This window comes from Bombina bombina, chromosome 4, assembly GCF_027579735.1.
Source record: "Bombina bombina isolate aBomBom1 chromosome 4, aBomBom1.pri, whole genome shotgun sequence".
Classification (NCBI taxonomy): Eukaryota; Metazoa; Chordata; class Amphibia; order Anura; family Bombinatoridae; genus Bombina; species Bombina bombina.
This window is the reverse complement of record NC_069502.1, coordinates 741,536,731-741,680,909: the sequence shown is the minus strand read 5'-3', so window position 1 is coordinate 741,680,909 and position 144,179 is coordinate 741,536,731. Positions and strand designations below refer to the sequence as shown.

The 144,179-nt window shown below is 38.7% G+C and overlaps 1 protein-coding gene across 1 annotated transcript; it reads right to left on the bottom strand.

The window, feature by feature from the left end:
• Positions 1 to 27,212: 27,212 nt before the first annotated feature.
• On the bottom strand, positions 27,213 to 90,939 carry LOC128655574 (protein unc-93 homolog A-like). The gene is made up of 8 exons (XM_053709166.1): positions 90,850 to 90,939; positions 78,112 to 78,293; positions 77,743 to 77,972; positions 61,168 to 61,305; positions 47,212 to 47,423; positions 31,860 to 31,995; positions 28,500 to 28,631; positions 27,213 to 27,563 (listed from the first exon to the last, which is right to left on the bottom strand). The coding sequence occupies exons 1-8, from the start codon at positions 90,937 to 90,939 to the stop codon at positions 27,295 to 27,297; spliced, it is 1,389 nt and encodes a 462-aa protein (XP_053565141.1). The 3' UTR covers positions 27,213 to 27,294.
• Between the last annotated feature and the right edge of the window lie 53,240 nt (positions 90,940 to 144,179).

Sequence of the window (144,179 nt, the reverse complement as noted above, 5' to 3'; positions counted from 1 at the left end):
GAGAGATTATCTCACATTAATGGGAGAAACCAGAGGTGTCTTTTTCTCCGTCTCCCATTTAAAAGAAAATGTTTCCTGTCAAGGACTCCATTAAAGACCCTTGGTATACTGTACCCAAAGTTGAAGGGGCCATTTCCACTCTGGCTAAGAGAACCACTATTCCTATTGAGGATAGCTGCTCTTTTAAGGATCCAATGGACAAGAAGCTGGAGGCTTATTTGAAAAAGATTTACGTGCATCAAGGTCTCCAATGGCAACCTGCTGTGTGTATTGCCACCGTGACTAGTGCAGCATATTTTTGGTTCTACGCCTTCTCAGATTCTCTTCAAGTAGAGACTTCCTTGAATGAAATTCAAGATAGGATTAAAGCTCTTAAATTGGCCAATTCCTTTATTGCAGATGCCATTTTACAGGTTGTTAGACTAGGAGCTAAAACTTCTAGTTTCGCTGTCCTAGCCCGCAGGGCATTATGGTTAAAATCCTGGTCTGCGGATGGTTCCTCTAAAGTCAAGCTTCTGGCAATTCCTTACAAGGGCAAAACATTGTTTGGACCCGGTTTGGCAGAAATGATCTCTGATATTACGGGTGTAAAAGGGTCTTTTCTACCTCAAGATAAGAAGAATGTCAGAGTAATTTTCGTTCCTTTTGTAACTTCAGAGGAAAGCCTTCTCCTTCTTCTTCAAAGTAGGAACAATCCAAGTCTTCTTGGAATCCCAATCAGTCTTGGAACAAGGGGAAACCATCAAAGAAACCTGCAGCTGATTCCAAATCAGCATGAAGGGTTTGCCCCGAACCAAGATTGTATCAGGTGGGGGGCAGACTTTCTAAGATCTCTCAAGCCTGGATACGAGATGTCCCAGATCCCTGGACTGTGGACATAGTATCCCAGGGTTACAAATTGGAATTCAAGACTTTTCTTGCCAGAGGCAGATTCCTTCTCTCAAAATTATCTGCAGACCAGATAAAGAGAGAGGCATTCTTGAAATGTATACAACATCTTTCCTCCCTGGGAGTGATAGTTCCAGTAACAGTGCAGGAACAGTGTCTCGGTTTCTACTCCAACCTATTGTGGTTCCCAAAAAAGAGGGAACTTTCCGTCCCATTCTAGACTTGAAGTGTCTAAACAGGTTTCGCAAAGTTCCATCCTTCAAGATGGAGACTATATGCTCCATTCTTCCTTTAGTACAAGAGGGTCAGTTCATGAAAACCATAGACCTAAAAGATGCATATCTTCATGTTCCTATTCCTAGGGACTATCACAGATTCCTAAGATTTGCCTTTCTGAACAAACATTTCCAGTTTGTGGCCCTTCCATTTGGTCTAGCCACAGCTCCCAGAATTTTTTCAAAGGTTCTGGGGGCTTTTTTGGCAGTGATCCGTTCTCGTGGAATTGCTGTGGCACTCTACCTGGATGACATATTGGTTCAGGCGCCATCTTTTCAACTACCTAAATCTCACACAGAGATATTGTTGTCTTTTCTTCATTCCCATGGATGGAATGTGAATCTGGAAATAATCTGGAAAAAAGCTCCCTTTCCCCTGCTACAAGAGTAGTGTTCTTAGGGACCATAATAGATTCTCTATTGATGAAGATTTTTCTGAAAGAGGTCAGGAAAAACAAAATAATTTCCTCTCTTTAGGCTTTTGCTCATCCTTCAGTGGCTCAATGTATGGAGGTAATCAGAGTGATGGTGGCTTCCATGGACATCATTACTTTAGTTTGATTCCATTTGAGAGCTCTCCAGTTGTGCATGCTCAGACAATGGAATGGCGACCATGCAGATCTATCTCAGAGAATATAGTTAGATCAGTCGACAAGAGATTCTCTCCTGTGGTGGATTTCCCAGGAACATCTGTCTCAGGGCACATGCTTCGAAGAGCTTCCTGGGTGATCGTGACCACGGACACCAGCCTGCTGGGCCTGGGAGCAGTCTGGAACTCGTTAAAAGTTCAGGGCCTTTTGACTCGGGAGGAGTCTGCTCTTCCCATCAACATCTTGGAGTTGAGGGCGATTTACAATGCTCTATTGGCTTGGCCTTGGTTGTCCTCAACTCAGTTTATCAGGTTCCAGTCAGACAACATAACCTCTGTGGCTTACATCAATCACCAGGGAGGAATTCTGAGTTACTTAGCCATGAAGGAGGTTACTCGGATTCTTCAGTGGGCAGAGACCCACAATTGCTGTCTATCTGCCATCCACATTCCAGGAGTAGACAACTGGGAAGTGGATTTTCTGAGCAGACAGATTTTCATCCCGGGGAGTAGGAACTCCATCCAGAGGTATTTTCCAGCTTAGTTCTCAAATGGGGGGTGCCTGAGTTAGATCTGATGGCGTCCCATTAGAACTTCCAAGGTGCGGTTCAAGGTCAAGAGATCCGCAGGCTGTTCGGATAGATGCTCTGGCGGTTCCTTGGGTTTTCAGGTTGGTATACCTGTTTCCTCCATTTGCTCTCCTTCTATGAGTCATTGCTCTTATACAAAATGATAATGTCGTTAATATAGCGACTATACTTAATAATATTACTAATAAATTGATTATTTCTCTTGTTAAGTGTATCCAGTCCACGGATCATCCATTACTTATGGGATATTAACTCCTCCCCAACAGGAAGTGCAAGAGGATTCACCCAGCAGAGCTGCTATATAGCTCCTCCCCTAACTGCCATTACCAGTCATTCTCTTGCACCCAACGAATAGATAGGATGTGTGAGAGGACTGTGGTGATTATACTTAGTTTCATACCTTCAATCAAAAGTTTGTTATTTTATAATAGCACCGGAGTGTGTTATTCCTTCTCTGGTAGAATTTGAAGAAGAATCTACCTGAGTGTTTCTATGATTTTAGCCGGAGTAGTTAAGATCATATTGCTGTTTCTCGGCCATCTGAGGAGAGGTAAACTTCAGATCAGGGGACAGCGGGCAGATTAATCTGCAAAGAGGTATGTAGCAGCTTATTATTTTCTGACAATGGTATTGATGAGAAAATTCTGCCATACCGATATAATGTAAACTCAGCCTTAAATGCAGTAGCAGCAACTGGTATCAGGCTGTCATGTATGTATATTTTACACTTCAGTATTCTGGGGAATGGCACTTCACTGGAATTATACTGTATGCATAAAACTTTAGCCTAATTTGCAGGGACTAGCAACAGGCTTTTTAATAACACTCAATTTATTAATGTTAAACGTTTTTTGCTGGCATGTAAAATCGTTTAATTTTCTGAGGTACTGGGTGAAAAAATGTTTTGGGCACTATTTTTTTCCACTTGGCAGTCGTTTTATTTAATTTATGACAGTTTACTGATCACTCTCACTGTTATGTGTGAGGGGGAGGGGCCTTTTTTGGCGCTTTTGCTACGCATCTAAAAATTCAGTCAGAAGTTTATTGTCTTCCCTGCATGATCCGGTTCATCTCTACAGAACTCAGGGGTCTTCAAAACTTGTTTTGAGGGAGGTAATCTCTCACAGCAGAGCTGTGAGATTGTAGTTGACTGTGATAAAAAAACGTTTATTTCTGTATTTTTTTTTTTTTTTTTCTGCTATCAGGGTTAGTTATCCTTTGCTAATGGGAGCAATCCTTTGCTAAAATTGTGTTTTTTTACAAAGATTTGATGCTATAACTTTTCAGTTTATTAATTTTCAACTGTCATAACTTTTTCTGTGCTTCTTATAGGCACAGTACGTTTTCATATTATAGTAAATTACTTGAAAAGTATTTCCAAGTTGCTAGTTTATTTGCTAGTGTGTTAAACATGTCTGATTCAGAGGAAGATATCTGTGCTATATGTGCTAAAGCCAAAGTGGAGCCCAATAGAAATTTATGTACTAACTGTATTGATGCTACTTTAAATAAAAGTCAATCTGTACAAATTGAACATATTTCACCAAACAACGAGGGGAGAGTTATGCCGACTAACTCGCCTCACGTGTCAGTACCTGCATCTCCCGCTCGGGAGGTGCGTGATATTGTAGCGCCGAGTACATCTGGGCGGCCATTACAAATCACATTACAGGATATGGCTACTGTTATGACTGAAGTTTTGGCTAAATTACCAGAACTAAGAGGTAAGCGTGATCACTCTGGGGTGAGAACAGAGTGCGCTGATAATATTAGGGCCATGTCAGACACTGCGTCACAATTTGCAGAACATGAGGACGGATAGCTTCATTCTGCGGGTGACGGTTCTGATCCAAACAAACTGGATTCAGATATTTCAAATTTTAAATTTAAGCTGGAAAACCTCCGTGTATTACTAGGGGAGGTGTTAGCGGCTCTGAATGATTGTAACACAGTTGCAATACCAGAGAAAATGTGTAGGTTGGATAAATATTTTGCGGTACCGGCGAGTACTGACGTTTTTCCTATACCTAAGAGACTTACTGAAATTGTTACTAAGGAGTGGGATAGACCCGGTGTGCCGTTCTCACCCCCTCCGATATTTAGAAAGATGTTTCCAATAGACGCCACCACACGGGACTTATGGCAAACGGTCCCTAAGGTGGAGGGAGCAGTTTCTACTTTAGCTAAGCGTACCACTATCCCGGTGGAGGATAGCTGTGCCTTTTCAGATCCAATGGATAAAAAGTTAGAGGGTTACCTTAAGAAAATGTTTGTTCAACAAGGTTTTATATTGCAACCTCTTGCATGCATTGCGCCTGTCACGGCTGCAGCAGCATTTTGGTTTGAGTCTCTGGAAGAGACACTTGAATCAGCTCCATTAGATGAGATTACACACAAGCTTAAATCCCTTAAGTTAGCTAACTCATTTATTTCAGATGCCGTAGTACATTTAACTAAACTTACGGCTAAGAATTCCGGATTCGCCATTCAGGCACGCAGAGCACTGTGGCTAAAATCCTGGTCAGCTGACATTACTTCTAAATCTAAATTGCTTAATATACCTTTCAAAGGGCAGACCTTATTCGGGCCCGGGTTGAAAGAAATTATCGCTGACATTACAGGAGGTAAAGGCCATGCCCTGCCTCAAGACAGAGCCAAACCTAAGGCTAGACAGTCTAATTTTCGTTCCTTTCGTAATTTCAAAGCAGGAGCAGCATCAACTTCCTCTGCACCAAAACAGGAAGGAGCTGTTGCTCGCTACAGACAAGGCTGGAGACCTAACCAGTCCTGGAACAAGGGCAAGCAGGCCAGGAAACCTGCTGCTGCCCCTAAGACAGCATGAATCGAGGGCCCCCGATCCGGGAACGGATCTAGTGGGGGGCAGACTTTCTCTCTTCGCCCAGGCTTGGGCAAGAGATGTCCAGGATCCCTGGGCGTTAGAGATCATATCTCAGGGATACCTTCTAGACTTCAAATTCTCTCCCCCAAGAGGGAGATTTCATCTGTCAAGGTTGTCAACAAACCAAATAAAGAAAGAGGCGTTTCTACGCTGCGTACAAGATCTTTTATTAATGGGAGTGATCCATCCGGTTCTGCGGTCGGAACAAGGACAAGGGTTTTACTCAAATCTGTTTGTGGTTCCCAAAAAAGAGGGAACTTTCAGGCCAATCTTGGATTTAAAGATCCTAAACAAATTCCTAAGAGTTCCATCGTTCAAAATGGAAACTATTCGGACAATTTTACCCATGATCCAAAAGGGTCAGTACATGACCACAGTGGATTTAAAGGATGCTTACCTTCACATACCGATTCACAAAGATCATTACCAGTATCTAAGGTTTGCCTTTCTAGACAGGCATTACCAGTTTGTAGCTCTTCCATTCGGATTGGCTACGGCTCCGAGAATCTTCACAAAGGTTCTGGGTGCTCTTCTGGCGGTACTAAGACCGCGAGGAATTGCGGTAGCTCTGTACCTAGACGACATTCTGATACAAGCTTCAAGCTTTCAAACTGCCAAGTCTCATACAGAGTTAGTACTGGCATTTCTAAGGTCGCATGGATGGAAGGTGAACGAAAAGAAGAGTTCTCTCTTTCCACTCACAAGAGTTCCCTTCTTGGGGACTCTTATAGATTCTGTAGAAATGAAGATTTACCTGACAGAAGACAGGTTAACAAAGCTTCAAAATGCATGCCGTGTCCTTCATTCCATTCAACACCCGTTAGTAGCTCAATGCATGGAGGTGATCGGCTTAATGGTAGCAGCAATGGACATAGTACCCTTTGCACGCCTACATCTCAGACCGCTGCAATTGTGCATGCTAAGTCAGTGGAATGGGGATTACTCAGACTTGTCCCCTACTCTGAATCTGGATCAAGAGACCAGAAATTCTCTTCTATGGTGGCTTTCTCGGCCACATCTGTCCAGGGGGATGCCATTCAGCAGGCCGGACTGGACAATTGTAACAACAGACGCCAGCCTACTAGGTTGGGGCGCTGTCTGGAATTCTCTGAAGGCTCAGGGACAATGGAATCAGGAGGAGAGTCTCCTACCAATAAACATTCTGGAATTGAGAGCAGTTCTCAATGCCCTTCTGGCTTGGCCTCAGTTAACAACTCGGGGGTTCATCAGGTTTCAGTCGGACAACATCACGACTGTAGCTTACATCAACCATCAGGGAGGGACAAGAAGCTCCCTAGCAATGATGGAAGTATCAAAGATAATTCGCTGGGCAGAGTCTCACTCTTGCCACCTGTCAGCAATCCACATCCCGGGAGTGGAGAACTGGGAGGCGGATTTCTTAAGTCGTCAGACTTTTCATCCGGGGGAGTGGGAACTTCATCCGGAGGTCTTTGCCCAAATACTTTGACGTTGGGGCAAACCAGAGATAGATCTCATGGCGTCTCGACAGAACGCCAAGCTTCCTCGTTACGGGTCCAGATCCAGGGATCCGGGAGCGGTTCTGATAGATGCTTTGACAGCACCTTGGACCTTCGGGATGGCTTATGTGTTTCCACCCTTCCCGATGCTTCCTCGATTGATTGCCAGAACCAAACAGGAGAGAGCATCAGTGATTCTAATAGCGCCTGCATGGCCACGCAGGACTTGGTATGCAGATCTAGTGGACATGTCATCCTGTCCACCTTGGTCGCTACCTCTGAAACAGGACCTTCTGATCCAGGGTCCCTTCAAACATCAAAATCTAATTTCTCTGAAGCTGACTGCTTGGAAATTGAACGCTTGATTTTATCAAAACGTGGTTTTTCTGAGTCAGTTATTGATACCTTAATACAGGCTAGGAAGCCTGTTACCAGAAAGATTTACCATAAGATATGGCGCAAATACTTATATTGGTGCGAATCCAAGAGTTACTCATGGAGTAAGGTTAGGATTCTGAGGATATTGTCTTTTCTACAAGAAGGTTTAGAAAAGGGTTTATCCGCTAGTTCCTTAAAGGGACAGATTTCAGCTCTGTCCATTCTTTTACACAAACGTCTGTCAGACGTTCCGGACGTTCAAGCTTTTTGTCAGGCTTTAGCTAGGATCAAGCCTGTGTTTAAAACTGTTGCTCCACCATGGATTTTGAACTTAGTTCTTAATGTTTTACAGGGGGTTCCGTTTGAACCCCTTCATTCCATTGATATCAAGTTGTTATCTTGGAAAGTTCTGTTTTTAATGGCGATTTCCTCGGCTCGAAGAGTCTCTGAGTTATCTGCCTTACATTGTGATTCTCCTTATCTGATTTTTCATTCAGACAAGGTAGTTCTGCGTACTAAACCTGGGTTCCTACCTAAGGTGGTCACTAACAGGAATATCAATCAAGAGATTGTGGTTCCATCTTTGTGTCCTAATCCTTCTTCGAAAAAGGAACGTCTGCTACACAATCTAGATGTAGTCCGTGCCCTGAAATTTTATCTACAGGCAACTAAGGATTTTCGACAAACGTCTTCCCTGTTTGTCGTTTATTCTGGTCAGAGGAGAGGTCAAAAAGCTTCGGCTACCTCTCTCTCCTTTTGGCTTCGTAGCATAATACGGTTAGCCTATGAGACTGCTGGACAGCAGCCTCCTGAAAGAATTACAGCACATTCTACTAGAGCTGTGGCTTCCACTTGGACCTTTAAGAATGAGGCTTCTGTTGAACAGATTTGCAAGGCTGCAACTTGGTCTTCTCTTCATACTTTTTCCAAATTTTACAAATTTGACACTTTTGCTTCTTCGGAGGCTGTTTTTGGGAGAAAGGTTCTTCAGGCAGTGGTTCCTTCCGTATAAAGAGCCTGCCTGTCCCTCCCGTCATCCGTGTACTTTAGCTTTGGTATTGGTATCCCATAAGTAATGGATGATCCGTGGACTGGATACACTTAACAAGAGAAAACATAATTTATGCTTACCTGATAAATTTATTTCTCTTGTAGTGTATCCAGTCCACGGCCCGCCCTGTCACTTTAAGGCAGGTAATTTTTCCATTAAACTACAGTCACCACTGCACCCTATGGTTTTCCTTTCTCTGCATGTTTTCGGTCGAATGATTGGTAATGGCAGTTAGGGGAGGAGCTATATAGCAGCTCTGCTGGGTGAATCCTCTTGCACTTCCTGTTGGGGAGGAGTTAATATCTCATAAGTAATGGATGATCCGTGGACTGGATACACTACAAGAGAAATAAATTTATCAGGTAAGCATAAATTATGTTTTTGCCAAATAAAGGAATTTTCAAACTGATTCATGTAAATGTTGGCGTACGATGGGGCAAAAGTGGTCCCCATCGCCGTGCCATGAGTCTGTAAATAATATTTTTCCTCAAACAAAAAATAATTGTGATTTAAAATAAAGATCATACTATCAACTAAAAATTTACAATGGGGGCTTGGTATGCTCCATTTGTACAGTTCGGTTTCTACTGCCTTAACACCTGCTGTATGTGGAATGCAGGTGTAGAGAGCAGAAACGTTGCATGTGATCCAGAACATGTCTTCCTCCCATTTTTCACCTTCAAAAATTCTAATCACCTCCTGTTGGTCTTTGAGATAAGCTTGTGTGTTCTTAACAACTGGTTGTAAATACGAATCAACATATTTCGAAAAGTTGTCACAAAGAGAGCCAATTCCAAAGACGATTAGTCTCCCGGGGGGATTGACTGTACCCTTGTGCACCTTTGGAAGGTGTTAAAACACAGGTACTGCTGGATGTAGATTTGAAACAAACTTATATTCATCACTGTTGAGTATCCCCTCTTCTTTGGTTCTATCAGTAATTTTTCTAATTCTTTGTTAAATTGTGTAATTGGATCACATTTCAAAACCATATAAGTTTGCTTATCATTAAGTGACTTGAAGGCTTCATCTAAATATTGTTCTTTTTTCTGGATCACTATTCCTCTGCCCTTGTCGGCAGAGCGAATGACTATTCTTTATTATTCATAAGTTTAAGTGATTTCCTTTCTAAGATGATTAGGTTGTCATTATGTTTGTTAACTAATTTTTCTTTATCTTTAAATGCTGCCTTAACATCTTTGAGCACCAATTTTGTGAATACAGGGATCTGGTCCCCTTGAGCACCATCCTGATAGAAAGAGGATTTACCTTTCAAATTTAAAATGTATACTTTCTGGAGTTGATTCATGAATAGATAGATTCAATAAGTCTTCTAATTCTATACTCTCAAGGCCACTAGAGTTCATATAATTCTGTATTCCCCTATGGCCCTTTCCTCCCCCAATGAATATGTTTTTAGAGTGTCCAGATCTGATGCCTGTATATATTCCCCACTCTTAGATGGTCTATTCTTAGGGTTTTTAAAAAAACTAACGTTTTAACGTTAATTTTCTGATATATTTATGTATATCTACAATTGTATCGAATTTGTTCGGTTTTGATTTAGGGGCAAAATTGAAACCCTTATTTAGGAGACCGATATCATTATTGTCTACATCAATATCTGCTAAGTTGAAAATATCAGTTTGAGCTGTTTCTAAATCCTTCTTCTTCTCTCTTGTTGCCTGTATTCCCCTCCCTGCTCTTGTTTGTCGTCTAGTTCTAATGATCTTTTCCCAGGTCTTGATTGGTATTGAACCCCATTCACTGGTAGATTTACCTCTAATTCCACCTGACCTTCTCGATACCCTAAAAAATTATTGGTACCCATATCAGCTCCTTTGGGTCTTGCACCTATCATATCCCAATTATCCTTAGTCCCTTTGTTTCTCAGTGCTTCAAATCTATTGGTCACTGGTATATGAAACCTAGGTTGTTCTCAACAGTGATGAATATAAGTTTGTTACAAATCTACATCCTGCAGTACCTGTGTTTTACCACCTTCCAAAGGTGCACAGGGATGCAGTCAATCCCCACAGGAGACCAATCATCTCTGGTATTGGCTCTCTTTGTGACAACCTTTCGAAATATGTCACTTCGCAATTAAAACCAGTTGTTAAGAACACACAAGCTACTCTCAAAGACACACAGGAGGTGATTAGATTTTTTGAAGGTGAGAAATGGGAGAAAGACATGTTCTGGATCACATGCAACACCTGCATTCCGCATACAACAGGTGTTAAGGCAGTAGAAACTAAATTGTACAAATGGAGCATACCAAGCCCCCATGTTAAATTTTTAGTTGATTGTATAATCTTTATTTTAAATCACAATTATTTTTTGTTTGAGGAAAAATACTATTTACAGACTCGCGGCACGGCGATGGGGACCACTTTTGCCCCATCGTACACCAACATTTACATGAATCAGTTTAAAAATTATTTTATTTGGCAAAATAATCCATTTATTAGTAGTATTTAATATAGTCGCTATATTGACGACATATTTTTGTCGAAAGTTAATGAAGTAAAAGTTTTATCAATAACAATAATGAATTAAATCTCAAGTTTACAGGTACACACTCCAAAACTTCAGTTGAGTTTCTGGATCTTATTCTGTATAATGATGACAAAAATAATATAGCAGTAACTAACTTCAGAAAACCCACTGAAAGGAATAGTTTAATTATTCTAGTGCACATAAGCGGAGTTGTATAAGAAATATTCCCTATAGTCAGTACCTTAGGATGCGAAGAAACTGTACTTATGAAGACAATTTCCTTAGGGAAGCTTAAATATTTTCTGCTAAAAACAACGGCCACTACTCAATACTTATCTTACTTGACCTGTCTGCTGCCTTTGACACGGTTGATCATCCCCTTCTCCTACAGACTCTCAGCACCCATGGGCTCTCTGACACTGCCCTCTCCTGGATTCACTCTTATCTCTCTAATTGGTCCTTTTCTGTCTCCTTTGCTGGCTACTCCTCCTCTCCATTGCCTCTGTCTGTTGGAGTACCTCAAGGCTCTGTTCTGGGTCCTCTACTCTTCTCTAATTATACTTCATCACAGGGTAAACTTATCAATAGCTATGTCTTTAACTATCACCTCTATGCTGATAATACTCAGATCTACCTATCCACCCCTGCACTCTCTCCTTCTGTCCTTTCTCACATCAGTGTCTGCTTAGCTGGCACATCACTGTCTACCCCGCTTTCTAACTTTTCAATCACTGTTGGTGACAACTATCTCCACAAGTCCGCTGCCTAGGAGTTACACTTGACTCCAATCTGTCCTTCATACCCCACATCCAATTGCTCTCTTTATCCTGTTGCAACCACCTATGCAATATCTCCAAAATTCATCCGTTTCTGAGTGCTGAAACTACTAAACAGCTAATCCACTCCCTGGTAATTTCCCGACTTGACTACTGTAATAACCTACTAACTGGCCTCCCTATCTCCTGCCTCACCCCTCTTCAATCCATCCTTAATGCCTCTGCTAGGCTAATCCACCTCTCCCGACACTCTGTATCTGCGGCACCTATCTGCGAGTCCCTTCACTGGCTCCCCATTCACATCAGAATTAAATTCAAAATTCTCACCATGACATACAAAGCCCTTACCAATGTAGCCCCCCCACCTGTGCACATTCATCAACAAATATACTCCAGCCCACCCCCTAAGATCCAACAATGACCTGCTCCTTGCATCTTCTACCATCACCTCCTCCCATGCTAGACTACAGGACTTCTCTCGTGTGGCACCAACCATCTGTAACGCACTTCCTCGAGCTGTCAGACTTTCCCCTAACTTTTCCTCCTTTAAATGCTCCCTAAAGACCTTTTTGTTCAGGGAAGCCTATCTCCAAATCAGTAACAAATTAATTCCACTTGCCTAATAGCTGACCTCATCTAACTCCACACTAACAACATTCCCACCTTTGCAGTCCCCACCTCCTGTTTCTCACCCTCCTACCCATCTAGATTGTAAGTTCCCACGGGAACAGGGCCATTAATTCCCCCTATATTTGTTTCTTTGTTAAACTTTGTCTGTTGTCTTTTATATTGTATTGTACTGTACTTTTATCTTTGTACCCATGGACAGCGCTGCGGAATCTGTTGGTGCTTTATAAATAAAGAATAATAATAAAAATACTAAAGAGAAAAGCCCTGAATAGGGATAAAGCTGACTTAATATCATTAGGATCGAAATCTGCCAATAGACAGGAGACAATAGACGGTTCATCCATCAGGTTCATTACTACTTATAATGAAGGTGCTAACAAAATTAAAAGTATCCTTATAAAGCATTGGCCCATCCTAGTAGCAGACCCAATATTGGGAACCCATATTGGAGACCAACCATTGGTAACCTTCAGGAGGGATGGGAGGTAATTACACTTTATTAACATGTATGCTTAAACAGACGTTACTAATAGGAGATGCTGGTAAAAAGTATAGAGTCATGGGTATAGTAACCAAAGACTATTATTCAGAGTGATCCTTTTATAACCAGCATATACCCATAAGCAATAACACAAGTAAAAAAGGAGTTATAGAGTGGGGCTATTGGGAAATGGGGATAGTCACTACCATATTCCTGATATCAACAGCTTTTACTCTATAGCACCCAATATTAAAACCGTGAAAAAATTAGGGCTTGTGGACTCGGTGTGCGTGTCTGGTTTTCTTAAATGAATTGAATCATTATGAGGGATAAAGCTGGAGACAGGAGTAGTAGAAATACCTAATATTCAACACATGTATTCACACACTGTGTAAGACAAGCTATGCACTCGAGGGCGTCCTCCTACCTGCGTACTGCTCTGATTTAACAGAGTCAGCCAATTTCTAGCTATAGTCCCTACTTATTAAAGGCAAATCATACATACAGCACAAACATTCATGAATTGTTAGATATATATAGTGGCTAGACTTGTTAAACTACAGCTATCAGCTGAGTAGATATTGGATACAAAGTGTCAGTGTGACTCTCAATATAACTTAAGTTATAACGTTATAAACTAAAGTCTGGACAAAAGGGTGTATCAACATATAAACAAGCACTACAAGCGATTAGGCGGTATATGCAGAAACCGCTATAACCGCTATACAGGGAGTGCAGAATTATTAGGCAAATGAGTATTTTGACCACATCATCCTCTTTATGCATGTTGTCTTACTCCAAGCTGTATAGGCTCGAAAGCCTACTACCAATTAAGCATATTAGGTGATGTGCATCTCTGTAATGAGAAGGGGTGTGGTCTAATGACATCAACACCCTATATCAGGTGTGCATAATTATTAGGCAACTTCCTTTCCTTTGGCAAAATGGGTCAAAAGAAGGACTTGACAGGCTCAGAAAAGTAAAAAATAGTGAGATATCTTGCAGAGGGATGCAGCACTCTTAAAATTGCAAAGCTTCTGAAGCGTGATCATCGAACAATCAAGCGTTTCATTCAAAATAGTCAACAGGGTCGCAAGAAGCGTGTGGAAAAAACAAGGCACAAAATAACTGCCCATGAACTGAGAAAAGTCAAGCGTGCAGCTGCCAAGATGCCACTTGCCACCAGTTTGGCCATATTTCAGAGCTGAAACATCACTGGAGTGCCCAAAAGCACAAGGTGTGCAATACTCAGAGACATGGCCAAGGTAAGAAAGGCTGAAAGACGACCACCACTGAACAAGACATACAAGCTGAAACTTCAAGACTGGGCCAAGAAATATCTCAAGACTGATTTTTCTAAGGTTTTATGGACTGATGAAATGAGAGTGAGTCTTGATGGGCCAGATGGATGGGCTCATGGCTGGATTGGTAAAGGGCAGAGAGCTCCAGTCCGACTCAGACGCCAGCAAGGTGGAGGTGGAGTACTGGTTTGGGCTGGTATCATCAAAGATGAGCTTGTGGGGCCTTTTCGGGTTGAGGATGGAGTCAAGCTCAACTCCCAGTCCTACTGCCAGTTTCTGGAAGACACCTTCTTCAAGCAGTGGTACAGGAAGAAGTCTGCATCCTTCAAGAAAAACATGATTTTCATGCAGGACAATGCTCCATCACACGCGTCCAAGTACTCCACAGCGTGGCTGGCAAGAAAGGGTATAAAAGAAGAATTTGTTAATTGTTAATTCCAATTTAATGACAGCAATATATACATCATAGCTAGTCAGACTTACAAAACCAAAAACAGTAAGGGTAGTTTGGAGCCAATAGAACTAATATTAGGATATGTACATTTATGTAGATATGAGATGTTGTGCATAACAGATATGGAATCATAAATTGATATCTATACCGGAGTTAGGCAAGTCCCATTGAAAATATGGGCTACGCAATTGACGTAAGTGGATTTGCGGTATGTTCGAGTCGTGGAAAAAAAGTGAGCGGTACACCTGTACGTGTAAGACTCTTAATCTAGCCGATAGTGTGTCCAGACATTTTTTTAGAATGTCATGGTAGTGATCCGACTGATCTGAAGGTTCAAATCATAGATTGGGTCCCCCTAAAGAAAGGAAAATATTTCTCAAACTTCGAAAATTAGAGACCTTCTGTATTTATAAATTGAAGTGTTTGCACCCTTTAGGCCTAAACATTGATATAGACGTTGCTGCACACATGTAATATAATGTACAGCTTTTAGTCCTGGGACAATATATATCTAGTAATTATCATATATTTGTATAATATTTCATACAACCCTAATGATAGCTTGGGTGTGCTCACATTATCACGGGCCCATATTTTGAATTGTTGGAATATTTAATCTGTTAAAACCAACTATAGCAGAGCAATGTTTTATGCTTTGCCACACACAGCAATGAGAGTCATAGAGCTTAGTATATTTCTTCAAGATCACAGGCTTACTTTATTCTTCTTTTTAAACAAGTCATCTGTTAAACTGCATGATGTACTGTAAACACAGGTTGTTGTGGATTAAAGAAACACAGCAGACTTCTTCAGTCAAGACATTGGGAGAACTTTCTAGCATCTAATACAGGAACAAGAAGCAAGTGAGTTAAAGGGATATGAAACCCAATTTTTTTTCTTTCATGATTCAGATAGAGCATGCAATTTTATGCAACTTTCTAATTTAGTACTATTATCAATTTTTCTTCGTTGTCTTGGTATCTTTATTTGATAAAAGCAGGAATTTAAGCTCAGGAGCTGGCCCATTTTTGGTTCAGACCTGGGTAGCCCTTCTCTCTCTCTCTCTTGGTCTGGGAAATCAAAATCATGTGTGTAAGAAGGTAAAAGTGACTAAATAATAAAATTTATTATGAACACCATAGAAAATGACACAGAAATGTAATGTTTTATATATTATACTAGTGTTAAAGCCTGTGTACACGGGCCAAAATGTTTAATGAAAGAAATATACCTATCCCTCCATCTCTATCCATATATCCTTATCCCTCTATCCTTATCCCTTTCCCTCAATCCCTATACCTCTATCCCTATCCATCTATCACTCTATCCTTATCCCTCTATCCATCTATCCCTCTCCCTCTATCCTTATCCCTCTCCCACTATCCCTCTCCCACTATCCTTATCCCTCTATTCCTACCCATCTATCCCTAATCCCTTTCCTTCTATCTTTATTTTTATGCAGTATAGGATCCCCCAAACTCTCCAACCTCCCTGATCCCCCCTCCAACAGCTCTCTAACACTCCCCACTCTAACTATTGCCACCATCTTAGGTACTGGTAGGTGTCTGCCAGTGCATATAAACCCCTTTTCTTTCTTTTTTTTTTTCTGTAGTGTAGTAGTCCCAATCTCCATTTACTACCCCCCGCACTCCAAACCCCTTTTCTGTAGTGTAGCTGCCCCATCCCTCCCTGTCCCTTTTTTTCTGTAGCAACCCCTTTGCTGTAGTGTAGCTTCCCCATCCCTCACTGTCCTTTTTTTCTGTAGCAACCCCTTTTCTATAGTGTAGCTACCCCATCCCTCCCTGTCCCTTTTTCTTTCTGTAGCAACCCCTTTTCTGTAGTGTAGCTGCTCCATCCCTCAATGTCCCTTTTTTTCTTTAGCAACCTCTTTTCTGTATGTAGCTGCCCCATCCCTTCCTGTCCCTTTTTTTCTGTAGCAACCCCTTTTCTGTAGTGTAGCTACCCCATCCCTCCCTGCCCCTTTTTCTTTCTGTAGCAACTACTTTTCTGTAATGTAGCTGCTCCATCCCTCAATGTCCCTTTTTTCTGTAGCAACCTCTTTTCTGTAGTGTAGCTGCTCCATCCCTTGCTCCATCCCTTCCTGTCCCTTTTTTTTCTGTAGCAACCCCTTTTCTGTAGTGTAGTTGCCCCATCCCTCCCTGTCCTTTATTCTTTCTGTAGCAACCCCTTTTCTGTAGTGTAGCTGCTCCATCCTCCAATGTCCTTTTTCTCTGTAGTGTAGCTTCCACATCCCTCCCTGTCCCTTTTCTTTTTCTGTAGCAACCCCTTTTCTGTAGTGCAGATACCCCATCCCTCCCTGTCCCTTTTTTCTTTCTGTAGCAACCCCTTTTCTGTAGTGCAGATACCCCATCCCTCCCTGTCCCTTTTTTCTTTCTGTAGCAACCTCTTTTCTGTAGTGTAGCTGCCCCATCCCTCCCTGTCACTTTTTTTCTGTAGCAGCCCCCTTTGCTGTAGTGTAGCTTCCCCATCCCTCACTGTCCTTTTTTTCTGTAGCAACCCCTTTTCTATAGTGTAGCTACCCCATCCCTCCCTGTCCCTTTTTCTTTCTGTAGCAACCCCTTTTCTGTAGTGTAGCTGCTCCATCCCTCAATGTCCCTTTTTTTCTTTAGCAACCTCTTTTCTGTATGTAGCTGCCCCATCCCTTCCTGTCCCTTTTTTTCTGTAGCAACCCCTTTTCTGTAGTGTAGCTACCCCATCCCTCCCTGCCCCTTTTTCTTTCTGTAGCAACTACTTTTCTGTAATGTAGCTGCTCCATCCCTCAATGTCCCTTTTTTCTGTAGCAACCTCTTTTCTGTAGTGTAGCTGCTCCATCCCTTGCTCCATCCCTTCCTGTCCCTTTTTTTTCTGTAGCAACCCCTTTTCTGTAGTGTAGTTGCCCCATCCCTCCCTGTCCTTTATTCTTTCTGTAGCAACCCCTTTTCTGTAGTGTAGCTGCTCCATCCTCCAATGTCCTTTTTCTCTGTAGTGTAGCTTCCACATCCCTCCCTGTCCCTTTTCTTTTTCTGTAGCAACCCCTTTTCTGTAGTGCAGATACCCCATCCCTCCCTGTCCCTTTTTTCTTTCTGTAGCAACCCCTTTTCTGTAGTGCAGATACCCCATCCCTCCCTGTCCCTTTTTTCTTTCTGTAGCAACCTCTTTTCTGTAGTGTAGCTGCCCCATCCCTCCCTGTCACTTTTTTTCTGTAGCAGCCCCCTTTCTGTAGTGTAGCTTCCACATCCCTCCATGACCCTTTTCTTTTTCTATAGAAACCCTTTTTCTGTAATGTAGCGGCCCCATCCCTCCCTGTCCCTTTTTCTTTCTGTAGCAACCCCTTTTCTGTAGTGTAGCTGCCCCATCCCTCCCTGTCCCTTTTTTCTGTAGTAACCCCTTTTCTGTAGTGCAGCTTCCGCATCCCTCCCTGTCCCTTTTCTTTTTTCTGTAGCAACCCTTTTTCTGTAGTGTATCTGCCCCATCCCTCCCTGTCCCTTTTCTTTTTTCTGTAGCAACCCCTTTGCTGTAGTGTATCTGCCCCATCCCTCCCTGTCCCTTTTTTTCTGTAGCAACCTTTTTCTGTAGTGTAGTTGCCTCATCCCTTTTTTTTCTGTAGTGTAGCTTCCACATCCCTCCCTGTCCCTTTTCTTTTTCTGTAGCAACCCCTTTTCTGTAGTGTAGCGGCCCCATCCCTCCCTGTCCCTTTTTCTTTCTGTAGCAACCCCTTTTATGTAGTGTAGCGGCCCCATCCCTCCCTGTCCCTTTTCTTTTTCCATAGCAACCCCTTTTCTGTAGTGTAGCTTCCACATCCCTCCCTGTCTCTTTTTTCTGTAGCAACCCCTTTTCTGAAGTGTAGCTGCCCCATCCCTCTCTGTCCCTTTTTTCTCTTCCTGAAGCAACCCCTTTTCTGTAGTGTAGCTGCCCCATCCCTCCCTGTCCCTTTTTTCTGTAGCAATCCCTTTTCTGTAGTGTAACTGCCCCATCTCTTCCTGTCCCTTTATTTCTGTAGCAACCTCTTTTCTGTAGTGTAACTGCCCCATCCCTCCCTGTCCCTTTTTTCTGTAGCCACCCCTTTTCTGTAGTGTAACTGCCCCATCTCTTCCTGTCCCTTTTTTTCTGTAGCAACCCCTTTTCTGTAGTGTAACTGCCCCATCCCTCCCTGTCCCTTTTTTTTCTGCAGTAACCCCTTTTCTGCAGTGTAGCTGCCCCATCCTTCCCTGTCCCTTTTTTCTGTAGCAACCTTTTTTTTGCAGTGTAGCTGCCCCATCCCTCCCTGTCCCTTTTTTTTATGTAGCGTAAGGCCCTCCACTCCCTCACCTCCGCTGCTGAGTCGCCCACCCACCACTTGCCTCCTGCCCACACATCACGTCGGTACCAGCAGAAGATCGTTACAGATGGTGACGCACACAGTGTCACCGTCTGTGTCAATCAGGCATCTGCCCTCATGTGGAGGCGGAGCACTGATCGTGCTCTGGCTCCATATGTGGCAGGAGCTCCAGCTCTCGGCTGTAACATAACAGCTGAGAGTGCTGGAGCTTTCTGAAGCTGTCTCGCAAGAATACAAGGTTAGGAGCTGGCCCACTTTTGGTTCAGCACCTGGATAGCGCATGCTGATTGGTGGCTACATTTAGGCACCAATCAGCAAGTGCTTCCCAGCTGCTGAACCAAAAATGGGCCGGCTTCTAAGCTTACATTCTTGCTTTTTCAAAAAAAGATACCAAGAGAACAAAGAAAAATTGATAATAGGAGAAAATTATAAAGTGGCCTAAAATGACATGCTCTATCTGAATCATAAAAGTTAAATTTTTACTAGGCTATCCATTTAAAGGGCCATGATACCCAAATGTTGAAACACTTGAAAGTGATGCAGCAGAGTTGTAAAAAGCTGACTAGAAAATATCACCTGAACATCTCTATGTAAAAAAGAAAGATATTTTACCTCAAAAATTCCTCAGTAGCCACATCCCATTGTAAAGGACATCTAAGCAGCAAATCAGTTTGTCTGTCCCGAGACAGCTAAGGGAGTGAGCTTTCGTACACACTCATCTTATTTCCCTATTCAGTTTAAAGAAGTTTACTATGAAATCTCAAGAGTTAAGTGAAATCTCATGAGATCACAGTAAAAGAGTTCATGACCTCAGCACGGTTGAGGCTGATAGGCTGCTGTTCATTTCTTCATTTTTTTTTACCTGCAGCTGGGCAGCAGCTGAGTATAACTTTTTACACAGAACTTACTCTGCTGAGTTGAGGAAATTGTGAGGTAAAATATCTTCCTTTTTTACATAGAGATGCTCAGGTGATATTTTCCTGTCAGCTTTTTACAGGTATACTGCATCTGATTCAAGTGATTTATCATATGAGTATTATGTCCCTTTAAGAAGCAGCAGATGTAAGTCAGTGGCTTCCTAACCTTTTTGCCATCTCAGAGGAGGTGGAGTTAATCACCCCGGTCTCATTCATCTGCCATGATTGACAAACCCTGCTCTCACGGGATTGGTTTGCGAGAGCAAGGTGCAGGTGTGCACATGCATTTGCTTGTGTAACGAGGGGTGCAAAGGTTCCCTAGCTGAATATATTGCCTGCCAACGGTTAGTAAATAAAAGTCGCTTAAACAGTGTAATACATTATTTAGGGTTTTTTCTCAAAATCACATCATGGATACACATTTTAATATTGAAAGTCAGCAATCAAATCTGTGTCTCCTCCTGTATCATCACAAAATATCAGAACAGCAGTTAAAAGTCATTCCTTTTTTTTATATTTTGTAAGTCAATTCTATGGAGCCGATTTATCAATGTCTGGCAGGCATGATCCGCTGTAGCGGATCATATCCTCCAGACAATGCAGAATGCAACAGCATACGCTGTCGGCATTTATAATTTCCCAAGCAGTTCTGGTGAACTGCCTGTGCAATGCCGACCCCTGCAGATTTGCGACCAATCGGCCGCTAGCAGGGGGTGTCAATCAACCCGATCATACACGATCGGGCGGATTGATGTTCGCAGCCTCAGAGGCAGCACATGAGTTAAGGTGCAGCGGTCTTAAGACCGCTGCTTCTTAATTCCTGTTTCCGGCGATCCTGAAGGCTCCCGTGGCAACAGATGCATTGGGGTTGACTGACTGTTTAAAAATTGGCCCCCATATCTTTTGCCCATGTAGGTTGAATGCCTGAGTTTGGCCCTATTAGTTTAAGTAGCAAAAATGCCTATACAATACCAAGTTATACCATTATAAAACAAAGTGGGCTAGATTACAAGTGGAGAGCTAAATCATTGCGCACCCTCAAACGAGCAAATTTGCCCATTTGCAGGAGTGAGATAATTAACCAGCCATTACAAGTGGCTGGTTATTGCTACCGCAAGCTCACGGTAGCAATTAGCGCTTATAAAATTAACCAGAGATCGGATCTTTAGTTAACTTTATAACTCCAAATGCCCCCAAAATACTTACCCCCTTCGCTGGTGCTGAAGTTCTGATGCCATCTGTGACGGCATCAAAACGAGGACCCCATCGGAACCTATGGAAGTGTGCGCTCTCACATTATGCTAACTTGTAATACCAGCACACATTATAGTGCGCTAATATTACAAAGTGGAGCGCAAATATCGCTTTTAGAAAAGCGAAACATATCGCTCCACTTGTAATATAGCCCAGTACTGGAGTAAAAACAATCCTGTCTGTAATTAATTCATTGTCAGTCTCCTTTTCAATATGTCACACACAAAAAAATAATAATCTAAAAAGGATTTATTAAAGATGGCTGTTTAGTGATATCACAAGAAATGCAAATTATGAAGTATTCTTTGAAGTTGACAGATTTAGAAAATGTGAGGAGCAAGTCTGAATATGAAAGGGGAGAGATGTGATGAGAATTTGGTGAGGGAGCTAAGAGTAAGCTTATTGGACACTCGTGAAATTAGGACACACACTGTAATTACACAGTAGGTTTTTCAGCAACTAAATTTATTTTTCAGTTATGTTTAATAAAAAACATTTTCATGAATACATGAGTATAATAAAAGCCTAGGCAAGATATCTTCCCGTGCTTGGCTAAAGGACCATACCTGATGCAGCTATATGTTCAAATGTGTGTGATTTTTAGTGTATTTGTTTATAAGCAATTTTAACGATCAAATATATAAGATGACATACAATAATAATAAAAAAAATAATTTAAAAAATGCATCTATTTCACATTAGGGGGAAAAAAAGTTAGTTTTCAAAATTCCCAGAGTTTTTTCCAAAAATTGTTAAAGGGTCACTGAACCCAAATTTTTTCTTTCGTGATTCAGATAGAGCATGCAATTTTAAACAACTTTCTGATTTACACCTATTATCAATTTTTCTTCGTTCTCTTGCTTTCTTTATTTGAAAAAGAAGGCATCTAAGCATTTTTTTTTGGTTCAGAACCATGGAAAGCACTTGTTTATTGGTAGGTGAATTTACCCACCAATCAGCAAGAACAACACAGTCGCCTATATTTAGAGTTCTGCGGCCAAAGGGGTGCGTTAGCTACGCGTGCTTTTTTTCCCCCGCACCTTTTAAATACCGCTGGTATTTAGAGTTTACAGAATGGCTGGGTTTTCAGTGCGTTAGGCTCCAAAAAGGGAGCGTAGAGCATAATTTAACGCCACTGCAACTCTAGATACCAGCGGTGCTTACGGACGCGGCCAGCCTCAAAAACGTGCTCGTGCATGATTCCCCCATAGGAAACAATGGGGCTGTTTGAGCTGAAAAAAAACCTAACACCTGCAAAAAAGCCGCGTTCAGCTCCTAACGCAGCCCCATTGTTTCCTATGGGGAAACACTTCCTACGTCTGCACCTAACACTCTAACATGTACCCCGAGTCTAAACACCCTAACCTTACGCTTATTAACCCCTAATCTGCCGCCCCCGCTATCGCTGACCCCTGCATATTATTTTTAACCCCTAATCTGCCGCTCCGTACACCGCCGCCACCTACATTATCCCTATGTACCCCTAATCTGCTGCCCCTAACACTGCCGACCCCTATATTATATTTATTAACCCCTAATCTGCCACCCCCAACGTCGCCTCCACCTAACTACACTTATTAACCCCTAATCTGCCGACCGGACCTGAGCGCTACTATAATAAAGTTATTAACCCCTAATCCGCCTCACTCCCGCCTCAATAACCCTATAATAAATAGTATTAACCCCTAATCTGCCCTCCCTAACATCGCCGACACCTAACTTCAAACATTAACCCCTAATCTGCCGACCGGAGTTCACCGCTATTCTAATAAATGTTTTAACCCCTAAAGCTAAGTCTAACCCTAACACTAACACCCCCCTAAATTAAATATAATTTAAATCTAACGAAATAAATTAACTCTTATTATATAAATTATTCCTATTTAAAGCTAAATACTTACCTGTAAAATAAACCCTAATATAGCTACAATATAAATAATAATTATATTGTAGCTATTTTAGGATTTATATTTATTTTACAGGTAACTTTGTATTTATTTTAACCAGGTACAATAGCTATTAAATAGTTAAGAACTATTTAATAGCTAAAATAGTTAAAATAATTACAAAATCACCTGTAAAATAAATCCTAACCTAAGTTACAATTAAACCTAACACTACACTATCAATAAATTAATTAAATAAAATACCTACAATTATCTACAATTAAACCTAACACTACACTATCAATAAATTAATTAAATACAATATCTACAAATAAATACAATGAAATAAACTAACTAAAGTACAAAAAATAAAAAAGAACTAAGTTACAAAAAATAAAAAAATATTTACAAACTAGAAAAATATTACAACAATTTTAAACTAATTACACCTACTCTAAGCCCCCTAATAAAATAACAAAGCCCCCCAAAATAAAAAAATGCCCTACCCTATTCTAAATTAAAAAAGTTCAAAGCTCTTTTACCTTACCAGCCCTGAACAGGGCCCTTTGCGGGGCATGCCCCAAAGAATTCAGCTCTTTTGCCTGAAAAAAAAACATACAATACCCCCCCCCCAACATTTCAACCCACCACCCACATACCCCTAATCTAACCCAAACCCCTCTTAAATAAACCTAACACTAAGCCCCTGAAGATCTTCCTACCTTGTCTTCACCATGCCAGGTTCACCGATCGGTCCAGAGTCTTGATCCAAGCCCAAGCGGGGGGCTGAAGAGTGACGTCCATCCTCGGGCTGAAGTCTGGATCCAAGCGGCGGCTGAAGAAATCCATCATCGGGCTGAAGTCGGAAGTCCATCATCGGGATGAAGTCTTCTATCAAGCCGCATCTTCAATCTTCTTTCTTCTGGAGCGGAGCGGAGCGGAGCCATCTTCTTTCCAACCGACGCGGATCCAACCTCTTCAACCGACGCCTACTCACCGAATGAAGGTTCCTTTAAGGGACGTCATCCAAGATGCCGTCCCTCGAATTCCGATTGGCTGATAGGATTCTATCAGCCAATCGGAATTAAGGTAGGAAAATTCTGATTGGCTGATGGAATCAGCCAATCAGAATCAAGTTCAATCCGATTGGCTGATCCAATCAGATTGAGCTCGCATTCTATTGGCTGTTCCGAGAGGTTGGATCCGCGTCGGTTGGAAAGAAGATGGCTCCGCTCCAGAAGAAAGAAGATTAAAGATGCGGCTTGATAGAAGACTTCATCCCGATGATGGACTTCCGACTTCAGCCCGATGATGGATTTCTTCAGCCGCCGCTTGGATCCAGACTTCAGCCCGAAGATGGACGTCACTCTTCAGCCCCCCGCTTGGGCTTGGATCAAGACTCTGGACCGATCGGTGAACCTGGCATGGTGAAGACAAGGTAGGAAGATCTTCAGGGGCTTAGTGTTAGGTTTATTTAAGGGGGGTTTGGGTTAGATTAGGGGTATGTGGGTGGTGGGTTGTAATGTTAAGGGGGGGGTATTGTATGTTTTTTTTTCAGGCAAAAGAGCTGAATTCTTTGGGGCATGCCCCGCAAAGGGCCCTGTTCAGGGCTGGTAAGGTAAAAGAGCTTTGAACTTTTTTAATTTAGAATAGGGTAGGGCATTTTTTTATTTTGGGGGGCTTTGTTATTTTATTAGGGGGCTTAGAGTAGGTGTAATTAGTTTGTTGTAATATTTTTCTAATGTTTGTAAATATTTTTTTATTTTTTGTAACTTAGTTCTTTTTTATTTTTTGTACTTTAGTTAGTTTATTTCATTGTATTTATTTGTAGATATTGTATTTAATTAATTTATTGATAGTGTAGTGTTAGGTTTAATTGTAGATAATTGTAGGTATTTTATTTAATTAATTTATTGATAGTGTAGTGTTAGGTTTAATTGTAACTTAGGTTAGGATTTATTTTACAGGTGATTTTGTAATTATTTTAACTATTTTAGCTATTAAATAGTTCTTAACTATTTAATAGCTATTGTACCTGGTTAAAATAAATACAAAGTTACCTGTAAAATAAATAATTATTATTTATATTGTAGCTATATTAGGGTTTATTTTACAGGTAAGTATTTAGCTTTAAATAGGAATAATTTATATAATAAGAGTTAATTTATTTCGTTAGATTTAAATTATATTTAACTTAGGGGGGGTGTTAGTGTTAGCGTTAGACTTAGCTTTAGGGGTTAAAAAATTTATTAGAATAGCGGTGAGCTCTGGTCGGCAGATTAGGGGTTAATGTTTGAAGTTAGGTGTCGGCGATGTTAGGGAGGGCAGATTAGGGGTTAATACTATTTATTATAGGGTTATTGAGGCGGGAGTGAGGCAGATTAGGGGTTAATAACTTTATTATAGTAGCGGTGCGGTCCGCTCGGCAGATTAGGGGCTAATAAGTGTAGGTAGGTGGCGGCGACGTTGTGGGGGGCAGATTAGGGGTTAATAAATATAATATAGGGGTCGGCGGTGTTAGGGGCAGCAGATTAGGGGTACATAAGGATAACGTAGTTGCCGGCGCTTTGCGGTCGGCAGATTAGGGGTTAATTATTGTAGGTAGCTGGCGCCGACGTTGTGGGGGGCAGATTAGAGGTTAATAAATATAATATAGGGGTCGGCGGTGTTAGGGGCAGCAGATTAGGGGTACATAAGTATAACGTAGGTGGCGGTCGGCAGATTAGGGGATAAAAAAATTTAATCGAGTGGTGGCGATGTGGGGGGACCTCGGTTTAGGGGTACATAGGTAGTTTATGGGTGTTAGTGTAATGTAGAGCACAGTAGTTAAGAGCTTTATGAACCGGCGTTAGCCCAAAAAGCTCTTAACTACTGACTTTTTTCTGCGGCTGGAGTTTTGTCGTTAGAGCCTCTAACGCTGGTTTTCACGGCTACCGCCCAACTCTAAATCTAGGCCAGTGTGTTTACCAAAAATGGGCCGGCATCTAAACTTACATTCTTGAATTTCAAATAAAGATACCAAGAGAATGAAAAGAATTTGATAATAGGAGTAAATTAGAAAGTTGCTTAAATTTGCATGCTCTGTCTGAATCACAATAGAAAAATATTGGGTTCAGTGTCCCTTTAAGAATAAAAATGTTCAAATGTTTCTGTAAAGTTCTTCACAATGATTATACATCAGTAGTAAAACTATGACCCAGGCACCCATAGAATTTATAACATATATGAGGTATTCTTATATTTACCAGGATTGTTAATGTGTATATATATATATATATATATATATATATATATATATATATATATATACACAGTATACATACACACACAGTTTTAAGATGTGTAAAAGGTGAAAAGCTTATAACAGAAAAATTCCCTACACTTTAAAGGGATATTCTAAAGCAAAACATGCATACGCTAATTTCTTGGAGTACGTCATTTTAGCATTACTGACCATAGGCTACTATGGGCTAGATTACGAGTGGAGCGTTATTTTGCGCTCCCGCTCATGTGTTAACTACGCTAGAAGATTTTTGAGTGCGATGGCTAGCGCACGTAATACAAGTTGAAAGTAAAAAGTTGAACCCGACATTCAGAAAAAAAAAAGGTTGGATTATTGCAACCGCATTAACATATTCCCCCAAAAAAGTACATGGAGCAAGAAAAGTGGGGAAAAAACTAACACCCTACTTGTTTGCAAAACCCAATCACATTTTTTCAAGTGCGCTAACCCGACATGAAAATATTAATATTTCACATTCCAATGGTCTTCATATAGCAAAATATGTTCTAAGTATTAGTATTCATAAATACACATTTCTATACATATTTGATGTTTTTGTTGTTGTTGTGAAATATATATCTATACATATATATATATATATATATATATATATATATATATATATATATATATATATATATACTGTATATATTTATACACTGTATCAAAATTATTATAAGAGTGGGAAATATTAATACATTACAGAGCACTGGGAAAAAAATAACTGACTGTAAAATAAGCATTGATAATAATAATCTGAATAATAAAAAAGTGAAAACACAAGAAAGCAAATAACAAAACTAGAATGAGCTTATAAGTAGATATATCAGACCAAGCAAACATTTATCCCTTAAAGGGACATGAAACCCACATTTTTTCTTTCATGATTTAGAAAGAGCATGCAATTTTATAGCGCTGCAGAATCTGTTGGCGCTCTACAAATAACCGATAATAATAATAATAATAAACATCTTTCCCTGTTACTTCTATTATCTAATTTGCTTAATTCTCTTGATATCCTTTGCTTATATATAGGCTCAGTGGCTGCTGATTGGTGGCTACACATAAATGCCTCTTGTGATTGGCTCATCCATGTGCTTTGATATTTCTTCAATGAAGGATATCTAAAGATTGAAGCAAATGAAATAGAAGTAAATTGGGATGTTGCTTAAAATTGTATTCTCTATCTGAATTACAGTACTATCTTAGGTTTCTCACTTACATATATTAAAGTATTTTCAGCACCATTTTAATAAAGGAAAAAGTTCAGGTTTCAACAAACTTTATGTATTGCATGGAACACGTTCTAGCCACAGCTACGTGTGTTAAATGAGTTTTATTTGAGTGTTACTTGTCACCGGGCAGATCGCATTCTTGTGTTGTAGTCACTGAGTTCACATTTTCAGAAGTTGCAATCTGTTTTCTGTGTTCCAAGTATTCTACAACTAAATAAAGAAGCATCCCAAGTAACATAACAGAAAGTACTATGTACAGCTTTACAAAGACACACAAATAGTTGCTGTAAGCAAAAGCTATAACAAATCCAAGAGATTCCCACAATCGATAATTGGCGAAGGCAGCCTCCTTGTGTTCATCAAATAACACGCCGTAAAAAGCTGTTAAAAAAGAAGAAAGAACACAAATAAAATATTCATTATCGTGTTTGGGTTTCAGTGCAATGATGATAAAGATATGTTTTGCAGCTCTATACTATTTTCTTCCTGAGATTACAAGTGGAGAGCAAAAATGATAGTGGAATGGTGTGTCAACGATGCTCAAGTGCTACGTTGGTGTAGTCTAGCCCTTTTTTAATGCTACCGTGAGCTTGCGGTAGCACTTTTCGCTCTGAAAATTAACCAGAGATTAGTTCTCCTGTTAATTTTAAAAATGTCTCCCAATTGCCCCCAAAGAAAAGAATATTCTTCCTTCTTATTATTAAAATATTGTAGATTTTTTCTTAATATAACTGCACAAAGCAGTTATAAGAGGTTAAAGAGTGCGGATGTGGGGTGTTAGAAAAAAAACAGCGCAGAAAAGTGCCTTTATGTTGCAGTCTATGGGGACTATTATTTCTGTAAAAATATATGTATATGCTTATATACATATATATATATTTGTGTTAATATGTGTATATACACTTATAAACACATAAATATATATGTATATATTCATATACAAATATATTTTAAATTTGCTGCCCATCTCTGCACAACTTACCCCCTTCGCTGCTCTAGGTTCTGGGCCGTGTCTCACGGCATGCGAACAAAGCTTCCATTGGAGCCTATGGAAGCACACGTTCAAATTGCGCTTAACTAGTAATACTAGCGCACATTTGCGTGCGCTGGTATTACAAGTGGAGTGCAAATATCACACTCGTGAAAGCACCATTTTGCGCTAAAACCCTTTTCTTTTGTCTCTAAACTTTTACAATCTCCAATATTACTTTTCCCCATCTAACTACTTTTTTTCATTGTCAGTTTTCTACTCCCTCCCAGTGTCTTTCACCTTTGTTTTACAACATACACACAACAGTACTAATTAAATAATATTACCATTCAGGAGTGTCTGGCAGATAGCATCGGACATGCTCCACAGTGCAGGGAATATGAAAAAGACAGCAAATTGGCTTGGATTAGGTTTCCACAACAAAAGTGCAATTATACAAGCAGCACTTGTAGCAGCAGCTAGTTAGAAGAAAGAATCAAGCAATATTTATTTTGACATGTTAAAAAACAAAACAAAAAGTTTACTGAGTATTCAACATTAATCATGTAATATTTTTTTTAAAAATTGCAACAATGTTTGTAACAATTTTATACATTGTTGCAAAACTGCTGCCATCTAGTACTCAAAAATATATAACAACATTACAAAGCATGGAGCAACTTTTGAGGCTTGCTCTGTCTCAATCATTAAAGTTTAAAATTAAACTTTCATGATTCAGATAGGGAATGCAATTTTAAACAACTTTCCAATATACTTTTATCATCAAATGTCTTTATTCTCTTGGTGTTCTTTGTTGAAAGCTAAACATAGGTAGGCTCATATGCTAATTTCTTAGCCCTTGAAGGCCTCCTCTTTTCTCAGTGCATTTGTACAGTTTTTAACAGATACAGTGGGTATTGAAAATAATCACCTCCCTTGAAAATAATCACATTTTGTTACTTTGCAGCTTGGAATAAAGACGGACACCATTTTTGTTTATCCAGTTGCATCTAATAAACAAAAGAGATAATAAACAAAAGAGAGGCGCCTCATGTGTGTATTGGTAGTCTAAATCCAATACAAATTATAATATGCAAACAGGGAACTCGCATTTGATAAGAGCACCCTTATGTGCTGTTGAGAAGAAGATTGATATATTAAAAGGTGCAAAGGCTTATATACAAAAGGCTTGAGCACACTGGTTGTTTACAGGTTAATTTATTAAAACAGATTAAAACAAATTAAAAACAATCCAGTGTATACAAATTGGGTAAGCAATTGAAGGGCTGCACACGAGTTCACAGTTAACTTCACGGCTGTTGCGGCTGTGATCTTACTTCGCTTATACAAATTGGGTGCTTCTAAGTGCTATCCTAGTTCATACAACCATTTCTCAGCTAAGTGCTGTTTCATTAGGCATTAGGTAATTACTCAGTGAAACTTATAACATCCAAAGATACAACAACATGTAAGGCAAAAATAAAGACAATCTCAACGACACACACAAACCCATTTGACATTCAACTGTGATCAGCTGTTGGCATATTGATTAGCTCAGCATGAAAAGAGATTTTCTGGAGCATCTCAGTCCGTGGTAGTGCAACTGAAAAGCACTGTCAAAGGATATCTGGGATAATGTTGTAGACAGACACAAGTCAGGAGATGGATATCAAAGGCTTTATCAATGCCTAGTAGCACAGTGAAGTCCATTATTAAGAAGTGGAAGGTATTTGGTACCACACAGACCCTCTCTGGATCAGGACGTTGCTCCAAACTGGATGAAAAAGCCAGGAGGAAACTGCTTAGAGAGGCTACCAAGAGGCCCACATCAACTCTGAAGCAGGCGCTGTAGCACTTGTCAGGATAGAAGGAATAATGGATGGGGCAAAATACCGTCAAATTATTGAGGAAAATCTGCTGCCCTCTGCCAGGAAGTTGTCAGTGGGAAGAAGGTTTATCTTCTAACATGACAATGACCCAAAGCACACAGCAAACATTACCACACAGTGGTTGAAGGAGAAAAAGGTGAATGTCCTTGCATGGCCTAGTCAGAGCACAGACTTAAACCCCATTGAATATCTGTGGTATGATTTGAAGACTGCAGTCCACAAACAGTCACCATCAAATGTAATGGAACTGGAGCAGTTCTGCAAAGAAGAGTGGGCAAATATTGCAAAGTCTAGATGTGCAAAGTTAGTAGAGACATATCCCAACAGACTAAAGGCTGTAATTAAAGCAAAAGGTGGTTCTACAAAATAATGACACAAAAGGGTGATCCTTTTTCCAACAGTGATTCTGTTTTTGAATTGTATTTATTATTGGCTGACATGTTGGTGTTATATATTTCACTTGGATGTTATAAGTTGCACTGAGTAATTACAACTGGATAAACAAAAAATTAGTCTGTCTTTATTTCAGGCTGCAAAGCAACAACATGTGATTATTTTCAAGGGGGGTGATTATTTTCAATACCCACTGTAGACAGCGCTAGTTCACATGTGCTATACAGAAAACATTGTGCTCACTCCTGTGGATTTACTTAGGAGTCAGCACTGATTGGCTAAATGCAAGTCTGTCAAAAGAACTAGAATAAGGGGGGTGGTCTGCAGAGGCTTAGATAGAAGGTAATCACAGAGGTAAAAAGTGTATTAATATAACTGTGTTGGTTATGCAAAACTGGGGAATGGGTAAAAAAGGGATTATATATCTTTTTAAATAATAAAAATTCAGGAGTAGACTGTCCCTTTAAATTTAAGTTTCATGCCCCTTTAATTTATCAACAATGCGATTAATTAATTTATCATTGAATTCTCAATTGAACTAAATGACATAGAATCTCTTTCTTTAGCTAAATCTTATTATTCACTTTAAAATATTATATAAATTGATCACCTGACACAATACAAAGACACAACATTATACAAATAAAGCCCATTCTTTACAGTTAATATTGGCAATGTTAGCTCTAAAGTGATGTCAGCTTCCGTTTTTGTACATGGTTCATATAATTACTTTTCTGTTTTTCAACCCAAAACTTTTGTCAGGTGGTAACTTATAAGTCCCCTATTTTTATTTAACATCCAGAAATTTGCTAATTTAAGGGGAAAATGATCATACCAAAGCTTGTTTGAGCAACTCTAACGAGATGGTGTACAAGAAGTTAATTAATTTACATTAATACCACTCCTGTGTTTACCTTATTTATGTTTCTTCTCCGTTTAAACAATACATTTATAGAATTATTATTTACTTTTATATGTATTTCTGCATTTAATTTATTAAAAACTCATATTTATAGGTATATTTTATACATAAAATAATACGTCTTTCTTATATATATATATATATATATATATATATATATATATATATATATATATATATATATATATATATATATATAAATATATATATATAATTTTACTAAATACATGTTTTTTGGAATACAATTCTTAAGGGTATTTTATTATGTTAAAGCTAGGAGAGTGAAAAGTAAAATGGAGTATCTAATTGGCCACATATGACAAGCTGAAAGCCATTTATATGTTCAATGTGAACTGTGTTCAAATTGTTTTGTTAGCTTTCCAACCTAAAGTACCCATTGGTAACAATAGGAAATAAATCAAATCCTAGTATTATGTAACTATGACTACTACAATATATGAACTAGAGATTAAGAAGGTATTAATATAGCAGAGGAATCTTACCTAACATAAAAAGGGCTATTCTTCCAGTGTACTGTGAAAGTTTTCCAAAAAGCATAGAACAAATTGAGTTGGCTGCACCAAAACAAATCATCACATATCCTACATAATGTATCCCCAAAGTACAGGTAACATATGCCTGTAAAGAGACAAGAAAATTCTATTAAAGCAAATACTTATTAAAATCAGATCCATGTGAATAAACTTCAACTTATGTAACTGTGATCTGAGTTTATCTTAAAGGGACACTGAACCCAAATTTTTGTTTTTTGTGTGATTCAAATAGAGCATGCAATTTTAAGCAACTTTCTAATTTACTCCTATTATCAATTTTTCTTCATTGTCTTGCTATCTTTATTTGAAAAAGAAGGAATCTAAGTTTGTTTTTTTGGTTCAGTACTATGGACAGCACTTTTTTATTGGTGGATGAATTTATCCACCAATCTGCAAGGACAACCCAGGTTGTTCACCAAAAATGGGCCGGCATCTAAACTTACATTCTCGCATTTCAAATAAAGATACCAAGAGAATAAAGAAAATTAGATAATAGGAGTAAATTAGAACGTTGCTTAAAATGTCATGCTCTATCTGAATCACAAAAGAAAAAAAATTTGGTTCAGTATCCCTTTAATGAAGATCTTAAAATTAAAGATTGTGCTTTCCATCTTGTTTACAGCTACAGTTTATAGTCTTGCATAAAATTGTACATCTGTTAAGTATGTTTATTAATTTATCTGATATTTAAGAAATAGACAGTATTTCTTTAATATATATATATATATATATATATATATATATATATATATATATATATATATATATATATATATATATATACCGTATATTTTTATATATATATATATATAGAAATGTCCAGCAAAGTGCACTCCAGATCTTGCATATATGCGCCTTGGGTGCTAGAGCCAAAATATTAATACATCAAAAACAAGCAGCACTCCAAAGGTCTTATATCCATATGTCACATTTATTTACGTGAACGTTTTCGGGCTACAAAGAACCCGTCCTCAGACTTACAAGGCTATGTAAACTTACCACCACGCTGTGTTATATCCACCACCAAACAAACAATGAACTACGCTCTCCACGTTAGATGCGCCTCCCCTGCGAGTGACGTCATCCGCCGTGGCAACGTAACAGGGACTGAAATAAAATGAATACATTAGGCAACAAATGCGCAAATAAACATAGGCAATACGCATCCTATTCTAATATCGGGCAATAGAAAAATGGGCAATAGAAAAAAAGACCAAATATTGAAATATAACCTGTAATAATGTTGTGCAGTTCCTAGTGCCGTACCACACATGTCCCGGCGGTTACCATAGCAACCTATATCAACAATGTAGCACATTCAATGCGGCATATGTGGAGGGCAACATGAGAACTACAAACATATAGGTATAACATACTGCAACCCAAACATAACTGCAAAAGACCATCTATATATGCAAGAACAGTAATAAATACCTCAACATACTAACAAAGGCCAATTATAATAAACTGCCCTGTAATTACAATATAGGACTAAAGCATAAGAGTAAGACAATTTTGTCAAAAACTACCATAGGTTGCTAAATAAACTCTATTAATTAACTATATGCCATACCAAAAAGAAAAAAAAATAAAATAAAAAAATAAAAAATAATAATTAGAATGATTCTGGACTCTCAACAGAGACATCCATTTTAGCAGAGACTTATAAGAACACATGCCAGTCCAACTGAGTATTCAGTCCATAGGGGACCAGAGTATTCAACTCAAATGTCCATTTGGCTTCCCTTTGTAGCAGCATACGGTTCCTATCTCCTCCTCTGGATAATGGCGGTACATGGTCAATGATCGTGTATTTAAGATCCATAACAGTGTGCTTCATTTCCAAAAAATGTCTGGCTACTGGTTGTTCCGATGCTCCTTTCTTAATCGCTGTCTTAATAGCAGATCGGTGATTTGCCATGCGTGTACGTAGGTCATCCGTAGTCTTCCCTACATAATATAGTCCACAGATACAGTGTAAGAGGTACACTATATGTGTAGTGGTACACGTCAGGCGGAATCTGTGTTTGTACATTTTGCGTTTGTGTGGATGAGTGAAGCATGATCCAGTTATCAATCCTCCACAAGTAGTGCAGCCAAGACATCGAAATACACCTGGTTTTTTTATGTCCAGCCATGTAGCTGTTTTGTAGCTTTGTACAGGGTCAGTGTTAATCAATAAGTCCCGTAAGGACTTCGACCTTCTGTAACCCACCCTGGGTGGTTGTGAGTTGTACAGAGGTAGGGATTTATCAGTATTGATGATCTTCCAATGCTTGTTTAAGATATCCATAAAGGGACCCTTATCCCCTGTGAAAGTAGTCACAAATGTCATTCTTCCATCCTCAATCTTAGGCTCTCTATCTGGAAGTTGGCAAATATTGTCACATTGTTCTTTCAACAGTTTATAAGGATAACTCCTTGTTCTAAACCGCTGTACCATCTCTTCCAATTGTAAATCTCTGTTACTTATTTCTGAGTTGTTCCTACTCACTCTCAGCAATTGCGATTTCGGCAATGCTCTCTTCAATGCCGGGGGGTGGCAACTGGTGTAATGTAATAGGGAATTTCTGTCAGTTTCCTTTCTGTACAGTGTTGACTGGATTTTCCCATTCCCTTTATATAATCTAACATCCAGGAAATCGATTTGTGTTCTACTATACACCATTTTGAACTTCAGAGCTACATTAGCCTCATTCAATTGTTGATACCAAGTCTCCAGGTCCTCCAAAGTACCAGACCAAATGAGAAACAGGTCATCTATATACCTCTTAAAAAATCGGATGTTCTTGACCTGAAACAATGTCGTCCCAAACTCTTCAAAATGGGCCATAAATAAGTTGGCATACGATGGGGCCATATTCGACCCCATCGCCGTCCCTTTCTTCTGTAGGTAAAAAGATTGTTCAAATCTGAAGAAATTGGTAGTCAGACAAAACTCTAGAAATTGAAGTAGGATCTCAGGAGGGGGTCCAATATAGGGATGTCTGCAGAGATGGAAAAAAACAGCTTGTAGTCCTTCTTCATGTGGGATTACAGTATATAGACTAGTCACATCTAGTGTGACTAGCCATATATCCTCGTCCAAATCCTCCAAATTTTGTAGCATCTCAAGAAGTGCCATAGAATCTCTCAAATAAGATGGTGTATGGTATACAATAGGCTGTAGGAATTTATCTACAAACGTAGCAAGAGGTTGCTGTAATGAGCCTATAGAGGACACGATTGGTCTTCCCGGTGGAGGAGAGATTCCCTTATGTATTTTAGGAAGGGTATATAGGACCGGAGTTCTGGGATATGTCACTAGTAGATAGAGATAAGTATCCCTATTAATGAACCCCTGGTCATATACCAATTTAGCATATTCATCCAGCTTTTTCTTGAATAATTGTGTAGGGTCACCAGTTAGTGGTCTATACGTGTTCTCATCCGCAAGCTGTGACAAGATCTCTGTCCTGTAGTCCTTATAGTTAAGGATGACCACTGCCCCACCCTTGTCGGCCTCACGTATAATTAGCTCTTTATTGCCTGATAGATTTTTTAATACCTTCCAGTCTTCCTTTGAGAAGTTATTGAAAGTCTCTCTTTGATGTGTACTAATAGAGTGATTCATATCATCCTGTATTAATCTCGTAAAGGTATTAATGCTGGAATTGTTGAAAGGAGGGGTATATGTCGACTTCTTTTTCAGTTGGTCATATTCCATTTCAGATTCCCCAAATTTCTCCTTTAAAGAGAGTAATCTTTGAAATTTTTTGGTGTCAATATAGAACTCAAATGGATCAGTTCTGCTGGTGGGAACAAAAGTGAGTCCTTTATTCAAAATTTTTATTTCAGAGTCACTCAAGGGGTAATCACTCAGGTTGACTACTATGTTATTCGTCATTTCCGAGGGTGTAAGGGTGGTCTTCCCCTTGTACCCCCCTCTCCTTGTCTGCCCCCTCTTCCTCTGAAGTTTTTTGGAGGAGACGGGCACGATACTATAAACCTCAGGATTTGACTACTGTAGAGAGCTCAGGGTCTGGTTCAGGCTCTGATACAGATCAACCACAGAATCCTACTCAGGTAGCTCAACACCCCCAACACCCCCAAGGAGTGACTACTCGCTCAAAAAACTTCAGAGGAAGAGGGGGCAGACAAGGAGAGGGGGGTACAAGGGGAAGACCACCCTTACACCCTCGGAAATGACGAATAACATAGTAGTCAACCTGAGTGATTACCCCTTGAGTGACTCTGAAATAAAAATTTTGAATAAAGGACTCACTTTTGTTCCCACCAGCAGAACTGATCCATTTGAGTTCTATATTGACACCAAAAAATTTCAAAGATTACTCTCTTTAAAGGAGAAATTTGGGGAATCTGAAATGGAATATGACCAACTGAAAAAGAAGTCGACATATACCCCTCCTTTCAACAATTCCAGCATTAATACCTTTACGAGATTAATACAGGATGATATGAATCACTCTATTAGTACACATCAAAGAGAGACTTTCAATAACTTCTCAAAGGAAGACTGGAAGGTATTAAAAAATCTATCAGGCAATAAAGAGCTAATTATACGTGAGGCCGACAAGGGTGGGGCAGTGGTCATCCTTAACTATAAGGACTACAGGACAGAGATCTTGTCACAGCTTGCGGATGAGAACACGTATAGACCACTAACTGGTGACCCTACACAATTATTCAAGAAAAAGCTGGATGAATATGCTAAATTGGTATATGACCAGGGGTTCATTAATAGGGATACTTATCTCTATCTACTAGTGACATATCCCAGAACTCCGGTCCTATATACCCTTCCTAAAATACATAAGGGAATCTCTCCTCCACCGGGAAGACCAATCGTGTCCTCTATAGGCTCATTACAGCAACCTCTTGCTACGTTTGTAGATAAATTCCTACAGCCTATTGTATACCATACACCATCTTATTTGAGAGATTCTATGGCACTTCTTGAGATGCTACAAAATTTGGAGGATTTGGACGAGGATATATGGCTAGTCACACTAGATGTGACTAGTCTATATACTGTAATCCCACATGAAGAAGGACTACAAGCTGTTTTTTTCCATCTCTGCAGACATCCCTATATTGGACCCCCTCCTGAGATCCTACTTCAATTTCTAGAGTTTTGTCTGACTACCAATTTCTTCAGATTTGAACAATCTTTTTACCTACAGAAGAAAGGGACGGCGATGGGGTCGAATATGGCCCCATCGTATGCCAACTTATTTATGGCCCATTTTGAAGAGTTTGGGACGACATTGTTTCAGGTCAAGAACATCCGATTTTTTAAGAGGTATATAGATGACCTGTTTCTCATTTGGTCTGGTACTTTGGAGGACCTGGAGACTTGGTATCAACAATTGAATGAGGCTAATGTAGCTCTGAAGTTCAAAATGGTGTATAGTAGAACACAAATCGATTTCCTGGATGTTAGATTATATAAAGGGAATGGGAAAATCCAGTCAACACTGTACAGAAAGGAAACTGACAGAAATTCCCTATTACATTACACCAGTTGCCACCCCCCGGCATTGAAGAGAGCATTGCCGAAATCGCAATTGCTGAGAGTGAGTAGGAACAACTCAGAAATAAGTAACAGAGATTTACAATTGGAAGAGATGGTACAGCGGTTTAGAACAAGGAGTTATCCTTATAAACTGTTGAAAGAACAATGTGACAATATTTGCCAACTTCCAGATAGAGAGCCTAAGATTGAGGATGGAAGAATGACATTTGTGACTACTTTCACAGGGGATAAGGGTCCCTTTATGGATATCTTAAACAAGCATTGGAAGATCATCAATACTGATAAATCCCTACCTCTGTACAACTCACAACCACCCAGGGTGGGTTACAGAAGGTCGAAGTCCTTACGGGACTTATTGATTAACACTGACCCTGTACAAAGCTACAAAACAGCTACATGGCTGGACATAAAAAAACCAGGTGTATTTCGATGTCTTGGCTGCACTACTTGTGGAGGATTGATAACTGGATCATGCTTCACTCATCCACACAAACGCAAAATGTACAAACACAGATTCCGCCTGACGTGTACCACTACACATATAGTGTACCTCTTACACTGTATCTGTGGACTATATTATGTAGGGAAGACTACGGATGACCTACGTACACGCATGGCAAATCACCGATCTGCTATTAAGACAGCGATTAAGAAAGGAGCATCGGAACAACCAGTAGCCAGACATTTTTTGGAAATGAAGCACACTGTTATGGATCTTAAATACACGATCATTGACCATGTACCGCCATTATCCAGAGGAGGAGATAGGAACCGTATGCTGCTACAAAGGGAAGCCAAATGGACATTTGAGTTGAATACTCTGGTCCCCTATGGACTGAATACTCAGTTGGACTGGCATGTGTTCTTATAAGTCTCTGCTAAAATGGATGTCTCTGTTGAGAGTCCAGAATCATTCTAATTATTATTTTTTATTTTTTAATTTTATTTTTTTTCTTTTTGGTATGGCATATAGTTAATTAATAGAGTTTATTTAGCAACCTATGGTAGTTTTTGACAAAATTGTCTTACTCTTATGCTTTAGTCCTATATTGTAATTACAGGGCAGTTTATTATAATTGGCCTTTGTTAGTATGTTGAGGTATTTATTACAGTTCTTGCATATATAGATGGTCTTTTGCAGTTATGTTTGGGTTGCAGTATGTTATACCTATATGTTTGTAGTTCTCATGTTGCCCTCCACATATGCCGCATTGAATGTGCTACATTGTTGATATAGGTTGCTATGGTAACCGCCGGGACATGTGTGGTACGGCACTAGGAACTGCACAACATTATTACAGGTTATATTTCAATATTTGGTCTTTTTTTCTATTGCCCATTTTTCTATTGCCCGATATTAGAATAGGATGCGTATTGCCTATGTTTATTTGCGCATTTGTTGCCTAATGTATTCATTTTATTTCAGTCCCTGTTACGTTGCCACGGCGGATGACGTCACTCGCAGGGGAGGCGCATCTAACGTGGAGAGCGTAGTTCATTGTTTGTTTGGTGGTGGATATAACACAGCGTGGTGGTAAGTTTACATAGCCTTGTAAGTCTGAGGACGGGTTCTTTGTAGCCCGAAAACGTTCACGTAAATAAAGGTGACATATGGATATAAGACCTTTGGAGTGCTGCTTGTTTTTGATGTATATATATATATATATATATATATATATATATATATATATATATATATATATATAAAATATGCACACACACTACATTACTAAATTGGCAAACACTTTTTTATGGCCAATTATTAATATTTTGGAAGCAACTTCACTCGAAGGGATGTGAAACCACGTTATGTGGCTTTTTAGTAGGTTTTTTATTCAAGGCTTTTCCAGTTGATTAAAAAACAAACAAACATTAGAACACCAGTCGATTCTAGTCTTTCCGGTATCTGCTCCTAATAACTAGTTTTCTGCCGATTTAGGAAGCATGTTTTTCAAGTGGTTACAATACAAAATAGATTTAGCTGCTAAAAGCCCAAAGCCACAAACAAGCTTTCACAAAAAAGTTCCCGAAAACATGTTTGGGTTGTTAAATTATCAGTATTGAAACTGGGAATCCAACCAAAAGGTTCTTTCAAACCTCTAAAGGATAATTACAGGTGTTTTGAGCTAACCTTTTTGAAAAGTGTGAAAGGCAAATCATCATTTACATGTGTGAGATTACCTATATTAAACCAAATCCATCCTGATCACTGCTTAACAATATGAATGCCATTTGTATATATGCATGAGGGGTATACTGAGTATTTTTGCTCAATGATTTATATTGACACTTTTAGTATTTTAAAAATATATATTTTTTTTAACTCTAATTAATGATTGAGAAAGCACAGTATGCCGGTTTGGTGAGATATACACCAGAAATCAACAACAGTGCAACAAAGTAGTTTATATTAAAAAAAAGTAGCCACAACTGATATCACCTTCTAGATTTTAACAGTTCTTAGACTGTAAGTTGTGAAACCGCTAATTGAAAAGGTTTTAAATATAGTCCAAAGTTGCAGGTCTAACTGTACAAACTGTCGGCTAGATTACGAGTTGTGCGCTAGGGTTAAAAAGCTGCGTTGAGAGGTCTTAACCCTGCTTTTTAACGCCCGCTGGTATTACGAGTCTTGCAGGTACAGGTGTACCGCTTACTTTTTTGGCCAGACTCGGAAATACCGCAAATCCACTTACGTCAATTGTGTATCCTATATTTTCAATGGGACTTGCATAGTGCCGGTATTACGAGTCTAACCAAAAGTGAGCGGTAGACCCTCTCCTGTCAAGACTGATACCGCATTTAAAAGTCAGTAGTTAACAGTTTTACACTACAACGCCGTAGCATAAAACTCTTAACTAAAGTGCTAAAAAGTACACTAACACCCAAAAACTACCTATTAACCCCTAAACCGAGGCCCCCCCCCCACATTGCAAACACTATAATACATTTTTTAACCCCTAATCTGCTGAACCGGACATCGCCGCCACTATAAAAAACATATTAACCCCTAAACCGCCGCATTCCCGCATTGCAAACACTAGTTAAATATTAACCCGTAATCTGCCGGCCCTAACATCGCCGACACCTACCTACATTTATTAACCCCTAATCTGCCGACCCCAACGTTGCCGCCACAATATTAAATGTATTAACCCCTAAATCTAAGTCTAACCCTAGCCCTAACATTAGTTAAACACATGCGTAAAGTAGTGTGCGCTGAGTAAAACACCAAACTCCCCAAAGCCTATGTGTCCCTCACAATAGGCAAAGACAAGTAGTAACAAGAGATATATGAAGAAGCGCTTAAGCTAAAGGTGTATACAAAGAACAAAGAGAAGCATATACAAAGGATAAGATGAAGGAAATGGCTATGCCAATTTATTTAAAATACGTTTAAGTAAAATACCAAATTTATTTGGCGATGAGTGCTAATAACTAATAACAAACCAGTTACTATAAAATCGGACGTCTCCGATACACATAAAATTAATGATAAAAAAATAAAAATTCAAGTTGCCACCACAGTCAGAAAAAAATCTCTTAAGAAAGTGTGCAACACCTGAAGGTGTGTAAATCGTATAGTCCCCAATATAAAGTCATTGGCTGCAAAAGTTCAGCATATTAGGGTAACCAGATATCTGTTACCTTATTAATCCAGACACCGTTCCAATTCGACCGACTTTCAGGGCTCCACACCTATCTGCTAAATGGTGATTTTTGGTAGTTTTTGAGACAAAAACTCACTTCAAGGAAGTAGATTCGAACAGTTTTATACACTCTGTTAGTTGCTATCTACAACAATGGAAGGACAATATCCATGTGGGACAGAGTCTGAGAATCAGGAAAAACTGTTCTAGACTATCAGACTTTGAAAATCAAATTGGAACCCTTGTTGAAAGATTTAGGGATAGGGGATATAAAGAAGATCTGATTAACAAAGCAGTAGAAAGAGCTAGACTGACTGAGAGGAGATCCCTACTTACATATAAACAGAAAAACACTGAGGTTGAACAAGATATTATTGATACTCCTTTCATTACTGATTACAGTATCGATCATGGTATAGTGAGGAAGATATTAAACAGACATTGGCACATACTGAAGGCAGACCCCATTATAGGGGAAAAACTTGTATCCAGACCTAAACTAGTATTTAGGAAGTCAAGAAACCTAAAATGAATGTTAGCACCTAGTATATTTCAGGATGAGAAGAAACAAGCTCAAACACATAAAGATTTGTCTGGAAATAGGGTCTCTGGTTTTTTCCCCTGCGATTCGTGTAAAGGCTGTCAACACAGTTGTAAGAAACGCTCACTAATAATCCCCGCGACAGGAGAAGAAGTTCTAATAAAGGACCTCATCAGATGTACAACTAAAGGGGTCATATACATATTACAATGTACCTGTAATTTGATATACTTTGGAGAGACTAAAAGGATGATAAGGGACAGAATTAGAGAACACCTCCTCTGTATAGAAAAAAAGGCAGAGGACACAAGACTCTATAAACATTTTAAAGAGGTACATAATGGGAGAACAAAGGATTTAAAGTATTGGGGAGTACAACACATAGAATGGAATTGGAGGCGAGGAGACATAGACAAGATCTTACGTTTAAAGGAGGCAGAGTATATCTATAACTATGACACCCTATATCCTGCTGGTTTGAACTCAGAATTGGACATTTCACCATTCCTATTAGATTGAGTAATCACTTCACTAGATATGATCACTTTTCACAAAATCTTTTTTTCACTACTATGACTTTAAAGAAAGCACCATTTAGTAGATAGGGATTCCTTGTCTGTTTTAATTAGTTATGATTTTCTGTAAGATTTGGCAGTAGTGCCACAACACTTAGTTAAGCTTTCACCTGTTATTTTGTAATATTTATATATTTTCTTATATATTTTCTATAATTTTAGAAACATTTAAATTGGCTACATTATATCACTCTATTTCTGACATTTTATTTGTTATGTTTAGAATATCGTTGCCCACAGTGTTGCCAATACCACTTTATCTGCATAGACACCACCCTTAATATTAATTAATCTGGGTTGACCAATAAGAAACTTGTTTCATCTTATAAAAGAAGGCTGGGACTGCAACAAATTCATCTTGAAAAAGCCCTGTAAGAGGGAGAAACGCGTTGATGGTTATATAGTTGCAGCTTGTCTTTTATTTCCACTTGAAGGAGGATACACTATTTATCTTTGAAACTTGAGACAGAGACTGTCTATGGTATGCTGGCAGCTGGACAATCTAACATAAGGCACACAAATAGCCTAATACAGATACAGAGATACCCAAATATACCGGCACCACTGACTGTAAAAGTACCACGGAATATCGCTGTGAAGTTATCATCTTCACCGGACCACAGGTATCCTGCGTGCAAATTACACTAAAGAGCACATTAAGATACACATTCCTCACTATAACCGGCTGGTAAAGCTTCTCCGTTTGGGAGGACGATCCTGATCAATAGGATCGCAACGACAGGACAGCGCCTACTTCTTGTGACGTCAGTAGTCAAGTGTGTGCCTCTACGGAGTTGTGGAGCCCTGAAAGTCGGTCGAATTGGAACGGTGTCCGGACTAATAAGGTAACAGATATCTGGTTACCCTAATATGCTGAACTTTTGCAGCCAATTACTTTTTATCGGGGACTATACGATTTACACACCTTCTGGTGTTGCACACTTTCTTAAGAGATTTTTTTCTGACTGTGGTGGCAACTTGAATTTTTATTTTTTATCATTAATGTTATGTGTATCGGAGACGTCCGATTTTATAGTAACTAGTTTGTTATTAGTTATTAGCACTCATCGCCAAATAAATTTGGTATTTTACTTAAACGTTTTTTAAATAAATTGGCATAGCCATTTCCTTCATCTTATCCTTTGTATATGCTTCTCTTTGTATACACCTTTAGCTTAAGCGCTCCTTCATATATCTCTTGTTCCTAACCCTAACACCCCGTAACTTAAATATAATTACAATAAATCTAAATAAAATTACTATAATTAGCTAAATTATTCCTATTTAAAACTAAATACTTACCGATAAAATAAACCCTGAGCTAGCTACAATATAACTAATAGTTACAATGTAGCTAGCTTAGGGTTTATTTTTATTTTACAGGCAACTTTGTATTTATTTTAACTAGGTACAATAGTTATTAAATAGTTATTAACTATTTAATAACTACCTAGTTAAAATAAAGACAATTTTACCTGTAAAATAAAACCTAACCTAAGTTGCAATTATACCTAACACTACACTATAATTAAATTAATTACCTAAACTAAATACAATAAATTACAATTTTAAAAAAATATCTAAATACGGAAACCCCCCCCACTAAATTACAGAAAATAATAAAATAATTACAAGAATTTTAAACTAGTTACACCTACTCTAATCCCCCTAACAAAATAAAAAAGCCCCCCAAAATAAAAAAAACCCTATCCTACTCTAAATTACAAATAGCCCTTAAAAAGGCCTTTCGGGGGGCATTGCCCCAAAGTAATCAGCTCTTTTACCTGTAAAAAAAAATTACAAATACCCCCCCAACACTAAAACCCACCACCCACACAACCAACCCTACTCGAAAACCCACCCAATCCCCCCTTAAAAAAACCTAACACTAACCCCTTGAAGATCACCATCAGAAGTGGTCCTCCAGACGGGCAGAAGTTTTCATCCAAGCTGGGCAGAAGAGGTCCTCCAGACAAGCAGAAGTCTTCATCCAGACGGCATCTTCTATCTTCATCTATCCAGCGTGGAGCGGGTCCATCTTCAAGACATCCGACGCAGAGCATCCTCTTCTTTCTTCGTCCGATGACTGAATGAAGGTTCCTTTAAATGACGTCATCCAAGATGGCGTCCCTTCAATTCCGATTGGCTGATAGAATTCTATCAGCCAATCGGAATTAAGGTAGAAAAAAATCTATTGGCTGATGCAATCAGCCAATAGGATTGAACTTCAATCCTATTGATCCAATCAGCCAATAGGATTGAGCTCGCATTCGGTTAACGCAGGGTTTCTAAAAACCCGTAATACCAGCGTTGTCTGTAGGTGAGCGGTGAGGGAAAACTGCTCGTTAGCACCGCACCCCCTCCTAACGCAAAACTCGTAATCTAGGTGTTTGTTTTTAACAACTTAGGGCTAGATAACAAGTGGAGCGCTAAATTATTGTGCTCCTGCAAATGGGCAAATTTGCCCATTTGCGGGAGCACGATAATTAACCAGCCATTAAAAGTGGATGGTTATTGCTACTACAAGCTTGCGGTAGCAATTAGAACTCCAAGAATTAACCAGAGATCAGATCTCTGGTTTATTTTCTAAAAGTGCCCCGAATCCCCTTAAAATAGAGGGCATTAACGTTTTTGGGGCTTTTAAGTTGGTGGGCATGAGGTGTTAGAAAAAAAACGGCACTGAAAAATGCCTTTACATTGCGGTCTATGGGAACTGTGTGTTCCCATAAACCGCAATGTAAATATATATGTATGTGCTTATATACATATATATTTATAGAGATTACAAGCCTCAGGCATTCAGCCGACATGCGTAAGCCATTGGTGCTACATCCTCCTGTGCTATGTTGTTCCTCCTTGGATCCCTTTGAATCATGTTGGAATAAAGTTTTTCGATTTTATCAAGCAAGGTCCTGCTTTTCTTTTCTTATACACACATACATATATATGTATATATTCATGTACATATATATTTAAAAATGCTGCCCATCGCTGTGCTACTTACCCCCTTCCTGCATGAGGTTCTGATGCCATCTGTGATGACATTAGAACGGGGCTCCGATAGGAGCATACGGAAATGCGCTCTTGTGACATTATCGTTCGCTGGTATTACATAGTGGAGTACTAATATCGCTTGTATGCAAGTGATATTTATCACTCAACTTGTAATTTAACTCTTACTGTACAGTCTGGGTTTTTAAAACCTCACTGTATAGACTTTTTTTTTTTTTAGCAACCAACTGTAAAGACCACTTTTTCAATACTCACGGTAAAGACCACATTCTCAATAACTCACTCTACAGACCACATTTTCAATAACTCACTCTACAGAACACAATTTCAAAACCTCACTCACTGCACAGAACAGGGTTACTCTTTGCCACGTTTCAAACATGATAGAATGGCAAACAGTGAAATTCTAGTCACAAAAATGTGATTCTGATTAAAATCCCATTTATGATGACAACAGCACCGTACCAGACAATAACGGCAATGAGAGTGTGAATTAGGAACAATAACTACTGAACGCGATTCCCAGATGCCATTTGCAGATTTTGCAGCTGCAATTGCGGTATACTCACTTTTCCCGCAGATCTCAGCTGTACAGATATTACACATGCAAATTTGTTTTCTGCCCACTGCTGGCAGACTATACAATAGCATATCTCCCAACATTTGTGGCTATTTATTAGGTCTCTCGAGGTTGAGGGAGGCTGTCACCGTTATGTGGGTGGGGCCATGTTGAAAGGGGGCAAGGTCATCGGTTTATATATAGTGTGTGAGGTTATGGGCATATCTGGTAATATGTGTGTGTTTTTTTGTGGTTTGTGGGCGTATCTGGGTGTGTCTAAGGGAAATTTTGCAAATAAGGAGCTATGGTTGTAACAGAGGGACAAAGTGCAGAAATAGGGAATGTCCCTCTCAAATAGGGACAGTTGGGAGGTCTGGTACTGAAAATAGTTTTAATGAATCTAGACTAGAGAGACAGAGAGAGGAAAAAAATATATCCATGGTAAATATAGGGCTTTTTTGACAACCGCACAATTGTTTCCTGGTTTAAATATCTATTTATCTATCTATCTATCTATCTATCTATCTATCTATCTATCTATCTATCTACAGCTCAGACACATTTTGTATTTAAGTTGTGTACACATTTTTAATTGAAGTCATCAGAATGTCAATTTACAATTAGAATTACTGTCATTTCAAATGTAACTTTCATGTCCCTTTAAGACAAAGGGAAGTAGAGCAGTTACTACAGACAGCTAACAAATGGCACTGTATACACAAGCTCTATAATGTAAAACGTTAAAAAATGCCTTAAAAGGACATGAAGATAAAAATGAAAATGACATGATTCAGTTAAAACATACAAACCTTTCTAATTTACTTTTGCTATTAAATTTCTCTCTTTATCTTGGTATCCTTTGCTAAAAGGCTTCATTCCATCACAGCATACTGTGGTAGCCTCTGGAACATGCACGTGTCTTGAGCACTTAATTTATTAAATTGTTACATACATTGTTGTGCTTTAGCTCACACAGACACATGCACACTTCTGATTCTACCTCAGTATTCTTTATTACAGTGTTTCTCAACTTAGGGCACACCAACAGGACAGATTTTCATTATATCTGAACAAGAGTACAGGTGAAATAATCAGCTGATTGGTGATAGCAAGTTTGTATCCATGGTTACTGATCAGCTGATTTTTTTCACCTGTGCTCTGGTTAAGATATCATGAAAACTTGGCCCTTTAGTGTGCCTTGAAGACTGGGGTTGAAATCTACTGTACAATTAGAAAGGAGCTAATTTTTAAGGATACAGAGAGAAAGGTGTAAATTTAATAAAATAAGTAATTTGGAAAGTTTTGGGGTTTTTTTGCACTCTATCTGAATCTATGTCAACTTAATCCTTCAATAAATCTTTAGTTTTTATACTTGTTTAGCAGATTTAGTAGCTCATTATGGGGGGGGGGGTTATTTTATGTCCTACTCACTCTTGTATAGTCACTCGAGAGAAATCCTTGCTGAAATCCACTAAACATAGTCAAAGGAATAAGAAGACACTGACGTTTGTCCTTTAGCTGCCTTAACGTGTCCAGGAATGAATTATAAATAGACCGTTTGTCTTCTTCCTTTTGTTCTTCATCTTTGATCTCAATCTGATCTAGTAACACAATAATAAGCAGTACAGCAAGCACTCCACACCCTATAGAGGTACACAATAAATTTGAACATTATTAGAACCTGGGGAAATTTCGGTTACAAATATCTACAATCTTTCCTCATGTATGCTGAGGCTTTTAAAAGATCACTAAACAACACAAGTATAGAATATAGAAAATATGAAAACATCCGTTAATCCACTAAACAATAAGAAATAAAGTTATTGATTTTTTTGGTTTCCAATGGCTGCTAACTAGACCAAATGAGCAAATCAAAGGGACAGAATATCTCTGTATGTTTTATTCATTAAAATATGCTGGCATTAACCTAATGATTTTAAGCTTATCCGTTCAGTACTAATTCTATAGCCCCTTTCACGGTGTCAGAGGGCTGACTGCCCGCTGTAATGTAGGATAACAGAGCGTGGTCACTTCCCTCTGCTTATTATGTGCACTTACCTACTAAATACAAAGTCAGTTAGTGCAAAGAGTAAGCGAAAGCAGCTGAGTTCACTCTATTGTTTATTAGTAGGTACAACAGCAAAACAAAAACTAGGCGTCCATTGAAATCACTGTTTTTTTGGTATGTATAGGTTTTCCTTTCAGGGTAATTGTTTTTTTTTATTAACGCTCGCCACCATTTAAGTTGTGAGAACAAACTGTGAGATCTTTAGGGCGAAAATGTTTACAGAATTACTCTGAGATTTGATAAGTAATTTCATATACACCCATGAAACACCCATGTTCAACCTATTTTATGGAGGGAAAAAAATGTTTTGTATTTTGCACTTATAAGTACAAATTTCTATGTGTTTTTTACACATCCAGTGTACTTACATTACGATTTATGCTGTGCATATTTAATAAAACTTATTTTGCTGTAATTCACATACAAATTTAAATTTTTTGATAAAATACGATTTTTGTTGAACAATTTTGTTACAATTTGTTATGCACCTTAACAATACATTTTTTTTTCCTGAGGATTTTTGTGTTAATAGTTCAATTATTCATTTTGTATGATTTTTAAATTACAATTTGTATTGAGCACTTTTGTAATGTATGCATCTCCTTCCCATACAAAATTGCAGTATACGCCATTTAGCAAGTCACCCTGTTTTCAGGGGCAAAAGTGGCTTTATATAATTCAACTAGGGAAATAGGACTGGCTAGCATTCTTATAGAATCTCACCAGCCCAGAGAGCTTTTGAGAATCAGGCCTACATATACATATGTAGGAAAAGATTTTGAACCTTTATTTTTTATACATGAATTGTCTGCCTAAGTGTTTTGTTTCGTATCTTTAATTTTTGCTTAAAATAATGCAATTGTAAGAGTTATGCCTAAACACTTAAGGAGCAGTGCATAAGCATATGAAATACTCAATTAACAGGAATAGACTATACAGGCTAAGTAAACCTGATAGTCTTAAAGAAATGCTTATGTTGCACTGTGAACAATGGATTGTAGTAAATAATTCGGTAGATTACTGGAACTTGTGGTTGAAAAAGAATTTGTGTCATCAAATTAAAATATAACCTTTATTAGTTTTATCTATACAAAAGACAGCATAAATAGTGTGTGTATGCTACCCTGGAGAGAGTTAAAAAACACACTCTCTGTTGATTATATGATACTTAGCTTGTTTGATATCACTGATATAGAATACTTGGTAAACCAGTTTTAAGACCGAGTTTATATTATAGGTGTATCTGTATATTTATCTATCTAAGGACTGTGTGGCCTAATATCTGGCCAGTCCTAGAGATTTTCCCAAATGGGTATTTATATATGGTATACCTATTATACTTAAACTTAATGGTTTTTATAAATAAATAGGCTTTAAGGCACTGTGAACATCAATGTCCAGTTATATAGCCAGTATACAGTGAGCTAATACCAATGTATGCACTTGCAATAGAATATCTGTGGAGACTGGGAGGTCTGGAGGATTACCTCTGTGGCAGTCTCTATATTGTATCACCACCACTTGATTATTGCGTTAACTTAGCAAATCTGATTGATATTAATTAGGTTCAGTATGATTGTGCACATAATATTGCATCAAGAGATAAGTTCGGTTACACAGGTGCAGCTGTTAACCTTTCTTTTAAAAGCTATGGTAAATAGTGATAGCTGCTGCTTGAGCCTGTGAAAAACAGACTTGTTTTTTCTGTCACTCAGTTTTGACTGCAGTAGTATTACAACGTTACTAAATTACAGCTTTTAATAGTATGACTCTATGTGTCTAAATTTTTATTAACTTAGTAATGACACCTGTAAGTTGTATTCTTTCTATGGTAGTGTACGATATTGTGTAGACGAAATTGTCTTTAAAACGTAATCCCCCAGATATTGTATTACCCACTCGTTATCATATTATGTTATGCAAGTGCAGCGGTTACCCATTTTTATATACTGGGATAAATAGTAATAGCTTCAGCTTAAGCCTGTGAAAAGCCACAGGTTACCAAGTACTAATTAAGAAACGCTGCGTCAGGGGTCCTCGCTATTTTTTAACTGCCTCTCTTGTTGTAATAATTAGAAATAATATCTTAGCTTAAAAAAAACTTTTCTTAATTAGTACTTGGTAACCTGTGGCTTTTCACAGGCTTAAGCTGAAGCTATTACTATTTATCCCAGTATATAAAAATGGGTAACCGCTGCACTTGCATAACATAATATGATAACGAGTGGGTAATACAATATCTGGGGGATTACGTTTTAAAGACAATTTCGTCTACACAATATCGTACACTACCATAGAAAGAATACAACTTACAGGTGTCATTACTAAGTTAATAAAAATTTAGACACATAGAGTCATACTATTAAAAGCTGTAATTTAGTAACGTTGTAATACTACTGCAGTCAAAACTGAGTGACAGAAAAAACAAGTCTGTTTTTCACAGGCTCAAGCAGCAGCTATCACTATTTACCATAGCTTTTAAAAGAAAGGTTAACAGCTGCACCTGTGTAACCGAACTTATCTCTTGATGCAATATTATGTGCACAATCATACTGAACCTAATTAATATCAATCAGATTTGCTAAGTTAACGCAATAATCAAGTGGTGGTGATACAATATAGAGACTGCCACAGAGGTAATCCTCCAGACCTCCCAGTCTCCACAGATATTCTATTGCAAGTGCATACATTGGTATTAGCTCACTGTATACTGGCTATATAACTGGACATTGATGTTCACAGTGCCTTAAAGCCTATTTATTTATAAAAACCATTAAGTTTAAGTATAATAGGTATACCATATATAAATACCCATTTGGGAAAATCTCTAGGACTGGCCAGATATTAGGCCACACAGTCCTTAGATAGATAAATATACAGATACACCTATAATATAAACTCGGTCTTAAAACTGGTTTACCAAGTATTCTATATCAGTGATATCAAACAAGCTAAGTATCATATAATCAACAGAGAGTGTGTTTTTTAACTCTCTCCAGGGTAGCATACACACACTATTTATGCTGTCTTTTTTATAGATAAAACTAATAAAGGTTATATTTTAATTTGATGACACAAATTCTTTTTCAACCACAAGTTCCAGTAATCTACCGAATTATTTACTACAATCCATTGTTCACAGTGCAACATAAGCATTTCTTTAAGACTATCAGGTTTACTTAGCCTGTATAGTCTATTCCTGTTAATTGAGTATTTCATATGCTTATGCACTGCTCCTTAACGGCTAGATTTGGAGTTTGGCGGTAAAAGGGCTGTTAACGCTCCGCGGGTTTTTTTCTGGCCGCACCATAAATTTAACTCTGGTATCGAGAGTTCAAACAAATGCTGCGTTAGGCTCCAAAAAAGGAGCGTAGAGCATTTTTACCGCAAATGCAACTCTCGATACCAGAGTTGCTTACGGACGCGGCCGGCATCAAAAACGTGCTCGTGCACGATTCTCCCATAGGAAACAATGGGGCTGTTTGAGCTGAAAAAAAACCTAACACCTGCAAAAAAGCAGCGTTCAGCTCCTAACGCAGCCCCATTGTTTCCTATGGGGAAACACTTCCTACGTCTGCACCTAACACCCTAACATGTACCCCGAGTCTAAACACCCCTAACCTTACACTTATTAACTCCTAATCTGCCGCCCCCGCTATCGCTGACCCCTGCATTACACTTTTAACCCCTAATCTGCCGCTCCGTAAACCGCCGCCACCTACGTTATCCCTATGTACCCCTAATCTGCTGCCCTAACATCGCCGACCCCTATGTTATATTTATTAACCCCTAATCTGCCCCCCACAACGTCGCCGACACCTGCCTACACTTATTAACCCCTAATCTGCCGAGCGGACCTGAGCGCTACTATAATAAAGTTATTAACCCCTAATCCGCCTCACTAACCCTATCATAAATAGTATTAACCCCTAATCTGCCCTCCCTAACATCGCCGACACCTACCTTCAATTATTAACCCCTAATCTGCCGACCGGAGCTCACCGCTATTCTAATAAATGTATTAACCCCTAAAGCTAAGTCTAACCCTAACACTAACACCCCCCTAAGTTAAATATAATTTTTATCTAACGAAATAAATTAACTCTTATTAAATAAATGATTCCTATTTAAAGCTAAATACTTACCTGTAAAATAAATCCTAATATAGCTACAATATAAATTATAATTATATTATAGCTATTTTAGGATTAATATTTATTTTACAGGCAACTTTGTAATTATTTTAACCAGGTACAATAGCTATTAAATAGTTAAGAACTATTTAATAGTTACCTAGTTAAAATAATAACAAATTTACCTGTAAAATAAATCCTAACCTAAGATATAATTAAACCTAACACTACCCTATCAATAAAATAATTAAATAAACTACCTACAATTACCTACAATTAACCTAACACTACACTATCAATAAATTAATTAAACACAATTGCTACAAATAAATAAAATTAAATAAACTATCTAAAGTACAAAAAATAAAAAAGAACTAAGTTACAGAAAATAATAAAATATTTACAAAGATAAGAAAAATATTACAACAATTTTAAACTAATTATACCTACTCTAAGCCCCCTAATAAAATAACAAAGCCCCCCAAAATAAAAAATTCACTACCCTATTCTAAAATACAAATATTACAAGCTCTTTTACCTTACCAGCCCTGAACAGGGCCCTTTGCGGGGCATGCCCCAAGAATTTCAGCTCTTTTGCCTGTAAAAAAAAACATACAATACCCCCCCCCCAACATTACAACCCACCACCCACATACCCCTAATCTAACCCAAACCCCCCTTAAATAAACCTAACACTACCCCCCTGATGATCTTCCTACCTTGTCTTCACCATGCCAGGTTCACCGATCCGTCCTGGCTCCAAGATCTTCATCCAACCCAAGCGGGGGCTAGACATCCACTGAAGAAGTCCAGAAGAGGGTCCAAAGTCTTCCTCCTATCCGGCAAGAAGAGGACATCCGGACCGGCAAACATCTTCTCCAAGCGGCATCTTCTATCTTCTTCCATCCGATGACGACCGGCTCCATCTTGAAGACCTCCAGCGCGGATCCATCCTCTTCTTCCGACGACTAGACGACGAATGACGGTTCCTTTAAGGGACGTCATCCAAGATGGCGTCCCTCGAATTCCGATTGGCTGATAGGATTCTATCAGCCAATCGGAATTAAGGTAGGAATTTTCTGATTGGCTGATGGAATCAGCCAATCAGAATCAAGTTCAATCCGATTGGCTGATCCAATCAGCCAATCAGATTGAGCTCGCATTCTATTGGCTGATCGGAACAGCCAATAGAATGCGAGCTCAATCTGATTGGCTGATTGGATCAGCCAATCGGATTGAACTATATTCTGATTGGCTGATTCCATCAGCCAATCAGAAAATTCCTACCTTAATTCCGATTGGCTGATAGAATCCTATCAGCCAATCGGAATTCGAGGGACGCCATCTTGTATGACGTCCCTTAAAGGAACCGTCATTCGTCGTCTAGTCGTCGGAAGAAGAGGATGGATCCGCGCTGGAGGTCTTCAAGATGGAGCCGGTCGTCATCGGATGGAAGAAGATAGAAGATGCCGCTTGGAGAAGATGTTTGCCGGTCCGGATGTCCTCTTCTTGCCGGATAGGAGGAAGACTTTGGACCCTCTTCTGGACTTCTTCAGTGGATGTCTAGCCCCCGCTTGGGTTGGATGAAGATCTTGGAGCCAGGACGGATCGGTGAACCTGGCATGGTGAAGACAAGGTAGGAAGATCATCAGGGGGGTAGTGTTAGGTTTATTTAAGGGGGGTTTGGGTTAGATTAGGGGTATGTGGGTGGTGGGTTGTAATGTTGGGGGGGGGGGTATTGTATGTTTTTTTTTACAGGCAAAAGAGCTGAAATTCTTGGGGCATGCCCCGCAAAGGGCCCTGTTCAGGGCTGGTAAGGTAAAAGAGCTTGTAATATTTGTATTTTAGAATAGGGTAGGGAATTTTTTATTTTGGGGGGCTTTGTTATTTTATTAGGGGGCTTAGAGTAGGTGTAATTAGTTTAAAATTGTTGTAATATTTTTCTTATCTTTGTAAATATTTTATTATTTTCTGTAACTTAGTTCTTTTTTATTTTTTGTACTTTAGATAGTTTATTTAATTTTATTTATTTGTAGCAATTGTGTTTAATTAATTTATTGATAGTGTAGTGTTAGGTTAATTGTAGGTAATTGTAGGTAGTTTATTTAATTATTTTATTGATAGGGTAGTGTTAGGTTTAATTATATCTTAGGTTAGGATTTATTTTACAGGTAAATTTGTTATTATTTTAACTAGGTAACTATTAAATAGTTCTTAACTATTTAATAGCTATTGTACCTGGTTAAAATAATTACAAAGTTGCCTGTAAAATAAATATTAATCCTAAAATAGCTATAATATAATTATAATTTATATTGTAGCTATATTAGGATTTATTTTACAGGTAAGTATTTAGCTTTAAATAGGAATCATTTATTTAATAAGAGTTAATTTATTTCGTTAGATAAAAATTATATTTAACTTAGGGGGGTGTTAGTGTTAGGGTTAGACTTAGCTTTAGGGGTTAATACATTTATTAGAATAGCGGTGAGCTCCGGTCGGCAGATTAGGGGTTAATAATTGAAGGTAGGTGTCGGCGATGTTAGGGAGGGCAGATTAGGGGTTAATACTATTTATGATAGGGTTAGTGAGGCGGATTAGGGGTTAATAACTTTATTATAGTAGCGCTCAGGTCCGCTCGGCAGATTAGGGGTTAATAAGTGTAGGTAGGTGTCGGCGACGTTGTGGGGGGCAGATTAGGGGTTAATAAATATAACATAGGGGTCGGCGATGTTAGGGGTAGCAGATTAGGGGTACATAGGGATAACGTAGGTGGCGGCGATTTGCGGTCGGAAGATTAGGGGTTAATTATTTTAAGTAGCTTGCGGCGACGTTGTGGGGGGCAAGTTAGGGGTTAATAGATATAATACAGGGGTCGGCGGTGTTAGGGGCAGCAGATTAGGGGTACATAAGTATAACGTAGGTGGCGGTCGGCAGATTAGGGGTTAAAATTTTTAATCGAGTGGCGGCGATGTGGGGGGACCTCGGTTTAGGGGTACATAGGTAGTTTATGGGTGTTAGTGTACTTTAGGGTACAGTAGTTAAGAGCTTTATAAACCGGCGTTAGCCAGAAAGCTCTTAACTCCTGCTATTTTCAGGCGGCTGGAATCTTGTCGTTAGAGCTCTAACGCTCACTGCAGAAACGACTCTAAATACCAGCGTTAGAAAGATCCCATTGAAAAGATAGGCTACGCAAATGGCGTAGGGGGATCTGCGGTATGGAAAAGTCGCGGCTGTAAAGTGAGCGTTAGACCCTTTAATCACTGACTCCAAATACCAGCGGGCGGCCAAAACCAGCGTTAGGAGCCTCTAACGCTGGTTTTGACGGCTACCGCCGAACTCTAAATCTAGGCCTAAGTGTTTAGGCATAACTCTTACAATTGCATTATTTTAAGCAAAAATTAAAGATACGAAACAAAACACTTAGGCAGACAATTCATGTATAAAAAATAAAGGTTCAAAATCTTTTCCTTCATAATTGTACCTTTACCTAGTGTGAATACTAGGTTTTCTAAAGAACCTTTTACTGAGAACTACCACAATGAGCCTACAAAATGATTTATTACTAAGACAACAAAAAAGATTGCAAGATCTAAACTCAATTTTTAATACATCAAATGAACCACCTCAAAATGTAGGTGAGGATCAGATCAATGATCTACTTTGCCAGTCACATAAGACATTATACAAACACACAAAGAGATGGTGGAACTTACACTTTTTTCAAAAGTACTTACAAGACAAAATGATCCCTAGAGGATTACGTATCAAAATGTTCCCTGGGTTTGATCTTAAAAAACAAGAACACATAGAAAGATGGGAAAAGGCTTTGACAACCTGCTCATTCACATTAATGCAGATATTAATCGAAGCAGATGAAGATGAAATAACTTCTTTAGAAACAGAAATAAAAACTTACAATGACAATCTAAAGAATTTTGAAAACTTAGAAAAATTCACTAACTTATATACTCAATATCAATCAGAGTTGGATAAACTTGAAAATGAACTCATTCAAACAAAAAAACAGAAATATCAAAGAGACCAGACTGACTATTTAAATAAAAGGGTGTATAAGTGGCAGAAAAGGTATAACACCCGCTCACGAAACAATAATCAGTATCAAAATTCAACACAGCAGCCTGACAGTGAAACTGATATTTCAGACTCAGATACCTCCATAGAAAGCATCAACAGTGAAATGAGTATCCAACCCAGAGTATATACCAGGTTACAAACACAGGCCTTAACACCTAATGACCCATCAGCTCCCTCTACATCTACTAGCGCGTCCTCTTTTTTAGGCATAACAACGGGCAGGCAGCGCACTATAGCGGGCAGCAATCAGGTGCAAGAATCGAGGCCCAACAAGCGCAAGCCAGCAACCACCCCTCAAAGAGAGACAAGAAGGAGACAGCCAAGCCCATTCTCCAAGATCAGGATGGGAACTTAAAAATTGTGAATCTAACTAGCCATGTTCTAGACCAAACCCACATCTCTGTTCTGTCCAAAGGTCTTAGTTTTTGTCCAACAAACAAACTAAATAAATTTGAAGTTGTCAAAGATATAAATCTGTATACTAGAAAGCTACTTTTGAAGAAATTATATGCCAAGAAAGAACTCGGAGATGATTGGACTATGACAGATCAACTAGCCTTACAAGATCTACAAGACTTGCTCAATGATAACTCAGATAACATATCCTCAGAAACTGACTGGAGACAAAAAATCAGAAATAAATCTAAATATGTTCCTCCCAGCCATTTATCACCTCAGATCCAAGTATTCAATGAAATTGTATGCGAAAAAATAGAAAAACTACCTGATTTCAAAATAAGATCTAATCTTACCAAACAAGAACAAAAAACATTAAAAGAAATCCACACATGGCATGATACCATCATTAAGCCATCTGATAAGGGGGGCAACATAGTTCTATGGGACAAGAATATGTACCTTGAGGAAGCAACTAAACAACTTGATAACAAACATTGCTATAAGAAATTATTCGGCAATCCCACAGCTATGTACAGTGAAAAGTACAGTAAAATCATAGACAAGGCATATAAGGGTAAAATTATCAACAGTACGGAAAAACAATTCTTATCACAGCAATACCCTACCACAGCCACATTCTATATGATTCCCAAGATACATAAGGACATCCAGAAACCCCCAGGCCGGCCTATAGTGTCAGGCAATGGAAGTCTAACTGAAAAACCGAGTCAATACATAGACCAACGACTCAGAGAATATCTATACACACTACCATCGTATGTTAAGGACACTATGGAGGTGCTGCAAAAACTGGATAACATGACACTATCCCCTAACTCGTTCATTATAACGGCAGATGTGGAATCACTGTACACCAACATAAAACACCATTTGGGTGAACAGGCAATTTCTTACTATTTGAGTACAAATGTGAATGATAATCAAGATCATAATCAATTCATTAAAGACCTATTACATTTTGTACTTCATCATAACTATTTTACATTTAAGGATCGTTTCTATTTACAAACGCAGGGTACCGCAATGGGTACTGCCTGCGCACCCACATACGCAAATTTGTTCTTAGGTTGGTGGGAGAACTTAACGGTATTCACTGGAGACAATGATAGATTTGTGCAGTACATTCCTTGTTGGATTCGGTATATAGATGATATACTGTTCATCTGGGAAGGCCCCGAACCAATATTATGTGAGTTCATGGAAGTCTTGAACAATAATATATTAAACATCAAACTCACATACGAGTATAGTCAGCAATCAGTTAATTTCTTGGATCTACAAATACAAGTAGACCAAGAAGGAAGGGTGAGCACAAATATATACAGAAAACAAACAGCAACCAATACCTTACTGTACCATACCAGCGCCCATGCCCCCTGCACTCTCAAGGCCATCCCTAAAGGGGAATTCACAAGGCTGAGGAGGAATTGCTCTGACTTGAGTACATTCAGGCAAGAAGCCTCTAAATTATCTAACAGGCTACAAGAAAGAGGCTATAGTAAAAGGTCCATAAAAAAAGCTAAAACTGAGGCATTACAGCAAGACAGACAAAGGCTTCTACAACCACGTCAGAAAAAACAGGACAATAAACCAAGACTGATTACGACTTACAACCCCCAAATAAAACAGATAACAACGATAATAAATGATCATTGGCATATCTTAAAGAATGATCCCCTACTAGCAACACAGATCGGGGATAAAGTTTCAATAGGATATAAAAGACCTAAAAACCTAAAAGACACACTGGTTAAAAGTCACTATATCCACATGCCTAAAAGAGCAAGTCAATCAAAAGGCATGTTCCCATGTGGGACATGCAGTACATGTTCCAAGGTACTGAAAATCAAGGACATTGTAGACAAATATGATAATAAACATATACTAGCTGACCACTTCTCCTGCACCACAACAGGTGTTATATATGTCCTTCAGTGTCCATGCAAGCTGTTCTATGTCGGAATGACGACACGTCAAGTGAGGACAAGGATATTGGAACATAGCAGGAATATTAAAAACGCGTATAAGGACATGGAGAAAAACAAACAAATAACAAGTGTAGCTAGGCACTTTTATCACAAACATGATAGCAATGATTCCTTGCTTAAATTTTCAGTATTACAAAAAGCAACTCTAGGCATTAGAGGAGGCAACCTAGAGCAAACACTACTGAAAATGGAGTGCAGATGGATACATCTATTGAATAGTGTCAAACCTCATGGACTTAATGATAACAACAACTATCATGTCTATCTGGAATAACAAAATATAAAAAACTAATATAGGGATCAAACAACAATATAATATCTGAGAGATAACATTTTCAACATATCATACCTTGAATATGTATGATTTTTCATAATCAATGAGATACAATAATTAAAATCAAGATTTTAACCTCTATTCACACCCAATTACTTCAAAGGTTTCACTTAATAAATTGGTATTAACACATCCCTCCACTGTGCAGCATTGTAAGGTGACCTCTTAGTAATTGATTTTTTCTGAGTTAAATTTAACAACTCTGAATATCACACTCAAACACTGAGTTATCATTACACCCCCTTATAGTTGGCTTTATTTCTAGCCAACTATTTATTAAGTAAATAAAGAATCCCCACAAGAGCTAGATCCTAGATTCGTTTCACTTTAAACTTCAAATAAGTAAATTAACTTAAAGTCCTTAGACGTTTTATTTTTTATTTTTTATTTATTTTATTTTATTTTCAATTTATATTAAGCACTATTCACTGTTCTACACCTGTTTTTTGTTCTTAAGTTTTATTTTTATTATTATCACCTTTCACTTGTATATCACAGTAGTACTTAACAATAAGTACTACGAACATTCCAAATCTTGATAAGTATCTAGATACACATACATTAATGGTGAAACATCCAAACAAACAGTTCCGCTTTTTCCCTAAAGTAACTATAAGAACATAGACCGAAATAAAGATAAATGTAATTCAAGACGAAGTGAACAAGGCAGCGTTAAACACTGCTGTATTTATTTTCCAAAATAATATAATGTTTTTGTTACCCAGTAACCATGACGGTTACACATCGTCTCCATAGCAACCTCCGTGACAGAACTAACTCCATGATTGACACAAGCTCCACAAATAGGAACAAGAATCCCTGACCAATCAGATTTCTGAGGCGGGACATTAGAATACTATAAACTTCCGGAAGTGTGCCGGCCCGGGTAACCCCTCTGAGGATGCGTTAGAGAAACGCTGCGTCAGGGGTCCTCGCTATTTTTTAACTGCCTCTCTTGTTGTAATAATTAGAAATAATATCTTAGCTTAAAAAAAACTTTTCTTAATTAGTACTTGGTAACCTGTGGCTTTTCACAGGCTTAAGCTGAAGCTATTACTATTTATCCCAGTATATAAAAATGGGTAACCGCTGCACTTGCATAACATAATATGATAACGAGTGGGTAATACAATATCTGGGGGATTACGTTTTAAAGACAATTTCGTCTACACAATATCGTACACTACCATAGAAAGAATACAACTTACAGGTGTCATTACTAAGTTAATAAAAATTTAGACACATAGAGTCATACTATTAAAAGCTGTAATTTAGTAACGTTGTAATACTACTGCAGTCAAAACTGAGTGACAGAAAAAACAAGTCTGTTTTTCACAGGCTCAAGCAGCAGCTATCACTATTTACCATAGCTTTTAAAAGAAAGGTTAACAGCTGCACCTGTGTAACCGAACTTATCTCTTGATGCAATATTATGTGCACAATCATACTGAACCTAATTAATATCAATCAGATTTGCTAAGTTAACGCAATAATCAAGTGGTGGTGATACAATATAGAGACTGCCACAGAGGTAATCCTCCAGACCTCCCAGTCTCCACAGATATTCTATTGCAAGTGCATACATTGGTATTAGCTCACTGTATACTGGCTATATAACTGGACATTGATGTTCACAGTGCCTTAAAGCCTATTTATTTATAAAAACCATTAAGTTTAAGTATAATAGGTATACCATATATAAATACCCATTTGGGAAAATCTCTAGGACTGGCCAGATATTAGGCCACACAGTCCTTAGATAGATAAATATACAGATACACCTATAATATAAACTCGGTCTTAAAACTGGTTTACCAAGTATTCTATATCAGTGATATCAAACAAGCTAAGTATCATATAATCAACAGAGAGTGTGTTTTTAACTCTCTCCAGGGTAGCATACACACACTATTTATGCTGTCTTTTTTATAGATAAAACTAATAAAGGTTATATTTTAATTTGATGACACAAATTCTTTTTCAACCACAAGTTCCAGTAATCTACCGAATTATTTACTACAATCCATTGTTCACAGTGCAACATAAGCATTTCTTTAAGACTATCAGGTTTACTTAGCCTGTATAGTCTATTCCTGTTAACTACATATACATATGTGTGTGTGTGTGTGTTTAATACATTAATATAATAGAAATATTTTATTTCTAATATAGCACTGTCATAAGGTGAATATTCATAATTTATACAATTTCTATAATAACCCACTGGTATCATGATTGTAGTGTAAGATGTATATTATATACTGCAGTTTATATGTATATTAAACTTCACTTTGCCTTTCCATTATTTTAGTCTAATAATTATTCCATAATATTTTCAGTACTTACCAGTATAAATTCCCATTAGTGTGTAGCGTAGGCGATCTGATACACCAGGTGGTGATATAGTAGTATTGTTAGTTCCAGTAGAAGCAACTGGGCAGTTATTTGCACCACAATGAGAGTAACTCATATTACCTAACACTTCTGAAGTAAAAAAACAAGAAGAAAAAAAGAAAAGGAAAAACTTTATTTAAGCTGTAAATACAAAACAAGAGAGTAGATAATAAAAAAAAATCCTTTGATTTTTATGTGAACATAAAGTAATCTTTCCATGTGTGTATATGTGTACGTATGTATGTGTGTATATATATATATATATATATATATATATATATATATATATATATATATATATATATATATATATATATAGATATAGCTATAGATATATATAGATATATTATACATAGATATATATAACAATGTGCAAAAGTCTTAGACTACCATTAGATTTGTTGTTTAAGCAATGGTATAATGACCATATATAATTATTTCTCAGTCTCTCTTTTAGAATACTTCCAGAAAATACAGGATATTTGTATGCAGTATAAAATCAGAAAAAAAACCCAGCTTCTATAGGTTAAAGTGGAAAGTATTTAGTGTGACCTCCACTTACACTTTAGCAATAGCAGGAACCTGGCTCTCGAAAACCTAAATGGAATGGAACTCTGATTAATGTAATTTCTAACACCTGTATTTGTCCTACTATTTCATGTCAAATGACTGCTGTGAAAAAGGTTTATTACACCAGGTTTGTGCAAGACATGCTTGTGCATTACATACACATGTGGTATGAGTTTAATTCATTGGAAGCTTGCTTATAAGACCAACTTTCAATCATCATTCCATTCAAAATGCCAAAGATCACAGAATTTGACAGACATAAAATCATACTTTTGCACCAGCAAGGCCACTCTCAAAGGGAAATCAGAAAACAAACTGGATACTCAAGGTGTGGTATTCAAGCTGCTATAAAGAAATTTGAAGAATCAGGAGAGGTCAAGGACAAAAATAAGGACTGGAAAGCCAAGGGAACTTTCAAAATCTTATGAGAAGTTTCTCAGAGTTTTTTCTTTAAGAGACCAGAAGTCCAGCAAGGACCTGGCTCAGCATTTGACAGATTCATCTGAATGCTACAGTCCGAAGAAGCTTGATCAGGTATGGTCTTTGTGGAAGGGTTGCAGCCAAGAAACAACTTTTTTTCAAAGGGGAACAGGGTGAAAAGGCTAAGATATGCTAAAGCTCTCAAAGATTGGAATGAAGATCAGTGTAAAAGAGTATTATAGAGTGACTAATACACGTTTGAAATTTTTGTGTCCAATTGTCAACAATATGTGAGGAGAAGAGTTAGAGAGAGATGGAAGAATGAGTGCTTGCGGCCTTCAGTGATACATGATGGAGGGTCTCTCCTGGTTTGGGGCTGCATTTCTGCCTGTGGTGTTGGCAATATTGTCCGAACTGATGGGATCATGAATGCTGAAAAATACAGACAGGTTTTAATTCATCATGCCATTCCTTCTGAACAGCGCCTGGTTGGGAATGGTTTCGTTTTTTAGCATAATGCTAATGCAGTGAAATCATATTTGGAGAGTAAGCTGATAGTCCAGACCTGAATATTATAGAGGCAGTATGGGATTACCTGAACAGAAAAATAGATACAACACAACCTTAATCTATAGAAGAACTCTGGGAAGTGCTGAAATAAGCCTGGAATAATATACCAGAAGATTACTTCAGAAAACGTCAAGACAGTCTCCCCAAAAGGGTTCAAGATGTGGTTAGCGCCAAGGGAGGTCACACTAAATACTGATATATTTTGTGTACATATGTCCTGTATTTTCTGTTTTTTATATTCTATTTTTTATACATATATACATATATATATATATATATATATATATATATATATATATATATATACAGGTAGCCCTCAGTTTATGTCGGGGTTAGGTTCCAGAAGGAATGGTTGTAAATCGAAAACGTTGTAAATTGAAACCCAGTTTATAATGTAAGTCAATGGGAAGTGAGGGAGTTAGATTCCAGGCCCCTCTCAAAATTGGCATAATTAACACCTAATACATTATTTTTAATGCTTTGAAATGAAGACTTTAAATGCTAAACAGCATTATAAACCTAATAAAATAATCACACAACACAGAATATATAATTAAACTAAGTTAAATGAACAAAAACATTTGCTAAACAGCATTATAAACCTAATAAAATAATCACACAACACAAACTATACTTGCATTTTTCTGCAAACAGTTCTTTCTATGCATTCCAATCTGGACTGATTTATAGACAGGAAGATCTTGTTCCTTTGCAAGCTGCTCGATAACTCAGGTCTGGTTAAATTGATTAATTTCAGCTTGCTTGGCTTGCATATCTACAAGCGGACAGCTCCACCTACTGGCTATTTTAATAAATGCACTGCTTCTCAATGCTTTTCAATAGCAGTCACATGACTGAAAAAAAAGGTTGTTATTCTGAAACGGTGCAAATTGAACCGTTGTAAACCGAGGGCCACCTGTATATATATATATATATATATATATATATATATAATTATTACAGAATTGTACCAGCTAGTACTGGATATAAAAGGCTAAGGGTCAAGGCTTCACAGTAAACCAATGCTGTTGTGGAGACCAAGGTGCACGGAGGTTTATTGAATTGAAATATAACTACAAAAGAAACATTAGTAAACCTTACCCAGCAAACCCATATTAAGCCAAATAAAAAGCATTAAGAGCTAGCAGAATCTCAAGAACACACATACACAGATGTTAGCAGGTAAAATCGCATCTATATATTTATTCAAATAAGTGAGAGCAACAAAATAAACAAATCATAATGCCCTCCAATTGATGGTCTGAAGTTCAAAGCATATCATTCATTACCCAGGGATCCCTGTAATTATATTAGGTCAGCATAAGACACTTTATTGATTATAAACCATGGGATGCAGAGCTATCAGTATAGCGAATCTTGCAATTTCATATATTTGAATCCATGAATAGATGATCCATAGCCATAGATAGTAGCTGACAGCCTTACAATTGCAGTCATGCAGGCTGGGTATCCCAAATCTTCACCCTTACTCCCTATGTAGTAATCAAATCTTACATCCGGGCAAGTAACGGTCCGCCTAGAGATCACGCTCACTGGACCATCACCAATGGGGGCATAGTAAACCACCACTCACTGTAGATATCATGTCTTACTTTATCCGGCCGTATTAAAGCCGTGAGCACAGATATTAGAATCAGTATACAGTCTTACAGGTATTAATCACAACCGCTGACTCACAGCGTATCATCCGTGTTACCTGTGCGGTGGTTACTGCTTCAATTTCTCCCCTCCGAGTTTGACGCTCATTGAAGACAAACAAAAGAACTATACTCACATAGGGAGTGTTTAGAGGGCTCCTAGTTCTGTGTATAGAATGCTGTAATTCCAGACAGCGTGGAAATCTGCACAAGCCGTCTGACAAGCCGCTACACGTGTTTCACCCTTGCGTCACTAAGGGTCCTCAGGAACGATCAATTGACGCCTGTCACACTGATTAAGCTCAATTTATAGCTCTGCCCACAGGTGAAATTGAACATCTAAACACACTTTATGCATAATAATTAAACTAATGAAATACATAACCTTTTTAACATCTGTTGTCAGTGATTTGATTTCAGCCTTAAAAAATAGCTAACAATACTAATCAAGTAATTCAACATCTTCATAGTGTACATTAGTGAATCGTCATGTGCATTTAAGATTACCGATATCGTTACTTGATATTAAGGGGGGTAGTTATCATCGTGTCAACTTTCCTGCCTTCGCCGGCCCAATACGCCCGCCTAAGCTCGCCTACCATCCCCGCCGCGGACCTGAAAAAATACGCCTAAGTTATCAATAAATCTGTCAAAAAGCCGCGCACCAAGTACGGGGCGATGAGCAGCGGACTGTGATAGTTATCACTCATCCGATCTCGCTGCTCTTCGGCTTTTTCACAGCTTTATTGCTAGCCTGTCACTAAGCACCCACACTAAACTACACTGTTCTACCCCCTATACCGGCGCCCCCGGAGCCCCCCGCAACTCAATAAAGTTACTAACCCCTAAACCGCCGCTCCTAGACCCCACCGCAAAACTTATAAATTTATTAACCCCTAAACCGCCGCTCCCGGACCCTGCCGCAACCTATATTAAATTTATTAACCCCTAATCTACCCCCCCCTACACCGTCGCCACCTATAATACATTTATTAACCCCTATCCTGCCCCCCACTACACCGCCGCCACTGTAAGAAATTTATTAACCCCTAAAGCTAAGTCTAACACTAACCCTAACACCCCCCTAACTTAAATATTAATTAAATAAATCTAAATAATATTTCTATTATCAACTAAATCAATCCTATTTAAAACTAAATACTTACCTTTAAAATAAACCCTAATATAGCTACAATATAAATAATAATTATATTGTAGCTATCTTAGGATTTATTTTTATTTTACAGGTAACTTTCAATTTATTTTAACTAGGTACAATAGTTATTAAATAGTTATTAACTATTTAATAGCTACCTAGCTAAAATAAAGAGAAATTTACCTGTAAAATAAAAACTAACCTAAGTTACAATTACACCTAACACTACACTATACTTTAATAAATTATTCCTATTTAAAACTAAATACTTACTAAATAGGATTAATTTAGTTAATAATAGAAATAATATTTAGATTTATTTAATTAATATTTAAGTTAGGGGGGTGTTAGGGTTAGTGTTAGACTTAGGTTTAGGGGTTAATAAATTTCTTACAGTGGCGGCGGTGTAGGGGGGGCAGGATAGGGGTTAATAAATGTATTATAGGTGGCGACGGTGTAGGGGGGGCAGATTAGGGGTTAATAAATTTAATATAGGTTGCGGCGGGGTCCGGGAGCGGCGGTTTAGGGGTTAAACTATTTATTTAGTTGCGGCGAGGTGCGGGATCAGCAGGATAGGGGTTAATAACTTTATTATAGAGGGCGGCAGTATAGAGGGGGCAGGATAGGGGTTACTAGGTATAATGTAGGGAGCGGCGGTTTAGGGGTTAATACATTTATTATAGTTGCGGCGGGGTCAGGGAGCGGCGGTTTAGGGGTTAATATGTATAGAGTAGCTTGCAGTGGGCTCCGGGAGCGGCGGTTTAGGGGGTAATCAGTTTATTTAGTTGTGGCGGTGTAGGGGGGACAGATTAGGGGTGTTTAGACTCAGGGTACATGTTAGGGTGTTAGGTACAGACGTTTCCCTTAGGAATCAATGGGATGTCTGGCAGCAGCGATCTTGTACTTTCACTATGGTCAGACTCCCATTGATTCCTATGGGATCCGCCGCCTCCAGGTACGCTGGGCCGGAAAAGTGCAGAGCGTACCTGCTAGTCATTTGATAACTAGCAAAAGTAGTCAGATTGTGCCGCACTTGTGTGCGGAACATCTGGAGTGACGTAAGAATCGATCTGTGTCGGACTGAGTCCGGCGGATCGAAGTTTACGTCACAAAATTCTACTTTTGCCGGTCTGTAGCCTTTGATAACTAAGGCGAATCAGCCTCGCCACAAATACGCTGCGGAATTCCAGCGTATTTGAGGTTGACGGCTTGATAACTACCCCCCTAAGTATCATGTATAAATTGTTTCAACCATATTTATATAAAGAGTAAGTTATAGTTTACTATATTTTTACTCCTTAATCATTAACCATATCCTAATGTATCCCCCACACACACATTTGGGGATACGGATTAGTACTTGTCATTATGTATAGACATTATATCCACTTTCAATCATATGGCTAGACCATTGATATTTAAACCAGGCAAAGGCATATTATTGAAACAAGAGATTAGCTTGTGAGAAAGGGGGCATAGTTCAGTTCTTCCTTTAGACCTCTCGGCTGCAGTGTAATTAAGTTGTAAATCCATCTACATTCTGGATTCAAAAGTAAGTTATCCCAGTTTCCACCTCTCTCTGTAATATCTACCAGATCCAAACCCTTAAATTTCAGATCCTGGACACTACTGTTGTGTGTTTCATAAAAATGTCTTGCTACTCCACTATCCTTGATATTTTCATTAAGGATATCCCTTCTATGCTCCTTCATTCATTCCCTAAATTCTCTATACAATTTACCCATGCAGTAACGAGAGCAAGAACAGGAAGCAATACAGATGACACCCTCACTGTGGCAAGTAATATGGCCTTTAACTTTGTGGGTGACCAAAGGCATCGATCATATATTGACCTCTCAATAGGTGTTTGCACATTTTGCACTTACCACACCTAAAACAGCCATCTTTTGTTTGTTGTTTCCCTAACCAATCATTGTTGCCTTTAAAGTGGCTTTGTACCAGTTTATCCTTAAGGGAAGGGGCACGCCTGGCCGTCATCAATGGATATTCCCCGACTATTTTTTGGACCTCTGTGTCTGCAGTAAGGATATTCCAGTATCTGCATAACAATGTTCTCAATTCCTCCCACTCAGAGTTATATGTACCAATAAATCTTACTTCTGAGCTCTTTTGTTTTTCCACTTTTTCGTACAGTAATTTTTCACGTGGAATCTCTGTAGCCCTTTTATGGCCTTTTTGAATTGCTTGTTTGGAATATCCCCTTGCTACAAATCCCTGTCTCATATCATCAGCATATTTTTTATAGGTAGTCTCTGATGAACAATTTATTTTTTGTCTCAGATATTGACCTATGGGAATGGCATTGATTTGGTGTTTAGGGTGTTTACTTGTGGTTTTCTAATAAGGTATTAGCAGAAGTACTTTTTATGAAAGTTTCTGTCACCAGTCTATCTTGGTACCTGGAAATCTTTAAATACAAAAAGGATAGAGATACATAACTCCACTCAAACGTAAATTTCAGATTCCAGTCATTACAATTTAGTTTCTGCATTAATTTGTGCAAGTCCTCTGGCGTGCCCTCCCGTAATAGGAGGACATCATCTATATAGCAAATCCATAACGCTATAGTGTTGCCAAACTCCCCTGCAGCATCCAAAATGTTTTCATTTCCCTACCTACCAAGGTAGAGACAGACATAAGTGGGTGCACAGCATTCACCCATTGCTGTGCCAATCGTTTGTCTGTAATATTTACCATCAAATTTAAAATTGTTCCTATTCAGAACAAAATGTAGCAATTCCACAACAAGATCAGTGTGTTTATCAAATTTTTGACCTCTCAGGTTCAGAAACTCTTTTATAGTCATAATTGCTTTTGTTTGAGGGATGGAGGAATATAGGGCTTTACGTCAATAGACACCAAAATTGTTTCTGGAGTGAGGACAATGTCATCAAGCTTTCTCAAGACTTCAGTAGTGTTTTGACGTAAGGAGGGTAGTAAAGTAAGGTAGGGCCTTAGGCACCAATCCAAATATTTTGTCCCTCCTTCCGTAAGTCCCCCCCATCCCTGACACAATAGGCCGCCCCGGTGGAGGGATATTGTTTTTATGTATTTTTGGAGTGGTGTAAAATGTCGGGGTAACTGGAAATTTATTTTGAAAAAAGTTTTATTAGGTTTTTCATAACAGGTTATACATAACAAATTTCGGCAAGTACAATCAGATTAATTGGACATAAAGCAAACATTCAGCAGGATATTAATGGTGTCAATCTCTTACCCATGTTGGTTTGAGACCACTGTATAGCGTATTATATCAATATATATCATCTTATTTCGTAAAAGGATCTGAAATTTTTAAGTAAATGTTAAATATTAACAGGATCAACAGAATCGAGGTCTACCCATAGAAAGGTATAATAAAGTCGTCCGTCACCACCCGGCCGATTGGTCGGATGGGCGGCTGGTCCCGGCTCTCTCTAAAGTGTAATACAGTGCATTGTAACTGGAAATTTAAAGGGACACTGAACCCACATTTTTTCTTTTGGGATTCAGATAGAGCATGCAATTTTAAGCAACTTTTTAATTTACTCCTATTATCAAATTGTCTTTATTCTCTTGGTATCTTTATTTGAAATGCAAGAATGTAAGTTTAGATGCCGGCCCATTTTTGGTGAACAACCTGGGTTGTTCTTGCTGATTGGTGGATAAATTCATCCACCAATAAACAAGTGCTTTCTATAGTTCTGAACCCAAAAAATAGCTTAGATGCCTTCTTTTTCAAATAAAAAAAGCAAGAGAACGAAGAAAATCTGATAATAGGAGTAAATTAGAAAGTTGCTTAAAATTGCATGCTCTGTCTGATGTACAAAAGAAAAAATTTGGCTTCAGTGTCCCTTTAACCTGCATGAAAGCTAGTTCATTTTTATTTATAAGGCCATTATCCAGGGCTCTGGTAAGAATGCTGTCTAGTTCATCTTTATATAGAAAAATTGGGTTGTATTTGAGTTTCTCATATTGAGTTGCATTCTTAAGTTGTCACAGACATTCTTTTTTGTAATCATGGACATTAAGGATGACCACATTACCCCCCTTATCTAAATGTTTTATCAATATGGTTTTGTCCGTGATCAGAACGTTTACGGTCATACGTTGATTTTTTGGATTATTGCTTTTATTTTTATCCGTAGTTAATCTTTTTAAATCTCTGTCTGCCAATTTTACAAATGTCATAACACTTGGCACCATGGATAGTGCTGGCATATATGATGATTTGGGTCTCAAGTCACTAAAACCAATACTACGTGTTATCTGGTTCTGTTCTTTCTTCTGAAAGAAACTCAAGATTTTCTCATGTAATTTTATCGTGCATATACAACTTGACATCAGCACTTTTACCAGCATTAATCTTTCTAAGGACTACCTTTCTGGCAAAAAGGTGTAGGTCTTTAGAGGCAGTGAATCTATCCAGACGATTTTTGGGGCAAAAAGTTAACCCCTTTGAGAGCACCTCAATATGTGCATCCGTTAATGTCTTTTTTGACAGGTTCACTACCTCCAAGCCCTCATCACTCATATCAGAGTCTATTGCTTTTGTGTCTTGTTGTCCTGTTGACTTCTCAAGGCATAGCTGGTTTGTTTTTGACCAGTTTTTCCTCTGTTTTCTACCTCCCCTTCTTCTCTTTTTTGTGTGTGTTATCTTCTACCCCTATTTCTCCTGGGTGACCTACCAGTATCTGTCTCTGAACCTGACCTATCAGATTCTGATCTATTTGATTTTTGACCAGCATAGTTATATACAACACCTTCCTTATACTCTAACAGATCTCTCAGAAATGTCCTTCATTTAATTTCATCTTGTAATTTTCTTAGTTCAATCCTAACTTCTTCATTAAGCTTGTTGTATTCCTCATTACTTGAAATTATCATTAGATTCCTCAACATCCTTATTGATTAAACACACTAATTTAATTGAACATTCAGTAAGACATTTTTCCGACTCCTCCTTAAAGTCTGTGGTGATTGGTTGATTGACATTGATCCCAGGTTTTTTCCGTAGTCTAAGTCATCAGGGAATCATATTGTTGTCTATATATCCTTTCAAACTACTAATCTCCCATGTAATTTTAAATTGTTTTACAAGATTATTGTTATGTTTTTTATAGTCTTGGAAAATTAAATTAATCTAAAATTACAAAAAATAAAAAAACATTACAGAAAAAAAATATACAAAATTATCAAAAATATTTCTTTTTACCTAATCTAATACCCCTTTTTTACAGCTCAATACTTACCTGTAAAATAAACCCTAATATAGCTACAATATAACGAATAATTATATTGTAGCTATTTTAGGATTAATATTTATTTTACAGGCAACTTTGTATTTATTTTAACCAGGTACAATAGCTATTAAATAGTTAAGAACTATTTAATAGCTAAAATAGTTAAAATAATTACAAAATTACCTGTAAAATAAATCCTAACCTAAGTTACAATTAAACCTAACACTACACTATCAATAAACTAATTAAATACAATACCTACAAATAACTACAATTAAATAAACTAACTAAAGTACAAAAAATAAAAAAGAACTAAGTTACAAAAAAATAAAAAAATATTTACAAACATTAGAAAAATATTACAACAATTTTAAACTAATTACACCTACTCTAAGCCCCCTAATAAAATAACAAAGACCCCCAAAATAAAAAAATGCCCTACCCTATTCTAAATTAAAAAAGTTCTAAGCTCTTTTACCTTACCAGCCCTGAAAAGGGCCATTTGCGGGGCATGCCCCAAAGAATTCAGCTCTTTTGCCTGTAAAAAAAAACATACAATACCCCCCCCAACATTACAACCCACCACCCACATACCCCTAATCTAACCCAAACCCCCCTTAAATAAACCTAACACTAAGCCCCTGAAGATCTTCCTACCTTATCTTCACCATACCAGGTTCACCGATCCGTCCTCCGAAGTCTTCATCCAAGCCCAAGCGGGGGCTGGCGATCCATAATCCGGCTGAAGTCTTCTATCAAGCGGCGGCTGAAGAGGTCCAGAAGAGGCTCCAAAGTCTTCAACCTATCCGGGAAGAAGAGGAGATCCGGACCGGCAACCATCTTGATCCAAGCGGCATCTTCTATCTTCATCCGATGACGAACGGCTCCATCTTGAAGACCTCCAGCGCGGATCCATCCTCTTCTTGCGACGTCCAACTGAAGAATGAAGGTTCCTTTAAGGGACGTCATCCACGATGGCGTCCCTCGAATTCCGATTGGCTGATAGGATTCTATCAGCCAATCGGAATTAAGGTAGGAAAATTCTGATTGGCTGATGGAATCAGCCAATCAGATTCAAGTTCAATCCGATTGGCTGATTGGATCAGCCAATCAGATTGAGCTTGCATTCTATTGGCTGATCGGAACATTCTGTGGCTAACGCAGCCATTCTGTGAACTCTAAATACCAGCGGTATTTAAAAGGTGCGGCCAGAAAAAAGCACGCGTAGCTAACGCACCCCTTTGGCCGCAAAACTCTAAATCTAGGCCTATGTTTTTTACAGGTAAAATAGTATTTTTCATTATGTAGGAAAGGAATGGTTTTTACATGAGCTTATTGTAGCTCAGGAAAGCATGAGTTGGCATTTTAAAACCCTTGTCACATAATTATTTGATTTGGCAATATTGTGCTTTTTTATGTGGTATCAATTTTCTAGTATTACATTTTTAGCAAATAATTGGAAAATCCACAGAAGTTATTTGATTTTGTGTATTCATTTGACTAAATTTCACTGTTTTGTGTATCACAGTTTTTGGAATACTTTGGTACATTGACCCACATTTATCAAATGCTGGATCAACAAGGCAAATGTTTGTGCAGCCATGACCTCTGCTCTAGTAGAACCAATTGCGTGAAATCAGGGATTGTCAAACATCCTGGTCAGAACAGATCAATATGATTTAACTCCACAACCCCTGAGGTGACGGAGAGGTTAGCTTCTTAACTAGCATTGTATTTTATAGATTAAAATTAATTAGACTCACCACAAAATAAATTAATAGTATTTTTCTAAAAATGAAGGGATAGATTACAAGTGGAGTACTGATTAATGCTTTCGCTTGAGTGCTAACTGCTCTAGAAGTAAACTGTTTGCACACATCTGGTTTTGCTGGTATTAAGAGTTGAAAGTAAAAATATATTGCTCCAGCTCTAGCCCAACACGCAAAAAGCCAAACTTACACTATCCTGTGTGGGATAATCTATTCCCACATAAAAGTCAATGGAGAAAAAAATGTAACCCCCCCAACTCTCTACTTGCGCGAAAACCCAAATCCCCATAAGACCACTACTCTAATAGCCCTTAAACCTCCACATAGCCCACCGCAAAGTAACCCACTACACTATTAACCCCTAAACTGCCACACCCCAACCACAAAGTAAGCTTCTACACTATTAACCCCTAGACCGCCATCCTCCCCACATCGCAAAGTAACCCACTAACATCTAAACCCCTGTAAACTAACACCCCCTAAGTTAACCCAAACTAAACTAACCCTACTTTTACCAAAAAACCTAACTACCTTTAAAAATAAAAACTTACCTGAGAAAGTTAAAAAAAATCTAACTTTACCGTTTGTTTAAAAAAAAAGCTTACAATACAAAAAATGAAAAGCTAACATTACAAAAAATAACCAGTTACCAAAAAAATAAAAAGTTACGCATAATCTAACCCCCCAAAACCCCCCCCAAAAAAAGATTCTAACACTAAACTACAAATATCCCTTAAAAGAGCTTTTTTGTAGGGCTTGCCCTAAAGTGAACCAGCACTTTTTCTTAAAAAGAAACTACCAACTTCTAACATTAACCCCCCCCTCCAAAAAAAATAAATATCTTTAATAAAAATATCTTTAAAAAAACTACTCTTAAAAGTGCATTTAGTTCTTTTGCTGCCCAGAGGAAATAAAATCCCTAAGCCTAACACTAAACCCCAAGATGGTACTCACCAAATATGATGGCCCGCTCCATCTTCATACTGGTGGTGGTCCTTTATATAGGGGTACCCTTGCATCCCTATTGACTGGAATGCAAGGGTACCCCTTTATAAAAAGAGGTACCTCGCATTCAAAATTCAGTGTGCGGCTGGTGACCGCATGAAGAGGGGTTTTTAAAGGTAAGGTTAGGTTTTTTTTTACTTTGTTTTTATTTATTTTAAAGGTGTTAGTTTTTTTTTTACTTTGTTTTTATTTATTTTAAAGGTGTTAGGTTTTTTTTGTATGTTTTTTTTGGTAAAGGTTAGTCTATTTTGGGTTAAAGAGACAGGAAACCCCAAAATGTTCTTTCATGATTTGTATAGAACAAACAATTTTAACCAATTTACTTCTATTATCAAATTTGCTTAATTCTCTTGTTATCCATTGCTGGATAACAGCATTGCACTACTGGCAGTTAGCTGAACACAACTAGTTCACAAGAGTCAAATGTGTACAGGCACAAATCAGCAGTGAGCCACCACTAGTGTAGGATATGTGCGTATTCTTTTTCAACAAGGGATGCCAAGAGAACGAAGCACATTTGAAAATAAAAGTGAATTTAAAAGTGTATTAAAATGATATGCTCTATCTGAATCATGCAAGTTTAATTGTGACTTTACCATCCCTTTAATTTAGGGGGTTTAGATGTTAGTGGATTATTTTGCGTTGGGGGTCTGGCGGTTTAGGGATTAATAGTGTAGTGGGGACTTTGTGAATTGGGGGGGCTGGTAATTCAGGGGTTAATAGTGTAGAAGCTTACTTTACAGTGGAGGGGTGGCAATTTAGGGGTTAATAGTGTAAAGAGGTAGTTTGTGATGTGAGGGGTGCGGTTTAGGGGTTGAAAGTGTTGTTTAAATTAAAATTTTTTCTTTTGTGATTCAAATAGAGCATGCAATTTTAAGCAACTTTCTAATTTACTCCTATTTTCAATTTTTCGTCGTTCTCTTGTTATCTTTATTTTAAAAAGAAGGCATCTAAGCTTTTTTTTGGGTTTAGAACTCTGGACAGCACTTTTTTATTGGTGGATGAATTTATCCACCAATCAGCAAGGACAACCCAAGTTGTTCACCAAAAATGGGCCGGCATCTAAACTTACATTCTTGCATTTCAAATAAAGATACCAAGGGAACGAAGAAAATGTGATAATAGGAGTAAATTAGAAAGTTTCTTAAAATCTCAAGCTCTATCTGAATCACAAAAGAAAAAATTTGGGTTCAGTTTCCCTTTTTTTGGTTTGGAACTCTGGACAGCACTTTTTTATTGGTGGATTAATTTATCCACCAATCAGCAAGGACAACCCAAGTTATTCACCAAAAATGGGCCGGCATCTAAACTTACATTTTTGCATTTCAAATAAAGATACCAAGGGAACGAAGAAAATGTGATAATAGGAGTAAATTAGAAAGTTTCTTAAAATCTCAAGTTCTATCTGAATCACAAAAGAAAAAAATTGGGTTCAGTTTCCCTTTAAAAGCATTCCACTTGTAATATGGAATTGAGTGTAAAGAACACTGCGTTCTTGCAATCGCGATTACATTCCTCGAGCTAACAATAGCTCTCCACTAGCCCTAAGTTTGGTTTCACTGATTTGAAAAACATAACATTCAATTAATATACAGAATGATATCGAAATCATTTTTTACTCTTATTTTTTTTATAAACTCCTTTCCCAGGTGCAGCTAAATAATCCTGTATTTAATTGTAGTTCATTATCTTTATATATGTGGCACAAATTCACAATCAGATAATCCTCCCTGTTATGTAATCTCTGCATACTGCCTCATTTGTCTTAAATAGATTCACATGACGTTAAGAATCTAAATCTAAATCAAAGCTGGAACTTGGCAAATGCACCCAATGAGATACTGAGATCAATTGCAATGCAAGCTACAGTATATTTACTTGTCAATCAACCACTGTATATTTATTTTCTTTTGCAGCTTCTCCTGTTATTCAAAAATTATTCTAAAATCCAAACTTTTTCACTAATATTTTTGAAAAATAAAATTATCAAAAATTACTACTTTCCCTGCCCATAGTTAGGGATGGGCGAATGTTTCTAAAAATTTAAATTTTAAATGAATTTTGATACATTCATTCGTTCAAATCAAATTTCGAATGTTTATATAACATTCTATTTTCGAATTTTCGAGTTTTTCAATAAAATTAGAAAATATTTGTTCGAATAATAGAATGTTTAACTATGTATTCATTCAATTTCGAAATGTAATATTCAAATTCGAATGTGACATTCAAATTCGAAATAGTATTTCTAGTCTACAACTGTGCTTAATAAATGTAATATTTGAATTTGAATGCTATATTCGAATTTGAATGTTACATTAGAATACGAAATAGTATTTCTAGTCTAATACTGTTTTTAAATGTAATATTTGAATTTGAATGCTGCATTAAATTTCCGTTTCCACCACATCCCTAAGGTGCTCTATTAGATTGAGATCTGGTGATGTTTGGAGGCCATTGGAGTACAGTAAACTTATTGTCATGTTCAAGAAACCAACTTGAGATGATTTGAGCTTTGTGATATAGTGCATTATCCTGCTGGAAGTAGCCATCAGACGATGGGTACACTGTAGTCATAAAAGATATGGACATGGTCAGCAACAATACTCAGGTAGGCTGTGGCATTTAAACAATGCTCAAATGGTACTAAGGGGCCCAAAGTGTGCCAAGAAAATATCCCTCACACCATTACACCACCAGCCTGAACCATTGATACAAGGCAGGATGGATCCATGCTTTCATGTTGTTTACACCAAATTCTGACTCTACCATCTGAATGTCGCAGCTGAAATCGAGACTCATCAGACCAGGCAACGTTTTTCCAATCTTCTACTGTCCAGTTTTGGTGAGCCTGTGCGAATTGTAGCCTCAGTTTCCAGTTCTTAGCTTACAGGAGTGGCACCCGGTGTGGTTTTCTACTGCTGTAGCCCATCTGCTTCAAGATTCGATGTGTTATGCATTCAGAGATGGTATTCTGCATAGTTTGGTTGTAGCGAGGCCTTATTTGAGTTACTGTTGTCTTTCTATAATCTCTGCCCATTCTCCTCTGACCTCTGAACAACAAGGCATTTTCATCCACACAACTGCTGCTCACTGGATATTTTCTCTTTTTCGGACCATTCTCTGTAAACCTTAGAGATGGTTGTGCAAGAAAATCCAAGTAGATAACCGGTTTTTTAAATACTCAGACCAGCCGTCTGGCACCAAAAACCATGCCACCTTCAAAGTCACTTAAATCCCCTTTCCTCCCCCATTCTGATGCTCGGTTTCAACTTCAGCAAGTCGTCTTCACCACGTCTAGATGCCTAAATGCATTGAGTTGCTGCCATGTGATTGGCTGATTAGCAATTTGTGTTACCAAGCAATTGAACAAGTGTACCTAATAAAGTGGCCGGTGAGTGTGTGTGTATGTGTATATCCGGGGTAAAATATACTGAGCAGAAGCTTTCTTCTCTTTGGTAAGACATTGATCCATGCAGTTTTGAAAGTCTTTTAATCTTGGACATTTTCACATATCTTTTTCTTTAATTTTCACAACTTAGTGCAGCTTGTTTATTCATCTGATTAGCAAGCCTGCAGTTGACAGTTAAGAAGCAGCAGTCATCAGACCTCTGTTTCTGAACCTATCCTCCAGATCTGAGCTGGTGGATTAAAATCACCCTGGAGTAGTCAGATTGCTGTGATTGACAGCCCCTTCTCGCGACGATTGGCAGACACTCGCACACTGATAAATGCAGGCACATTAATAAATTAATTTGTAAAAATTGAATATCTGCTAAAAGGGTTTGATTTTATTTGTGTTGTTTAGAATTTATTAATTAAAGTTACATCACATTTTCAGAACAAGGTAACCTAACACAACACAGCACTCATATCTGTATAAAGGAATATGGCATAATACTTTTTTTATTTGTAAGTCTCTAGACTAGGCAATTATTTTTGGTTTAGACTATGTTCTGAAACCAATATTGTTTTTGCTTTGTGTATTTGTTACCCTATGGACAATATTAATTGTATCTCTCATTTTATATAGTTTAATTGTATTAAAAAAAAAAGATACATATATTATAGGACAGTAGCACTATCTGATTTATATATTATTTATGTATTATTTATTTATTCATTATTTAACTCACCTTTTGCAGGATTTTGAATAAGTACAAGAGATGAGATCAAATTTCCCCATATTCCAGATGACTGGTAAATCAGAAAGAAAAGCCCAAAGTATTGATTCACAATGTCCATTTTCTCTTTTCCTATTTTCTGTGCATATTTAATTCCGCTGGTAGTAAGATAAGTACATTTTGCAGCCCAAAGGGGTCCCCCACCAAATCCCAGAATTGCAGAGGTAATGATCAAACTATACCTGGGAATAGAATGTATAAGAATTAAATTAACAAATTAAATGAATTAAAGGCAAATATTATAAAAATCAAATGTTTCAGCCTGGATTTACTAGTTATAAAGACGACTTTGGCAATTATTTGGCATAAAAGAAAAAGTACCAATTTGGCTTGAAATTCCCCACTGAATACGTGATATAGCAGCACATTGAGACCACAATTGTCCACTTGCAGCCAATTTTCTTTATAATAATTGGAGGGAGGAACAATGACGAGATGATAAGACATCCATACACAACGCTTAGTGATGCAACACCCAATCCTTTTTCAGGATTAAGGCTACTCTGTAAAGACAAGTAATGAAAATAATACATTAGTATTTTAGAAGTGGTAAAATTATTCTATAATATAAAAGGCATCGGTATGTTTGTCCGATGCAGTCATGCACAGTAGAGACTGCAGCGCAAGACAAACATACCTGGCCGTAAGGATAGATCAGTCAGTGACTGCGCACAAGACTTCAAAAGGCCGTGAGGATCAGACAGCAGAGGTGGGGGGCTGGAGCGAGCGTGGGGGGCAGAAGCGGGCGGGACCGCTGCACTGCAGAATAAAAATGAGAGCGGCAGGGAAGGGGAAAGAGGGAGGGAGGGGATCCAAGTGGATGAGGATTTTGGCCCATGTACATGGGCTTTAGGACTTGTATAAAAATAAAAAGACTGTGAAATAAATACCATGCTTTATTATTGTGGAAAGGAATCTTTTATTTTTAAAAGTAAGAATTGCAATGTATTTCATAGCATAAAATTATATAAATATAAAACAAAGGAAGAACTGACAAACAATAAAGTTGTAACATTTTCAGCAACTAGAAAAGAGTGCGATTTGAAAGGATGCTGAAAATTAGAGTTTTAAAGAGACAGTAAAGTCAAATTTAAACTTTTGTGGTCTATATAAGCATTGCAAATTTAAACAACTTTAGAATGTTGTTTCAAATTGCATGCTCTGTCTGAATAATGAAACTTTCACTTTGTGAACTTTGTGTTTCCAGTGAAACATTTCATAATTTTAGTATTAAACTTAAAGGGACAGTCTACTCCAGAATTGTTATTGTTTAAAAAGGAAAATCTCTTTATGATCCATTCTCCAGTTTTGCATAAGCAACACATTTATACTAATATACTTTTTACCTCTGTGATTACCTTGTATCTAAGCTTCTGCAGACTGCCCCTTATTTTAGTTCTTTTGACAGACTTGCATTTTAGCCAATCAGTTCTCTCTCATAAGTAACTCTACAAAAAAAAGAGGAAGCAACACCACCAAAACTTCATTCAAGCAGATTTATTTAGCTTGCAGGACAGCCAAGACCAATAGTCTCATACAACGTTTCGGACACAGTCCTTAGACATAACTAAGGACTGTGGGGCCTATCTATCAAGCTCCGAATGTAGCTTGATGGCCCGTGTTTCTGGCGAGTCTTCAGACTCGCCAGAAACAGCAGTTATGAAGCAGCGGTCTAAAGAGCGCTGCTCCATAACCCTGTCCGCCTGCTCCGATTGGCCGCGAGTCAGCAGGGGGCGGCGTTGCACCAGCAGCTCTTGTGAGGATCAGGTCCGCAAGACCTTTGATGAATAGGGGCCTGTGTCTGAAACGTATGAGACTATTGGTCTTGGCTGTCCTGCAAGATGAAGTTTTGGTGGTGCTGCATCTTCTTTTTTTCTTGATATTGGGGTTTTCTGCAGGACCCTGGTTGCGAGCACACCCTTTATTATTCCCAGGTGCTGGATATTTTGAACTTTCATAAGTAACTCTACGGACGTCAGCACAATGTTATTTATACGGCACACATGAACAAACACCCTCTAGCTGTGAAAAACTTTCAGATTCATTCAGATAAGAGGCGACCTTCAAGGGCTTAGAGCCTACCTAGGTCTAGCTTTTAACTACGAATACCAAGAGAACAAAGCAAATTTAATGATAAAAGTAAATTGGAGAGTTGTTTAAAATTGCATGCCCTATCTGAATCATGAGAGTTTAATTTTGACTATACTGTGCCTTTAAGATAACACTGAATTTTTCATATTTTTTTTTTTATATTTTCATAGAAATCATGCTGGAAAGGAAACCAAAAGTTAAAGTCAAACTAAGACAGTTACTCTTTTATGGCGCCTGTGGTTGTCAGCACATGAGTGTTTGTAAGAGAAATCTCATATGACTTTGCACATGACTTTTTTTTTGAGGGAATGTAAACTAATACAAATAAAAAGAATTGTAGGCTGTTCCATTCATCTGTCTGCAAGAAAAGACAACAGCACATAAGGATTAGACATTAAAAAATAATGTGAACAATTTGTGAAAACTGTTTTCCTATAATATTGAGAGTTAGGTGAATGAAAAGTACTTGAAGAGTTAATGCAATGTAAAACATAAAATGGGGCCGATTTATTAAGGGCCAAATGGCCCCTGATGCCCCTGTTTCCGTGCGAGCCTGCAGGCTCGCTGGAAACAGCAGTTATGAAGCAGCAGTCTTAAGACCGATGCTCCATAACTGGTCCGCTGCCTCTGAGGCTGCAATCTGCAATCCGCCCGATCCTATACGATCGGTTGATTGACACCCCCTGCTAGCAGCCACGAATCTGTAGGGGGCGGCATTGCACAAGCAGTTCACCAGAACTGCTTGTACAACGTTAAATGCTGTCAGCGTATGCTGTTGGCATTCAGCGATGTCTGTCGGACATGATACGCTACAGCATATCATGTCGGACAGACAATGATAAATCAGCCCCGATATCTGTTTTTTAATGCATTGGATTGGCTTTGAATTTAAAAATGGATTATAAAACTACCTGTGCAAAATGCTTTGCTAACGGCCTGTAATAGACATCACAATTGTATCTATACTGAGCCCTCTCTAAAGCAGTGGTCTCAAAGTACAGGCCCTGGGGCCATATGTGGCCCCCAAGATAGTTTCATGTGGCCCTCCCTTGTTTAAGGTAAACCAATAATTTGGGCTGTCAATTTTTTTTAGGGTTCTAAGAGGTGTAACCGTTTTGATGTTCTATATAGGTACTCAAAAGATAAATATACAGACAAGTCCGGTGTAGACTCCCACCATGCACTGCTTGGATAAATGTCAATTTTGACATTGTTATACAGTTCCAGAATGATCACTTGGCACTCACGAGATAAATATAGACAACTGTGTATGTCTGTTGTGGGCTACAACTCCCACCATGCACTACTACTTGGGTAAATGTCACTTCCAGTTCCTAGTATATCTAGCACTTAATTAGTTCAAGCGGCCCCCATGAGCGCAGGACACTTAGCCAGTGGCCCCCTGTTACATTGAGTTTGATACCCCTGCTCTAAAGATTATTTAAATATAATGGAATGAGAAGAAAATCTCAGCTTATTTTACTTCATCAAGTTAAAATACATTCACATTACCATTTTGTCTCAGCGACATTCAAATCTATTAAAACAATGGAATTGTTTTTTAATACCTTAATGACATGGACGTACTCTGCACGTTGTGTGTCCTAAGGGGTTTTCAGACCAGGGTAAATCGGCTATCATTAAAGGGTTAAGAAGATATGTTTGCATTTCTCTTTAGATTACTTTTAAAGGGACATTACTTGCTTTGAAATTGTAATATAAAATCAATATTATAGGTAGCAAAACAACTTTGCAATATACTTTAACTGTTTTTATTTTGTCACCTTTGCTTATAATTTAATTCTAAACTTTGTGGGCGTTTCAGTTCCTGCTAAAATGGAAATGCATATTACAGAATAAACACTTCTATATTCTGCATCGTCATTGGTTGTACACGCTGGTTACCAATTTATAACTGTCCCTAATTGGCCTCAGTAGATGAGGAAAAAAGAGAAGGTTGCCCGCTGCTTTTGTGGGCACTCAAACTTAAGTTATTGTTTCAATATTTAAATGACTTCACCTGAATATTATTCGGAACCTATTATTTGCTTTTTATACATTATTCTATCAATCATTTATTTAGCATTTTATATTCCTTTAGGAGTCATAAGTATAACACGTGGAGAGGAATCATCAGCTTACTGATGCATTAAATTGAGCATTAAATTGTAAAATAAGTGTCTTTCTTTCATGTAAGTGGCAAGAGTCCATGAGCTATTGACGTATGGGAATATACATTCCTACCAGGAGGGGGCAAAGATTCCCAACCCTCAAAATGACTATAAATACACCTCCCAAGTTGTGCTTGATTTCTTCTGTGAAAGGCGCTTCTGAGCATCTTGAAGCCCAGTTCCTCTCAAAGTACAGTGTTTGTCTGAGGGATGTAAAGGGAGTATTTGCCTTATGATGCTATGTTTTTACCTATGGGAAATCTATTCTAAGGCTCTCTGTAAATTCGGTTATGGGGATTCATCTTCCACCTCCCCTCATAGATTGACATTATACTCCTCTACCATTACCTCTGCTGATATGTTTTTAGTACTGGTTTGGCTGTCTGCTATATGTGGATGGGTCTTCAGGTAAGTATATATCTTTTTTTAAGACACTCAGCTATATTTGGCACTTTATATTTTTAAAGTTTTTAAATATATATTGCATATATTTGCCATGACTCAGGTCTATGTTTATTTCCTCTTTGCAGTCTAACAGTTTCAGCATGGAAAATTATGTTTGGGAGAAATTTAGTATAATTTTTTTCTTACTTGAGGTTCCAGCTAGTTGTAACTTCAGTCTTGTTTTTTTTTCTAATTTTCGCAGGCAATTTAGCCTCGCGATGGTGCAAAATGTTTCTTTTTATTGCGTTATTCTTGGCTAAAATTTGTTTGGCGCAAAGGTTGCGTTTGTTGTGACGCGAGTCACGTTATTTATTGCGTCTTTGTTGACGTGACTGTTTTTGCCAAAAAGTCACGCCTGTGATGACGCAAATTGTGTAATTTCCTGTTAACCTTGGTGCCAAAAGTTTTTTTTTCTCAGCATTTGCGTCATCTTTGTTGGCGTCATTTTTGTCACCAAAAATTTTGTTATATTAAGTCTCTCCCTCTTTTGCTCTCTGCTTTCATTTGTTACAGAGGACTATGACATTTGCTTTTGTTTTTCATATAAGCATTTTTATTCCCATTCCTATTTTGAGGAAATTGGATTTTTTGTTTAACCCCTTAATGACCGAGGACGTGCAGGGTACGTCCTCAAAAAAAAGGCAGTTAATGCCTGAGGACGTACCCTGCACGTCCTCGGTGTGGAAAGCAGCTGGAAGCGATCCTGCTCGCTTCCAGCTGCTTTCCGGTTATTGCAGTGATGCCTCGATATGGAGGCATCCTGCAATAACTTTACATGGCCATCCGATGCAGAGAGAGCCACTCTGTGGCCCTCCCTGCACCGGACATCAATGGCCGGTATCGTTGGTGGGTGGGAGCCGACTTGGGAGGCGGGTGGGCGGCCATCGGTGTATCTTCTGCCATCAAGGGGGGCGGGATCGGAGGCGGGGCCATTAGGGGGCGCGCGCGGGAGCGCGCACGTGCACGGAGGTTGGCGGGTGGGCGCGTGCACGGGGCGGGAGCGGGTGGGAACCGCTACACTACGGAAAATATTGCTAGGAAAAAGGGCCCAATCTTGTTTGTGCAAAAGCACAAAAATAGATCGTGGAGGTGTGGGGGGTTGGTTTTGTGTGGGGGGAAGCTACACTACAGAAAATTGTAATAAAAATAAAAAAAAACCATATTTTCTTCTAAACTGGGTACTGGCAGACAGCTGCCAGTACCCAAGATGGCGCATATTAAGTTAGATTGGGAGGGTTATAGAGCTGTTTGGGGGGGTTCAGTGAGGTTGGGGGCTAAGGGGGGGATAGTACACAGCAGCATATGTAAATATGCTTTTTAAAAACACAAAAAAACAACAAATATAGCTTTTATTTTAGTACTGGCAGACTTTCTGCCAGTACTTAAGATGGCGGGGACAATTGTGGGGTGGGGGAGGGAAGAGAGCTGTTTGGGAGGGATCAGGGGGTCTGATGTTTCAGGTGGGAGGCTGAGCTCTACACTAAATGTGATATTAACCCTGCAAGCTCCCTACAAGCTACCTAATTAACCCCTTCACTGCTCGCCATAATACACGTGTGATGCGCAGCGGCATTTAGCGGCCTTCTAAATACCAAAAAGCAACGCCAAAGCCATATATGTCTGCTATTTCTGAACAAAGGGGATCCCAGAGAAGCATTTACAACCATTTGTGCCATAATTGCACAAGCTGTTTGTAAATGATTTCAGTGAGAAACCTAAAATTGTGAAAAATTTAACGTTTTTTTTAATTTGATCGCATTTGGCGGTGAAATGGTGGCATGAAATATACCAAAATGGGCCTAGATCAATACTTGGGGTTGTCTACTACACTACACTAAAGCTAAAATTACCCCAAAAAGCTCCCTACATGCTCCCTAATTAACCCCTTCACTGCTGGGCATAATACACGTGTGGTGCGCAGTGGCATTTAGTGGCATTCTAATTACCAAAAAGCAACACCAAAGCCATATAAGTCTGCTATTTCTGAACAAAGGGGATCCCAGAGAAGAATTTACAACCATTTGTGCCATAATTGCATAAGCTGTTTGTAAATAATTTCAGTGAGAATCCTAAAGTTTGTGAAAAAATTTGTGAAAAAGTGAACAATTTTTTTTATTTGATCGCATTTGGCGGTGAAATGGTGGCATGAAATATACCAAAATTGGCCTAGATCAATACTTTGGGATGTCTACTAAAAAAAAATATATACATGTCAATGGATATTCAGAGATTCCTGAAAGATATTAGTGTTCTAATGTAACTAGCGCTAATTTTGAAAAAAAAATGGTTTGGAAATAGCAAAGTGCTACTTGTATTTATGGCCCTATAACTTGCAAAAAAAAGCAAAGAACATGTAAACATTGGGTATTTCTAAACTCAGGACAAAATTTAGAAACTATTTAGCATGGGTGTTTTTTGGTGGTTGTAGATGTGTAACAGATTTTGGGGGTCAAAGTTAGAAAAAGTGTATTTTTTTTCAATTTTTCCTCATATTTTCTAATTTTTTTTATAGTAAATTATAAGATATGATGAAAATAATGGTATCTTTAGAAAGTCCATTTAATGGCGAGAAAAACGGTATATAATATGTGTGGGTACAGTAAATGAGTAAGAGGAGAATTACAGCTAAACACAAACACCGCAAAAATGTAAAAATAGCCTTGGTCCCAAACGGACAGAAAATGGAAAAGTGCTGCGGTCATTAAGGGGTTAAAAGTTATTTTTTTTCCTTTACATTTTGCAAGATGTCTCAAACTGATCCTGCCTCTGATGTTACTGTAGAAACTATACTGCCTTACACAATTTCTACCAAAGCTAAATGTGTATTTTGTTTAATTAGCTGATTTATTTATTCAGCTTCAATATGTGGCACTTGTGTTTTATTATTCATACTGATAATGTTTCTATAGTACATATACATCTACTGTTTTACCTTCACAGTCTAATGTACATGATATTACTGTTGATATAAAGGATTATATTGCAAATGATTTAGAGAAGGCTATGATTGCTATTCCGCCTTCAAATTAATGTAAACAATCTCTCCTAACTTCTCATATACCTATGAAGTTTGTATTGATCGACAGCATACTGTAGTAGTTCTGTTGATGTGGTTTTCTCTGACTCAGAGGATCCTATTTTAGAGATTAATTTTGATAAATCAAACTTTTTAAATTGAATGTATTCATTCTTTATTAAGGAAGTATTGTTTACTTTGAGTATTGAGGAATCTAGTCTTCTTGATAACAAGAATAGCACATGTTTGAATTCTGTTTTTTTAAGCTTCTGAGGTAACTCTTGAAGTTTTTCTTATTCCAGATGCCATTTATCATATGTTTAGCAAGGATTCTAAATGTAGTGTTTCTTTTTACCTTTCTTCTAGGTTTAAAAAGCTATATCCTTTTCCTATGGCTATTTTAGTGTTTTTAGGTTAAAGTCCCTTAAGGTGGGGCTATTTCTGCTCTTGCTGAATGTAATTCTATCCTATGGAAGATATTTCTTCTTTTAGGGATCTTTTAGATAGGAAGTTTGTCTCTTATCTTAAGAGAAGCATATTTACATATTGGCCATATTTTTTAACCTGCCATTTCTATGACTGATGTTGCTGCTGTTTCAACTTTTTGGTTGGACAGTTTAGTTGTCAGATCTTGATTTGTCTAAGCATTGTTATTTTACTACAACATGCTAATCATTTCATTTATGATGTATTTTATGTCATTTTATCTGATATTAAATCTTTGTTTTAGCCATTTTTACTAGAAGAGTTTTATGGCTTAAATCTCTGATATGGTGTTTATATTTTGATTACTATCTTATTATTTTAGGATATTTATTTTGAAAGGTTTTCTATTGGATTTTATTATCTCCTCTATTACTGGGGGAAAGGGAGTTTTTTCTGTCCCAAGTTTAGAAATCTAAGGGTATTTTTTTAAACTTCTAATTAGTTTTTCATTCCCCTAAGGCCTCTGGCTCTGATTTAGATTTTTTTTCTGAATTTGAATAAATTCCAAGCCTTATAATTAAACTAATTTCAGCCCCTAAGACTGCATGAAGGTGCAGTCTTTTATCCAGTTCTGCTGGTGTGTGTGGGGGGGGGGGGGGAGATTGTATTTATTTCAACACTTTTGGAGTTTTTTCTGTCCCAAGTTTAGAAATCTAAGGGTATTTTTTTAAACTTCTAATTAGTTTTTCATTCCCCTAAGGCCTCTGGCTCTGATTTAGATTTTTTTTCTGAATTTGAATAAATTCCAAGCCTTATAATTAAACTAATTTCAGCCCCTAAGACTGCATGAATGTGCAGTCTTTTATCCAGTTCTGCTGGTGTGTGTGTGTGTGTGGGGGGTAGATAGTATTTATTTCAACACTTTTGGACAGTTTCTGTTCAAATCAGTGGATTCAGAATATTATTTTTCTCAGGAGTATCATTTAGGTTTCAGAATAAAAACCTCCCATGGGAAGATTATTTTCCATGTTATAACAAACTCTATGAAAGCTCAGGTTTTTCTGAAATGTGTTTCAGATTTAGAGTTTTCAGGGGTGATAGTTCCAGTTCCTCTGCAGGAACGGAGTTTGGGGTTTCTATTCAAATCTATTCTTTGTCCTAAAGAAAAAAATTGTTCAGACCAATTCTGGATCTGAAATTTTTATATCGTTTTGTAAGAGTCCCAGCTTTCAAGATTGTGACTATAGGGACTATTCTGCCTTTCTGTTTAGCAAGGTTACTTCATGTCCACAATAGACTTACAGGACGCTTATTTTCTATTTTTTCAGACCACTATTGTTTTCTGAGATTCTTTTTTCTAGATAAGCATTACCAATTTGTCGCCTGTACTTTTGGGCTAGTGGCAGCTCAGAGATTCTCTTCAAAGATTCTTAGTGCCCTTCTATCTGTATTCAGAGAGCAGGGTATTGCGGTGTTTCTTTATTTGGATGATATTTGGTACTAGCTTTAATCTTTTCGTTCAGCAGAATCTCACTTGAAACAACTAGTGTGGTTTCTTCAAGACATGGTTGGAGGATCAATTTACAATAGTGTTTTTTTATTCCTTAGACAAGGGTCACCTTTTTAGGTTTCCAGATAGATTTTAGTCTCTATGGTTCTTTCTCTGATAGACTAGAGACAAATTAAGTTAATTTTAGTTTGTCTAAAACCTTCAGTCTCTATTATTTCCTTCAGTGGTTATGTGCATGGAAGTTTTAGGTCTTATGACTGCAGTAGCAGGTGCGATCCTCTTTGCTCATTTTCGTTTGAGGCCTCTATAGCTTTGTATGTTGCTCCATAGGTGCAGGGATTATTTTCAGTTATCACAACTGATATACGTAAATCCCAACACTCTTTTCTCTCTGATTTAGTGGTTGAACTATCACCTTATTGTTCAGGGGGCCTTATTTGTTCATCCTACCTTATCTGTATTCTCAACAGATTCTCAAGTTTTTCAGGTGGGGGGGCTGTCTGAGAGTCTCTGACAGCACTATGGGTTTGGAAACCTCAGGAGGTGAGGTTATCAATTAATATTTTAGAACTCCATGATATTTCCAGGGCTCTTCAGGCGTGGTCTCTATTGAAGAGACAACTTTAACATTTGTTTTTAAACAGACAATATCACAACAGTGGCATATGTCAATCATTAAGGAGGGACTCGCAGTCCTTCAGTTATGGAGGAAGTATCTTGGATACTTTCTTGGACGGAATCCAACTCTTGTCTAATTTCTGCAATTCATATCTCAGGTGTAGACAATTGGGAAGGGGATTATCTCGGCCGTCAGACTTTATATCCGGGGGAGTGCTCTCCATCCAGATGTGTTTTTTTTTCATTTTGTTCAGATGTGGGGTCTTCCAGCAATAGATCTGATGGTCTCTTGTCTAAATGAGAAGCTTTTCAGATACCTTTCCAGGTCCAAGGATCCTCAGGAGGAGATGGTGGATGCTCTAGCAGTTCCTTCGTTTTTAACAACCTGCTTACATTTTTCAGCTTCTGGTTCTTTTTCCAAGGGTGATCTCCAAGATCATAATGGAACGATCTTATGTGTTTCTGATAGCACCAGCTTGGCATCTCAGGTTTTGGTATGCAGGCCTTGTCAGAATGTCCAGTTGCCAGCCTTGGCCACTTCCTTTAAGGCCAGACCTTCTGTTTCAGAGGCTGTTTTTTCCATCAGGATCTCACATCTCTAAATTTGAAGGCATGGAAATTGTAAAAGTGCTTAGTCATAGAGGTTTCTCTGACTCAGTTATTAGCACTATGATACAGGCTCGTAAGTCTGTTTCAAGTAGAATTTATTTTCAGGTTTGGAAAATCTATATTTCATGATGTTCAACTCATGGTTATTCTTGGCATTCTTTTAGAATTCCTAGGATTTTACAGTTTCTTCAGGATGGTTTGGATTATGGTTTTGTCTTTTATTTCATAGAAAGATTGCTAAAATTCCTGATATTCACTTTTTTGTTTAATCTATTTCTCCTCCTTGGAGTCTCAATTTTGGTTTTGAAGATTTTACAGGCTCCTCCTTTTGAGCCTATGCATTCTCTGGACATTAAATTACTTTCTTGGAAAATTTTATTTCTTTTGGCTATCTCTTCTGCTTGAAGAGTTTCTGTATTGTCTGCTCTTTTTTTTGTGAGTCTCTTTATCTGATTTTCCATCAAGATAAAGCTGTTTTGCGGTCTTCAATTACATTTTTGCCTAAAGTTCTGAATTCTTACAACATCAATAGGGAAATTGTTCCTTATTTGTGTCCTAATCCTAAGAATACTCTTGAAGGGTCTATACATTCTTTGGATGTGGTAAGTTCTTTAAAATATTATGTTGAGGCTACTTAAGATTTCAGAAAGATTCTAGTCTATTTGTTATTTTTTCTGGTTTCAGGAAAAGTCAGAAAGCCTCTGTTATTTCTCTGTTTCTTTGGTTAAGACTTTAGATTCACAAACCTTATCTGGAGGCGGGGCAGTCTCCGCCTCAGATAATTACAGCTCATTCTACTAAATCAGTTGCCACTTCTTGGGCTCTCAAGAATGAAGCTTCATTTGTTTAAATTTGCAAAGCAGCAACTTGGTCTTCTTTGCATACTTTTTCTAATTTTACCATTTTTTTGTGTTTGCTTCTTTGCAAGCAGCCTTTGATAGAAAGGTTCTTCGGGCAGTTGTCTCAGCTTGATTCCAATGCCTTTGATTTTAGTTTTTTTTTTACATTTTTAAGAAAACTTAATTATTTTTGGGGATTTAATTTCTCAGCGGAGATAGCTGTTTTTATTTTATCTCTCCCATCTAGGGACTCTGTGGATTTACACATATTGGGTATTATATACCATACGTCACTAGCGTATGCACTCTTGCCACTTACATGAAAAAAAAACATAATTTATGTAAGAACTTACCTGATAAATTAATTTCTTTCATAGTGGCAAGAGTCCATGAGACCCACCGTATTTTTTGTAGTTATGATTTTTTTGTATAAAGCACATTATTTTTCCAGTTCATCTTTTTGTATGCTTTTTACTCCTTTTTATATACCTCACTTCTTGGCTATTTGTTAAACTAAGGCGTGAGTGAGGTGGGAGATGTATGTATAGGCATTTTGAGGTTTGGGAAACTTTGCCCCCTCCTGGTAGGAATGTATATCCCCATACTTCACTAGCTCATAGAGTCTAGCCACTATGAAACAAATTAATTTATAAGGTAAGTTCTTATATAAGTTATGTTTTCCTTAATGTAATATACATTAAAGGGACAGTAAAGTCATAATTAGACATTCATGATTTAGACAGAGCATACAATTTTAAAAAAACTTTCTTTTGAACCCAAAATTTTTCTTTCATGATTCATATAAAGAAAATACGTTTTTTAAACAACTTTCTAATTTACTTCTATTATTTAATTCGTTTTATTCTCTTTGTATCATTTGTTGAAAGAGCAGCATCACACTAATAGTTTCTAACTGAACATATGGGTGAGCCAATTACAATTGATATATATATATATATATATATATATATATATATATATATATATATGCAGCCACCAATCATCAGCTAGAACCTAGGTTCTCTGCTGTTCCTGAGCTTGCCTAGATAAACCTTTCAGCAAAGGATAACAAGAGAAGGAAGCAAATAAATAATATAAGTAAGCTAGAGAGTTGTTTAAAATTGTATTCTCTATCTGAATCATGAAAGAAAAATTTTGGGTTCCATTGCCCGTTAAAGAAAAATGGACAAGGATAGCTTTTCCCTAAAATTTGTTGACACTCTATTTGTTTAATAACATAGGAGGCATTGTGTTATGTATTCAAAAATTCATGTGTATATTATGTGTATGAATGTAAAATTGCAATAATTTTTATTTTTGGTTACATTACATTACCTGCAAAGTTTGTAGTCCGCCATACGCTGTAAATAGGAGCAGAAATCCAAAGGAAAGAATTATAATATTCTTAAGATGTTTTATATCCATGTTTTTTTAACGTCCCTGCATGTGTTAGTGTAATTACTTATTCTTTTGCTGTGTATAAAAAGTAAAAAATAAAACATTTTAGAAATTAAATAGCAACAAATCTATTAACTGGAGAAAATATTTCAGACCATAAAAGTTACTAATGTATTATTACTGTGATGAAACTTTATTGGTCAATAAAAGTATCTGCATGAGCAGATATTTTAATTGGATAATCAGTTATAATAAATATGTGGTCTTAAAATATACTGGAAATGGATGACCTTTGAAATAAAGACTCAGCATTAGTAGGGTTATAGAGTTTGTGTTTGTTATCATAACAAACACGTATCTTACAAATGATATGCAATAGTGTTACCATTTCTCTCTCTCTCTCTCTCTCTCAATCTAGCTATATTTATTTTTTAAAGTTACATTATTTACTATGTTCATCTGCAAAAAAAAAATATCTTCTTACTTTCCCTTAATGCAACATAATAGTAAAGACTGAAATGTGCATAAGACTTAGGTATGAAGCAGTACACAAAATAAGATAGGTGTGTCCCAGAAATTACAGCAAACAATTACTAAAGAAGTGTTGCATCTCTAATCAGATGCTTGGTGGAGATAAACAAGTATCACAGTCTCTCTAAAAGTTTTCTACACAAATTGCTAAAGACCAGACCGAAACATCCCCCGCCACCACCTCCACCCCTCTATCTTGCTTAGAGCCATTTTTCCTCTGGAACAGCCCCCCCCCCCCCTCATTAGGAGCAGTTCTTGGCCACTTTTCTGCCACCACAGGCCCCCACACCCTTGTCAGGAGCTGAGCAGCCTTCAAGAAATGCCTGGGGGGAAAAGTCCAGGTATCCTGACGGGTTAATCCGGCACTGTTGTGCTGACTCTCCAAAAAATGGTGGATGATCCTGGAATTCCAAACGAGTTACGAGCTGACTTCCATACAAAAGCAATTAAGCTCTCTGCAGAAGGAGCAAGACTCATTTTACAGAAGAAATACTGTAAACCCTTGGAATTTTGATTTAAACATTGTATTTGTAAATACTGTTGTATGTTAAATATGAGAATTACCACTTACATTAAATACATCTTATTCCAGCAAAGTTAAAAAAAAATATGATGGGGTCCATTTCAGAAGCTGCAAATGCAGCTTTGGAGTGCCTTCTGCTTCATCAAACCACTGCTTCTTTACCTACAGTGCGAACTTAAAAGTGAATGTAAATTTTGTTGATAAAGTGCCCGTTTTTTAAAAATTTGATTAAAAACAGGGGCACTTTAATTCATCAAAATTTACATTTCACTTGTGTTGTGAAAATACTTACCTTTCAATCCTGACAGCCGCTCCAGCTTCTCCCGGTCATTGCAAGCCTCTCCCTACGCCAGAAATGACGGATCGGTCATCCTCGAATCACGGCTTCCCCCCCGGGGGAATCAGTGTCTGATTCAAAGCTGTGATTGGAGGAAGTCGGATTCCTCATTTTAGACCCAGGAAGAGGCTTTGCGACGGGCGGATTAAGCGATGCAGCAGCTGTCAAGATTAAAAGGTAAGTATTTTCACAACACAAGTGAAATGTAAATTTTGATGAATTAAAGTGCCCATGTTTTTAATAGAATTTTTTAAAAAACTGCACTTAATATCAAAATTTACATTCCCTTTAATAGGCATTTCTCAATCCCTCCAGACTTCTCTAACCAGGGTGATTGACAGCCCAGCTTTGTGCAATGATAAATGTGGGCAGCGTATTGATAAACATGTACCGTAATGTTGCGTGGACAGGGGCAGTGAAGTTCGCCCTTGTCTGTTCAGTCGTTCTTAAATGGAACCTTTTATGTAAAATTTACATTTTGTTTCTGGCTTTTTGTAGATGCATGCTATAAATACAAAGTTTTTGCTATAAATACAAGTTTTTATTACGATTTTTGCAATGCACATTCAATATGCTTTTGAATTGCTTCCTTCATTATGCACCGTACTATAATGGATGTGTCTGGCCTTCACATATGGAAATTTACGTAATGCCATTTTTGCAAGGGGCACAGCTATCAAAACAAAATTAGAGAATTCCGTAAAGGATCTTGCAGAACAGATAGATTTTTTTTTTTTTAAAGAATCTCACATAATCAGCAGTTTTAGAGAATGAGGCCCTATATGAGACATTGATAAGCTCACTCTAATCATATTATAAAAAGGTTTTTACAAATCAAAACAAAAACTCTAATAGTAATAATACAAAATTGAACCCTTTAGTAACTAACTTTTATAATTAAAGCTGTTTCAAGGGCAAGGAATGAAGAAAGCTATATAAGCAAGTGCTACGTGAGCTTGTTTCTTTCAGAAATGTTTAGCAAATGTTTAGCTTTTTAAGTGTGTAGAAGCACTGTTTATTTTCTTTACCTTATATCACTGCATTAGACATGCGTATGAAAGAGTACCCTTGTAACATGTCAAAACCATTTTACTATGGATTGGTTAAATTAAAGGGACAGTCTACAATATAATTTTTATTGTTTTAAAAGATAGATAATCCCTTTATTACTCCACAGAGAGAGCAATTTTTAAGGTTACTAACGACCTACTTACAGCAAAATCCAAAAGCCACTTCTCTCTGCTTATCCTCCTTGATCTGTCTGCAGCCTTTGATACTGTGGACAACCCTCTTTTGCTCCAAACCCTCCAATCCTTTGTCATCTGCAACACTGCTTCCTATATGTCTAACCGTACCTTTAGTGTAGCCTTCTGTGGGGTATCCTCTGCCCTGTTACCTCTTTCTGTTAGGGTACCTCAAGTATCTGTCCTCGGTCCCCTTCTCTTCTCAATCTACACATCATCATTAGGTTCCTTAATAAAGTCCCACAGGTTTCAATATCATTTGTATGCCAACGACACCCAAATCTACCTCTCTGCCCCAGACCTATTTCCTTCCTTGCTAACACATGTCACTGTCTCTCTCATATCTCATCTTGGATGTCCTCTTACTACCTCAAGCTAAATCTCTTCAAAACTGAGCTCCTTATTTTCCCCCCTTCTTCCAAAATCTCCACCCCCCATTTCTCTATAACTGTTGATAACTCCATAATTACCCCTACCCCACATGTCCGATGTCTTGGGGTCACACTTGATACAGATCTTTCTTTCACACCTCACATTCAGTCCTTGGCTAAAGCCTGCCGCTTCCACCTTAAAAACATCTCTAAAATTAGACATTTCCTTACACAAGACACAACTAAGGTTTTAATTTACTCTCTCATCCTTTCCCACCTTGACTACTGCAACTACATCCTCTCTGGTCTCCTTAGCTGCCACCTTGCTCCTTTACAATCGATAATGAATGCCTCTGCCAGGCTCATCTTCCTTACACATCGCTCCTCATCTTCTGCACCTCTCTGCCAGTCCCTTCACTGGCTTTCTCTTGCCTCCAGGATTAAACACAAAATTCTCACACTGCACTGCTCCCCCCCCCTACATCTCAGACCTTGTCTCCAGATACTCTCCCTCCCGACTCCTTCACTCTGCTCACAATCTCCTCCTCTCCTCCTCTCTTGTTACCTCCTCACATTCCGGTTTACAAGACTTCTCCAGACTGGCTCCCATGTTATAGAACTCTCTGCCTCGCTATACAAAACTCTCCCCTAGTTTTGAAAGCTTCAACCACTCCCTAAAGACTCTACTATTCAGGGATGCCTACAACCTACATTAACCTTCCTATCTCCACTGCTATCCCCTTGAACCCCTTAGCATGTAAGCTTATGAGTTCAGCTGTTTTTAGTTCACATTCATAAGAGCCGACTACAACAGCGCAACTCTCAGCAGGGACCTCTACCCATTTGATCCCTGTAAATGTTATCTTGTATACCCTAAGTTTACAGTGCTGCAAAATCTGTTGGGGCTCTACAAATACCTGATAATAATATGTCTCCAGTTTTGCATGGCCAACATGGTTATATTAATATACTTTTTAACTCTGTAATTACCTTGTATCTAAGCACCTGTGGCTAAATGTAACTAACCAATCAGCAAGTGCAACCTATGTCTGAACCAAAAATGGGCCGGCTCTTAAACATACATTTCTACTTTTCAAATAAAGATACCAAGAGCAGGAAGAAAAATTAATAATAGGAGTAAATTAGAAAGTTGCTTAAAATTGCATGCTCTATCTGAATCATGAAAGAAAAATTTTGGGTTTACTATACCATTAACTGTCTAAGTTTTAAGAAAACAATATTTACTTATTTTAATGCAACAAATATTTTGCTATGCATTAACAAATCACTTTGAAATTCATAAAATAAGTTTTGGCATTTCCATGTACTTCTAAATTGCACAAGATGTCACAAGACAAATAAGATGAATCATAACTAACTATTCATTGCTCATTTTGATTACACCTTTTTATTGTCAGCAAAAGTACAGATGTATTGTTTATATAAATGATTACTTATGTATACATTACTATAAAGTGCAGTTATTTATAGCACTTAAATAATAATCAAGGATTATATATGACAAAAGATAAACTACTTCCCAGTTGAAAAACAAAACACTGCTCTTAAGTTATTCCGGTTATTAAATGTGTCAGTTAAAATGGCAAGGACTAAAATATTTTAATTTACTGAATACGTACATTTAAAAAGAATTTTAGATTTCTTTATCTTTAAAACTGCTGCATTTGTGAGGTAGAAAAAAGTTTTGTTAGGATATGTAATTTAGGGCTCAAAACTCCATACACCAAAGATGGTTATTACAGACTAATGTGTGTGTCTATATGTGTGTACATAAGAATGTGTTTATGTGTGAAAACATACTGTAAGTTTGTATGTGTACATATGAGCAATTTTCACTTACAATAATTATCTTTGTAAGGAGAAATGCTTTTTAATATTATTTTTACACTGTTTATTTTAAGTCCTCAGCCAGGAGCAGTGTTTTTTACTCTATTTCGGCCCGAAAAAGGCTACTTTTTGATTTGCCATGATCACAAATGTGTGCTTTTGTCTGATTCCCGCACTAACAAATGGCTTTGGAATTCTTGATAAAAATCCACATTTTTCCTATGGAGCCAAAAAGATTTTTTTTGAGACCATTATTGGCTCATCAAATTTGACACCTCTAGACACATAAGTTCTCAAAACAGATTTTTTTTTTTTTACAAATTTAACACTATTTCATGGCTATTTTTAAACAGCTTATTATCCTGCATGTATGCTACATCATCTGAAATAACCACGGGAGAAATGCTAGAGGTTTATTGACAAAAATTATATTGGTTAATTAAAGCTCCTTTCATCCCTATTTGAGAGGTTGTATACAATGAACAAGGCAACCACTTACAAATGTATGGAGATATATGCATATGTATATGTGTTGACTACATGATATCCTGCACAGTTAAGTGGATCTACAGGAAAAGTTACTTTAGAACAACATTATCTACAAATGGTGTTTTATTATATTTCATTGTACTGACATTATTACAATTGTGTTTTTAAAGAAGATCGCTTAGTAATGACTTTCATAGTTGACTATTGCAATCTGTTTCCATCTGCTAAATGTATATTTTAGGTTGTCAAGATGGACAGGACTGTGCACTCTTTTTCTAACACTACACTTTATGGTCACTTTTTTTACTTTCTCAAGTATTATAAACAATATTTATTTCTTATTTTGTTAAAGGACCATTTCCATATTGGTGTGATATTTTTTACTGAATATTAACATTATATAAAATGTAAATTGTGACCCTTATTGCAAAGCAATCATACAGCAATAAAAAAAGAGTGCACCGTATGCCCATCCTGCAACCTAACAGCTGCATTGAGATAGGTTGGCAGTGGTGCGGATGGAAATGGATTGCAATAATTAACTTAATTAAAGTCGTGACTAAGCGATCTCCTTTAAAAACACAATTTTAATAATGCTAGTCAGTTACAATTACAACAGTGCAAGTTAGAAATATAATCAAATATGAAAAATTAAATATAAATTTGTAAAACATTTGTAGATATTGTTGTCCTGGACATACTATAGAATTATGTCCACTATGCCAAGATACCTATGGCATTCATATGGATATGAGTGTTGACGATGTATTGTGAGGATAATAAGTTGTCACACATGTAAATGAGTATTTTCCTTGCCGAGTGAACAAAGGGTTTACATGAAAAGAGCTAGTCTGTAACATTAACCCCTTAACAAGCTTGTTTGGCCCTTAAGAACCAGTGCCGTACCCTGTACAACACTGATGTCCTGGGCTGTAGTGCGTCTCTGCCTTTCATGTTGGTGAGCCAGCGCTATTTCTGCCTACCTCAGGAGTGAGGTAGCAGAAATAGCGGAATTCATGAGATACATGCTGTAATCAACATGTATCTCATGATGCTGCTGGAAGCCTGCATGTGAAGCTTGCCAGCAGCAGTAAAGTAACTTTAAAAAATGACAGTTACTGTGTATACAATCACTGTGACAGTCACAGTGATTGTATACTTAAAATGGAGCCTGGGATACTAGCAGGCCCCAGTGCATGCTAGTATCAGATTCAGTGGCCTATCACTGTATGCCTGCGGAGTGAGGCAATCCAGTGATTGACAAAAAAGGGGCCTATGATCATGTGATCACTGTGACAGCTCGTTAGTGATCACATGCCAAAAATGACAAGCCTCTCCCTTTCCCATTGATCCCTCCCCTTCTGTCCCAGTGTACACAAACAGTAATACAAGTATCAAATTAATTTTAATAAAGTGTTTTATGTATATTTTTTAAAAATAACTCATTTTAATAATTTTTTAATATATATTATTTTGATGAAGCGTTCTTTTGTGTTTTTAACCCCTAAATTTTATTTTCTGCCTTGGCGATAAAAGGGTTAAACATATTCAAAGTACCTCTAGATAAATACCCTGGGACATCTAAATTCTACGAATATATACTTTTGTGTAGCAGTTTTGAAATGGGTGACCACTAATTAGCTTATAGTCCAAGCATAGCAAATTTTAGCATTAAACCAATAATTCCATCTTTATAGTATTTGGCCTACATTTGCTATATATTACTTGGAAACCAATCTTGAGATGGGCAAGCTTTGTGCTGTTGTTGCTTAAAGGGACATTAAACACTTTGAGATGATAATATAAAATGACATATTTTGTGTGTGTGTATATATATGTATATATATATATATATACACAGTATATATATATGTGTGTGTATATATATATATATATATATATATATATATAAACTCTGCAATATACTTTGAATACTTATTTTTGTCCCCTTTTCATGTAATTCCATTCTGAAATTGTGAGCTTTTCAGTTCCTATTAGAAATAGAAGTGCAGAACACTGTTAAATTCCACACAGCCACTGACTGCACACTGTAGTGACCTAAAAAAAAACATCGGAACATCCAATAGAATGCGAGCTCAATCTGATTGGCTGATTGGATCAGCCAATCGGATTGAACTTGAATCTGATTGGCTGATTCAATCAGCCAATCAGATTTTTCCTACCTTAATTCCGATTGGCTGATAGAATCCTATCAGCCTATCGGAATTCGAGGGATGCCATCTTGGATGACGTCATTTAAAGGAACCTTCATTCGTCGTTAGTCCGTCGGTGAAGAAGGATGGCTCCACGTCGGCTGCTTCAAGATGGTCCCGCTCCGCGCTGGATGGAAGAAGATAGAAGATGCCGCATGGATGAAGATGTCTGCCGGTCCGGATGTCCTCTTCTGCCCGGATAGGATGAAGACTTCGGACCCTCTGGAGGAGCTCTTCTGCCCGGATAGGATGAAGACTTCGGACCCTCTTCTGGATGGATCGGTGATACCCGGCTGGGTGAAGATAAGGTAGGAAGATCTTCAGGGGCTTAGTGTTAGGTTATTTAAGGGGGGTTTGGGTGGGTTAGATTAGGTGTATGTGGGTGGTGGGTTGTAATGTTGGGGGGGTATTGTATGTTTTTTTTACAGGCAAAAGAGCTAATTTCTTTGGGGCATGCCCCGCAAAAGGCCCTTTTAAGGGCTGGTAAGGTAATAGAGCTGTTAACTCTTTATTTTAGAATAGGGTAGGGCATTTTTTTATTTTGGGGGGGGCTTTGTTATTTTTTAGGGGGCTTAAAGTAGGTGTAATTAGTTTAAAATTCTTGTAATCTTTTTTTATTTTTTGTAATTTAGTGTTTGTTTTTTTTTGTAATTTAGTTTAGTTGATTTAATTGTAGGTAATTGTAGGTAGTTTAGTTAATTTATTTATTGATAGTGTAGTGTTAGGTTTAATTGTAACTTAGGTTAGGATTTATTTTAAAGGTAATTTTGTAATTATTTTAACTAGGTAGCTATTAAATAGTTATTAACTATTTAATAACTATTGCACCTAGTTAAAATAAATACAAAGTTGCCTGTAAAATAAATATAAATCCTAAAATAGCTACAATATAATTATTCGTTATATTGTAGCTATATTAGGGTTTATTTTACAGGTAAGTATTTAGTTTTAAATAGGAATAATTTATTTAATAAGAGTTAATTTATTTTGTTAGATAAAAATTATATTTCACTTAGGGGGTGTTAGTGTTAGGGTTAGACTTATCTTTAGGGGTTAATACATTTATTAGAGTAGCGGCGAGGTCCGGTCGGCAGATTAGGGGTTAATAAGTGTAGGTAGGTAGCGGCGATGTGGGGGGGCAGATTAGGGGTTAATAAATATTATGTAGGTGTCTGCAATATTAGGGGCAGCAGAATAAGGGTACATAGGGATAACGTAGGTGGCGACAGTGTGCGGTCGGCAGGTTAGTGGTTAAAAAATTATTATAATGGCAGCGATGTGGGGGGACCGCGGTTTAGGGGTACATAGGTAGTTTATGGGTGTTAGTGTACTTTAGAGCACAGTAGTTAAGAGCTTTATAATCCGGCGTTAGCCCATAAAGCTCTTAACTCCTGACTTTTTTCTGCGGCTGGAGTTTTGTTGTTAGAGTTCTAACGCTCACTTCAGCCAAGACTCTAAATACCAGCGTTAGAAAGATCCCATTGAAAAGATAGGATACGCAATTGGAATAAGGGGATCTGCGGTATGGAAAAGTCGCGGCTGGAAAGTGAGCGTTAGACCCTTTCCTGACTGACTCTAAATACCAGTGGGCGGCCAAAAGCAGCGTTAGGAGCCCTTAACGCTGGTTTTGACGGCTAATGCAGAACTCTAAATCTAGGCGTAAAACTTTAAACTTATTTTGTCAATATTTAAACAGCAAATGAAACTTTAAAAATAGTGTTTAATGTTCCATTAAGTAGAAGGCATGCGACTAACATTTGCATGAGGTTGGAAGAGATATAATTCCAGCTTTACTGGAAAATATATTGCTTAAAGGGATGCGAAAGAGTGCACCTTTAGCAAAAATAATAATAAAAAAAAGTTTAATCAAACTATATCAAATATATAAAAAAGAAAAGATTGTTTTAAAAGCAACAAATAATTTACTCGTTTTACTTTACAGAGACAATTATGTCTTTCTAAATCCCTCATGCTATGGGCTCCATTTAATAAAGGTCGGACGGACATGGTTCGCTATAAGCAGCCAATCTGCATGTAATGCACCAATACTGATCTAACAATCCAGTATAAAACCTTTTAAAAACTTACTTAGAAGCTCCCAGTTTAGCCTGTTGATGAGGTTAGGCTGGGACACCCAGTGAAATGGGCTGAGAAAACAAGGAGAGCAGATCCTCCCTCCCTCCCTCCCTCCCTCCCTCCCTCCCTCCCTCCCCATATGCACATGAAAAGACCCATTACACAAACAGAAGCAAGCAGGAATCTGTAGACTTAAATCTACATCTCATACTTTGGGGCTTGGTTAGGAGTCTGAAAATCAGCACAATGTTATTAAAAAAAATAATCAAAAATATACATTGTTACAAAAACACTCCCAGTTGGGCTATATAAATGGATAATCTACAAAACATTTATGATATACAATGTCCCTTTAAGGTAGATTGAAGCCCCTCGGCAGGCTAACAAACCATCATGAATTTAGCCCATAGATAAAGTAAGCTTCAGAACAGTACACTACTGAGACCTAGCTAAACATATCTAGTGAGCCAATGACAAGAGGCAAATATGTGTAGCCATCAATCACCAGCAAGCTTCTAATAGTGCATTGCTGCTCCTGAACCTACCTAACCTACCTATTCTTTTCAACAAAGGATACCAAGAGAATAAAATAAATTTGATGATAGAAGTAATATCTCTTTCCGTTATAAAACTTTTAAAATAATATTTAAATAATACTTTTTTTATCAGAAAGTGTATATATGAGTGTAATACTTTATTTACATGTTTTGAAAGTGTTTTGTTAACATTTATTTTTAACCTTTATACTTTACGCTTGGGGGTAAATTTATTAAGCAGCGGATGTTGCAATCTACCCCCGTAGAAGTTAAGAAGCTGCTCCTTAACTTCTCTGCCACCTCTGAGGTGGCGGATAGCAATCATCAGATCTGATCGGGATGATTGCCACCCCCTGCTAGCAGCCGATTGGCCGCAAATGTACGGGGGCGGCATTGTACAAGCATGTCACTAAAAATGCTTGTGCAATGTTAAATGCCAACAGCGTATGCTGTTGGCATTCAGCGATGTCAGGCGGATATGATCTGCTGTCATGTCCGTCTGACACTTAAAGGGACACTGAACCCAAATGTTTTCTTTTGTGATTCAGATAGAGCATGCAATTTTAAGCAACTTTCTAATTTACTCCTATTAGCAAATTTTCTTCATTCTCTTGGTATCTTTATTTGAAATGCAAGAATGTAAGTTTAGATGCCGGCCCATTTTTGGTGAACAGCCTTAGTTGTTCTTGCTGATTGGTGGATTAGTTCATCCACCAATAAACAAGTGCTGTCCATGGTCTGAACCAAAAAAATAACTTAGATGCCTTCTTTTTCAAATAAAGATAGCAAGAGGATGAAGAAAATTTGATAATAGGAGTAAATTAGAAAGTTGCTTAAAATTGCCTGCTCTATCTGAATCCCGGAAGAAAAAAGTTGGGTTCAGTGTCCCTTTAATAAATCTACCCTTGGTCTCTAGTCAGGCTAATTTTTCAAGCGCAGTTTTTGTTTGGACTTGAGTGCAACCGTTTACTTTCAAAATGCACATTAGTTAGCGCAGCTGCGATATTGCTTATCGCGTTCCGCGGCTAACATTCGTGCGCCACTTGTAATCTAGGACATAGTGTTTCAATGGAGAAAAGTGCCCCTTTAGATTATTATTTTCAAAACAAATAATTTAGGATTTCTGCAGCTACAAAATTGCATTTTTGAATCACACAAAAATGTTTTTACTAATAAAGTTTTAAAAAACAAATATTTTGCATGTTTTGGTGTAAAGAATAAAGTTGAAACTTTATATAAACACAGATACATTCAAATTTTAGAGCTCACTTTTCAGTCATGCAAAGAAAAATCACTATATGCAAAAAAAAAGAGTAAATAATGACAAACACTACTTTTACTATTATTTAAAATGTCAAACAGATATTGTATCATATTAGTCTTACAGTTAAAAGGATAAATGATTCCTCATTTCATGTTACTTACTATTTATCTCAGACGAACGCTTCATCTGTGTATCTTTATGTAGAAGTGAAACTACAAGGAATCTGTTTCCTGTTTGTGCTTCTTGTGTAAATAGAACTGCATGATATGTCATAACACAATTAGATTTGGCTAGATTCATTAATAAAATAAATAAATCATTGTATGACAGATAATGTCAAGCTTGTATTTTATGAGGTATCTGAAAACTACTTTATTTCTTTTTTATGTAATTATATGAAATAATTTGTTCTAAATGAGTATTATAAATATCATGATAATAATAAATAGATCTATTTTGTGAATCAGATTTACACTCTTTACCCACTAAATAAACACTAAATAAATGTTAGATAGAATGATGCATTCAAAGATTAGTCTGAGAATAAAATGTGCATATATTTTTTAAAGTTTCATTAATGGCTTAAATATTGTCAAAATAAGTGTACAGTTTTAGGGGCCGAATGATTAAAGTGCGGACGGACATGATACAATGTAGCGTAATATGTCCGCTGCTAATCGCTGTCGGCATTTATCATTGCACAAGCAGTTCTTGTGAACTGCTTTTGCAATGCCGCCCCCTGCAGATTCGCGGCCAATCGGCCGCTAGCAGGGGGTATCAATCAGCTTGATCGTATAGGATCGGGAAGATTGATGTCCGCAGCCTCAGAGCAGGCGGACAAGTTATGCTGAAGGCTCGCACGGAAACAGGAGCATCAAGCTCCATTCAGAGTTTGATAATTTGGCCCCTTAGTGCCTATAACGCAATGAGAGCTGCCATGTTGTAACTTAGGTTACCTTCTCTGATGCGGCCAATTAGGGACAGTTATAAATAGATCACTAGATTGTGCAGCCAATGGCTGTGTGGAATCTAAGTGTTCTGCATTTCCATTTCTAACTGAAGATCTCACAATTTCAGAATGAAATTACAGGAAAAGAGGACAAAAAAAATAATGAAAGTATATTGCAGACATTTTTTTATATATATAATTTATCATTTTATATTACCATCCCTTTAAAGGGACTGTAAACCTACATTTTGACTGAAATGTTTTAAAATCCCTGCAGCACAGACTGCACAAGCTCTTCTGCACCCTGATAGTTGCTCCTTGCCAGCTTGTACCACTAGATCTCAGTAGCAACCCTTCTTTTTATTTTTTTTTAAAAAAAGGCATTCAGATGCCTCTGTCCCTTAGGCTAAACAGAACTTGTAGCCATTGTTCTGCATACATTTTAAATAATTATATAACAACTGCAATGAAATGGTTACCGCCCACTATCATTGCTTTTCCTCCTGCAGCTCTCATTAAAGCGGTTCTATGTTTTCTCCAACATTGGTGTGTCCGGTCCACGGCGTCATCCTTACTTGAGGGAATATCTCTTCCCCAACAGGAAATGGCAAAGAGCCCAGCAAAAGCTGTCCATATAGTCCCTCCTAGGCTCCGCCCACCCCAGTCATTCTCTTTGCCGTTGCACAGGCAACATCTCCACGGAGATGGTTAAGAGTATGTGGTGTTTAGTTGTAGTTTTTTATTCTACTATCAAGAGTTTGTTATTTTAAAATAGTGCTGGTATGTACTATTTACTCTGAAACAGAAAAAGATGAAGAGTTCTGTTTGTGAGAGGAAGATGATTTTAGCAGCAGTAACTAAAATCGTTTGCTGTTTCCACATAGGACTGTTGAGATGAAGTAACTTCAGTTGGGGGAAACAGTTAGCAGACTTTTCTGCTTAAGGTATGACTAGCCATATTTCTAACAAGACTGTGTAATGCTGGAAGGCTGTCATTTCCCCTCATGGGGACCGGTAAGCCATTTTCTTAGTCTCAAACAGAATAAAGGGCTTAATATGGACTATAAAACTGGTAGACACTTTTATGGGCAAAATCGATTGCTTTATTTGGGCATTTTATACATCTTAGGTTTGAAATTCACACTTATAAACTTTGGGGAATGTTTTTTAACGTCAGGCACTGAGTTAGACACCTTTCCAGTCAGGAAGGGCCTTCCCAGTTGTAGGCTGAGCCTCATTTTCGCGCCATTACTGAGCAGTTACTTTTGAGAGCAAGACATGCAGATGCATGTGTGTGGATCTGAAAGTTGTTGGAAAGGTTCCTAGAAGGCTTCATTTGGTATCGTATTCCCCCCTGGGTTTGGTAAAGTCACAGCAAAGGCTGTAGCTGGGATTGTAGAGGGGTTAAAACTGTAACCGGCTCCGGTTTCTTTATTTTAAGGGTTAAAGCTCTGAAATTTGGTGTGCAATACTTTGAATGCTTTAAGACACTGTGGTTTGAACAATTCCTTCATACTTTTTCACATATTCAGTAATAAAGTGTGCACTGTTTAAAATTTAAAGAGACAGTAACGTTTTTGTTTTAAAACGGTTTTTGTACTTTATTGACAAGTCTAAGCCTGTTTAACATGTCTGCACCTTCAGATAAGCTATGTTCTATATGTATGAAGATCAATGTGTCTCCCCCTTCAAAATTGTGTGATAATTGTGCCATAGCGTCCAAACAAAGTAAGGACAGTACTGCCACAAATAGTAAAGTTGCCCAAGATGATTCATCAGATGAAGGGAGTAGACATAGTTCTACATCATCTCCTTCTGTGTCTACACCAGTTTTGCCCACGCAGGAGGCCCCTAGTACTTCTAGCGCGCCAATGCTTATTACTATGCAACAATTGACGGCAGTAATGGATAACTCCATAGCAAATATTTTATCCAAAATGCCTGCATATCAGAGAAAGCGCGATTGCTCTGTTTTAAACACTGTAGAGCAGGAGGGCGCTGATGATAATTGCTCTGTCATACCCTCACACCAATCTGAAGGGGTCATGAGGGAGGTTTTGTCAGACGGGGAAATTTCAGATTCAGGTAGAATTTCTCAACAGGCAGAACCTGATGTTGTGACATTTAAATTTAAATTAGAGCATCTCCGCGCACTGCTTAAGGAGGTGTTGTCTACTCTGGATGATTGTGACAACCTGGTCATTCCAGAAAAATTATGCAAGATTGACAAGTTCCTAGAGGTTCCGGTGCACCCCGACGCTTTTCCTATACCCAAGCGGGTGGCGGATATAGTGAATAAGGAGTGGGAGAAGCCCGGCATACCTTTTGTCCCCCCTCCTATATTTAAGAAATTATTTCCTATGGTCGACCCCAGAAAGGACTTATGGCAGACAGTCCCTAAGGTCGAGGGGGCAGTTTCTACTCTAAACAAGCGCACTACTATTCCTATCGAGGATAATTGTGCTTTCAAAGATCCTATGGATAAAAAATTGGAGGGTTTGCTTAAAAAGATTTTTGTACAGCAAGGTTACCTCCTGCAACCCATTTCGTGCATTGTTCCTGTCACTACAGCAGCGTGGTTCTGGTTCGAGGAACTAGAAAAGTCGCTCGGTAGAGAGACTCCGTATGAGGAGGTTATGGACAGAGTTCACGCACTCAAGTTCGCTAATTCTTTTATTTTAGATGCCGCTTTGCAATTAGCTAGATTAGCGGCGAAAAATTCAGGGTTTGCAATTGTGGCGAGCAGAGCGCTTTGGCTAAAGTCTTGGTCAGCGGCTGTATCTTCCAAGACAAAATTGCTTAATATCCCCTTCAAGGGTAAAACTCTCTTTGGGCCAGAATTGAAAGAGATTATCTCAGACATCACTGGGGGAAAGGGCCACGCCCTTCCACAAGATAGGCCTTTCAAAGCCAAGAATAAGTCTAATTTTCGTTCCTTTCGCAATTTCAGGAACGGACCGGCCTCCAACTCCGCATCCTCTAAACAAGAGGGTAATGCTTCACAAACCAAACCAGCCTGGAAACCGATGCAAGGCTGGAACAAGGGTAAGCAGGCCAAGAAGCCTGCTGCTGCTAACAAAACAGCATGAAGGAGTAGCCCCCGATCCGGGACCGGATCTAGTAGGGGGCAGACTCTCTCTCTTTGCTCAGGCTTGGGCAAGAGATGTTCAGGATCCCTGGGCACTAGAAATAGTTTCTCAGGGTTATCTTCTGGAATTCAAGGAACTACCCCCAAGGGGAAGGTTCCACATGTCTCACTTATCCTCAAACCAAATAAAGAGACAGGCATTCTTACATTGTGTAGAAGACCTGTTAAAAATGGGAGTGATACACCCAGTTCCAACGGTGGAACAAGGAATGGGATTTTACTCAAATCTGTTTGTAGTTCCCAAAAAAGAGGGAACTTTCAGACCAATTCTGGATTTAAAGATCCTAAACAAATTTCTCAGAGTACCATCGTTCAAAATGGAAACCATTCGAACGATTCTACCTACAATCCAGGAAGGTCAATTTATGACTACAGTGGATCTAAAGGATGCGTATCTACATATTCCTATCCACAAAGATCATCATCAGTTCCTAAGGTTCGCCTTTCTGGACAAACATTACCAGTTTGTGGCCCTCCCATTCGGGTTAGCCACTGCTCCAAGGATTTTCACAAAGGTACTCGGGTCCCTTCTAGCGGTTCTAAGACCAAGGGGCATTGCAGTAGTACCTTACTTGGACGACATTCTAATACAAGCGTTGTCTCTTTCAAAGGCAAAGGCTCACACAGACATAGTTCTGGCCTTTCTCAGATCTCACGGATGGAAGGTGAACATAGAAAAAAGTTCCCTGTCTCTGTCGACAAGAGTTCCTTTCTTGGGAACAATAATAGATTCTTTAGAAATGAGGATTTTCCTGACAGAAGTCAGAAAGTCAAAGCTTCTAAACGCTTGTCAAGTTCTTCATTCTATTCCACGTCCTTTCCGTAGCTCAGTGCATGGAAGTGGTAGGATTGATGGTTGCAGCAATGGACATAGTTCCTTTTGCGCGAATTCATCTAAGACCATTACAACTGTGCATGCTGAAACAGTGGAATGGGGACTATACAGACTTGTCTCCAGTGATTCAAGTAGATCAGAAGACCAGAGACTCACTCCGTTGGTGGCTAACCCTGGACCACCTGTCCCAGGGAATGAGCTTCCGCAGACCAGAGTGGGTCATTGTCACGACCGACGCCAGTCTAGTGGGCTGGGGCGCGGTCTGGGAATCCCTGAAAGCTCAGGGACTATGGTCTCGGGAAGAGTCTCTTCTCCCGATAAACATTCTGGAACTGAGAGCGATATTCAATGCTCTCAGGGCTTGGCCTCAACTAGCAAAGGACAGATTCATAAGATTCCAATCAGACAACATGACGACTGTTGCTTATATCAATCATCAGGGGGTAACAAGGAGTTCCCTGGCGATGAGAGAGGTGACCAAAATAATAAAATGGGCGGAGGATCACTCCTGCCACCTATCTGCGATCCACATCCCAGGAGTGGAAAACTGGGAGGTGGATTATCTGAGTCGTCAGACATTCCATCCGGGGGAGTGGGAACTCCACCCGGAGATCTTTGCCCAGTTAACTCAATTATGGGGCATTCCAGACATGGATCTGATGGCGTCTCGTCAGAACTTCAAGGTTCCTTGCTACGGGTCCAGATCCAGGGATCCCAAGGCGACTCTAGTGGATGCACTAGTAGCGCCTTGGACCTTCAACCTAGCTTATGTGTTTCCACCGTTTCCTCTCATTCCCAGGCTGGTAGCCAGGATCAAGCAGGAGAGGGCCTCGGTGATCTTGATAGCTCCTGCGTGGCCACGCAGGACTTGGTATGCAGACCTGGTGAATATGTCATCGGTTCCACCATGGAAGCTACCTTTGAGACAGGATCTTCTTGTACAGGGTCCATTCGAACATCCAAATCTAGTCTCCCTCCAGCTGACGGCTTGGAAATTGAACGCTTGATTCTATCAAAGCGTGGGTTTTCAGATTCCGTGATAGATACTTTGGTTCAGGCCAGAAAACCGGTAACTAGAAAGATTTACCATAAAATATGGAAAAGATATATCTGCTGGTGTGAATCCAAGGGATTCTTATGGAATAAGATCAAAATTCCTAAGATCCTTTCCTTTCTACAAGAAGGTTTGGATAAGGGATTATCAGCGAGTTCTCTAAAGGGACAGATTTCTGCTTTATCTGTCTTGTTACACAAACGACTGGCAGCTGTGCCAGATGTTCAAGCATTTGTTCAGGCTCTGGTTAGGATCAAGCCTGTTTACAGACCTTTGACTCCTCCCTGGAGTCTAAATCTAGTTCTTTCAGTTCTCCAAGGGGTTCCGTTTGAACCTTTACATTCCATAGATATTAAGTTGTTATCTTGGAAAGTTTTGTTTTTAGTTGCTATTTCTTCTGCTAGAAGAGTTTCTGATTTATCTGCTCTGCAGTGTACTCCTCCCTATCTGGTGTTCCATTCAGATAAGGTTGTTTTGCGTACTAAGCCTGGTTTTCTTCCAAAGGTTGTTTCCAACAAAAATATTAACCAGGAGATAGTTGTACCTTCTTTGTGTCCGAATCCAGTTTCAAAGAAGGAACGTTTGTTACACAATTTAGATGTAGTCCGTGCTCTAAAATTCTATTTAGAAGCTACAAAAGAGTTCAGACAAACATCTTCTCTGTTTGTCGTCTATTCTGGTAAAAGGAGAGGTCAAAAAGCGACTTCTACCTCTCTTTCCTTTTGGCTTAAAAGCATCATCCGATTGGCTTACGAGACTGCCGGACGGCAGCCTCCTGAAAGAATCACAGCTCACTCTACTAGAGCTGTGGCTTCCACATGGGCCTTCAAGAACGAGGCTTCTGTTGATCAGATATGTAAGGCAGCGACTTGGTCTTCCCTGCACACTTTTGCCAAATTTTACAAATTTGATACTTTTGCTTCTTCGGAGGCTATTTTTGGGAGAAAGGTTTTGCAATCCTTGGTGCCTTCTGTTTAGGTAACCTGATTTGCTCCCTCCCTTCATCCGTGTCCTAAAGCTTTGGTATTGGTTCCCACAAGTAAGGATGACGCCTTGGACCGGACACACCAATGTTGGAGAAAACAGAATTAATGCTTACCTGATAAATTACTTTCTCCAACGGTGTGTCCGGTCCACGGCCCGCCCTGGTTTTTAAATCAGGTTTGATGAATTATTTTCTCTAACTACAGTCACCACGGCACCCTATAGTTTCTCCTGTTTTTTCCTCCTGTCCGTCGGTCGAATGACTGGGGTGGGCGGAGCCTAGGAGGGACTATATGGACAGCTTTTGCTGGGCTCTTTGCCATTTCCCGTTGGGGAAGAGATATTCCCTCAAGTAAGGATGACGCCGTGGACCGGACACACCGTTGGAGAAAGTAATTTATCAGGTAAGCATAAATTCTGTTTTTTTAACCACTTACAAGTACAAGTTAGTGAAGCTCTGCATTGCTTCACTAGGTGCTACCATTTAGGAGCTTGAATATCTTCACACTGTGGGGTAAATTTATTAATGTATAAGCGGAGATGATACGATGTAGCATATGCTGTCGGCATTTATCATTGCACCAGCAGTTCTTGTGAACTGCTGGTGTAATGCCGCCCCCTGCAGATTCGCGGCCAATCAGCCGCTAGCAGGGGCTGTCAATCAACTCGATCGCATTCGACCGGGTTGATTTCTGTCCGCCGCCTCAGAGCAGACGGACAGGTTATGCAGCAGCGGTCTTTAGACCGCTGCTCCATAACTTCTGTTTCCGGCTAGCCGAAACAAGGGGCATTAAGCTCCATATGGAGTTTGATAAATTGACCCCTGTGAAAAAAATGAATCACATTCATAGATCCAATACATTGAGGCCAATTTAACAAAGGTCTTGCAGACCTGATCCGACAGTGCGGATCAGGTCCACAAGACCTCGCTGAATGCGGAGAGCAATACGCACTCCGTATTCAGCATTGCACCAGCAGCTCACAAAAGCTGCTGGTGCAACGCCGCCTCCTGCAGACTCGCGGCCAATCGGCAGCAGGAGGGTGTCAATCAACCCGATCTTACTCGATGATCGGGTTGAATTGCAGCGATTCCTGTCCGCCTGCTCAGAGCAGGCGGACAGGGTTATGGAGCAGCGGTCTTTAGACTGCTGCTCAATTACTTGTGTTTCTGGCGAGTCTAAAGACTCGCCAGAAACACGGCCCATACGGAGCTTGATAAATGGGCCTCATTGTCATCATTTTGCAAGCAGTGTTGTGCACTTCATTTTAGTGTGCACAATACAGAGAGGGATCTGTGCTTTTTTGCAGTGTCTACATTGTTTTATATTTTTTTTCTGAGGTTTTTGTATATTTGTTATTTAACTTTAATTGGTGTACAACACTCTCTATTGTGGGAGCTAAGCTAAAGTGTAAGGCACAGCTGTCAAAAAGCTGGCAAGGTCACTGATCGCTTCAGGTACAGGGTGCAAGAATACGCACACTCCAAAATTGCATCACCTTATATAAAGGTGTTTGTTTGTTTGCTTTTTTTTTTTTTTTTTTTCTTTTTGTAAAATATTAGGTTCATGAATGGGTTTTAAATATTGGCCAGTGTGGGAAATCTAGATTTAAATTTTTCAATTGAACTAGTGCAAGAGTATTACGATTTAAAAAACTAAAATTATTGGCAAGATATGCCACTTAAAAGAGGCCAAAAGGAGAGGGCGGAGCCAGCAGCAGCGATGGAAGCTGTGTAATTTCTGAGCTCCGTGACCCAGTTCCATAGATCGGCTCAAAATTACACACAAAGCCCTAATTTCTGCAAAATAGTATGATCTCATGAAAGCCTAATAGACCGGGAGTCATGGGAATACCTTTTTAAACGGATCCGGTGGATTTACTTTTGCCATAGAGCCCTATCGCATCTATACCCGGCGGCGCACTAACTTTTACCCGGCCTGGAGCCAGATTTGTAAACGGGACTCAACTTAGTGCCTTGTCCGCCTTGGGGAATCCCTCACCACCCTGACCACTGACTTGGAACGCCACTAGGCGAAGTATCAGAGTCTCTTACCTGCTCCTGTGTCTCACCGCCATAGCCAGGAGTGGCTCACGCACGCAGCAAAGAGGCTGCAGCCGCACTATAAGAAGTCGGAAGGTACCGACCCGGAGGTAATTTCTTCTACGGGTAAGGAGAAGGGAATAAATCAATACATCGCATCACCCAGGCTCAAACTAAAGACAGGGGGAGTGGAATTGGCCCAATTTAAATGGTCAGGTATACAAAAATATTAACCAGGAGATAGTTGTACCTTCTTTGTGTCCGAATCCAGTTTCAAAGAAGGAACGTTTGTTACACAATTTAGATGTAGTCCGTGCTCTAAAATTCTATTTAGAAGCTACAAAAGAGTTCAGACAAACATCTTCTCTGTTTGTCGTCTATTCTGGTAAAAGGAGAGGTCAAAAAGCGACTTCTACCTCTCTTTCCTTTTGGCTTAAAAGCATCATCCGATTGGCTTACGAGACTGCCGGACGGCAGCCTCCTGAAAGAATCACAGCTCACTCTACTAGAGCTGTGGCTTCCACATGGGCCTTCAAGAACGAGGCTTCTGTTGATCAGATATGTAAGGCAGCGACTTGGTCTTCCCTGCACACTTTTGCCAAATTTTACAAATTTGATACTTTTGCTTCTTCGGAGGCTATTTTTGGGAGAAAGGTTTTGCAAGCCTTGGTGCCTTCTGTTTAGGTAACCTGATTTGCTCCCTCCCTTCATCCGTGTCCTAAAGCTTTGGTATTGGTTCCCACAAGTAAGGATGACGCCTTGGACCGGACACACCAATGTTGGAGAAAACAGAATTAATGCTTACCTGATAAATTACTTTCTCCAACGGTGTGTCCGGTCCACGGCCCGCCCTGGTTTTTTAATCAGGTTTGATTAATTATTTTCTCTAACTACAGTCACCACGGCACCCTATAGTTTCTCCTGTTTTTTCCTCCTGTCCGTCGGTCGAATGACTGGGGTGGGCGGAGCCTAGGAGGGACTATATGGACAGCTTTTGCTGGGCTCTTTGCCATTTCCTGTTGGGGAAGAGATATTCCCTCAAGTAAGGATGACGCCGTGGACCGGACACACCGTTGGAGAAAGTAATTTATCAGGTAAGCATAAATTCTGTTTTTTTAACCACTTACAAGTACAAGTTAGTGAAGCTCTGCATTGCTTCACTAGGTGCTACCATTTAGGAGCTTGAATATCTTCACACTGTGGGGTAAATTTATTAATGTATAAGCGGAGATGATACGATGTAGCATATGCTGTCGGCATTTATCATTGCACCAGCAGTTCTTGTGAACTGCTGGTGTAATGCCGCCCCCTGCAGATTCGCGGCCAATCAGCCGCTAGCAGGGGCTGTCAATCAACTCGATCGCATTCGACCGGGTTGATTTCTGTCCGCCGCCTCAGAGCAGACGGACAGGTTATGCAGCAGCGGTCTTTAGACCGCTGCTCCATAACTTCTGTTTCCGGCTAGCCGAAACAAGGGGCATTAAGCTCCATATGGAGTTTGATAAATTGACCCCTGTGAAAAAAATGAATCACATTCATAGATCCAATACATTGCGGCCAATTTAACAAAGGTCTTGCAGACCTGATCCGACAGTGCGGATCAGGTCCACAAGACCTCGCTGAATGCGGAGAGCAATACGCACTCCGTATTCAGCATTGCACCAGCAGCTCACAAAAGCTGCTGGTGCAACGCCGCCTCCTGCAGACTCGCGGCCAATCGGCAGCAGGAGGGTGTCAATCAACCCGATCTTACTCGATGATCGGGTTGAATTGCAGCGATTCCTGTCCGCCTGCTCAGAGCAGGCGGACAGGGTTATGGAGCAGCGGTCTTTAGACTGCTGCTCCATTACTTGTGTTTCTGGCGAGTCTAAAGACTCGCCAGAAACACGGCCCATACGGAGCTTGATAAATGGGCCTCATTGTCATCATTTTGCAAGCAGTGTTGTGCACTTCATTTTAGTGTGCACAATACAGAGAGGGATCTGTGCTTTTTTGCAGTGTCTACATTGTTTTATATTTTTTTTCTGAGGTTTTTGTATATTTGTTATTTAACTTTAATTGGTGTACAACACTCTCTATTGTGGGAGCTAAGCTAAAGTGTAAGGCACAGCTGTCAAAAAGCTGGCAAGGTCACTGATCGCTTCAGGTACAGGGTGCAAGAATACGCACACTCCAAAATTGCATCACCTTATATAAAGGTGTTTGTTTGTTTGCTTTTTTTTTTTTTTTTTTTTTTATTTTTGTAAAATATTAGGTTCATGAATGGGTTTTATTAAATATTGGCCAGTGTGGGAAATCTAGATTTAAATTTTTCAATTGAACTAGTGCAAGAGTATTACGATTTAAAAAACTAAAATTATTGGCAAGATATGCCACTTAAAAGAGGCCAAAAGGAGAGGGCGGAGCCAGCAGCAGCGATGGAAGCTGTGTAATTTCTGAGCTCCGTGACCCAGTTCCATAGATCGGCTCAAAATTACACACAAAGCCCTAATTTCTGCAAAATAGTATGATCTCATGAAAGCCTAATAGACCGGGAGTCATGGGAATACCTTTTTAAACGGATCCGGTGGATTTACTTTTGCCATAGAGCCCTATCGCATCTATACCCGGCGGCGCACTAACTTTTACCCGGCCTGGAGCCAGATTTGTAAACGGGACTCAACTTAGTGCCTTGTCCGCCTTGGGGAATCCCTCACCACCCTGACCACTGACTTGGAACGCCACTAGGCGAAGTATCAGAGTCTCTTACCTGCTCCTGTGTCTCACCGCCATAGCCAGGAGTGGCTCACGCACGCAGCAAAGAGGCTGCAGCCGCACTATAAGAAGTCGGAAGGTACCGACCCGGAGGTAATTTCTTCTACGGGTAAGGAGAAGGGAATAAATCAATACATCGCATCACCCAGGCTCAAACTAAAGACAGGGGGAGTGGAATTGGCCCAATTTAAATGGTCAGGTATACAAAAATATTAACCAGGAGATAGTTGTACCTTCTTTGTGTCCGAATCCAGTTTCAAAGAAGGAACGTTTGTTACACAATTTAGATGTAGTCCGTGCTCTAAAATTCTATTTAGAAGCTACAAAAGAGTTCAGACAAACATCTTCTCTGTTTGTCGTCTATTCTGGTAAAAGGAGAGGTCAAAAAGCGACTTCTACCACTCTTTCCTTTTGGCTTAAAAGCATCATCCGATTGGCTTACGAGACTGCCGGACGGCAGCCTCCTGAAAGAATCACAGCTCACTCTACTAGAGCTGTGGCTTCCACATGGGCCTTCAAGAACGAGGCTTCTGTTGATCAGATATGTAAGGCAGCGACTTGGTCTTCCCTGCACACTTTTGCCAAATTTTACAAATTTGATACTTTTGCTTCTTCGGAGGCTATTTTTGGGAGAAAGGTTTTGCAAGCCTTGGTGCCTTCTGTTTAGGTAACCTGATTTGCTCCCTCCCTTCATCCGTGTCCTAAAGCTTTGGTATTGGTTCCCACAAGTAAGGATGACGCCTTGGACCGGACACACCAATGTTGGAGAAAACAGAATTAATGCTTACCTTATAAATTACTTTCTCCAAGGGTGTGTCCGGTCCACGGCCCGCCCTGGTTTTTTAATCAGGTTTGATGAATTATTTTCTCTAACTACAGTCACCACGGCACCCTATAGTTTCTCCTGTTTTTTCCTCCTGTCCGTCGGTCGAATGACTGGGGTGGGCGGAGCCTAGGAGGGACTATATGGACAGCTTTTGCTGGGCTCTTTGCCATTTCCTGTTGGGGAAGAGATATTCCCTCAAGTAAGGATGACGCCGTGGACCGGACACACCGTTGGAGAAAGTAATTTATCAGGTAAGCATAAATTCTGTTTTTTTAACCACTTACAAGTACAAGTTAGTGAAGCTCTGCATTGCTTCACTAGGTGCTACCATTTAGGAGCTTGAATATCTTCACACTGTGGGGTAAATTTATTAATGTATAAGCGGAGATGATACGATGTAGCATATGCTGTCGGCATTTATCATTGCACCAGCAGTTCTTGTGAACTGCTGGTGTAATGCCGCCCCCTGCAGATTCGCGGCCAATCAGCCGCTAGCAGGGGCTGTCAATCAACTCGATCGCATTCGACCGGGTTGATTTCTGTCCGCCGCCTCAGAGCAGACGGACAGGTTATGCAGCAGCGGTCTTTAGACCGCTGCTCCATAACTTCTGTTTCCGGCTAGCCGAAACAAGGGCATTAAGCTCCATATGGAGTTTGATAAATTGACCCCTGTGAAAAAAATGAATCACATTCATAGATCCAATACATTGAGGCCAATTTAACAAAGGTCTTGCAGACCTGATCCGACAGTGCGGATCAGGTCCACAAGACCCTCGCTGAATGCGGAGAGCAATACGCACTCCGTATTCAGCATTGCACCAGCAGCTCACAAAAGCTGCTGGTGCAAACGCCGCCTCCTGCAGACTCGCGGCCAATCGGCAGCAGGAGGGTGTCAATCAACCCGATCTTACTCGATGATCGGGTTGAATTGCAGCGATTCCTGTCCGCCTGCTCAGAGCCGGCGGACAGGGTTATGGAGCAGCGGTCTTTAGACTGCTGCTCCATTACTTGTGTTTCTGGCGAGTCTAAAGACTCGCCATAAACACGGCCCATACGGAGCTTGATAAATGGGCCTCATTGTCATCATTTTGCAAGCAGTGTTGTGCACTTCATTTTAGTGTGCACAATACAGAGAGGGATCTGTGCTTTTTTGCAGTGTCTACATTGTTTTTATATTTTTTTTCTGAGGTTTTTGTATATTTGTTATTTAACTTTAATTGGTGTACAACACTCTCTATTGTGGGAGCTAAGCTAAAGTGTAAGGCACAGCTGTCAAAAAGCTGGCAAGGTCACTGATCGCTTCAGGTACAGGGTGCAAGAATACGCACACTCCAAAATTGCATCACCTTATATAAAGGTGTTTGTTTGTTTGCTTTTTTTTTTTTTTTTCTTTTTGTAAAATATTAGGTTCATGAATGGGTTTTATTAAATATTGGCCAGTGTGGGAAATCTAGATTTAAATTTTTCAATTGAACTAGTGCAAGAGTATTACGATTTAAAAAACTAAAATTATTGGCAAGATATGCCACTTAAAAGAGGCCAAAAGGAGAGGGCGGAGCCAGCAGCAGCGATGGAAGCTGTGTAATTTCTGAGCTCCGTGACCCAGTTCCATAGATCGGCTCAAAATTACACACAAAGCCCTAATTTCTGCAAAATAGTATGATCTCATGAAAGCCTAATAGACCGGGAGTCATGGGAATACCTTTTTAAACGGATCCGGTGGATTTACTTCTGCCATAGAGCCCTATCGCATCTATACCCGGCGGCGCACTAACTTTTACCCGGCCTGGAGCCAGATTTGTAAACGGGACTCAACTTAGTGCCTTGTCCGCCTTGGGGAATCCCTCACCACCCTGACCACTGACTTGGAACGCCACTAGGCGAAGTATCAGAGTCTCTTACCTGCTCCCGTGTCTCACCGCCATAGCCAGGAGTGGCTCACGCACGCAGCAAAGAGGCTGCAGCCGCACTATAAGAAGTCGGAAGGTACCGACCCGGAGGTAATTTCTTCTACGGGTAAGGAGAAGGGAATAAATCAATACATCGCATCACCCAGGCTCAAACTAAAGACAGGGGGAGTGGAATTGGCCCAATTTAAATGGTCAGGTATACACCTTGTGAGGACTAACCATCAGGCCTGAGGACAGTTGTGTGGGGCCTATAGATTCTCGCCAGAGCAGTTAAAAAACCACGTGGCAGAGTATCTACTAACACTACGCAGACCCTAGAGGTCATTGAGCTCACATTGCTGGCAGTATAGACATCTGCACCTGGCCTTTATTTTATTTTATTGGGAATTACACTATAAATCAGCACACCTGGTTCAGGTTTTTTCTGTTTCTTCATAGCCATATTTGTTTTGAGAAGAGATCTGCAGCATACTTTTTCACCATCCCACTGCACAAGTAAAATGAACGCAAAACGCTCCACGAAACTGAATAAACCGCCTAAGATGCACAACCACAGAGACAGTATGGTCGCTCAGTTTTTCTCACCCCCTGCCACAAAAGTTAGTGAAAGTATTGAATCTAATAAGTCGCCAAAAAAGAGGGTACAGACCTCGCAAGTACAAGAGGACGACACCGAAGAGAGCACACCTATCCCTAACGCTATCCTCTCTACTCTGGCATCCAAGCAGGATATAGCCGACATAATCCGCTCATGCATCCGTGAAGAGATAGCAGAAATAAAGCAGGACCTTCACTCTGTAGGCAACAGGGTGGAGGCCTTGGAAGAATTCACGGACCACCTTCAAGTGGAAATCAATGCGACTCAAGATTCAACAAACCATCACACAGCTCTTATAGCAGATCTCTTCGACAAAATCGAGGATCTGGAGAATAGGAGCCGCCGGAAAAACCTTAGAATTAGAGGTGTACCTGAGTCGGTACTACCCAAAGACTTCCCAATTTATCTTCCGGCTTTATTCGCACACCTCAGAAACACCACCCCTTCCACTGATATTCCTTGGGTTCGGGCCCACAGAGCCCTCAGACAGAAGCCACCAGACACTGCTCCCCCCAGGGACATCATTATGAAGTTTAGAGAGTTCAATGAAAAGGAAGAGCTCCTAAACCTCTCCCGTAGGCACCAGCCTGTGAAATTCAGGGGGGTTGTTCTCCAATTTTTTCAGGATCTCTCTCAACGTACACTACAAAGGAGGAGAGACCTTGCTCCTGTAACGTCTCTGCTCCGACAGAAGAAAATTCTCTACAGGTGGGGATTCCCCTTTCATCTCTATGTACTTCATGGAAACAGAAAGCTAATCTGCAGAACCTTGGAAGATGTCAACGCCTTTTGCCAGGCACTAGAATTGGACCCCCCAGAAGATCTTTCCCCAGAGAACTCTCACGAACCTCCTAGAAAGAAACCTACAGGATCTGCCCAGAGAGATTGGCAGCGTATACCATCCAGATCCCAGTCTAAACCGCTGGCCAAGTCCTTCGGCTCGCTCCCTAGAGCCACAACTTAGCCGGTCTTTCTTATCCTGGCTACCTCTATGACTTGAACAATCTGTCAGAGGCTTTGCCCGCTGCTCCATTTTGGTCGTTGGGTAATGTATAGCCTTAATGGTCATTAATCTTTACCTGTTTGACGACTCCTGGTCTAGAAATTTAGAAATTTAGGAATTATTGTATTAATGGAATTATTGTATTAATGGAATTGAGCATTAGTTAGTCTTAAATGCATAACACTTACTATGGAATGGGTTATAATCCCTCCCTTCTAACACCAAAAGTTTAATGTCTTCATTAGTATCTAGAATTTCTATGAGAAAATGTATGTTCTATTTTATGTTTTTGTTCATGTTTTTTTTGCTATGTGACAGAGATACAGGTCCTAGGGCCTACCTAATACAGTCTACTTACTATACCCTACACCCACACCTGCATGCCTATCACCTTTCGCAGCCATCAAACTATAGACACCAGTCACACCAGCACCATGGAAGGCCCCGCTAAAACTCTCACCTTACTGAGCCAGAATACTAAGGGTTTGAATTCTGCACAAAAACGCTCATTAGCCATGAGAGATTTACATAGGAATGGAGGTGATATTCTCTTCCTTCAAGAGACTCATTTTTTAAAACACAAGGAGCCTAACTATTTTGGGGGTTTCTACACCCAAAGTTTTCACAGCTCATTTGACCACAAAAGACACGGCGTAAGCATTCTTATTAGCAGACAGATTCCTTTTACACACATCCACACTTTCACTGACACAGAGGGTAGGTTCCTATGTGTAACTGGCACCTTGTTTGGCTCCCCGGTGACACTGGTTAATCTTTACGCTCCCAACACCAGACAACTCCCTTTCTTTATGAAACGTTTTGCACAGATTTTAGACCACACAATAGGAGCACTATATCTTGGGGGAGACTTCAATCTCCCCATTCAACCATATTTAGATTCATCGAACCCACGGCCCACAACACCTAAGCACACAATTAAACAACTATGGAAACTTATGCTAGACCAAACACTGTTTGACACCTGGAGAATCATCCACCCTGAGAAGAGGGACTATACCTTCTTCTCCGCCCCTCATAGATCATATAGTAGAATTGATTACCTTTTTACTAACCAAAGAGGCCTTTCCAATGTATTATCATCCAAGCTCTCACATACCGTATGGTCAGACCATTCGGCAGTAATAACAACACTTAAATGGCCATCGGCACCTAGTGGCAACTTTCAGTGGAAACTAGACGAGAAACTATTAGATTCCCCAGCCCTGGTTTCCAATTTAGAAAATCTTTTACAGGAGTATTTTAGATTTAATTCCTTACCGGAAACAGACCCTTTTGTTGTTTGGGAGGCTCACAAATGCTTCATCAGCGGGGAACTTATAAAACAACAAGCACAAGTTAGAAAGAAAGCACGGCAGGTGTATAAAACTTCCACTGACCTACTAGCCAAACTTGAATATGACCATAAACGAAACCCTTCCTCCCCCCAGCTATTAGCGGACTTAATGAAAGCAAGGAAAACAGTTCATGACTTACAACTTAGTGAAGCCAATGCATTGGCCTTATTGACTAAACAAAAATTTTATTTCGAAAGTAACAGGGCGGGAAAACTCCTAGCGCGCTCCTTAAAGCTTAAAAAACTTAAAACCTTTATTCATGAAATTAAATCTCCAATGAATCAAACTGTTAATACCACCCCTGAAATCCTTTCCCAATTTGAGGCGTATTATTCCAATCTCTACAACCTCACTAACCCTGACCGCCCCCCCCCGACCCCAGTAATGCTATAAACAATTATCTTCTAAACACCCCTTTACCGCAACTCTCTGATGCGCAAGCGACAGAAATGGACGAACCCTTCTCAATGACAGAGCTCTCAACCACCCTTAAAGATTTACCCTCGGGCAAAAGCCCTGGCCCTGATGGATTCTCGGTCGCTTATTACAAAAAGTTCGCACCCAGCCTGCTTCCACAGTTATGCACCTTGTTTAACTTAGTTGATCGGGAACACCCTTTTCTCCCCCCCATGCTGGAAGCACATATTTCTGTGATCCCTAAACCTGGAAAGCCTACAGACAGCCCCTCTAATTTTCGTCCTATCTCGCTACTAAACGTAGACGTTAAGCTTTATGCTAAACTCATAGCCTCCAGACTTAACAAGATCCTCCCTCAATTGATCCACACAAATCAAGTAGGTTTTGTCCCCAGAAGAGAAGCGCGAGACAATACCATCAAAATCCTAAACCTAATTGAATATACTCAGTCACAAAACATCCCTTCTATCTTTCTTGCCATCGATGCCGAAAAGGCTTTCGATAGGTTGGATTGGTTGTTCCTCAGGTCAACGCTAACCCGATTTGGCCTGGGAAATAGACTCATTGAGAAAATATTCGCCTTATATCAAATGCCGAAAGCCTGTATTAAGTTAAACGATTCTTTGTCAAATGCATTCCCCATATCAAACGGTGCGAGGCAGGGCTGCCCTCTTTCCCCCATCTTGTTTATTTTGGCCATGGAGGTGCTTGCCTCCAAGATTAGGAATGACGAAAAGGTTTGCGGTATTCATATAGCAGATACTCACTACAAACTAACACTCTACGCGGACGACATCTATTTTCACTGGCCTCTCCCTCACAGTCCCTAGAAGCACTTATGCTGGTTATAGGTACCTATAGCACCCTTTCTAATTTCAAAATAAATAAGCAGAAATCAGAGTTCCTAGGTATCGATATCCCAGATCAGACAGCCCAACAGATCACTAACCATTACCAATTCCGGTTCCAACCTTCTTCTATAAACTATCTAGGGATAAAACTAACGACCTCGAGAGAGGCTCTATATCGCCTAAACCATCAGCACCTTTTAGATTCCATCAGAACAGATATGGGAGCTTGGCGTAACAAATTCCTCTCATGGCTTGGCAGAGTTCAAGCCTTCAAAATGAGTATCCTACCTCGCTTTTTATATATGTTCCAAACTCTACCCATCCAACCTCCCCTACATTACATTCGCAGTGTGCAATCTTTCGTTAATGGCTTTATATGGGCCCATAAACGCCCTAGAATCTCTAAAACCATCCTCTACAGAAAAAGGGACGAGGGGGGGACTAGGGTACCCAACCTTTTGTTTTACTCACAGGCAGCGCATCTAATTAGAATAGTTGACTGGTGCAAAAATAGTGCTAACAAAGAATGGGTTAAGCTTGAACATAACCTATCTACCTCAGGAAGCCTGGGGTCTGTGTGCTGGACATATAGACAACATAGGACTTTACCACCTCTCACACCCTCATTAGTATCCGATACACTCTCCACATGGGACCTCCTCACGAGATCACAGAAAGGCATATCGACCATACCCTCACCAATTACCCCCCTACTACACAACAAAGACTTTCCTCCGCTACTCCAAAAACGGTCTCAGGAACTGTATACACTAACTGCGGGTTTACCCTGCCACCTTGTCCTAGAAAAAGGCACGATCACACAGAAAACCGCTCTTGCGGACAAAAACATAAGCTTTTTTGAAAGATGGTTTGAATATTTACAATTAGCCCACTTTTTCTCCCACCACAAAGATAAACATAATTTGGTTAGAAATCTAAGCCCATTCGAAACACTATGCCATTCCCCACTATTAGCGAAGGGCACTCTCTCTAAGATATATAAAATTCTAATTACCCTACATTCCAAAAACCTTCGTCATACCACAAAAGCATGGGAAGCCGAGTTGGGACATGAGATCCCCTCTGAGACATGGGACATAATATTTCAACAAAAGGCGGAAGGCCCCCTCCTCAATGGGCATCACTGAGACGAACATAAAACTCTTAGAAAGATGGTACCTTTACCCCAGCAGGCTCGCTAAGATTTATCCCCATACTGATCCACTATGTTGGAGATACTGCAAACAAGTAGGAACACTCCTCAACATTTGGTGGGATTGCCCCACACTTCAGCCTTTCTGGCTAGATATCCACAGAGAAATCCAAAAGGTCCTCACTACAACCATCCCCTTTGACCCTTTAACGCTATTATTTAACAAACTCCCTAGGATCAAATGCAAGTACAGACAGGTCTTATTATACATTATGTTAAGTGGGGCCAAGCAACTGGTCCCTAGACTTTGGAAACAGCGAAATATTCCTACTCAGAAAGATTGGGTGCAAAATATCACTCTCCTCCTCTCCCTGGAAAGGTTTCACTACCAGAAAACAAAAAGGATGGACTTCTATTGCGCCATGTCTTTCTATTGGGAAACATATACCCACACACTTGCTAGGACTCCACCGTAGCTAACTAATAATTCTCTGGCACTCAGATACCTTGAGTAGCCAAAAAATCCCCATAGTCCATAGCAAAACTAAGAAACATATGAGTTACCTGGGATTTCACCCTTGAGCCGCACCCTGTCCGATCTGGTTCCCTGGACCTTATATCCTATCGCTTAGCTATTATTTCACTGACTGCAATTTATTTTTATGTGTGTCAATATAAGTAAGATCTTTCCTTTCTTGAATGGTTCTCTGTCACATTGCATGGTTTAAATGTTAAGTGGAAGTTTCATCCACTTGTGTTATTCTAAAAAAAGAAAAATGCCACAAGCTACCATGAACTCTGCCAGAACTTTTTGTGGGACTCTGCAAATGCTAAGTTCTATGGATCTGCATACAACAGATAGTACTGATCCCGCCTTTTGTACCTTTCTTTTTCATTGTTTTATTGTCAATGTTATATTACGCCGGATTAAATCCATGGCAATTGTAAAACTATCATTTATACCAATAAAGCTTGTTGGAAAAAAAAAAAAGAGGCCAAAAGTTGGGTTCCCTAGGTCAAAATTAAAAAACTAAATTTTAAGAAGCATAAAAAAATGTCAATTAGTCAGCAAATTTGCAATGTTTTGCAATCCAGTGGCAAAACCCTTGAAAAGTATTATAAGTTATTGTATCTCCTTTGGTGTGGCCACTCAACACATGAGCCTCTGTAATGTAATTGCTGAGTTACTTGTCGAAAGGTCAAAGTTCTGAATTCCATACAATGCATTCCAGCTTATTTTGTGGAAAAGGAAAACTATAACTTTCAAAGTTAATTTACAGCAAAAGAAAGAAACATAAAAAATAAAATAAAAAAATAAATATTAATATTTTGGCCTAGATTACAAGTGGACTGATAGATTAGAAAATAAAAAGTTACTTCAGGACTAACTCCCTCTCCCCATAGACTTTCCTATTTATCGCTCTCGCGCTAACCAGAAACTGCACTAGACCAAAAGCCGAACATGTATTACTTCAAAGTAGAAAATTAATATTAGTTTTAATTTTTTAATTATAAATAGATATTTCTTTATATATATATATATTTATTTTTTGTGTGTAAAATATACAGTATATATCTGTACCTATATATCATTATACATATATACAGATTACAGTGTGTGTAAAAAAAAAGTAAAAAAAAAATATATATATATATATGTCAGGATCAGATCTTGGAAGTATCTGCTCCTTTAAATCCCTACCAACCACTATTCAGCTTCCCCTTTAAATTCTTCCCGCCACCTAAAATCAGTGCTTAGTATTTTGTTTACTGCTCGCAAGCAGCAAGCTGTCTACCTGAGCTACATTCGATTCTACTTTGTATTTCCTATACAAATTATCCTTTGTGTGATTCCAGCTTCACTGAAGGTCTACTGTTACTATTTGGATATTCGTAATTTGCTACTTTGTTTCTGCTGACCTTACTACTTGTTACAAGCTAACCTCCCACAGTATCGGAACTTTCCTGCACGGACTAACTACAGCGCTAACATCCTGGTTCTACAGCAGCGATACAAGAACATAACATGTAGGTACTGAAACTTGATCAATTCTCATACCTGTTGTTTTACAAACTCTCCGTTTACTTTTCAGTTTTATTATCAGTGCCGCACAGCTTACACAGACGTCACAGTGCTGCACTGTCAATCAAACTCCTCTACGAGGAATCTCCTCCTCTATTGGGCACGCAACTACGCTGTCACTCAAACTACAACTCAGTAGTGATGCCTCCTCCTGTGCCGTACGGCTCAGAAACAAACAGACTCTCTCCGCTGCAGCAACTCGTAAGATCAAGGTAATAACAAGTTACCCTATTGCTTATTTAAGACTTCATTAAAACTAGTCTGACTCTGCAATTGAATCACTAGGAAAAGGAAGCTTACCTTAAATCTGCAGTATACTCTTATGTTACAAATCTTGCTGACACTTATATTACAGGATTTATTTGACTACTGGCTAACCTGTTTACCTCTTTCAGGGCTGGGATTACTTACCTCCTTGCTTCCCAAGAACGCCTCTAAAACATTATCCTGAGGAGTTCCCAAGACTTTTCATATAAAGCTTCCACAACCTCAGTAAAACGATACTTCCCTATAGTATTTATAAAAACTAAGGCTGTGACACATATAACCTATTTGAGGAAAAATTTTCACCAGTTGAGATCCATTCTCTTCATTTTGTTTTGACGTGGTAACTTTAATCCACATCACATAATACTAAGCCAGAACCATGGAGCCAGATGAATTGCCTCAAATAGTTTATAACCTGTCCCAGAAGGTCGATCAAATGGGACAATCTATAAGAGAGCTACAGATTGAAAATAGAACTTTAAAAGATATCATAAAGGAATCAGTAAAACTTAAGTCTGATCAAGTACCTGAACCCCAGGCATCAGTACCTGACCCATTCACTGGAGATAGAAAGACCTATAGGTATTTCAAAAATGCCTGTCAATATTGTTTTCCCTAAAACCTATAACATATTCTACAGAGAGGATTAAAGTTATGACTACTATATCCTTCTTAAGATCCGAACCCAGAATCTGGGCAGATCATCTGTGTGAGACGGACGACCCCCTCCTAGGATCTCTGGATAGCTTCTTCCAGGCAATGGATGAACTTTACAAGGATACAGATGTCCAACTTACTGCTGAGTACAAAATGAGGAATCTGAAACAAGGGAAAAAGCCCCTAGAGAATACATTACAGAGTTCAAGTTGTATTCATCTGATTCCTCATCGGAGCGCAATATCGTTAAGAAAACCAATTCCGCCTCGGTTTATCCGAAAATATCAAGGACGAATTATTAGGGAGTGGAATTACCAATAACCTAGAAGCCCTGATGCGGCTCGCCACTAGGATTGATAGACGTCTACGGGAAAGGAAAGTAGAAAGGATGACTCCTGAATACCAGCCCAGATATAAGGCTGAGACAACCACCGCCTCAGGCTCAACCCCCAGTGCTACGACCACCCCAATGGAAATTGGAATGTTACGTGGGCCTCTGACACCAGAAGAAAGATTTCGCAGAAGAAACAATCATCTTTGTATGTATTGTGCCAGTTCAAAACACGTTGTCCAAGAGTGTCCCATTCTACAGAAAACCAGAAAATGTAAGTCCATGTTCCTTAATACATCTACTAACCTAAGTGATTCACAACCTTATTGCAAACTGTCTCTTCTTTTACAGTGGGACCATAGAAGATTGGAGACCAGTGCAATCCTGGATTCAGGAGCTGTTGGGAATTTTATAGATCTTGGTGTTGTTCAACTAAATAAATTCCCTAATTGAAAAATCAAACCCGTCTCCAGTCCGAGTTATTGATGGGTCTATAATAAAATTTTGGGTCCCATTACACACCACACCAACCCATTACTAGTTATAACTGATACTGGGCATACTGAAACATATCTTTCGATGTGATACCCTCTCCTCACTTTAGTGTTGTTTTGGGGGTAAAATGGTTACAGTTGCATAACCCAACTATAAACTGGAATGATTTACAAATACAGTTCTCTTCTAACTACTGTACCTCTACTTGTTTCCCTAACCAGTTTGTTCTTCATTCCTCTTCAGAGAACCAGACCATTCCTCCTCAGTATAAGGATTTTTCAGGATGTCTTCAGTAAAACAGAGGCAGAGCATTTACCCCTCACAGGATTTACGATTGTCCCATCCAACTCATACCCAGTGCCTTATACCTGTGGGACATCTATATCCTATGAGCCAGCCTGAACTCAATCATCTAAAAACTTACCTCCAGGATAACATCCGTAAGGGATTCATTAGACCCTCTACATCCCCTGCAGGGGCAGGGATGTTCTTTGTCACCAATAAGGATTCCACACTCCGTCCAATCATCGACTATAGAGAATTAAATAAACAAACCGTTAAAAATAGGTACCCTCTACCCTTGATTCCCGAGTTGATTGAAAGATTGTCTTCAGCTTGTATCTTCACTAAACTGGACTTAAGAGGGGCTTATAACCTCATCCTCATTAAGAAAGGACACACGAATGGCTCACGGCCTTTTAGGACCCGTTACGGCTTATTCGAATATCTAGTAATGCCCTTCGGACTCACAAACGATCCCGCCACATTCCAGCATTTTATCAAACGATATCTTTCGAGACTTGCTGGATGTGTGCGTGGTTATATATCTAGATGATATACTCCATTTACTCTGCTAACACTGAAGATCACATAAAACACGTAAGATGGGTTCTTTCTCGTTTAAGGATCCATAAACTATATGCCAAGCCTGAAAAATGTGCTTTCCATGAAACAACTATTTCCTTCCTTGGGTATACTATATCACCCCAAGGTATACAAATGCAATCTGAGAAGGTTGAAGCAGTAGCAAACTGGCATATCCCGAAAAACAAAAAAGGAAGTCCAAAAATTTTTGGGATTCTCAAATTACTACCGTAAATTTATCAGAAATTTCTCTGCCATCGTCAAACCTCTTACACAACTTACCAGTATATCCAAAGCTTTTGAATGGAACTCTGAAGCTACCAAGGCCTTCAACCACCTCAAAGAAAGTTTTACAACAGCTCCTATACTATGTTTTCCTGATGTCAATCTACGCTACATTCTTGAGGTTGATTTCATCGGATTACGCTATTGGAGCGGTCCTGTCACAACAAAGATCTTTGAAGGAACCTTTACATCCTATTTCCTACTATTCTAAGTCCATGACATCTGCTGAGTTGAACTATACTATCGGGGATAAAGAGCTGTTAGCTATTCGCAGAGCCCTAGAATTCTGGAGACACCTTCTAGAAGGAGCTAACCATCCTATCACCATTTTTACAGATCATAAAAATCTCCAATACCTCCAAAATAATAAAACATTGTCTGCAAGACAGGTCCGATGGTCTTTGTATTTCTCAAGATTTGACTTCCATATCATCTACAGACCAGCTACAAAAAATGGAAAAGCAGATGCTCTTTCAAGGCAACATAACTCACCTCTGGAGACAACCCCTCCAACTTCTATCATCCCAGCCGAACGTTTCATACATAATTCTATCGAACACTCTCCAAATAACCATATCCTTTCGATACAAACTTCTACCCATCTCACTCCTAGTCAAGTGTTTCTCCCAGAAAATCAACGTCTTGCCATATTAGAACAATTTCATGACTCACCTATGGCTGGTCATCCAGGCATTAAGCGTACTCATGATCTAATAAAAAGAAAATATTTCTGGCCTAAAATGAGATCAGCTATTGAACACTATGTAAAATTCTGCGATGGTCTGCCAAACCTCAAAGAATGAGAAAAGATTGCCATACCGGTTTGTTGATGCCTTTACCCATAATTTCAGACCGGCAGACTTTTGAAAAATATTTTTGTCAGATGCTATTTTAGAAGAGATGGCTTGCCAAACTAATCTTTACCCAGAGCAGTGCTTGGCCCAGAATGTTGACGTTATGCCCTACTAAATGGGCCCTGGACCCCACTGCCATAATGAGTCTAAAAATCCTCTTTCAGAAGTGTGGTGGGCATGTGCGATTAGCAGCCTTCTGAGCACCAAAAGCAATGGTAAACCCATAAATGCGTGCTAATGCTGAACACAAGGGATCCTAGAGAAGCTTATGCAACCATTTGTCTTATGACTGCACAAGTTTTTGTAAATTCAATGAGAAACCCAAAGTTTGTGAAAAAGTTAATATATATAGTTTTGGGGGTCAATTTTGAGAATGTGGGCAGTTCTGCTATACGAAATAAGAGTTACCTCATTGCATGATTTTGAGAACATGGTGCTGCAGGGTAAAATCTGGAATATTATAAAATATAATGCAAAAATATATACATGTGGACTTAGCTGAATCATAGGATGCCAATTAACTTTTTTTTTTTTTTTTTTTACATTTAGAAGCTATCGATATTTGGGGAATGTTTTAAATACTTTTTTTTTTTTTACTTATTTTGTTTTACAATAATTTCTTAATTAGCTGAATAAACAGCTAGTTGAAACTGTAATCCACTGAAAGATATTTTATGCCATTTTTTATAGGTTTCATAAGTAAATTAAAAAAAAACTATTTTTTTATTTATTTTTTTAAATGGAGTGATAGCAAAAATGCTAAAAATGCCTGGTACTTTGAGCAAGATTTTCTCTAAAATTCACGGTAGTGAAGGAGTTAAAAATGTTTTTTTTTTAATATAAATGTAATTTTTTATTAAAAATATATATACAGGTATACCTCGCTCCATACAGCGGTTTAGGGGACCGTAGCCCCGCTGTAAAGTGAAAACTGCCTTATTGTGATACAAGGCAGTTTTTGCTTTCTGTTTACTTGCCAGTGTGTTTAATAACTTGAAAACATGTGGAACTAACATATTTTAGGTGTGCAATAGAGCTAGGGTTTAGTTTAACACTAGCACAGTACAGTACAGTATTCAATAAAAACTGTACAGTACCTATAAAATAGTGATAATTACTACAGTAAAATTATCAAACAAGCAAGAGGAAATCAGAACAGTGGGTGTTTACACAAATTATAGGGCATAGGTAAGAAATCTGTCAACAGTGGTGGTAAAATCTATAGAGCGTCCTACTCCAACAAAAGAAAAGGAACCATACACCCACCACTGGACTACCTTAATATTAGACAGTTCAAATTCAATCCTGTACAGCAGGGTTCCTCCCTCCCTGGGTATAGGTATATGTGCAGGGAAACGGGTCTGTAATCACACACCAAAAACACTTTCACTCCCAAAGGCAAAAGCACAAGATAGTTCATAAGGTGACATAACAGAAACACCCTTCAAATCTTCGTCAGGTAAATACCTCAATGAGTACTGCTCCAGCGGCTTCTCCTGTATCACACTTGCAGTATGGTTTACCTGAACAATCGATTGAGGGCTGTCATCGACCCCTGGTCCCGCGAGCTGTCCCTCGATGATCAGCTAAATCAGAAGCTCACAGCCATTAAGCCAGTGCTCACTCCGGCCTAGGTAAACAGTAGAACAAGAGAACAAGAGAGAGAGCAGAGAAGCACCTTGAAATGGCCGTATTTAGAGTGAAAATATTTAATGGTACAGGGTAACAAAAAAATACAGAGATGGAGGTGTAGAAAAAAAAAGAGCTAAATGACAAACATCGGCTAACGCGTTTTGGCGTGAGCCTTACTCATAGCCTAATAAAACAAATGTGCTCAGAAGGGTTTAAAAAACATAGCTCCAAAGGTGATTGGAAACGGGATACACCCCCCCCTATCTAATTAACCAATCAGGACCAAAATACACACACCCCACATCCCCATAACCCTCTCCCGTTTGCTAATTGACAAAATACTAATGCATAATTATACAAATATACATATATGTATTAAACCGGATAAACGTAGGAGTTATGAGTACAATCCCTAAACATGAATCCCCCGGTTATTTGCATCACTGAGCACTCCCACATTACAAATTGATCAATAGTCCAATGCAAAACATGTGTCTAGCTAATTATAGGGAACAGACGATCAGATCAAATGTGAGTCATACGTCACCAGCAAGATGCCACAACATCACAGGATCGTGTATCCCCAATACCGGACGGGGCCCGCTGTCAGTGGTAAAAAACAAGAGCGCACCGATTGGTGGGCTGTTCAAAAGCTCTCCACCCAATCCCTCAACCGGAGTCCGCCCCTGTGATGCACGTCATCATCACAGGTAGATAAACAAGCCACCCCCGTCGGGCACTAATAAATGATTTAAAAGCAAAACAATGACGAGAAAAATCCCAAAGGGAAAATAACACACTAGTAGACCTGTATAAGAGGAATACCTCCTTTACAGTGGTATCCACAAATAAATACGATTGCAACAATGAGATCAAAAAAACGGGGGCAATTCTTAGTTTCAAACTAGACGCGCCCCTGCATATGTACAATAGTTACAGCCTGAGGCAATCTCTATCCTTATTTGTAATCCATACATAAAATAGATCCGTATAGCCAGCAATTGCACTTCATGTGTACAGTTATGTGGCCAAGAGAGATCACTATTCCTCGCTAGTAGTCCATACTCACGCCCACGTTGTAGACAACCTAATAGGTAAATTTGTAGGGGAACAACATACAAATAAAGCCCAACTGTCCATGCCAAGTGGACAGGAGCACTTATGAATTCATACTTACGGGTCAAACCCAACAGAATAATCCAATGGGCTCAAAGCTGGGACAAGCAGAATGGAAATATTAAAGTGTGAAAAATAAAACATAAAAGAATACAAATTAATAATAAGTAATGATTGGATGAATCCTTACATACAAAGCCTCAGTTCTAAAAAGGCAAACAAAAATAGCAAAAATAGCAAAAATAGCACTAGTGTAACCACATCATACTTAAAGTATGAACACTCATCAGATAATGTAGTATGACCAAAAGGAAAAGTGGTGAAAAGATAGGCTGAAAGGGGGGATCACTCCTTCATGTCCTAATATATAGGTTGCTAAATGAAGTTCACCGTGACCAGAAATTGATCAAATCAAATTCTGACTTGAGGCCTCCTGGAATCCTAGTCTTTAACTTAAAGATCCAGAAGGCCTCTCTTTCACCAAGCTTGTTCACCCTATCACCCTGGCCACGTTTGGGGGGAACCTTATCAATGATACTCCACTTAAAGGACCCTAATGACTTGTTGTGTATTTCAACAAAGTGTCTCACCAGGGAGTTGTCTTAGACCCTATTCTAATATCCGACAGATGCTCCTTTATGCAGGTTTCGCGCCTCTCTTGTTGAGAGCCCAACATATTGTAAAGAGCACAAATTACAAGTGATCAGATACACTATAAACGTTTGTCTGCAATTTAAGCAGTATTTAATGTTTGTACCTCTCACCCGTCACTGAGGATTGAAAGACATCCCTGTCACTACCTTTTCACAGGCAACACACGTGTGGTGGTGACACCTGAAGACTCCCACAGATGTCAACCAAGCGGAAGCACTATTTTGGGTAGACTCCGACCAAATCTTGGTGGGGGCGACCATATTTCCAATTGTCCTGTTCTTTTTAGGTTGTCTACAACGTGGGCGTGGAGTATGGACTACTAGCGAGAATAGTGATCTCTCTTGGCACAATAACTGTACACATGAAGTGCAATTGCTGCTATACGGATCTATTTATGTATGGATTACACATAAGGATAGAGATTTCCTCAGGCTGTAACTATTGTACATATGCAGCGCGGCTAGTTTGAAACTAAGAATTGCCCCGTTTTTTGATCTCATTGTTGCAACTCGTATTTATTTGGTGGATACCACTGTAAGGAGGTATTCCTTTATACAGGTCTACTAGGGTGTTATTTTCCCTTTGGGATTTTTCTCGTCATTTGGTTTGCTTTTAAATCATTTATTAGTGCCCGACGGGGTGGCTTGTTTATCTACCTGTGATGATGACGTGCATCACAGGGGCGGACTCCGGTTGAGGGATTGGTGGAGAGCTTTTGACAGCCCACCAATCGGTGCGCTCTTGTTTTTTACACTGACAGCGGGCCCCGTCCGGTATTGGGATTACACATCCCCCTGTGATGTTGTGGCATCTTGCTGGTGACGTATGACTCACATTTGATCTGATCGTCTGTTCCCTATAATTAGCTAGACACATGTTTTGCATTTGACTATCGATCAATTTGTAATGTGGGAGTGCTCAGAGATGCAAATGACCGGGGGATTCATGTTTAGGATTGTACTCATAACTCCTACGTTATCCGGTTTAATACATATATGTATATTTGTATAATATGCATTAGTATTTTGTCAATTAGCAAACGGGAGGGTTAGGGGGAGGTGGGGGTGTGTGTATTTGGTCCTGATTGGTTAATTAGATAGGGGGTGTGTATCCCAGTTTCCAATCACCTTTGGAGCTATGTTTTTTAAACCCTTCTGAGCACATTTGTTTTATTAGGCTATGAGTAAGGCTCACGCCGAAACGCGTTAGCCGATGTTTGTCATTTAGCTCTTTTTTTTTCTACACCTCCATCTCTGTATTGGTGTTCTGTTTTAATAGGGATTTTTCCCTGTATATTTTTTGTTACCCTGTACCATTAAATATTTTCACTCTAAATACGGCCATTTCCAGGTGCTTCTCTGCTCTCTCTACAGTAAAATTAGCCAGACTAAGACACTGAGAAACGGGACGATTTAACAATGTCTGGCGGACATGATACACTGTAGCGTATAATTTCCGCCAGACATTGATGAATGCCGACAGTATACGCTGAACTGCTTGTGTCAATCAACCCGATCTTATACGATCGGGCAGATTGATGTCCGCAGCCTCAGAGGCAGTGGGCGAGTTAAAGGGACATGAAACCCAAAATTTTTCTTTCTAATTTACTTCTATTATTTAATTTGCTTCCTTCTCTTGTTATCCTTTGCTAAAATTTTCATTAGCTTACCCATGTGTTCAGTTAGAAACCAGTAGTGCATTGCTGCTCCTTCAAAAAATTATACCAAGAGAATAAAACAAATTAGATAATAGAAGTAAATTAGAAAGTTGTTTAAAATTGTATTCTCTATCTGAATCATTAATCATTAAATCATTTTTTGGGGTTTCATGTCCCTTTAAGGAGCAGCGGTCTTAAGATCGTAGCTTCTTAACCCGATTAGGGGCCATTCGGCTCTTGTTAAATCGGTCCCACCGAGTACACTGCAATGCTGAAAACAGACCAAATTTGTGTATAACAAAATGGTGCTAAATGCCTTTCTCACAATCACACGGTGAGTACAGTACTGTTTCAAAATCCTTGGCGGTTGAATTTCAGTTCCATACCGCTGTATTAGTGAAGCACTTTAAAGTAAACTGCTGTTAAGCGAGGTATAACTGTATATGAGTTTAATACTTCGTGGCCTATTTATTAAAGGTCGGATCAGGTCCGCAAGACCTCGCTGAATGCGGAGAGCAATACGCTCTCTGCATTTAACATTGCACCAGCAGCTCACAAGAACTGCTGGTGCAACTCTGCCCCCTGCTGACTCGCGGCCAATCAGCCGCCAGCAGGGAGGTGTCAATCAACCCGATCGTACTCGATCGGGTTGATTAACGGCGATTCCTGTCCGCCTTATCAGAGCAAGCGGACAGGGTTATGGAGCAGCGGTCTTTAGACCGCTGCTTCATAACAGCTGTTTCTGGCGAGTCTTCAGACTCGCCAGAAACACGGGCCCACAAGCTCCGTTCGGAGCTTGATAAATGGGCCCCTAAATATTTATTTGTTTTCATTCATTTATTTTACATGTGTTTTGTGAAACTTTACTTCAGGTCTCAAGTTGTGCTAATTCTTCTAGTGATATTTGGGCTTTCACTTGAGCACAACCCATAACTTACAACTTATAATACATCGTTATTTAGCGTGGTTGCGATTTCCATTGAGAGTAATGGGTGCGCTAGAGTGATGTTAGCTGCCCTAAACCTCGCCTGGTAATGCTGTTTTAAAATCGATTTGTAATACCAAGTTGCCCGCTAATTTTAGGGTAGCTGCATATCAAATCTAGGGCTAGCATTAGCGTGCCACTTGTAATCTGGGCTTTTTTGTGGAATTCAATTTATCTAACAAATGGCTAGATTACAAGTGGAGCATTATTTTAACATGCCCCCGTAAACGGGCAAATTTAATAAATATCTATGACTGAGTCACCCAGGGATATCAAATAATTTCAAATTTTGTGAGAGAGTTAGGCAGACCAATTCAGGATTTAGGGCCCAATTCTAAAAAGCTCTCAGGCTGGTGAGATTATATAAGAATGTTCGCCAGTCCTTTTAATTCCCTGGTTGAATGTTATAAAGCCACTTTTTACCCTGAAAATATAGTGCCTCGCTAAGGGGCATATACTGTATTTTTGTATATAAGGAGATGCATAAATTACAAAAGTGCACACAAAAAAAATTGTATTGTTAAGGTGCATCAAAAATTGTAACAAAATTGTTCACCAAAAACCGTATTTTATTTAGTTTTTTTTTAAATTGTATGCAAATTACACAGAAATATATTGTATAAAATAGGCACAGCGCAAATCGTAATTTAAGTACAAAATACAAAGCGTAATTGTTGGGGTTTTTCTTGTAAAATGGGCTGAACATGGGCGTTCCATAGGCGTGTATGAAATGTTCTCTCGCAACTTAAAAAGTGACAAGCTTTTATCAAAATACTCAAAAAATTAATTACTCTGAAAGGAAAACCTATGCATACAAAATAAAAACAACAAACAGCAAACGTAGAGCGCACACATGTCAAATATATAGGCGTTCAGTGGGAGTTTGCTGGGCGTTCCATGGGAGTAGCCTGTATATTAATAGGGAAACATCACTGTGTGTTTCTTATATTTAAAGCACTGTCCTTTTCAGTCTCGCCTGCTTTTCAGTGGCAATGTTTTGCAGTGTGATAAATCTAGTGAATGTACAGTGAAACAGAATATTTGCATAATTTGAAGTGTTACTACACAAAAACACTTTTATTTTCCCGAATGCACATTTTATGTAAACATGTTTTAAAATGCCCCCCCACCAACAAAGTGTCACGAACACAAAGGGGCTTATCTATCAAGCTCCGAAAGGAGCTTGACGGTCCGTGTTTCTGGCGAGTCTTCAGACTCGCCAGAAACAGCAGTTATGAAGCAGCGGTCACAAAGACCGCTGCTCCATAACCCTGTATGCCTGCTCTGAGCAGGCGGACAGGAATCGGAACAATTCAACCCGATCGAGTACGATCGGGTTGATTGACACCCCCCTGCTGGCGGCCCATTGGCCGCGAGTCTGCAGGGGGCGGCGTTGCACCAGCAGCTCTTGTGAGCTGCTGGTGCTATGTTAAATGCGGAGAGCGTATTGCTCTCCGCATTCAGCGATGTCTTGCAGACCTGATCCGCACTGTCGGATCAGGTCCGCAAGACATTTCTTAAATATGCCCCATAGTCTATTTTATGTAAACACGCTTTAAAGACAGCCCCCCACCGCCTACATCGCAACTCAGTAGCGATGTTGGCGGACTTTTACTGAAGTTGTGATCCCCATTACATCCTATGGTAGACACATCGCCACTCATCAGCACAACAAGGTTCAGCCTACTTTGTTAGAAACTATCAACAGACCGACGGACTGCAAGGCTGGCAAACCCAAACAGGCAATTTCTCGTCGGTCTGACAATGTTTTAAATATTCAGGACCAAGTGTTTAAAATGCTCTGGCTGTACCCTGCCAAATGCTGTATTATGTATGAGAACTATAGATTTCAAATATGGCATGGAAAAATTATTTCAGTGCAAAACTGCAAATATTGTAAATGATAGACATAATACAGGTAGAAAACACTTTGGGGCCGATTTATTAAGAGTCGGACATGATCCGATGTAGCGATCATGTCTGCCCGACGCTGTCGGAATTTAACATTGCACAAGCAGTTCAGGTGAACTGCTTTTGCAATACCGCCCCCTGCAGATTCGTGGCCAAACGGCCGCTAGCAGGGGGTGTCAATCAACCCGATTGCATGTGATCGGGCTGATTGCTGTCCGCCACCTCAGAGGTGGCGTACGAGTTAAGTAGCAGCGGTCTTAAAACCGCTGCTTCTTAACTCCTGTTTCCGACGAGCCTGAAGGCTCTCGCGGAAGCAGATATATCTGGCCACATTCGGGGCATGATAAATCGGCCCCTTTATCTAAACTGCTTGGGAGAGGAAAAGGTTTGGATTTTTGAATATTTACACCAGTAAAATGGTACAGCTTGGAGAGGGGATGGGACCAAGTGTAAACAACTATCTTATGTTAATTAGGCAATATTTACATGTCACAATACAGTTTATACACGCAACCTAAAGGTAGTTTTTTTTATCATTTTAATACTTTTGTATACATTGTACCATTAGAAAGATAGTACAGTACTGTAATCAGAAAGGTAATAGTTGTTGTTTTATATAAATATATATTATTTGCATTTTAGAACACAAAAAACAAACCAAAGACACAGGCAGAGAAGGTTGTGACTTAAAGGCAGTGGGGAAAAAAAGTAATTTTTGATCATTTTATTTAAATAAAATATTAATTAAAAAGTTTGGATTTTGGAATTCAGTATTTGGGGAATTCTACATGTAATAATATAATAAAATGTTGTGGATTATAGCTTAACAAAATATTTTAACATTTAAAGCATAAACGTTTAGGCACAGTAAAGAAACCAATCAACTATTAGTAAGTATTGGTAAAAGTAAATCTTTCAAAAGCATATTTCTACTATTCTTCAATTGCAAGAAAAATCTGCATTCCATTCCATAGCAATATGTTTGAGTCCACTCTGGCATCTAAGGGGTTAAATTATTTAAATGATATTCTTTATAGTTTCCTCTGTAAAGGCAGAGTTGCCTACAGATGCATTATTTGAGTTATGTAGCTGAAAATCTATCATTTTTACTTACCAATTATATTTCTTAAAAGGAGAGGACTATCTTTTAATGTTTTCAGAAGACTTTCTTGTTCCTGTGCAAATAGAAAAGGAAGTGCAAGGAAGTTGGCAAGAACATTTCAAATAGTTTTACAGGCCAAGAATAAAAGATATCCTCCCTAAGATTTATTTTTAGCCATGAACTGAATTAAGATATTAAATACTTGTTATAATATTAATTATTTCATTTATACTCACTCATAGGTAACTATACTATAAGTACAAACATACAAAATGACCATGAGTGAATGTCCAAACCATTATAAACCTATAGGTATGTTTGCTCCTTTGTAAGTATAATCCATCACAGTTGAAGAGCCTATGGAATATTGTTTACCCATTTGGTTTGCTGTGGCTAATTAGTACGGTTGCCATCTTTTTTATATTTTTTTAAAGAAAATAAAGGAGACTAATGGATCACCAAATTTCACTTAGAAAATCGACAAATTATAGAGTAGTTACTTAAACAAAACCTTTATTTTACAAGACTAATAAACAAAATTATACATGTAAAAAAATGTTCTAAGAGCAGACAATGGAGCCTGGGAGACTGTAAAAAAGTTTGGGCAAATAAGGGAGATCCCTGTAAATAAGTGAGGCTTTGGCAACACTACCAATTAAGGACAGATATAAATGGACTTTGGATATGCATCTAACAATCACCATGGAGCTTCATGCAGGATTAGATACCAGTATTGAACAGGATACATGTCATCTTCTCTGGGGAAGTAAAAAAAAACACAAATTTCAGAGTTAAATTTTAGAAATGCAGGCTAAATAAAATACGAATGTAAGTTATGTTTTTTTTATACTACTGAGCTACTGTTCGTTGCTGTTAGAGCGCTTCTCTTTCTGTATGTATTTGAATAATGACCCACAGTATGACGGGGAAAGCCAAGCATAGAATCCCTGCTCAAGGGGCTTAGGGGGATATGGCTGCAAAGACAAGAAGCGGTTAGGCAGGTACTACTCCAAACGGATTTTGTAAAAGAAACAAAATGTATTGAACATCTTTAACAGACATGGCAGCAAAAGAGCAGTAAGTCTGACATGTTTCGCACCTCACTGGTGCTTACTCATAGACTGAAGTCTGTATCTCAATCCCACATGTTTATAGGCTGAGGTGGTAATTGGATTAACCACTTCAAGCCCACAGACACAGGAAACAGGATAAAAACAATCTCATGATGACATCAAAATATATAATTATAAAAATATTTTTTTTTGCTAAATTGGTAGCATAAGCAATATCAAAGACTCTACCTAATTTTTAATATCACGTTCAAAAACAATTTTTTAGATTTTGAAGTGAAACAGGATAATGCAACACTATGGCAAAGAGAAAAATATATGCAAGCAAATAGATACTTCTAAGCAATTATGTGTATTTTTATTTATATTTTCAGTTAACTAGTATATGGAAAATAAAGTTAGTTATCTATGAAATAGTTTATATCACATTCCCTATTCATGCCTAAAGGAAAGCGTGTGTTTAACTTTAGTATCCAATAGAGTTCTTTTTTTCTCCAAAATGTTATCCCTATTACCTCCTCTTAAAGGGATACTAGCTAAATCAATGACCTGAAATGAAAGATCTGCAATATTTGTTAAATGTTTATTGTTAAAGTGTTTGGCGACCGAAGAGTCTGTACTATAGTTTTTTACATCCCGGACATGTTCATTAAAACGTGTCCTAATAGTACGGGTAGTCTTACCTACGTACTGAAAAAAACAAAGATTGCAGGTTAATAAATAAATCACATATTTGGAGCCACAATTGGCATAGAAATCAATAGGGTATATTTTTTTATCATATTGACACACAAAATTATCTTCCTGTGAGACACTTGAACATGCCAAGCACATACGTACTCCACACATAAAAGTACCTTTTTTATTTAACCAAGAAGTGGCATACTTTAGTGTTGGGTATGTTTTCTGACTAAACTAGGTGATAAAGTTTGTGCTAGTGTCCTGGATTTTCTGGGTACAAATTTACAATGTTGTATTAGGCCTGTAGGGCATCAGCCGATTGGAGCAAATTAAGATGTCTTTTCAAAATTTTAACTATTTCTTCATATTGTTGGCTATATGGTGTAGAAAAAACAATTGCATCATTAAAATTAGAATAATTGATAAATGTTTTTTGAAACAAATCCTGTTCCTGATTTATACTTTCCTTGTTTTGAACCAGTTTTCTCACATCTTCCAGCTGTTGGGGATTATATCCTCTTATTTTAAGTCTATCCCTAAATTCTATAGACTGCTTATCATATATACTATCTACCTTTGTATTGCGTCTTAATCTTAAGAACTGATATTTTGGTATGGACCGGACTAGATGATTTGGGTGTTGAGAATGTGCATGCAGTATGGTATTGCCTGCTGTTTGCTTTCTATATGTACTGGTCACTATTGTATTATCTACAATTTGTATAGTAAGATCTAAGTAATTGACTGTCTCCTGGCTATAAACCCCTGCAAATTTTAAATTCATATAATTCCCATAACAATATTTTAAGAAATTTGAAAATGTGTCATCATCCAGGGGTATCTTAAAGATAAATAGCAAATCATCTATGAAACGCACATAATGTTCAATGTGTTGGTTCCACGGATTATTTGAAGAATAAAGGTATATTTGTTCCCAAAAGGCTACATAGATGTTGGCAAACGAGGGGGCAAATTTTGCCCCCATCGCAGTGCCACATGTTTGCAAAAAATATTCATTATTAAAGAGAAAATAGTTATGGGATAATAGAAATTGCAATACCTCACATATATAATCAATTTCAGAAGGAGCATAGTACGACTCTCTTTGCATAAAATATTTCACTGCCATGATACCTTGATTCTGTGGAATCGATGTATACAGTGAGGTAATGTCTATTACACCCCAAGAATAATCTGTATGCCAATTAAGTTTATCCAAGGTAAGCAAAAGATGCGAGGTGTCCTGTAGGTAGCTCAACCGTGACACAGCAATAGGCTGTAAGATGGAATCAAGCCATGCGGCTAAAGGCTCAAACAAAGAGCCAATGCCTGCCACAATCGGTCTACCCGGAGGGCACCTCGCATCCTAATGCACCTTAGGCACATGATGAAAAATAGGGCAGATAGGGTTAGCTGGAACAAGTGAAGATTTGTCAGTTTCATCAAAAATCCCCAAAGCAATACCATTATCTACCAGTTTTACAAGTTCCTTTCTGAACAAATTAGCTGGATCGTTAGTTAGTTTTTTTATATGTGTTATCATTAGACAATTGTCTGTATGCTTCATCAAAATATGCTTCCTTATTCATAACAACAATGCTGCCCCCCTTATCCGAGTTGCGTATTACTATATCCTGATTATTTTGTAAAGATTTAATAGCTTTACGTTCATTAAAAGTCAGATTAAGGGGGCAGCATTGCGTCCTGAGTTATTTTCTAATGCCAAAATGTCTTTTTGTACAGCTTTTTGAAACGCATTAATACACGGTCCCCTAAAATTAGTAGGATAGAAATCTGAATGATGTTTTGGTTTTAGGAAAGATACTGTTTAATAATTAAAATTTTCATCATTGTACATATCAACTAGCGTGGTCAAAGTACAGGCTTCTTCAAAATTTACATGTGCTTTTTTGTAATATCTCTGTTTATTTTCCACTTTCCTGGAGCTGGTATTGTCCTGAAATTTATTCATTACAAAATACCTTTTAAGTGTTAACTTACGGACAAATTTATTAACATCCAGGAGTGTGGAAAAATTAGAGAAATATCTTGTCGGTGCAAACCCCAATCCCTTTGAGAGCACATTGGTTTCGTGGACATTTAGTTCATGGTTAGATAGATTTATTATACTTAGTCCATGATCACTATGATTCCTATGTAAACCTGTCACTTCAGTTGTAATATCTGAAGTTGTTGTCCTTTCTTTTTCTTGTTCTTTCCTTCTCCTTTTGTTTTTCCATCTTCTTCTTCACCTTTGTTTTTTTGAAGATTTCTTCTGGTCTTTGGCTTGTCTGTTATAGGGACCTTTTCCACTTCTTCTGTTGACGATTCCTGTAAAAAAGAAGAACAAGAGGTAGAGGGAGAGGAGGAAGGAGAACACAAGGAAGACATAGAGGAGGAACATGCTGAAGCACTTATACTTCTGGCACTTATATCAGAGTCTGTGGAGTCCCCTTCATCTGTGCTAAACACCACTTTTCTTTGGCTCTTATTTTTATTCTTTAGAATTGACTTTGGTTGTTCCTTGTCTGTAATTATTTATCCTTTCTTATCGGCACCTTTATAACCTTTGTTTTTAAAATTAGATTTTCTTCTATACATGTTTTGCTGACGTAGGGCTGCCCAGTTATAGACTTGATTTTGCTCATAGTCTTCCTTATCACGTATAAACGTATTGCCCTTTCTAGTCGCTTGTTCACCGTCTAATTTGTCAAGTGCATCGTCCATTCTCTTTTTATAGGTGTTAAAGTTAGCATTTTTTTCATATTTTTTTAATTCTTCTTTGGCTGATATCAGGGGATCTCTTAGTTTAGTACGCTTTTTTTCTTTGACTCTGATAAGTATATTAATTAGTTTACTGGAATATTCAGTAAGTGCCATGTTCCATTCGTCTAGGTCTGCGGGGTCCTCAAATTCAAAAGAAGGAAATTTTTTAATTCTAAGGCCTCTGGGAATGCGCTTGCAATCTATATACTTTTTAAAGGCAATAATAATAAATTTTTAAAGATTTTCTTGAAATCTTACTGTTCCTTTAAATCTGACTCTGGGTCCTCTGCAAAGATTTTATCAAAGTACCTTTGTTTTGTTGCAACATCAAATGCTGAATGTTGATACTCAGTATCCCATGTATATGATTCACTATCATTAGTAATGATGTCCTTATTTGGTAGATCAATGATTGCCATGTTACACGTTTCAATGTCAATGCCTGCCATGTCTGCGTACTTAACGTTTGTATACAGGGGTATGGTAATGTAAATGACGTCCGGTGTTAAGTATATGTGGTTAAATAGTAAACCAGTCAGCTCTGTATCTAGAGGTAATCCTAAAGTCAATCACGGAATGTTTATACTTTTAATAACATAAACACTTTCAGAGATATAAGTTCAACCTCTTACTTGTTGGATATGGCTGCACCTCACTTATGAGGTTCAAAGAAGGCCAAACAACTGTCTAGGGTTGTCATGTTCCTTGTTCAGAGAATTGCCTGGTATATCAGGGCTGGACTGACCTTTTTAGGCGGAATCAAACTGATATACTTCAGGAAAGTTCTCCTCTGTGAAAAGCACAACTGGAATAAAAGAGGCTGCTCCTAGGCGGTAACTCATCATAGAATAAGCTACTGAGCTGCTGTTCCTTCCTGGTAGTGCACTTCCCTTTCTGTATGTTATCGGATTAAATAGCATCATCTATATTTTTGCAGATGATATAACGCTGTGTACAGTGATTAGCTCAGTGCAGGATGTAATTGCTTTGCAAGGGGATTTACAAAAATTGGAAGAATGGGTTGGTAAATGGCAAATGAGAATTAACATAAGTAAATGTAAGGTTCTACTTTTTGGAAGTAAAATATGCAGATTAGTTTTTATTTAAATGGGACTAGACTTAGCAAAACAGATGAGGAAAATTATTTAGGTGTACTTATACACCTAAAAAATAGTGTGGAATGCAAGGCAAGGGCTTCTAAGGTGAATACAATACTAGCATGTATAAAAAGATGCATATATGCAAAGGAGGGAAGAATATTCTGTTTCTATATAAATACTTGGAAAACCTCACCTTGAGTATGGAGTTCAGCTATGTGACCAATTTTAAAAAAGGACATTGCAGAATTGGAGAAGGCCACAAAACTAGTGAGGAAATACGTTTTTAAATTATGACTAGAAGTTATCCAAACTGGGTCTGTTTATTCTGGGAAAAAGGGCACTTGAGAGATGATATGATAATTTTATTTAAATTTATTCAAGGCCATAGGTGGCAGAACCATTAGGCCAGATAGTGTGACTCTATCTTTATATGGGGATTTTTTTATGTGCAGCATATGCATGGCACGTTGATTAGTAAGAAAAACACTGTTGACACAGTAGCATAAAAAGTGCCTGTGAGCTTTGTCCCTGACTTTCTGCCGGCTACTACTGTTTACCCAGGGACTACATGTTCCAAAATGCAGTGCTGCAAGAGGTGAGGGGTTATACTGTGCGCCCTCCTATCCTGCATGTCTAAATGCTAACCCTGTTATCTCCTTAGTGTCTCAAATGTGAATAGACATATATGCAGGTGTGATTAAAAGGAGGAAGAGTAGAGATTAGTGTGATCAACTGAGGAACCTGAGGATGTGAGATTTAGCCACACACTGCTTGAAGAGAAGCAGGGAGCATAGTATAATCCTGTCTGTAATACTGATAATGATTAAACAAAATCACTTTGCCCTCTCTTTTCCTGCCCATTTTCCTTTTCTCTCTCCCTTCCCTTCTCACTCTTTCTATCACTTTTCACTCTTTCACTATCTCTCTCTTTACTCTTTCTCCACTCCCTCCTTTGTTCTCTTCAATCTCTCTTTTTATGCTCTCCCTGCCCATCTGTATTCTACAAACTCTCCACTCTCTTTTTCTCCACTCCTTTTGTCTCTTCAATCTCCCTTCTCTCTCTCTGACCTCTTTCTTTTCTCACTCTTCTCCTTACTCTTCTTCCTCTATTCTTTCTCTTTTTCTCCAGCTCCCTTTTCACTATCTCTCGTCTCTTCACTCTCTCTTCTTTCTCTTTTCTCTCTTTCTACTCTTGCCTCTCTATTTTCTGTCTGTTCTCTCTTTTTTTATTTCCCTCTTTACTTTCTTTCCACTCTCCATTCTCCTTTTCCTATTTCCTTTTTCTCTTTACTCTCTTCTTTTTCTCTCCTCTACTAACTTTTGCCTCTATTGTCTTTTTCTTCATTCTGTCCATTTTCTCTCTCCCTTCTTTTCTCTCTAAATCTTTCACTATTTGTCCTTTCTCTTCATTCTCCTTCTTTCCTTAATCTCCATACTACCTTACCTC

What these genes read in the sequence shown, in the direction of transcription:
- LOC128655574 (XM_053709166.1), bottom strand. Translation starts at nt 90,939, where the DNA reads ATGGATATAAAACATCTTAAGAATATTATAATTCTTTCCTTTGGATTT. An exon ending in TATTCAAAATCCTGCAAAAG is followed by an intron (nt 61,306 to 77,742) that starts GTGAGTTAAATA and finishes TTTTTACTTCAG; the next exon opens with AAGTGTTAGGTAATATGAGT. An exon ending in TCTCGAGTGACTATACAAGA is followed by an intron (nt 31,996 to 47,211) that starts GTGAGTAGGACA and finishes GTCTCTTTACAG; the next exon opens with GCATATGTTACCTGTACTTT.